Consider the following 138815-nt stretch of genomic DNA (forward strand, 5'->3'; position numbering starts at 1 on the left):
TTTCCCTTGCTGGGGACCAGAGATCCTGAGTTTTTCTCTTTCTTGAAGCACTTGGGGGTTTCCCTTGCTGGGGACCCTTAGATACTGTTCACCATTTAGACTGTTCTACCTATAGATATTCAAATATCAACCACAATATTAATAATAATCATATTTTTAAAAAAAGAATTAAAAATCAAATTTACATTCAGAGGCAGACAATCCATCATACACAATGGAACGTGACAACGCTTTCTGCTCCAGACCCAGTAAGTCCCAAGACAAGCCAGTGGGCCCCAAAAAGGTCTCTAAGGCAGCAGATAAGGATGCCCATAGAAGGTACCTAGCATTGGAAAGACAATTGCAAAAACTTGCCAGGGAGGCAGACAAGATGGCTATGACACAGCAATCTGATTAGAACTCAAACCATTGATGGGGCCCTTGGACTTATCTACCCAACCCAGACAGGCTGTTTCTGGACAACCCTCCATAGTCACATCTCCCCCATTGAGCATTGCCCAGCCAATTCCAGAGGTAACCTTCACACCTACGGCCGCTGGCCTAAGACAGGAGGAGGGATTACCTGAGACTATCCCCATTGAAATGAGGCAATGGATGGAGATGGCAGTTCAAAGGGGCATTGCGGCTGGACTTCAGCAATCCATCCAGACCAGACACTTATCGACTGCTTTGGATGTGGGATCCCTGTCCGTTCGATCCTTTGAGCATACCCAACAACATCAATCTCAGGTATTCCCCAATATTCCTAACTTATCAGTCCAGGGCCTCCGGGAGGAAGTGGATTTTGAGGACCAGGAGGTTTCCATGGAAGGTGGGTCAATCCATCAGATGGACTTGGGGCTGTCAGAGGCTGACCCACTAGAATGGGGAATGTTGGATGACGAAGGCCTCATTCCGGACCAACCTGCTTTTTCTGGCCTTTTTCACCTGCACCTCTTTAAATCTTTACTATTCAAGGCAAAGAACACCGCTAAACTAGGCACATCAAACCCTCGTCCATTGCCAACAGGGTCTCAGGACGAATCCAAGGACCTAATATTCTCACAACCGGCTAATGAGGCGGAAACTATCCCTGTCCCTCATATGTTTGCTGTATTAGTACAAAATCAATGGGCATTAGCAGTATCATACCCAGCACCAACAGGGTATGATAAGAGATACTTCAATTTGGCACCAGAGTTTGCAAACTTTCTAAAAACGCCAGAGGTGGTTGAACCCATAGTGGCACTGGCCTCTTCTTCCATTTTTCCTAATGAGGCCAAGGAAGCCCTGAGACCGGAAGACAAGAGAGCAGAGTTAGCACTATGTAGGGCACACATTTCTAACGCCTGGGCCATTAGGGCAGCTACAGCTGCGCCCTTTTTTACACGTTCCTCCCTCCGATGGCTCTCTCAACTGAGGGATGTATTGCTGGCGTCTAATGTCAGAGCCCACCAGGACATAGCTAAAATTATGGCAGCCGCAGAGTTCTCCACCGATGCCACATTTAATGCAGTCAAATTCTCATCTAGGGCCATAGCATCTCACGTATCAGCACAGAGACTGCTATGGCTCAGACATTGACAGGCGGACACCAAGCATAAATGCAAGCTGGCATCAGCCCCAATATCAGGGGATAAATTATTTGGCAGTGTCTTGGAGCCCCTCCTTATAGGGAACAGGAACAAGAAAAAAGTGCTTCCCCCTCTTTTTCGTAGGTCTGAAAACAGAAAGTCCCAGTCATTTTGAAGGGGTTCCTTTCAACCCTACTATCAGGACTCCTACGTTTCCAGATCTCAGAGAAAATCAGGCTACAGGCCCAGTTTTAGACAGGATCAGCCTGAATCTTCCGATAGATGTCAGCAGGGAGGCCAAAATAGTAGAAACCCCAGAGGCACTAGAGGCCGATTTTTTCGTCTCTCCAAATGAGCCCTTGACAGCAGTTCCCATTGGAGGACGGTTAAAACTGTTTGCCGATCAATGGGACAGCTCCACCTCTGATGCATAGGTTTGGCTTGGCGCTAGAGTTTCAATCCTCCCCCCCAAACTTTTTCATTAGGAGCCCTAGGTCCATGGACCCCATTAAGAGGGCATTGATGCAGGAAGCTATCAATCATCTGCATATTCAGGCCATTAGAGAGGTCCCATCTGAACAGCGGGGTCAAGGCTGTTACTCTCTATTGTTCATGGTCCCAAAGAGTTCGGGGGGCTGGAGGGCAATTCTGGACCTCAAGCGTTTGAACAAATCATTGGCTTATCGAAAATTCAAGATGACTACTCTCCAGTCCATTCTGCTTAGCATCAGAGAGAATGATACCATGACCTCTATAGATCTCACAGAGGCTTATCTACTTATACCAATCAGACCTGCCCACTACAGATATCTTAGATTTTGCTATTGTGATTGGCACTATGAATATATCGCCCTGCCATTTGGTCTGGCTTCGGCCCCTAGGACTTTTCCAAAGGTCCTCGCGGCATTGGCTGCCTCGCTCAGGATCAAATCTGTCCTCTTACAGTGTTATCTGGATGATATCTTAATTTTGTCATCTTCCAGACACCAAGCAAAATTGGATACCAAGTTTACTCTGGAGATCCTTCAGGGTCATGGCTTTTCCATAAATTGGAATAAAAGCTACCTGACCCCCTCAACTAGGCTAGTTCATTTGGGGGCAGTGATAGATACCGTGGAGGGCAAGGTCTTTCTCTCTCAGGACAGGTTAAACAGTATTTGGCCAAAGAGATCAGGGCCTTAAAGAGGGTTTCCCTGGCACTGCTGTCTCAACTGTTAGGGAAACTGATTTCTTGTATTTCCATTGTGCCTTGGGCTCAATTCCATTCTAGAGAGCTGCAATGGTTCCTGCTGCCTTTCCAGCAATCCAGAAGAGCCACCTCCAACGTCTGGATAAAGGTACTGCACAACGTTCTCCAATTGCTCTGCTGGTGGTCAGAAAAAACGGTAAACAAGGGGTGCCCTTTCAAGGAACCTCACAGGACAATGTTCACAACTGATGCCAGCCTGATAGGATGGGGAGCTCACTTCCAATCTTACACTGCACAAGGAATTTGGACTATTTCCAAACAATCACAAAGCATTAACCTGTTGGAACTGTGAGCAGTTCACCTGGCCTTACGCAGTTTTCTACCCCTTCTCCATTCACACCACGTTCTGGTCTTGACAGACAATACCACAACCAAGGCCCACATAAACAGACAGGGGGGTACTCATTCCAAACTTCTGATGCCCAGTTGTTCAAATGGGCCAAGGCCAATCTGTCTTTGCTCAAGACAGAACACATAGCAAGGGCATTAAACACAAAAGCAGACTGGCTCAGCAGGGCCATGATAGATCAGGCAGAGTGGTGCCTACACCACTGTCTTCCAGGAAGCAGTGCGGAGGTTTGGGCAACCTGTGATCGATCTATTTGCCTGTCCTCTCAATGCCCAAATGCCCCGCTATATCTCAAGATACCGGACTCAGGGGGCGGAGGCCGTCAATGCCCTGTGATGTCAGTGGCCTCCCGGACTTCTGTATGCGTTTCCTCCACTCCCGGTATTACCCAGGTTGATCCAGAAGTTATTGGAAGAACGAGCGGAATTGATATTGGTCACCCCTTACTGGCCCAGGTGAACGTTGTTCGCAGATTTACAGGACCTGTCGGGAGAGCAACCTTGGAATATTCCACCGTCAAAGGTTTCCCTCTCCCAAGGGCCAATACTTCACCCAAACCCACAATGGCTCAGTCTAGCCGTATGGAGGTTGAGCAGAGCTGTTTAAGGGCCCAACAAATTTCAGAGGATGCTACTGCCACTATTCAACTGCTCATCCAGACAGGCCTCAACAAATCATATACAGCCTTTTGTCGCTGGTGCCAGGGGTCTAAGATCTACCCAACTGCTCCATCAATAAGGCAATTATTGGGCTTTTTACAGGAGGGGTTGATCAAGGGCCTATCTCCAAATACTTTACGTAGACAGGTGGTGGCTTTAGCCTCGGTGATAACCTGGGGTGACCTCCGGTCCATAGCACACCATCCACATGTCCACAGTTTTCTCAAGGGTGCTGCAAACTTACGACCTCCTGTAATTCACCACTATCCCACCTGGGACCTCAACAAGGTGTTAACTGCACTTACAACTGGTCTGTTCAAGCCTTTAAGAACCACCAGTCTTAAATTCCTGACATATAAGGTGGCCTTCCCAATTGCAATCACATCAGCTAGAAGAATTTCCAAATTGGCGGCATTGTCAATGCATAAGGACCTGTGCGTGTTTCATGCAGACAGAGTGATTCTCCGTTTGGATCCATCGTTCACTCCTAAAGTAAATTCAACCTTCCACAGAGTGCAGGAGTTGGTCCTTCCAAATTTCTGCCCGAAACCATCTCATAGGCTGGAACGTCAATGGCATAGACTTGACGTGCAAAGGGCCTTAAGCATCTATCTAGACTGCACAGTGGCATTTCGAAAATCTGAGGCTCTATTTCTATCCTTCAACCCATCCACTCTAGGACAAAAGGTGTAATCCACGACCATCGGTACATGGTTGAGAGCCACCATAGCTAAAAGTTACGAATGCCAGTCCATCTCAGTTCCTAAGGGCATTACAGCCCACTCAACAAGGAGTGTGGCAACGTCAGCAGCATGGGCCACACAGGCCTTCACAGATGAAATTTGCAGAGCGGCAGCTTGGGCTTCACCATCTCCCTTTGTCAGAAATTATAAAATTGATGCCTATGCTTCAGCGGATGCTTCATTTGGCAGAAGAGTCCTGCAGAGGGTCCACAGAGTATAGGAGTGGATTTAGATCCAGATGGAGTCCCTCCCTAAGGACATGCCAAGCTTTGGTATGTCCCACTTCTGGATGGTCTGAACAGCTCACAGGAGAAAGGGCATTGGTACTTACCTGATATGCCCATTCTCTGTGAACTGTGAAGAGCATCCAGCCCCACCCATTTCTTTCCATCTGGTGGGGTTCTGTTCCAGTCAGGGATCTAGATTAGGTGATGAGTCCCGGACTTTGGCACTGAGTCTTCGCAAAACTGGGGGACGCTGAGGAGGAGTCCTGTGGAGGAGGAGGAGCGTCCCGGAGTTTTAAGCCCAGCCTTTCCAGAATAGACTGAAGCACCTCCCCACTTCTGGATGCTCTCCACAGCTCACAGAGAACGGGCGTATCAGGTAAGTACCAACGCCCTTTTCCTTCATTTTTTCCCTCCATTTCTTACTCCAGTTTTTATTCTCCCCCTTTTAAATTTCCCTCTGTAATCCCCTTTTCTGCTGTTTCCATTTTCTTTGTTTGGCTTTCAAAACATTTCCCTTTTTAATTGCCTCCTCAAATCTCCAAGTTTTAATTCCCATTCTTTGTCTCTTTTGCTTTAATATTCATTATTCCCTTTGTTTGTTGAAGCTGGCTTCTTCTTTAATTAGCTCTTCCCCTCATGGCACTCCTTGTTGTTCTTCATGCTCCAAAATCTCCATTTCTAATGATTGTAAAGCTAGGCAGTACAATTCACCTTTTTCATGTAACATTTCTTTCATATTTCCTAATTCCATTTTTAGTTCCAAAAAAAGTTCTGCCATTTTTAAACACTTCTTTTAGATTTCTTTATTCCTTTCTTTAGTCTTTAAATCCAATCCAATTGTCCAGTAATTTAATTCAACCAACATCTTTGATGTTTATTTCCAACAATGAATTTCTATTGAATCCTCTTTAAATTTTTTCAAGTTCATCAAACAGTCCAATAACTATGTTTAAATTTATGCCAAAATTACCAAACAGTCCCAGAATAATTTCTTCGCCTTTCTTTTTTTTAATTTTGATATTCTGTGTTTTTACTTTTCACTTTCCAGGGTTTCTATTTTATTATAACAAAGTTTCTCTTATTTAGTATCAAATTCCACTTTTGAAAGAACCAGGCATTTTTATAGAGTCATTAAAAATGTTTCCTTTACCATTAGGTGGCACTCTCTGTTATGTCTGAGTTCCACTCTCCCCTCACCCACTTTCTTTGTTTAGGGCTTTTAAATTTCAAAAATCCAATAAATCCAATTATCAAATACTGTTCTATTTTTTTTGACACATTCAAGTTCAGCTTTTAATTATGTCTATTTAGTGCCAAAATCATATATTTATCCAATTTAAACAAGTATTTTCTTCCAGTTTCCTCCTTGAATTTAGCTCCTTTCAAAGTTCAAAACCACTTTCAGCTGTCAATTTTTTTAACTTTCTCTGGACGCCGCTTTTACTATCTTTCTTTTTTAAAGTTTCTTTTTAGTTTAATTCTGGGGTACCTTAATATCCATATGTCAGCTAGTTTGCCTGGTCTCCATGCTGCCTGCTTCTTCTCCACTCCAGCATGATCTTATTTCCCAAATGACTTCCTGTCTTCAGGACAGCCATTAAAGACTGCCTCTTATTCCTGTCTTCAAGGGGAGTATGCCAAGCCAAGGAGGGGAGATGCAACTCCCCTTGACCCAGTTGGTGGTCTCTCCCTCTCCCCGCCCCCAAAGATGGATCCGGTTTGGGACACTCCGACAAAGTAAACACAGATCGAAGGAGTGCACAATCACGGTCTCCGATCTGTCATCGACGGAAGCACCACCGCAAGCCATCCATTGTAACTTTGAATGGTTGCTAAATGACTAGTCATTAAGTCAAGGACTATCTGTACATATCAAATAGCAATAAAATTTACACATAATATTCTGGCAGTTTTAGTTAGAAAAACTGGTTGCTCTATGCTATTTGAAGGATTGGCATATTTAAATTATGGATTAGGAGCAAGATAAGGCCTGCTCCATAAGATTAAGCTTGAATACTGAGTTTGCCAAAACATTCTAATGCCAAAATAAATCAGACATGTAGAAGAAACCTTGCAATAGATTTTATAGCTTTTTTTTTTTGCAAGTGGGAACACACCCAACCAAAATGCTTCCACTGGCCACCAAACTAAAATGAAAAATCAATAATAGATTATTTGATGTAGCCTAGTTATTAAAATGAAATATTGCTGTATTTTACACAGGTCTGCCCTAGATCTTTATATTTATATTTATTCTAATAGGATTTCCTGATATCAGCTGTGAGAATTTAATCTTATTTTGTATAGTAATATCTCCTGCACAACTTTGGATTTTGAAATAGTGATAAAAGCATTTTTTTAAATTTTTCAAGGTGTCCTAACAGAGATGGGGAAACTGACATTTTAAATGAAGTTTAAATACAACCACCAGCATTCCTCATCATTTGATATGCTGGCTAGGGCTGTGGGACTTGCAGTTCAGCAAAACCAAAGAGGCTGGCAGTTTTCCAACTCTTGGTTAAACATCCATTCTTGCCTCCCTGATTCTATACAGTTCTGGATCTGATATTTTTGAATCTATCCTTGGTCATCCATCCACTGTAAATAACTGAGAAGTCCACTATCAAGCTGAATATCCCTTTCTTCATCCTAAGAACAAATAGAAAGCCACCATTTGGGTAAAGAATGTGTAATAATGTGCTTAATTATAAGTTTTTAAAGGACTTATTTGAAGGATGGGGCAGGAGGGAGATGAATGAGCCAATCAAGAGCATTGCAGAAGTGGGAGGGATAGGAAATGGGGGGGGAGGGTTAGTTGCTCACATTTGGTAAATATTAGTGCCCTAATCCACCAATGCACAGTCATATGAGCTATTCTTTTATTGTTCACTTTACTCTTTTAAAAAGTATTTTCCAAATTAACAAAGTTGATGCAGGGAATGGATGTGTTTAAAGGATATGTTTCCAAGTGCTTTGAAGTTTCTTCCTACTCTTTTAAAAGGATAGAATGGATGCATGGATGCATGCATGGATAGAGGGAGGGAGGGAGGAAATAAAGGGGTTAAGCAAATTAGAAGTAAGTGATAGTAAGTAAATAATGATTGTAGGCAAGAAACATGAATTTGGGCCATGTACACTTAATATGATAAATCTATAAAACCCTTACAAAAGTCGAGGCATTGAGACTAATGCAAAATCTTCACTGCATGATATTGGCCTGAAAAGCTCCCATCTTCACGAGAACCTTCTGATGCTGCAAAATATATATCCTAAACTCTCTCGTCTTTGTTAAGTGCTCTCCATCTGCCATTTAACCATTTAGCCACACCCTAAACAATTAACTCTTATCCACTGAGTTTAATGGTGGCTAGAGTGCTCTCTTTCTATGGCTTCATCCATAGACAGAAGTAAATCACTTTCCTATTGAAGAATATAAACATATTCATGAAATGACAAGGAGGTAAGCTGCCTATTTTATGATTTATGGTACAAGTCAGTATATAATCAGCCACAATATAACAGGAAATAATTATTTGGATTTTTATTAAGGTTGAAAATGCCCTAGTAACTGAAAAATTAGTGGGGCCAGGCAGATAAAGCCTTCAGGCCTTCATCTCTGTTGCAAATGAACCATCTTACTTTTAGTGCATTTCAGTCTTTATTTGGATATTTATTTGTTCTCATGTTTTATGAAAAAATGAATGAACAATACATTCAACAATATAATTTAGTGTTTTTTTTAATTTTACTATCACAACCATGAGCTGAGCATGTACCTAAACAACCTGAAATGAATTAGTATTAAAACCATTTGGCATTTCTTTTTTCTGCACCTAAACTCTTGGGATGAAAACAAATAATTGGGCAGGATTATGAGAATGTTATAATTATAAATCTTGGAATTCTTTTAGAGGAAGATATTGTGAAGCTATTTTGGATTGTTGTTCTCAATTTTTTTTTCTATATACTTGAAAAGAAAACAAAAGTAGGAAAGCAAGAAATGTTTACAAATGAAAAGCAATGGTGCCTAGATCCCATGTAACATTTATTGTACAATAAAGTCTTTGTAGCAAGTGAGGCAGAGTTATTGCACAGTAACAATCTAATGTATGAATACCTTTGGGGGAAAGGAGGGATGAACCATATGAATAAACGAGCAAGCATGCTGCCATTTTTAGGGTGAGCAACTTTTCTTGTTGTGTGGGATAATTATTTCCAAGATTGCACCCTTGATGGATTTCAAGGCAGTCACATTGCAGGGATTTTAAAAAAAAAACTCCTTAAAACAGCACCCATGCTTGTCTTTTGTTGTGTAATATTGGGATTATTTTAGCAATTCAGAAATGATCATATATACACCTAGTCTTTAAATTATAATGGGAATTAGAATGGGATTGCTGCTGCTGCTGCTATGTGATCTGGTCATAAAGTGCATTGTGTTACTTTGCTAAGCACTACATTGCTTAGCGAAGGCAATCTAGGCAGTTCTGGCTGTTGTCATAACTTGAAGATATAGGTTGTTAAGTCAGCAGCAAAAGGAGTCTCAGCTAAGGAGTACTGCAAGGGGCAGGGAGAAGCCCTGGGAAGGCCAGCGCAGGCCACAACCAAGTTGGGGATGCTGCTGCAGTGTGTTGTGAGCTCAGGAAGGCTGGAGAATGAAGACGTGGGGAGCATACATGCACAGAGAGACTGGGAAAAGAAAATGCTGGTATATGCACGTGTGTTTGCGAATGTAGGGTTGCCCAGGGAAGGAGGGACTTGTTATAAATCCCTTTGTTCAGTGCCATCATAACTTCAAAAAGTCATTTAACAATAGTTTTAACTCAAGGACTACCTTACTAAATCCAGAGTCCACAAAGCGGCAATTTGCCATTCTCTAGTGGTGGGATTCTACCAGTTCTCACCTATTCGCTAGATCCTATTGTTAACTTTCTAAGCAGTTTGAAGAATGGGTTGTTGGAAGAAATCTTTTGTTTTTTTTCCATTTTACAGGGCGAATCCTGTACAGAAGGCAGGAAACACTCTGGTGGTGTTGCTAGCCTAATTTTTATTGCCCGGCTTACAGAAACTCCCTCTCCGTTAACCCTTATTCCATTCTTGGCAGTACGCCTAGACTTCTCCTGAGTTTTTTTTTTTCTTTGCTGGTACTTTGCTGGGGCTTGACTTTCTTAAAGGGGAAGGGTTGTTTTAAGCTTTTTACACTGCTGTTGGGAGGAAATGCTCCCCTTTTGGAGTTCTTCCAGCTGGGATGCAACAATCAGCACTATGAAGAAATAATTAAATAATAAAGCAGACCTGCCAGAAAGAAGCTTTTAATGACAAGGAAGCAAGATGAGTGACATTCAGCAAGGCTTCTTGGCTAGCTACAAAGATTGAAATTCAAACATGAGTTTACATATCCTTTCTGAGTTTCGGTCTAAAACTGGTTTGGGGTGATGTTTAATTCTGTGCTTGGTAATGTTTAATCCTGTGTTCATTCATGGGATAATTTTCCCTATTCAGCTTTGTTTGGAAGGGAAAAGGTTAATCTCTGTTCCTGAAAAGAAACTGGGTTGAGAAATCTGGCTAGTTCCTGTGTCTATTTGGTCTAGTAATTGGTTTAACAAGCAACAGCTACTGTTGTGATTTAATTATTTGTATTGTATTTGAATTTTTTCCTATCTCATGGTTTCTTTTTATCTATTTGGGGAGAGGGTCTTCCTTCATGGTTTTAGTGGTTCCTGACACTTTCTTTTTGGGGTGTACTTCCAAGAGGTAGGATGCAAGTTTGGCACTGATTTTTTTACTGCCTTTCTGGGGGCATGTGTTCTTTCCTTAAATCTGGATGATTTCCTTAGGATATCTTGTGAGGTGATTGAGACCAGCTGGTATCTTTAAGCAGTGCAAATGGATCTAACGATTGCTTCTCCTGGGTGTGCTCTTTCTGAAGAGCTTAAATGACCTCTCTGATAAAGGGTTTCACTTTATGAGCAAGAGTTGGCTGCTGATAGTTATCATCGCATTTTAACTATTTTAATTCTTCAAGGTGCTCTGGCACCCTGCCTGATTTGTAACTTCGGCTTGCAGATATTTTTAATCTAGTGATTGGTATTTAGGATAGCTTTTTGTGAGCAAAAAGCTTTTTGTATTTTTGTACAGGTAATCCTTGACTTACAACAGTTCATTTAGTGACCATTCAAAGTTACAATGGCACTGAAAAAATGACTTATGATCATTTTTCACACTTACAACTGTTGCAGCATCCCCACAATCACAAGATGCCAGGCAAGGAGAAGCGCCCCTCGATATGAGTGATATTGAGTTGGCCATGCCCATCCATGTCACATGACCACCCAGCCATGCCTACCCAGCTGGTCATTAGGGCAGAGAACCAGTTACTAAATTATTTGAATCTCAGCCCGGGTTACACAGCGCTATGATTGGATGGGACAGCAGAGCTGAACTTTTGAGGCCCTCTCTTTATTTGGAGGATTGTAAACATGCATTAGATTGGAAGAGAAATAAATAGTAGATATTTTGCATGATATTTGTTTTTTAAATACTCAGAAAATTGCACTGCTAAAGGTTACTTAATTTTAATAAATGCAATTTTGGCAATTTTGAGAACAAAAATTAAAAAGGGCCAGGGACAAAAACATCCAGTAGGCTGCCCAGTCCTACTTAATCCTAAAACCAGCATCGTACAGAGCACGGTGGTTCACAAGGTTAGGGCGTTGGGCAATGGTGGGATGCTGCCGGTGTAACTACCGGTTTGCTAATCACGTACTTTGCACATGTGCATGCCAGACATACACCGCACATGCATGCACAGCTTTTGAAATTACTTACCTTCAAGGTTACTTCAGGGAAGTAACACAACTGAGGCATGGCAATCTATTCTGCTGTGTGAATCAGCTGAGCAAATATAGGTGAGTATAGCTCTGAGGCGGGCAGGTGGGCCCACATGATTGTCGGAGCAAACCAGTTTGGAGCCAACTATCATTGGAGCTAGGGGTTCCCCCGAACTGGTCTGAACCAGAAGAATCCCACTCCTGATACTAGGCTGAAAATTGGCAGGCTTGCATTCGAGACCTGCTTGCTGCTCTGGGATGGGGTGAAATCCCATCATATGCTCCAGCTCTTGCCAACCCAGCAGTTTGAAAACAGGCGACCTTGTGTAGGTATTTGCAGGTACTTCAGTGGGCAATTTAAAACATGAACAGAATCTCTAACTGGACATCCCCTGGGCAACAGTGATGTCATCTGTTAGATTGGGTAGATTGGTTCCCACAGAGACGCGAGACCAAAGTGTACATTCAGCTCTTTATTTCAGTGTTAAGACCTGTACCAGATCTTGGAGCCATGGCAGCCCTTCATATAGGGATTGCTCGCGGCCAATGATAGGGCTTTGAATCTCCCGCGATCGGCTCGGCCAATCATGGTTGATTCTTAGCGCGCCAATCACAGCCGTTCAGTTGACCAATCGGGCCGCGGTCTGTGTGGACCAATCAGTATTCAGTATTTGGAGTATGCTGATATAGAACATCATCAATCTTTTTAACCTAGAAAAGCACTTTGATGCTCCCAAACAAGTATAGTAGTAGTAATAGCAGTAATTCCAGTCTAGCATGGTGGTTATTTTGGGGGTGGGGTATTGAATAAGGAATTGCCAGGAGGTGTTTTGGAAAAAAGATATGATATAACAAGCAAATATCTCAATAGCATAAAAAGCAAGAGATTGCCAAAAATTCCTGATTCTCAATTGTTTATTGACAATAGTGGAGAAAAATGTTTTTTCCTAAATTAGGATGTGAAATTAAGAAAGGCTGTAAAGAATTGGACTTATTTGAGGTGAAACTCCCATCCTGATTGTGAAAACCAGATGAACATGCATGTTGAGTAGTATGTTTCAAAGGGAGAGGCACATACAGTACTTCTGTTCAAGGACAATATTTATTTTAGGATATCCTTACATTGTTTCACCAAACAAAAATTATCCTTGTGGGAAACAAAATAGTAATATACAAAGCATATGAAGAGCTTGGAAATAGGATATTCTCTTTTATTAAAGAGTGAGTGACCTTTGCCTGCAGAGACTCTTTCACCTTTGTTCATCTGAATAAAGACTAGTAGTTCACAATTTATCCACTTTGTTTCTATAGGGCAATTGATCACAGCACTGGTTCCGATTTAACGGTATTTTATTTCGTTCCTAGTTGGCAGATGCCCTGAAGGAAAGGTGAAAGATCAGAGCCCCAGCCTGATGGGCCTTGTGGTAGGAAGCTAAATAAGCCTTATGATTTGTGAAGGCCTCTGTTCTTTAAGGTAAAGAAGGTTGCCTGGTGAAACAAGGAGATAATGGTAGCTCTTGCTAAATAATGCAAACCATCTTTTTCCAAACCTAGAAGTACAGTGGGGTTGGCTAAAGGATAGGAAGTGAGAATGGCATGATGGAGTTGGAAGGAATCCCACAGTTGCTGGATCCTGACTGGGCGATCCCCTAAAACCCACACCCAGTACAAGTACAATGTAATACATTTTATGGCTTCAATGGCTAGATAATTTAGATTTGGGATTTAACGGCTTTAGGTGGAAACAAGTTGGATCCACAGTTATGTTGAGGAAAAGCCCACTGTAATCAGTGAGACTTAATTCTTAGTCACTTGAGTTGTATGATAGTAATAAGATTCTTATTAACTGTGCAGAGTTCAGTAAAGATTAAAACATTGTGGAAACCTAGTGTTGCTGAGCTGCCCCTAGATAAGAAGTAAAAAAGATCATAGACTAAAATAATGTATAATAATGCCTCCTTGCCCAAAAAACAAGGATGTATCTTAATAATTATCAAGAGTCTAGGTCAACTTGGGGGAGAATTTATTTTTTAGTATCTCATGTTTATTTTAGTACAAATATTCCATGTTTTTCCATCCAAGTTGGATAGTGCTTATCCTGTGGATAGATTTAATTTATCCTATATCTTGATCTTTCTGTAGCCTGAGTATCATGAACCTCTGGCTCTATTCTTCTGTACCCTGCATTTTTGATACCCAAGGTGAACAATGTAGGTAGAAGTTAGAATTAGTAGACTGCCTATGAAAAAATTAAGGAGAAGTAAGGTTGAATAATTTTCAGCTTTGCGCAAAACATATTACAGTACATAGATTTCAATCCTGTTTTCTTGATACTTGGCTTGGCTAGCTCTCTGGCCTATTGATGCCTTCATCCTATCCGTTGATGCTTTGGTAGAAGGGAATGAAAGAAACATCTCTCGTTTCAATTTGTCTGCCTGTAGCAGGTATAGATTTCAGGTTGACCTGACTTTACCTCTGACTGCCAAATAATTAAATACTTGTCATATGATAGAAGCAAAGTGGAAAAGTGGGGAAGTGAAAAGCCCAGAAATTAACTGATATTCGGTAGAGAGAATAGCAATTGTAATAGCACTTATATACCATACGTTAGTGCTTTACAGTACTCTCTGGGATACCTGGGGATTATTCTTGCATTGGCTGCAAGAATAAACAAACCAGGACAGAAATCCTGGCTAGCTGCAATACCTTTCTAAAATACTGAATGATCTTAATGTTAATTCAGGCTCTGCACTTTCTTCTTACTTCTGGGAATTGAAGTCCATTCGTCTTAAAACTACCAAATGGGAGAAATACTACATGACACCAAACTAATTCTTTAGAGGAATTATGCTAAAATTCCCATTACCTTTCATTTTTGCTTTGCTACTAGTAATTAGCTTTTTTAATTAATAAGCATAGTAAAACATATATAAGGTAAAGTGGAAGAAAACGAAAAAGAAAGGTTCAGGATGTGCAGAAAAAAGTTGAAAAGAAAAGAGCAACGAAGACAGTAATGAATTGTCTTCCAACTTTCATTACACCAAAGGTATCATAATGTTTCACTTCTTTTTAAAGTTACAAATAAAAAATTCTCTTCATAATCTTTTCTATCTATATGCAATCAGAAATTATCTTTTTAATCTTAGTTCAGCAAGTCTATGAAGAGTTATCAGAGGTATCAAACAAATACTCCAACTTTATATTTCTTTTTTTTTTTGCTCTGCCCAATCTTGACCTTTAAAAAATTCCCATGGCATTCCATTCATTATTCTTTTCATTTAGAAGATATCTTCAAAGCTTTCACCAGCCTATTTTGTAAATCCCACAAAGAAGTATCATTCAGAATTTCTTGTTGCTTCTGTTGCATGTCCAGATCCTTTTTTAAATTTATTTATCTTTTGTACCCCCATTTTGGTAATCTCAGTTTTGTTGACTTCCATGCCTTTAAGCTCTACAATGTCTACGTCAGCTAAAAGGTTTTAGAAGTTTTTTGCATCATCTTCCAAAAATTTATCCGCTGCAATTTTTCCTGAGATATCTGAGATATTATTAATATTTCTGTCATTTCAAAAATCTAAGAAAGAGCTATAGTTAATTTAGCCACTTTAACTCTTTACTGCCTGGCCTTTAGTTCCCTCTAGTGTCCATTTCCAATTTTCATCAAGCTTCAATTCCTAATATGGTTTAAGTTCCATTTCAGTCATTCAGTTCCACAAGCTCCTTATTCGATTATAATTTCAAGTTTTACAGCAAATACAAAAAATATTCTAAATCTTTCTGAACTTCCAGTCTGTTTAAAACTTTCTTACATCAAATTTTTTGTCAATTGTATATTTTAAATTTTTAAATTTGTTTAAAATTTCTTAAATTTAAGGAAAGCAATATTCACCATGTGGGTCAAATTAAATTTACCATTTTGAAGGTGTCTAATATCCATAAAGTGGTTAAATTGGCCATTTATGAATGCAGTTAGAAAGTGAATTTGGTTTAATGTCTTTATGAAACACTGCTGATGTTGAGCATAAAAAATATATCCCTTGACTTAGCTGTGGGAGATTATTATTTTATGGTGTCCTCACAAGGAACTGCCATTCAGAGTACTTTGGACAATCCTCCCATTTCGCCTCCTACCAAGAGATCTGAAAGAACAGTCTGTCTCTGTTCTTTTGTTCCTCACAGCAGTCATCATCTCTACTCACTTGGTTCGGTGTCTTCAGTCTGCCATGACTCACACTGGAAGCTTGATCCTAGTAATTATTAACCATTCTCTAATACGATGGAAAAATATATAGTAACCAATTTTACTCAAACATATTAAAATAAATGAAATATGGGGATCAACTGTGGGGGACAAAAGAGAGAATGGGAAACAAGGTATGTGTGGGTGTTGTTGTTGGGAGAAGCCAATATAATTCTTTCATCAGGATGGCACCATACTGAGAAAGACTACAATAAAGACACCCACTTTTGGGGTACCCGCTATGAGTGAACAATATTCTTGCTGCTCAGGGGAAGAATTTCTCCCTCCCCCCCCCCCCACTATCTTGGCCAGATGTGTCCTACATTATAGTTCAAGTCAACCTTCTTTATTTTCCCCAGGTGCTGGGCAGATGGTCCTTTTGGGGGGGGGGGGAATTGCCATCCCATATTCATTGCATATTTCATTGCAATTTACCTGATTATAACAGTTCGACTGGGTTCGACTGCTTTGGGTTAACGGCTGCAGATTTTGGAGCATAGTTTTTTTTTTAATCAGAGAAAATTAAAATACTATGCTTGAGGGCTACTTCTAACCCTCAGCATGCTTCTGTTTCTGCTGTTGCTTTTTTGCCTGGGGCTTGCAAATTTGTGGCATGTGAAGATTAAATATATCCCAGGTGTACTGTTTTAGTAAGAAATAGCATCAAGAAAGTCAGATAATTCTTTATGCGGAAACAATTGAGTTAAATAGATAATGCTTGCAAGCTTTTGAACTGTGCAGAATTATCTTGCTACCAATGAAAAAGCCTCCTGTGGAATTCAAAAGCTCTTAGTCTCTTTTGTTTTAGTCTCATATAATAAGAGGCATTTTGGATTCTGACTATGGATCATCTAACTTTTCAGATCTTAAATGGAAACAGTTGGAGGAAATTATGCATGGTCCTTGAAGAAAGCCATGAGGTAGAACAAACCACTCAGGCAAGTATGATTGCCATGCCTTCTTCTAGTAGTATTAGAATATGTGCTTTTTGATGTGGCCCTTCATGGTTCATTTCTGAGCACTTCTGTCTCTAGCTCTGCGACCTGCAGCTTCTTGGGCCAGAGACAACCTGGTTGCAACTCTGTAATTGAAGATATTTCTTGAGACTTTCAATAAAATGAGGTTATGACCACATACTCCTTCTTCCACACATTTCTCCCCTTTCCTAAGGCAGTATTTCTCAATCTCAAGAACTTTAAACAAACTTAACATGTGTAGACTTTAACTCCCAGAATTCCCCAGCTAGTAGTTGGAGTTCACCCATCTTGAAGTTGCTGAGGTTAATTTTAAAGTTTATATTAGCATAAATCCTGAGCTCCTTCTAAAAATCTAGTTCAATCCAATTGTCCTTACTCCATGCTAAAAGTTAAAACATCATCCAGAAACACCAAGTGGCTTTCAATGGTGGCTCCTTATAGGGAGTTTTCCTTTGTTCTTGATCATCCCAGCAGAAGTATTTATTTTGCTCAGCTTTTCCTACTTTATTTTTTCAACGCCTTTTCAACGCAATGGAATTTGCCTTAATCTGTTTTTCCATGCCCTTGTAATTGCTGGTTGAAGTTTTAAATTAATTGTTCTTTTCACTGATGTTCTTATTTTAATTGCTTAATAACTTGTGAGTCATGAATGAAAGAGCTATGCAGATATGGTATATAAATGAATAAGTCCTTTAGTTTTTCACTGCTTTGCGTATTACCTTGTGACAACAGCAGAGGTATTGAATGAAAAGGGTAGTGGCTACATCTGGTTTCTATTCTTGAAAAGTACAGACAAGGCAATAGTTTATAGCTCTGTTTATTTCATCTGACAATTCATGGAATGTCCATGGTTCATATTGGTGGGGGCTCATACATAGCTCTAGTGGCTAAATAGCCATGCTAGAAAGCTGGATACCATGAGTTCTAGTTCTGCCTCAGACATGAAAAGCCAGCAAGTCACTCTCTCTCTCTCAGCCCTACCCACCTCTCAGGGTGGAGGAGGCAGGTGTGTTGGATATTTGCCATTTTGAATTATTTTTAAAAATACAGTAAAGAAAGGCAGGATATAAATTAAATAAATAAATAGCTTAAGATCCGAGGACATTTAAAACCCTAGGAAGGCTTCTCAAAGACCAACAGAAATTGTTAATAATTAACTTTTCATATGGAGAAAATAATTAAATACATGACAGGATAGTAATTATATTTAAATTTAATTGAATATATATGTATATAAAATGAAATTGAGTTTAGATTTTGCCTGGTTTCAGCCACTAATTTTTGGAGTGAAGCTCTTCTATTATTTCACAGACAAAAATAGCCCCCCAAAATCATATATTTGTGCCACAATCATGATTTAGAAAACATCACTGGAAAGGTTAATGTCACAAACAAGTGGCCCATTGTGACTTAGCACACTGTATGGATTTAGTAATGGAAATGATAATTAAAAGTATATATCCACCTGCAATGTGATTATTTAAGTCTTAATCTAACACACTAAGTTACTGACCATGTCCTGTTCTTGTAGTTATAGAATTGGAATTAAAATAAAAATAATCCTGGGATTGATCTCATTAAAATTTCCCGTAATGGACAATGCAGCATCACTGCAGAACACTATGGGAACTATAAATTTTTGTAGTCTTTTCTAAGAATGAGCTGAGGCAGGCATTAACGAATGATCAGTGTTTATTGTAACAAAGAAACAGGTTACCCACGTCAGCTGATATGTTGCTGAACTGGCTAGCTGATGGGTAACAGCTGATGCTGCCTGATAGCTCCCTTTTATAGTTCTCTGTCAAGCTACTCAGCCAATAGGAACACACAGAACTCCTGCTTAAAACGCAGACCAACAATGGAACTTCCATAGAACGCAATACTCCTTTTCCCCAGCTAGGAGCATGTGTAATCATTTAAATTTATTTATTTTTATTTATTTATTTGGTTTGTCAATTTCTTACAAGATAATTGGTATAAGTAAAAACATAGTTATGAATACATGTATACATATAAGAAAAATAAAAAGAAAAGAAAAGAAACAATAGGACAGGGATAGTAGGCACGTTGGTGCACTTATGCACGCCCCCTACAGACCTCTTAGGAAAGGGGTGAGGTCAGTAGTAGAAAGTCTAAGATTAAAGCTTTTGGGGTTTGGGGAAGAAAACACAGAGTCAGGTAGAGTATTCCAGACATTAACCACTCTGAAGTCGTATTTCCTGCAATCTCTCCCCAACCTGCACAGTTCAGTCTTTTCAGCTGGTTAGAATGGATCGGTTGTCACCAAACTCTTCGGAACTGGCAGCACTGGACTTCTTGCCGAAGATGTCTCAGAATATCTCAGGAACTCTTCATCAGGTAGGTTTGTTTCAGCACATGTATCACTCATCAGTGTCTTGAACTCTGGTTTGTCAACTCCACAACGCATTCCCTCTGTTCATTCCCCTCTGAGTTACTTTGGGATAGCCCCAACGACCTCTCAATTGGTCGATATGGCAGCATCATATTCTGCCCTCCTGTAACCCAACAGCCACCACTTGCCCTGGAAGCCAAAGAGGATTAAAATTACCCCCCAAATTCCTAGCATATACAGGGTCATTTACCTGGAACTACCTCACCTAGCTAAAGGAATCTAAGAGAACTGAAGGAGAGTAGCTTGGATGGAGCCTATCTAAATTATTCCTAAGCCTCCTTCCCATCAGCATCAGCATTGTGATAGTAAATGTGGCTAATTTTGACTGCCAATCTTCTCCCTCAAGTCTGCCTAAAACCTCCTTGGCTGCCCTTACAGCCCTTTCAACTTGACCATTCACTGCTGGGTAATATGGGGCTGTCGGAGCATGCCAGCCCCCCCCCCCTTCTCAGGTAGAAACAATTCGAAACTAGCTTATGCAAATTGTGGACCATTGTCCGAAACAAGAACATCTGGAAACCCATGAGATGCAAACAAACGGTCTAATGCTTTTATGACAGCTTCCGAAGTTGTAAAATGCATGAGAGACAACTCAACCCATTTGGGATAAGAGTCCACTACAATTAAGAACATGAGGCCGTGGAAAGGGCCTGCCAAATCTATGTGGACTCATAACCATGGGGACTTAGCCGATTCCCATTCCCCTGGATTGGCAGCTGGTGGGGCAGGCCACGATAGTTGACATGCCTGGCATGTCCTCACCCCAGTAGTTATGTCTCGGTCTATGCCTGGCCACCAGACAAAACTCCTTGCCGGTGCCTTCATTCTGGCAATACCCAGATGTCCTTCATGTAAACTATCAATTATCCCAGGCCTCAACCTGCTGGGAACAATGACATGGCAAGCCCATAATAAACACACCTGCTGGGTGGACATCTCATGCTGCCTGGCTCTAAAAGGTAAGAATTTGGTGTCTAATTTTCCTTCGGGCCAACACCTTCTCACCCAGTCCAAAACTTGTAATATTTGGTCTCTCAACGAACATTGAGCAATATCTGCTGTAGTCAGAGGTAATTGTTGATCATCCAAAGAGAACACAGTTAATGATGGTGCAGGGTCAATTATAGGGGTTAGTAAGGGACAATGTCTCAAAGTGTCCGCATGACTAAGATGCTCTATGTATTAATGTATATGAATAGGCAGCAAGGAATATTGTCCACCTAGTCATTCTTGGAGACAATACTGTAGAACTTGGATGATCCTCAGACAAAATGCCTAATAAAGGTTTGTGATTGGTCACAAGCTGAAAATGGTGGCCGTAGAGGAACTCATGAAATTTTTTTAACAGAAGCGACAGCTACTAGGGCTTCCTTATTGATCTACATAATTTCTCTCAGTACTTGATAAAATCCTGGAGAAATATGCTATCGGCGCTTCCAGGCCATTTAGCAATTTGTGTGCCAGCACTGCGCCTATCCCAAAAGGCGATGCATCACAGCATAGTACCAAAGGTAAATCCCTGTCAAATTGTATTAACATACTATTGGATGACAGTAGAGCTTTAACAGCATTGAAGGAAAAGTCCTCTTTGCGCCCCCATGTCCAAGAAGCATTCGCATCCAATAATCTGTGTAACGGTTCCGCCACCGAAGCCTTATGAGGGAGAAAAGAGCTATAGAAATTTAGGAGCCCCCCCAAAACCTGCAGCTCAGTCTTGTTGGATGGTGTAGGGGCATCCTTAATAGCTCTTACCTTGGATTCAATTTGATGAATACCTTTAGCATCTATGTGATATCCCCAAAAATCTACTTGGTCGACTGCAAATTTGCATTTGTTTTTCTTCAATTTCAAGCCTGCTTGTTTGAAACATGTTAGGACCCTTCTGAGATGTTTGAAAAGTTCATCTTTGTTGCATGTGGAAATAAGAACATTATTAAGTAGGATATTACCCCTGGAATGCCTTGAAGTAGTCTCTCTATAAGGCATTGGAATAACCCGGGTGCTACTGAAACTCCAAATTGTAATCTTGTACATTTGAAAGCACTACGATCGGTGACAATAGTCTGTGCCTCCACTGTAAGGTTGTCAACCGGTAACTGTTGATAGGCTTGGGCCATATCTAGTTTTGCAAAAATAGACCCCTTTCCCAGTGAGTGCAACAGATGTTGAATTATTGGCACTGGGTAAGCATTGGTTTGCAAGGCCTTATTTATGGTACAAATCCTGATAAAACCATCACACTTCAAAGGTGTCACAATAGGGGTTTTCCATTTTGCAAAATCTGTGGGTTCTAGAACTTCTTGGGCTATTAGTTTATCCAACTCTGCATCAACTTTAGGTCTTAATGCAAAAGGAACTTTTCTAGGTCTTAACCTGATGGGTGCTATATTAGGGTCCAAGGTAAATGAGATTGGAGTTCCTATATATTGACCTAATTCATCACTAAATACCTCTTTAAAGTCATTTAATAAGGCTTGTAAATTCTGATCCTGAATGGAATGTATTCCAGATACTGTGAGTCCCAAAGATTTAAACCAGTCTAACCCTAATAGGCTTGGTAGGGTGCCTTCTACTATTGTGAGAGGAAGTAGTCCCTCAAAATTTTGAAATTGGATACTAAATTTTCCTGTGCCAATTACTGGAATAAATTGCCTTTGGTAGTCTTTTAGGGACAGTTTGCATGGCTGGAGATGTTTCTTTGTGATGGCAGGAATTAACCTTTTTAAAGTGCTCCAGAATACAATGGATAGCGACGAGCCAGTATCAACTTCCATTGGACACTGCTTTCTTTCTAAGGAGTCAGTTACATGAATTTTGTTAGTGTAAATCTGGTTAGAAAAATTGTTAGGTGACTTAGAATTGTAGGAAGCCCTAGTAATAATAAAACATTCTTTTTGTTTTTGTGATTTAACTTGAGGCTGGTATTGTGGATTAAAGTTTTTTCCAGATTTGCAAGCGCTAGCTATAGGTCCCTTTCTTTGGCATTTTAAACAAATTACATTTCTAAACCTGCAAGTGGATCTTAAATGATTACCACTGCAATTTAGGCAGGTTGTTTATGGTTGTATAGGCTTGTTATCAGGAATCCAATTCTTTCACTGTGGTGGGGGCTGTCCTCTGAGGCAATTTACATCTTTGTTGGTTTCAGAACTTTCGTCAGGGAAACTGTCATCATAATGCATGGCAGTACTCGGTTTGTTTGTAGCATTGCTATTAGAGCCTTGTATCTCAGCAGCAGAGAGAATTGACATTTCTGCCACTTGAGACTCCTCAACAGCCATCTTAAAGGTTAAATCTCCCTTGGCAAGCAAGCAACTTTGAAGCCTGAGATCTCATACACCACATACTAATTGATCACGCAATTGATCCTCGAGATCCCAGAACTCGCAATGTAGTGCCGCTTTTCGGAGGGCGGCCATGTAGGTACTGATAGTCTCTCCCTCAGCCTGTACTTGTCTCCTGAATGCGTGCCACCTCGCAATCCTAGATGGTTTAGGAAAGTAATGATTACTTAAAAGTTCTTGTAAATCTTCCCATGATATTGCTTTAACAGTCTGAGGCACCAATAGGGCTGTGGCGGTATCAAAAACTGCGGCCCTGCAAAAGCTTAAGAAATATGCTTTTTTTTCCTATGGTTTGAAATCTCAGACAAATCAGCAGCATCTAAGAAACAGTCAAAATGATTAATGTAATATTCCCAAGTTTCTGACATTGGGTGGAAGCACGGGAATGATGGAGCAGTCGACATCTTGTCTTTCCTGAGGTAACAAAAAGGAACAACAATATCACTGACTCTGTTCTTCCCCAGCTTTCAGACAGGCATCCCATCTTCGTTGCCAGTTTTGTAGTCTTTTCTAAGAATGAGCTGAGGCAGGTATTAACAAATGATCAGTGTTTATTGTAACAAAGAAACAGGTTACCCACGTCAGCTGATATGTTGCCGAACTGGCTAGTTGATGGGTAACAGCTGATGCCGCCTGACAGCTCCCTTTTATAGTTCGTTGTCAGGCTGCTCAGCCAATAGGAACACACAGAACTCCCACTTAAAATGCGGATCAGCAATGGAACTTCTGTAGAACACAATATAAATGACAGAACTTCTTAATGTTTTTTGCGGGGACTACAATTATTGCCATTACTCTCAGGAAGGCTAAACAGAACTAATAGAAAGAATAGGTTTGTTAATCACCCACTATATCAAGGTCGTGTTCTCATTACTTTTTGTTTCTTAAGGTTTTTTTAAATGTACAAAAATATATAAAAGAAATTCCAACAAATTACAAAAAGTGCAAAAGCAAAATATAAGTTTTAAAATGGATAAATTACATCTTTTAAAATATATATATTCACATATCTTGAGTCATTACTATTTGAAATAATAGTGCTTTTCCAATTTCTCAAAATAATTATCAGCTATTTTTCCTATATAATATAACCAAAATTTGCAAATTTCACATTTTTGGAAATATATGGATATGTATGTGTGTGTGTGTGTGTGTATAATATAATATTATATACATATACATATATATATATATGGATCTTTGGTTGTTTGGGTTTTCTCCCGCGTAAGATTCGAAGTATCTAGGCAACGTTTCGATGAAGTCTCATTCATCATCTTCAGGCTTCTGTCTCTGGCTCTGTGCTTCTCAGAGTAATGTGAGATTGCAGCTGCTTCCTCCTTTTAACTGCCAGTGGGGTGGGACTTGATTGGGTGGGGGCTTGGCTGTGTTCTGATTGGGTGGGGGTGTGTTCTCATTGGTAGGGGTTTGGCTGTGTTCTGATTGGTTGGGGGTTAGCCGTGTTCTGATTGGTTGGAGGCGTGTTCTGTTCAGGTGGGGGCTTGGTTGTGCTCAGGTTAGTCTTAGTTGCTGGGGGATTTGAGCTGGTGAGTTGTGATCTTACTGTTTGGCTTCTAGTTCGTGGTCGTGCTGCATCTTCATAGTGGGTGTCGGTTTGCTTCATGTATGGCTCGGAGGGGTTTGAAGTAGGTAGTGATGCAGCTGCAGTGCAGCTTCTGGTCCATGGTCATGTCTCATCTTCTGAGTGGGTGTGAGTCTGTTTTCTACATGGAAGTGTGGTGGTGGCATCTTGTGTGACTCTCATGGTTGTGGGTCTGGTGTCCTTCTTCATGTTAGGTACTCGTCTGTTCATGAGGGCGGGTTTCCAAATGGCTGGAAGGCGGGAGGTGTCATCTCATTTGTTCATGCTGTGTGGGCGTTTTTCTATCTCTATGGCTTCTCTGATTATTCTGCTGTTGAAGTGTTCGGTTTTGGCGATAGTTCTGGTATTTTTAAAATCAATTTCATGTCCTGTGGCTTTGAGGTGTTGGACCAGGGAAGAGGTCGTTTCTTCTTTTTTGATTGAGTTCTTATGTTCTTCAATGCGTGCACTTATTCTTCTGTTAGTTTGTCCAATGTATGTGGTAGGGCAGGCAGTGCAGGGGATTTCGTATACTCCTTGGTTTTCTAATTCGATTTTGTCTTTGGGGTTTCTTAGGATGGTGGATATTTTTCTATTTGTGCAGAATGCTGTTTTGATGTTGTGTTTTTGGAGGATCTTGCTAATTTTGTCTGTAGTGCCTTTTATATATGGGAGGAGGGCTTTGCCGTTTTCTTGTTCTCTGTCTTGGATTTTGGATGGGGTTTCTTTTTGGATTAGGTGGGTAATCTTCTTTCTTTGGAATCCATTGGCTGTAAGTACGTTGGTGAGAGAAACCCCAACCAAAATCCAAGACAGAGAACAAGAAAACGTACATTTTGTAGGGTATCCCATACAGTCACAATAGAATATTTTGATGAATCCATTTCAGTCTTGTGTCAATTAAACCAACTGAACATTTTGTACAACTTGCAAACTAACATTCCACTACTGGATATTCTGATTTTTGTTCCATATATTAAAAATGACACTGATTTCAAATTTAAAAATATTTTATTATTATTTTAATGCAATATTGGTTTAGTTTTGGAAATGGATTCCTTCAGAAAAATAAAGCATCTCAAATTTCAAGTTGAAGCATCAAGTTAAAGAATCTGGTCCATACATGCTTGAGTGAACTATGTTATCGTTGTTTACATTACATGCTTATCCACGGTTAATTTAACTGTGGTTTTCTCTTTCCAATTTCTTGGGTTCATCTGACAATAAACTTACCACATGAGCTTAGTTTGCACAACTTATTAAGAAAGTAATTGTGTAGTTTATAGTTCAGGGCATTGTACAAAAACAGCTATAGGATCCTATGAGAAGCTGAATATTAATTTCTTTAACTGTTTCATTGCCTACTTCCTGCATCTGATGAGGAGAGTATGCAACATTTTGTGCTACAGATTTTAAAGACACAACTAAAGGTGTCCAAGTTCCTAATAACAAAGAAACAGGATCCTGAAAAAATGACTGAGCTGCAGAAAACACTAAACTAGAACGTACTACTAATGCATCCAATATGTTTACACCAGTGTTTTGTGTGAATTGTAGAATTAAAGTAATTATGTAAACCATGGTTAATAAACACTGGGATAGAGTTACATGAAAACAGCTACTTTGCACTGCAAAATGAATGATTTGTTTAGACTTGTTTAGTGTCCCTTATCACTGCTATATCAGAAGTTTTCCATATATGATCCTCTTGGCTTTCCTTAGCAAATCATTGCCTCCAGTTTTATTGGACAATAATCTACAAGTATGATAGCTATGCTATAGTGGGAGTTGTCATCTAAGACATCTGGAGCATGCTACTAAGAAGAATTGCCAATATGGGCATACTGCTCATGATGCACATTGTCCAAAGACTTGAGATATGGTAGTGTCTGCATTTATTTATTATTTTGTACCTTTATCATTTTGATAAATAACTCAAGACAGCTAACAATGCCACAACAGGCTAAAAGTCTCTAGGGAGCAAATGGGTACAGGTTTCATTGGTTTGTCCTAGGAACACCCCTTTCCTAAGAGGTCTGTAGGGGGCATGCATAAGCACACCAATGTGCCTACTGTCCCTGTCCTATTGTTTCTTTTATTTTTCTTATATGTATCCATGTATGGATGTTTTTACATATACCTATTATCTTGTAAGCAATTGACAAACCAAAACAAATAAATAAATAAATAAATAAATAGATATAGATAAATAGATAAATAAATAAATAAAAAACAGAGGTGAAGTTTCCAGTTCTCCACTAGAGCTTTTGATTAATAACATCTTCTAATAACATCTTTTATTGTGATGCCAATAAAACTGTAATAAAGACACTTTATATTCATGCCACTAGAAGGTTTTTAAATCACCAGTGGGGAAATTACCTGAGCTGAGGATCTTTCTTAGTTTCCCCATCCTATAGCGTGACCTTCAGGCAAGGGAGAAACCCCCTCCATTTTAAGTAAGCTATAGGTCTCCTTTTAATGTCACAGTTTAAATCATTTGCCCAGGAAGGGTCTGAAGGGTTGCTGAAAGGAGGTAGGATTGTATGTGGGGGGATGGGGGCGGGGGGTGGGGGGAACGGGCATTCAGAGCAGTAAAATCCGGATGCCGCACATGTTGCTAAAATGAGTTTTGATTTCTAGAAACAATAAAAAGAAGAAATAGAACATGTTCACAGTTAATATGACTGAAGTTAAGGTCCACGAACATTTTAGCGAACACAGCTAAGGTGGACTGCTAACAAACATAGTGTAAGATCAATGAAAAAGATCCCTCTTACGTTGACAGAATTCAAATCATTTAGTATAATCTAGCTGACTGCATGGATGATTTTATGATACAGATAGTCCTTGATTTACAACTAGTTGCTTAACGACCATTCAAATTTGTAATAGATCTACCTGGGTGGTATTTATGACCCAGATTCAAAGTTATGACAGCCACTCCCTATGAACTCACTTTAGGTACCTGTATTTACAGTTCTTTACTGTGTTCCATAATCATAAAACTATGTTTCATGACAGTTTTGCTGAAAACTGCCATTTACTTTCAAGTTTTGGCAAAATTATGATAAGTGATTCAGTGATTCACTTAATAACTGCCACAAAAAGCATAAAATCTATGTTTTATGATGATCACAAGTTATGACCATGATGGATAGACACCATTACAATCGTAACTTGAGGACTACCTGAATGCAGAATTGTTAGACAATCTATATGCAAAATATTTTTTTATTTCTTATTGGCTAGTCATAGTTGCTAGGTGCAAGCACCTTTTCATAAAGTGGCAACCAAACTTTTTCACAGAATAATTGTGTTCACACATAATGTTGAGCCATAAGAAATTATCTTCAGACCATTATATGGTCTTTTTGTGCAATATGTAACCAGCCAATAAAGGAATTAATCTTTAGGCAAAGATAGATAAGAACCCAGAGCTTCCTTTCTACAGTTTTTGCTCCCTACTCTCAAATCTCCCTCTGATGTTGCTGCCAAAGTTTGTGTTGTTCTAAAAGCCAATGTTAAGAAATGAAAGATGAGGCTGGAGTCTACGCTACCCTATGATAGAGGATATGCTCCTGGCTCCTACTTACCTTCTAGGTTTCCTTCTGCCTTGTTCCACTTTCTCTCAGTGCTGCCTGCTGCTACTAGTACCTGATGATGAGAGTAAAACAAGAGAGCTACATACCTCTTGTTACTCCATCCAACCAAGACCAACACATCCCTTCCCATGCAATCTGGCAGTGAGGACAAACTGCTGCCTATTGCTCCCAGGAAGAAGGAAAATGTAGGGTATGACAGGATTTTTTGTCATGTGTGGCAGATTAATATGGCAAAATTAGCAGTTTAGGGTGCAATTCTACACCCACTATTTCCATTATGCCGTTATAGCGAATGTAATTTTTGAATGAAATATACAGAATTGTGTTGATTGCATAAGAAATTTCTTGGATCTCTCCAGTCCACTAAGATCTTTAATTAATTTAATTAAACATAGAAATCTGAAAGCACACTGGAAATGTCTCTGACCTAACACTGTAGTAGTAGATAATGTTTAAATGTTTGGCTTTTCCTTATCTTTAAATCATATATAACTCCTTCCCCTCAGGAGTACGTTTCATGCTTACATAATTCAAATCCCTATCTTTGATAATTCACAGTCAAAAAGTAACCATAAAAGAAGAAAAGAAAACAAGGGAAGGGGGAAATCTATGCAAACATGCAACAAATTATCTTATCAATTGGACAAGAAGACCTCCAAGGTCCCTTCAAACTCTGCTATGCTATGCTATGCTATGCTATTCCATTTCATAGATAATTGCTTGTTCCCATATTAGACCTTTGGAAGAGTAAAATAAAATGTGACAATAGGCATTGTCTTTACTAAGACTGGTTTAAGAATTACAAAGAAGAAAATACATTTTGAACCTGACAGAGTATTTTATCCAGCCTTCTAAAGAATCTTCTTGTTCAGTTGCTAAATTGTGTCTCCCCCCCCGCCCCCGCTCCATGGACCACAGGCACTGTCCAGGCACTCCTGTCATCCAGGGTCTCGCAGAGCCTGCCCAAATTCATGCCCACTACATCAGTGATGCTTTCAGTATTTCCCAACATCAGGATCTTTTCCAATGACCTTCACTAAAGAGTCTTAGTGAACTATAAAAGTGTGTGTTCCTTTATGCTCTCTTAGTTGCGTTTTTTTACAGCAAACTAATGACAGCATGAGAAGCTACACCTGGCAAAAACTTTCCTTTCTTTGCAACTTTCAGAGGCACAAGCACTCTCTCCAAAAGTGGAGAAATAGCAACCTGGAAGAATCATAATGGCAGAATCCCTATATCAACATACACTTTCCCTCTGCCACCTGGCAGGGGTGCATCTGAGGTTGACTGACAATGCCAGGATTAACCACACAATAGAAGCAATGATAAGATCTTGCAGTTGGCCTCATCCTCTCCCCTTTTGGGCCCCAAGGGGATTTGCAAAGTTGGCAAATTTTCTACTCCATCATGAATATGTCCAGGAGAAAAGGATTAATGGAACCATGTGTAAAACCAAGTGTGCATGTTGAAGGCAGAATAAGGGGGTGTGGTGTGTGGTGAGGCAGAATTTACTTCCGCAAAGCACTCAACTGGAAAAGTTGAAAGCTGGGGATGAATTCCACAAGCTACATCAAGGTCCTTTGAAAGACCAAAATAGGAAATATCCTGCAATAAAGCACGCTCATCTTAGAAGACTGGTCTAGGATGAACACTAAAAGGTGGAAATAACATCAGCCCCACCTGTTTTCTTTCTATATAACATGACTCCTTGCTAAAATTAGGTGGTAGTGAAGTAACTTCATCTGTTGAATTGCTCTTACTCTTAAAAGCACAGAAAAATTAAAAGGGACAGTGTGGGAAGGAGGGTTGATTGATTTGTTTGTTTATTTATGGGCATGTCTCATTTTTCTGGTCAGTATGTTTTTCAAAGATAGAAAATGCAAAGTGTAAATATTTTAAATACAGATGCAGCTTAATCAGATGAAAACACAGCATATCAACCGACAACTCTCCTTTACTTGGTAACTCTCAGTAACCAGTAACTCTCCTTCAATAATCTAAACTCACCAACATGTTGTAAATGTTGCTGAAATAAAAGTGATTGCTTCTGCGAGAAGGGATGGTGCTAAAATGGAGCTGAGCTGAATTCAATCTCCTTAATTTGAGAAATTCCACACTTTGGAAACAGTGACCTTACTGTGGTAGAAATGACCGGATTCGAGAAAGACTAAATCTAATTGCATAGTAATGGTAGTTCTTGTTTATGGGCTTATGGGCCTGTGATGTTAGACTCCAAGCATGTTTACTCTCTTTTTTTCAGTTCTCACAATATCACAGAATGCTAGGCTAGAGGGGCATTATGGGAAATTCGTAGCTAAATCTAGTAACTACATCAGAACTGGGTCTGTAGGATCCTGGGTTTGTAACAGCTATATAAGGGAATTTGGTGATCAGCCTTGATTTCTGGATTGACAAGAAGTAATGGGTTTTAACGAGATAAGTAAGGAACACAGGGTCATATTTCTCACTTCTAGATAGCACTCCTTTATGGATCTGGATAAATGATGTTCATTAATTTGCCAAAAATAAACAAACTCTACAAGGTATATTTTCATTCCATTTGTAGACATTGTCCCCTACTGTGCACAATAGGAATTACAACATTTCACTGAGGCTTAAATTTTGTCTTTCTAATACACAGCTTCATGGGCTTAAGGTTACCAAAATAGAGACGGAAGGTGGGAGGAAGAGGAGAAACCTGCGCTTGTATAAGAAGCATTACATGATGTCCTACTTAGCCAAAAGGTTCAGCTTTCCTATATAGTATGAAATTATACAGACCCTCTTTAAAAAGAGAATATTATAAGGGCCTTCTTTTTTTGAGTCATCAGAAATTGCTACCTCCAGTTGGCATTCAATTCCACTTTGGGCTTTTCCCATATCTAAGCCAAGAAGGAGGTAACCCCCATTTCTCTCCTTAGCCTTGTCTTGTGTTTCAGGACAGAGCTATTCTTAGCTACCAGAAGATGCAGCTTGTTTATGTTGGAGGAACAAGTTTGGCCTCAGCTGACAGGGAACCACATGTGATTCCCCAAACCCAAAGTTAGCACAAGGCATGGCATGGGGTCAGGTAACATCGTGAACTTTCTTTGCTGCCTACAGTGACCTCTCCCTTGTGGCTCCACCTATCTCCAGCCCAAACCATCCATTACTAAAGACCTATGTTGGGCCCTTCCTTGTAGCAGCATTAACATACATTCCTTGTGTCCTTCAATTGGCAAAAAAATATGTCAACATACCATCACTTCATCACACCTTGAAAATGTGGTCTGGCAATGCTGCTGCCCTTACAAGAAACTGTAGGACATTTCAGGACAACAATTCATGCAATGCCCTACTTTTTACCTAGCATTACTTCCTAAAATGGGAAAAGCAATCAGCAATTGTTCTTCATATAGGTGTACAGAGTGGGCTTGGGGGCTTCCTCCAGGCTCCTTCTGCACTCCTGGTATGCCTTATTTATTACTTATTTATTTTTACTTACTTACTTTTAACACTGACCTATATCAGTGGTGTCCAAACCACAGTCCCAGAACGAAATCAACCTCAGCCCACTTAAAAACAAGCAAGTTGTATAAGCATGATCCTACTCTCACCTGCTCCTCTCAGAAATCCTGTGACAAATCAACTGTACAGAACTAAAAGGAAGTATTTTTATAAGCCTGCCCAGTTCCCACAGGACTGATATTTCTAATCCATCCAGTGGAGGCAGAGCATTTGTGAGCTGTGTAAGGTTGTGTCCTCAACCTGCCCCCTGGCATTTCCTACTACCTACAAACACATGTATTTTTCTTCTTCAGTTTTTCACATATTCATATTATTGACAATCTCTCCAGAAACTGGTAGACCAATGTTAAAAATCTGTTAACATTTAAAATGTTAAAACTGGCACAAAAGTAAAACTATGTTAAGGAATGATCTCATTACTGGCAGGACCAGAAAATATTCTGTACATATGCTCCTTTTGGAGAATCAGCTGTCTATTTAAATATGAAATATTATTAACTACCAGGAAATTAATAAACCCATATTTAAAAATAGAAAATGTATAGAGTAAAACTGATTATGGAGTTTTAATGAATATAGTGATTGTTCTTGCAGTGTTCTAATTCCCCAGAAGATCAATGTTCCTATTAAAAAACAGAAAAAATAAAAATGATGCAGAAACCAAGTATATGAATTTTCTCACCATTTGAACAAAATACCTGTAGATGTTGGGAATGCTTTTAGTAGGTTTAAGCAGCCCACAGAATTGGGCAGATGCCTCTCCTGCCTGTGTCCTTCCCATCTCTATCAACAAGTCATTGTAGATGGTTCATACATGTGTCAGAAGAAAGGGGGAAGCACCATTTTAATAGGCAAACAACTGAATAGGATTTCTGCTTCTCACTGACGTAGTCCGGGGATGAGATGGAGAAAGTGATATCATGAGGATGTCTCTTAAAAAAAAGTAAGTGGGGTGTCATAGTTATGCTATGATTAGGGCTCATAGATGAGTCCTTCACCTCTAGTATATAGTGTATTAGGATAGAGCTACCCTATTTGGTGTGCATTATCAGGATGACTACAAGATGGGCACAAAGTGATAAAATTGTGGTTATCTTTTCAAAGCTATTTAGTATTTATCTGGATTTTGGTAACCCAAATATGCTAACCTTACAATCTGCAGTTTTAGTAAAGAATTTCATCATATTAGCTATTTACACAAATTTTTAATAAGGAACTGGATTTAAACCATTATTTTTCTTTAGATATTAGGAAGAACTTTTTGAGGATAAGAGCTGTCAACTCCTTCAAATCCTGCTAGGTTGCCTCACTGTGGCTTGAGTTGGGAGGGGTATTTCTGGGAGGGATGAGCAAACAACATCAGGAGTGTATACTAAGAATATATATTCCTAATAGGGTCACTGAAAGTGTGAAGGTCATCCCAGCTGCCTAGCTAAAGCAAGCAGACACTGGCTAGACATTGGGCAGTAGCAATATAGAAAGATGGTGAGGTCGATCATCACTTCAAAGGTATCCTTTCCTACTAGGTAGAATGTGGGAACAATAAATAATTCCTATATCAATCAGGAACCTATATCAATCCTGTCAACCAGTGAAAATTGTGTCATAATGTACCACTTTTATCACTGAAGCTCCTTCAAGGCAGGTTAGGTATATATCTAAAATGCACCAGCAAAATCTGTATTAAGCTAAAGTTTGAACTTGAGTACTTTTGAGATTGCTTCTCCTTCTGATTTCATTATTTATCTCACATTAAATAACTTTGCCTGGTCCCTGCAATCAGAAAATAGATTGGACTCTAGAATCTAGTGGATTTTGGAGTAAAACACCTGGTGGGGGGGATATAATTTCTGTATGCCAGCAGTCTGAAGAAAAAGCAAAGATATGGGGAGGGGGAGCAGAGTGGGCAAAGGTCGATCTATAGAAAAGAAAAGAAACCTCCTTTCCAATAATTCCTAATTTTTCTTCTTTCTCACACTTAAACATTTTGGTTTTATAGACATGGTACAAATTGTGAAAAGATTAACATCCTAAAAACAACAGTAAGTCATGATAACAATATGTTACTTTTTTATGTATACACCTTAGTTCAGGTTCAATCTCTTCCAGTAGTGTTTAATACTGTATACTCACCATAGATATCTGAATTTAAAAGTATAACAAGGCCATTTGTGTCCTAAGGCAGTCTTCAACTGACCTCAGCCCAAAGGTTGAATTATTTTGCAATTTGATAAACACCTCTTTCCTCTGTAAAAAAACGGCAACATTTTAAAAATATATATATAAAGCATGGTTGCCTCATGATATTAAAAATCTGTAAGATGAGGCAGATGGATGATTTTGCCTAGAAACAGGATTGGCTTTGTAGTCAAATTAAGATCCTCAAGATCTTAATCCAGCATAACTTTTCACCAATAGTCCATCCAGAAAAATTATTTTCAATGGAGATGCTCTCATTAGCTATCTGTTCATGCTATTCCCACACAGTAATTTTTAATGCCTAGAGCTAACTTAATATTTTACTTCTCAGTCGTAGTGGTGTAAAGTCTTTTTTTTTTTTTTTTGGCTTGAGCCTGTCTGGAATTCAAGCTGTTCTCACAGCTGATATTTAAACTTTGCTACCTCAGCAGAGCGGAGTAGATGACTCAACTTCCAAGACAGTTTATAACTTGAGAAAAGAAAAGGGGGTTGTTGAGTTTGACTGAAAGAGGTTCATTATAGATTGCTCCTGAACTAATCAATGGCCTTGTTATTTGCTCCACCCTCCAAATTAGATACACATTTGCACTGATATACAGTGTTTTGGCTTAGCCTAACATTTCAAGCCAACTGCTGGAAATTATGATTAAGCATACCATATCCTAAGGTAATAGCAGAAAGACTGGATGAGAACAGTAGTTAAACTGTTGGAACAACACTTGGACAACCAAGATTCAGGTCCACAGAATGCCACAGAAGCTCATTGGGTCATTTTGGGACAGTCACTCACTTTTAGCCCAAATTATCTCATGATGTTGAGAAGATGGAGTATTCTATATGCTCTGAACAAAGCAAAACAAAAAAAATCAGGATATAAATAAAAACAAATAAATACTTGGTCATTATATTAGAGAAAACATACTGCATTCACCCTCTATTTTTCAGTAAATAACCATTTACTTGTAATTTATGGTAGATTGATAAAGGAAGCATATCTTCATAACAATGTACATGACAGCTGAAAAAATATATATGATCCTTTATAGTAAATGGCAAAGTTCTGTAACAATCTGTTTCTGAACATCCAGAATTCAATTAAGTCTTGTTGCATGATTCAGAGGTATCTGGTTGGATCTCACTGAATAGATCCAACATGTAAACCTTCTCTTCAGATAAAGTTATGGCCTAGAAACCAGTTTTGATGAAGAAATTTAGATTCATCCCCAATATTGATGATTCTATTTGTACAAAAAATAATACATGATCCTCTTTCCTCATTTATCAAACACATTTTCATTTTTAAAGAGGAACTTATACAAGAGGTCCTGTTTCTATTCATCAATGGAATTTCAATTTTCATTCCAAAACAGAAGGAAGAAAAAAAACTAAGCTAGATGTGAAAAAGACAGGGCAATTTATCCATTTTCTAAACCAGCAACTGCTAACTATATAGAAAAGTGTCATTTAACCAAAAATATCACAAAATGACAATGCTCCTTGACTATTGCCTAAATATCTGAAGATAAGGAGCCTTCCTGAACTACCTCTGCTGGCAAGATATCAGAACTATTTGTAATTAAATACCTTGAAAAGTTGAAGTCTCATTAGAAGCTAAGCGAATTATTGATGAACATCTGTCAACACTTAAGATTCATTTGGTTAAGTGATTAATGCAAGAAAAGAACTCTTTGTGACAAAGAATAATTTAAGGATCCTGAAGATCCTATTTATTGCTTAAATAAGAGTTGGGTCAGAATTGAAATCAGTGAAAAAAGTTGCCCTTTCTTCTTGTTTTCTGTTGGTCCAAGATGTGGAGGGACAGATTTCAAAAACACATAAGTCCTTATTAGTTAACAATATTGTGGAACAGCTGCGTGGTAGTAACAACTTCTTTAAACTTAACAGCATTCAGATACTGCCATACTACCTATACTTACTTGAAACAAATCTCTCTGGGTCCAGTATTCTACTTCAGATAATAATACTTAACACATCCCTACTAGAGCCAGGATGTACCTTATCTGCCATGTTTTATAGTTAAGATTTATTATGTTTAACTTTGAAGAACCCATCACTTAAGCAGCTAATTCTCAGCTTTTCAAAAAAAATTTTATAGAATAGCTCTGATAGGGATGGGGATGGCGTAGATTTGTTATTAGACTCATTTCTATGGCAAGGAGTGCTTTTTTTTTTTAACACACACAGTTTTTCTGTTTTTTTTTTTCAGTGCTGGGAAAAGCATTGATTGAATTTCCAATTGTTCTGCAATTATTAGTTAAAAAAAAAATCTGTCAGCCTTATTTACTAAAATAAGTACTCATTACAGAAGCAGCTTCAGCCATATGCACCTCTTAGATCTGAAGAGTAGGAAAGTTGGTTTCTGCTAAGTCAAATTGTTTTTGACACTTTCTAAACCATGCTTAGTTGGATTGACCCAGACTCAAGACACACACATAAGCCCTAAATCCTGCATGGGTGTTTATTAAAAATAAACATATAAAAATATGAGTGCTTCCTATAGTCTGTCCTATGGCAATCACTATGCTATTATTACTTTATCAAAATTACTGTACTATTATACCATTCAATATATTATACTCTATTACTTTTACCTATTAAAGGTAAAGGTTTCCCTGTCCAGTTGTTTTCAAATCTCAGGGGCAGGGCTCATCTCTGTTTCTTAGCTGAGGGAGCCAGTGTTGTCTGAAGACAATTTCCATGGACATCTGGCCCACATGGCTATACCCCAGGTGCATGGAATGTTATTAGCTTCCCACAGAAGTGATCCGATTGATCTACTCGCATTTGCATGCTTTTGAACTGCTAAGTGGGCTGGGTAATGGGAGCTCACAGCATTGTGCAGGTGAGTTCCCATTACCCAGGTGACAAACTCAGCATTGTGACCCCATTACTTTATTCCAATTTATAGGTAGTCCTCAACTTATGACCATAATTGGAAGCAGAATTTCCATTACTAAGATGATTGTTTAGTGAGTTATTCCCAATTTTATGACCTTTTTTCCAGTTTTTAAGTGAATAACTACAGTGGTTAAGTGAATCACATGGACATCAATTGTCCCTCACTGATTTTGCTTGTCAGAAACTGTCTGGGAGGGTGGCAGATATTGATCCCATGACCCTAGAATGCTGCCAAGCACTTGATTTTTTTTATTCTGTGTCTGTGGGATGCTATGAGGGCTGCAAGTGTGCGTATGGTCATAGGTAAGTTTTTTCATTTTAATTTGAACAGTTGCTAAACAAATAGTTGTTAATCCAGAACTACTTGTAAACTATGATCTACACTAGGGTCTCAAGCTTGGGAACTTTAAGACTTGTGGACTTCAACTCCCAGAGTTCCTCAGCCAGCTTCTGGCTGAGGAACTGTGAAGTTGAAGTCCACAAGTCTTAAAGTTCCCAAGCTTGGAGACCCCTGAGCTACACTATTACTATTATGGATCAACAATGGCCAGCATGTAGAATATATTTTACCATTTTTTTAATATTATACTTTGTCTTGCTGGGCTTCTATATTTTTCTTCTCTTTTCTTCTCATTTTCTCTCATTTGGCTGCTTGTTTATAATTGCTGGTGGTTGCCAAGTTGTAAGATATACATTTCCTGTGCCCCGCCCACTTTCCCCACCTGTAAGAAAATAACAATAAGAGTTGAAAGGGATCTTGGAGGTTTTCTAGTCCAACCCCGTTCTAGCAGGAAACCTATACTATTTCAGACACATGGTTGTCCAATCTCTTCTTAAAAACTTCCAGTGTTGGAGCATTCACAGCTTCTGGAGGCAAGTTGTTCCACTAATTAATTGTTCTAACTATCAGGAAATGTCTTTTTCATTCTAGGTTGCTTTTCTCCTTGGATAGTTTCCATCCATTGCTTCTTATTCTGCTTTTAGATGCTTTGGAGAATAGCTAGACTCCCTCTTCTTTGTGGCAACCCTGAGATATTGGAACACTGCTATCATGTCTCCCTAGTCCTTCTTTTCATTAGACTAGACGTACCCAGTTCCAGCAACCTTTCTTTATATGTTTTAGCCTCCAGTCCACTAATCATCTTTGTTGCTCTTCTCTGCACTCTTTCTAGTGTCTCAAGATATTTTTTATATCGTGGCAACCAAAAACCAGATGCAATATTCCCAAGTGTGGTCTTACCAATGCATTATGAAGTGGTACTAACATTTCACATGATCTTGATTCTATCCCTCTGTCAACACAGACTAGGAATGCATTGGCTTTTTTGGCAGCTACAACACACCGCTGGCTCATATTTAAGTAACTGTCTTCTAGAAGTCCAGGATCCCTTGTGTTGTTATGACTATTGAGCCAGGTATCACTATTCTATTTCTGTGCATTTGATTTTTCTAGACTAAATATAGAGCCTTATTTTTCTCATCATTGAATTTTATTTTGTTAGATAGAGCCCAGTGTTCAAGTCTGCCAAGATCTTTCTGTATCTTGAGCCTATCTTCTGGAGTGTTGGTTATTCCTGCCAGTTTGATATTGTTTGAAGATTTAATGAGTTCCCCTTTTATCCCCTTGTTAAAGTTGTAGCTTTACTGGCAACTCTGCCTAGGCCAGCATTTCCCAACCTTAGCCAATTCAAGATGTCTGGACTTCAATTCCCAGAATAACATTGATGGCTAGAGTATGGTAGTTGAAGTTCACTCATCTTAATATGGCTAAGGAGAAAAAGAGGGCAGCACAAGTACCTGCAGTGTTGTTCAAGCCACATGCTAATGGCTTCTTTGTTCTTTCACATGATAATAATGGCTGCAGCGCTACAGGCTTTCAAGCAGGTTTTCCAGTTGCACCCAAAGTAATTGAGCTGAGGTCTGCCTGAAAGATCCTGGTACCCACCTCCAATGTAATTTTAATAGGGAATATATAATGCATGATAACATTTGACACTGATACTGATGAACCTGTCAATCCAATTTAATCAAAGAAACCAAAGAAACTATAGACAAAGACACATTTACTTTATCATTATAGAAGAGAAGGTTAGCAAAAGCTAGTCCAGTATCCTTTTTCCATCAATGCCTAATTATTATTTGCTGGGAAAAAAATTGTAGAGACTTCAACATTGATGGTACTGGGCAAAAGGAGGGGCACTCTACATTATACTGCTGGATGTAAAGTTTATCAGTCTAGCAAATGTGGAGCATCCCTAATGACTTTTTGCAAGGCTCATCATGAGGAATGCTGGAAGTTGCCCTTTAGTAACATCAGAAGGGCAACAGATTTCTCAACCCACATCCAACAGGTGTTTATAATTACCTCATTATCCAACAAAAGCTATAGCAACTTCCATCTGGATCCCAGCTTTGGAATGGTTACATATGTTAATTTCTTCCAAATATTTTCTAAGCTTTTACTCTAATCCTATATGCATAATGGTTGAGTAATAAAATGCAAGTACATTTCTGGATGGGACCATTTATAAATATAGTCACCGTGACTGTGCTTAGCAACTACAGTGCAATTGTTTTGGTCATAAGTTACACTAGTTACTGAAATTATGCAGAGAAATTACATGCTGCTCAAAATGTTTAAATTACAGCTGGCCTAGACAGTACTCTATTTGTCACCTATGTTCTTGGCAGAGGCACTATATGTCTAAAGAGCTACATGATATACATACTGTATCATGTAACTTTGAGATTCCTTCACACAGAGCATTTATGAGTGACAAGATAGCAATCTCACCAGAGTAATCCTTTTCTTTTGAATTCACTTTCATTGTAATAAGTATGCCTTTGCATAATGCACGGAAGGCAGATAGCTATTTCTTCTCCCCCTTATACACACAATAGTGAAATATGGGGCAATCCAAAGAAGTCAACTTGTAGAAAATTTAGGACAAATAAAGATAATTTCTTTAGACAATGCTTAACTAATCTATAGAATTTCCTCCAAAAGATAAAAATAAAAAGTCCTATTTTAAAAAGAGACAAATTTATAAGCAGGGTTCTCTTAGTACATTTAGCCATAGTGTGTTTTATTTGTCTTATTTTTCAGCAACAAACACTATTTACAAATCTCCTTTTAAACATAGTTTGTCATTAAGTTTAAAATTATAATTCTGTAGTGTTTTTGCTCTGCCCATTTCTGTACTAGTAGAAAACATGAATAATTTTAAAAACTAAATTATATCACTCATATGTGACAACTCTATTAAAGCGTTGGTTTACTGCCAAGTCAAACCTCGCTCAATCAGTGTTTTTTTTTTTTTTTTTTGAAACACTGGATATCAACTTTCAAACTTCCCAAGTTTTATAGGAGCCAAAGTCCAACTTACTCAGACCATTACTGAAAACAGATACTGGGGTAGATAGGTGTTGGTCTGGTCCAGCAGGCTCTTGTTATGTTCACTCTGGCTGACCCATTCCATTTGCTGAACCTTCCCCTTCCAAGAGGAAGATCCAGGAATCCTGTCTTCTTGGCACCTCTTCACCGTACTCTGCCCATTCTTTTTAACAACATATTCTACATAGCACTACTTTGTCACTATATTCCTGATTTAAGAAATGGGCAGGAGGATAATTTAACTGTAGCTATAATATTTTTAAACTTACAACATTATTCACTTACCAGCCATTTCTATTGTATTGCATTTCTGTTGAGATATTTGTAGCCTCTGTACTCACTCACACAACTCACACTATTGTTTAGATTCACTTATTCACACTCTGTTCTTTAAGCTTAATTGAGCTTTTTTATTTACATAGTTCTTTTTGCCCCACCTTAAGATAAAACAAGTATAATTAAGAGAAAGTGCTATTGTTTGACCAAAAATGTAAACGCTTCCCTTTCTCTCATTTTAAGACTAGTGTAATACAAATTTTATTAAGACAAGTAAAAGTTTCTGGGAAATGAGGGCTAGAGAGATCTTTCTCTTTTTCAGTTTAACTTTTTCCCAGCTTGATGGGTATTTATTATTAAGACTTTCAGAACCACCCTTATTTCCATTCCCTATGAATATTTCATGGGTTAACTAAAAAAGGATTTATCTTTAAAATTTAAGCCAATCATTCCCAGTCTAGTGCCATCTATAACTATTGGTCTACAGGTTTAAAAATTCCAGCCAGAAAGAATAGAGCTGTAATCTAGTGAACATGGAAGAGATAAAGTTGGAAAAAGCTGGTATTTTAAAACATGAAGTAAAAGAAAGTGCTTGAGAATAGCTAGCAGAAGGTTAACTTGAATTAAAAGCTAAGGCTTTTAACAGTTATCTAGCTTTTGATGGGAAAGGTCTGTGTTCTCCCTGAATGAATTTGACAGTGGTTAAATTGAAGCAAGAGGGTTTTTGTTCCATAAGTATAAAAAGCAATGGAAGGGCACGATGAATTGTGCATATTTGTAAAGAAAGACTGTTGAGTTGTCCAGGAACAACTCACAATTTTTTGGCACCATAGGTAAAAGAAACAATAGTGCTGAATGAGGGATTAAATAATAATCGGTTGCTGCTCCTTAATGATATTCTAAGGAGAGTCAGTTTGTGATTAAAGCACCAGGCTAGAAACCAGGAGATTTCTGCCTTAGAGATAAAGCCAGTTGGGTGACTTTGGTCTAGTTGTTCTCTTTAACTCTAGGAAGAAGGTAATAGAAAACCATTTCCAAAAATCTTGTCAAAAAACTGGACAGACTAATCCTAGTAATTAATATGAGTCAATGCTGTCTCAAAGATGCATATGTGCACCCACACGGTTGCTCATTCTAAGCTCCGTTACCCTGCTTTTTTAAAGTTGAGCTGGTTTGAGGTATACCGTAGTTAACAGGGTTGATCTTGGTTTTAATGTTATATTAAATTGTCGCTTTTCTTTGTGGAGGACTGAACATGGAAGCAGAAGAATGTGCTAAGAGGAGGGTTGCACTAAATTTCAGAAATAATAAAGTAGTTTCTAAAATTATACAACATTATACAACTACTACAATTTTGCTATTGCTTAAAAAACAAGTTTCAAAGTAAATTTCCAGAAACATGAAGACAATTTATCTGTTGTATAATCTAAGTAAAGAAGTCCTATGTTAGGAAAGTAGGCTGATGAAAAACCTGTAGTAGTAGTAGTAGTAGTAGTAGAAGTAGAAGTAGAAGTAGTAGTAGCAGCAGCAGCAACAGCAAAAGCAAGAGCAACAGCAGAGCAGCAACAGGCCTTCTCCTAGAGATGTATTTACAGTTCCTTATTAGTATGATGACAATGTTGCCTGTAATATCCTGAATAAAAAATGACCGCCTGATAGCACTCCCTTATTTATCCCCACACTTGCTATTTGGGGTCTGCTTGTCCTGAGTATGTTCCATTGAACGATCCAGCAGATGTAACCCAAGAACACAGTACTGTGGTTTCTCTTCATGCTCTTTTGAGTCACATAAGGATGGGAGGTAACAGAGTAAAGGGAAATAAAAGAAGCAGAAAGAACCTTTTTTGATTGATTGCAACTCCAACTTAAGAAAGAACAATATGGCACAATATGGAACAATATGTGTTCGTTGAACTGCTTCTTTGCAATTAATTCATTTTTCTTGCTATGTATAAAATCTGATCCTTTGGCAGCCCATTGTAACTTGTCCCATTCCAAACCCTCCCCTCTAAATCTCTGAACTCAGTACTAGTTTTAAGCACAACAACAGATCAGACTTCTGGCTCACAGCCTTATTATGCAGAACTTTCAAGTTAAATATGCTGAGATGAAGAAAAGAAAGGCATGTAGCAGACAAGAATTGCTTGGGCAGATGAGATGATCACACTTGGGTCACAAGACGTTTGTTGGGAACTTCTGAATTGCCTGTAGGCACCATACCATCTAGAAATTCTGAATTGGGTACAATGAGTTCTTTGTCGCCATGTTTCTCCCTATGTAGAGCTTTCTCATGGACATGAGCTTTCCTTTGGATGGCAGCAAGTTCTGGGGATGGTGGTGGGGTATATGGACATGTTGTAATGTGGGTATATTGACCTTGATCTTCACAATCAGTTTCTCGGTGATAAAAGTAGCTGAAGTTGGAAACAATGACAGGTACTGGAAGCGAGATAGTGAGTACTCCAGCAATGGCACAAAGAGACCCCACAATTTTGCCTCCCATAGTTTCAGGGTACATGTCACCATATCCTACAGTCGTCATGGTAACCACAGCCCACCAGAAGGCAGCAGGGATGCTGGAGAAATTTGACTTGTCATGATCAGCTTCTGCAAAATAGACAGCACTGGAGAACAAGATGACTCCAATGAAGAGGAAGAAGATGAGCAAGCCTAGTTCCCTCATGCTGGCTTTAAGCGTCTGACCTAGGATTTGCAATCCTTTGGAGTGTCTGGAGAGTTTGAAGATTCTAAAGACTCTCACCAACCGGATAACTCTGAGGATAGCCAATGACATGGCAGGTTGGCTTATCCCACGTTGGCGTGCAAACTCTGTACCAAGGGCAACAAAGTAAGGTATGATGGCTATAAAATCAATCATGTTCATGATATTCTTGAAGAAAGCTGGCTTACTTGGGCAGGCTGTGAATCGCACCAGGAGTTCAAAAGAGAACCAACAGATGCAAATGGTTTCCACAATGAAGAAAGGATCTTCAGAATGAGCCTTTGTTGGCACTGCATGTGACACACTGGTATTCAAATGATGGTAGACAAGCTGTGGAAAGGAATAAAAGGAAAACAGAATGACTTGGTTAAAGTTGCTTAATTACTCTGAAGGAGGTGAAAAATGAGAGTTATAGTACAAAACATTGATTTCAATAAGAAGAGATGGGCTAAATTGGTGAGCATACTAAAGCAAGTTTTTTCAACCTGGAAATGTTAAGATGTGTGGACTTCAATTCCCAAAATTCGGGGAGTTAAAATACATAAATCTTGAAGTTGCAAAGTCTGAAAAACATCACTAGAGATTACAGTAGAAACAATCTCAGAAGGCTCTAAAATTGAAATGGCTAAGCCACTATATAACTCTTTCTGAAAACATCAATATTCTTCCAAAGAAAAATATGCCCATATATTGAATTCACAATTGTCACATTATCATCATAAACACTGCCCTTGAATTATATTTCCACTGTACAGGTAGTCCTTGATTTATGACCACAACTGAGCCCAAAATTTATGTTGTTAAGTGAGACATTGGGTGAGTTTTGACTCATTTTACAACTTTTCTTGCCACAATTATTAAGTGAATCATTGCAATTGTTAAGTTAATAACATGGTTGTTAAGTGAATCTGGCTTCCCCATTGACTCTGCTTGTCAGAAGGTCTCACAACTTGATCACGTGATCCCAGAGCACTGCAACTGTCATAAATATGGCAAGCATCTGAACTTTGATTACATGACCATGGGGATGCTGCAATTTTTGTAAGTATGAAAAATGGTCTTGTCACTTTTTTCAATGCCATTGTAACTTTGAACAATCATTAAACAAACAGTTGTAAATAAAGGACTACATGTAGCAGTTTTCCTAGGTCATTCTCACTAGCATGGATTGTCCTTTGGTTAGAAAATAAAATTAATGAGGATAATAAAAATTAATAATCACAAACAATATTACTATGATCACTTATTTTTCCCCAATTTAGTGGGTCATAATGTCTGGGACTGTGTCATGCTCCTGTTGGAGTTTAACTCCGAGGGAAAAATGGAACTGCTGACAGGGAGTGGGAGTGTGGCTCCGGTGGTTGTGGAGGAAACTGGGGAAGGGCACAGGCCGTATCGGCATTCAGAAGAAGACTCAGGCCCAACCCCTCTTCATCCTAGGGCATGCAGGGAGTAGCGGATAAGGGAGAAACATGAGTGGCATGGTCTAAGGGGGAGGAAGGGGCCCTGATCCCCTTCATGGGCTGCAGCTGGGAGGACTGGTTAAAAGGACAAACTGTGCATGGCAAAGTTGCTGGAAGCAAAGCATGCATTCTTGTCGGAGCTTATCTGTGTTTTGGCTTCCTCCCAACTGTGGTTTCTGTGTTATCTGGTAGAAGTCTGCAATTAATCATCCTTGCCTGCTGTAGTAATTCCTTCAGTGTAGTGTGTTGGGTTTTTTATTTCAAATTAACTTTACTTTGGGTGCAGACTGCATTTACTCCCTCCGTAAACTGTTTTCTTTAAGAGTTTGATTTCCTGCCTAGGATAATTGGACATTGGGGCCAAGCTGGAGGCATTAAGAGGGCTTTCTTCTATTTTTGTGACTTGGTTATTTTTGTGTCATGCCCCAGGTCATCACAACTGCTTTCTTTATCACTCCCAATTGCAGTTGACAGAAGCAGCCAATTTTGCCCATTTAATGACCTTTCTTGCCACAGTTGTTAAGTGAATCACAATAGTTGTTCAGTTAGTAACATGGTTAAGTGAATCTGTCATATGCTAAAACAACAACAAGAATAACAACAATAATAATAATAGAATCTGGCTTCCCCACTGACTTTGCTTGTCAGAAGGTCACAAAGGTGATTTTGGGGTCATTGCAACCATCACAAGCTGTCAAGCATCCAACTTTTTATCAAGTGACAATGGGGATGCTACAATGGTTGTATAAAAAATGGTCATAAGTCGCTTTTTTCAGTGCTGTTATAACTTTGAATGGTCACTAAATGAATTATTGTAAGTAGAGGACTATCTGTATTTCAGCATGCCTAAATATCTTGCTATTATCAAGGACAGAGGGCTGAAATGAAGTCTTTCAAGCATGTACTAAATAGAATATAATATGCTTCAACATTTAAAGAGGGAGGCCCCAGAACAACTATCAAATTGCTACCACTTCAAACTCTTTCTGTTCCCCCATCCAGAGCTATCCCAGAAAAAAATCCCCTATTTTCATCACCCCGCCACATTGTTCCTGAATCTAAAGATGAAATCAAGATAGTACAATATTTACATCGCTGACAGAAGGGCAAGGTGAAGTTTGCCATGTTGTATTCTCTTCATGTCTTTCAGAGTTTTTGCTCTGGCAACGAGGTGAAAGGATGAAGGATAGGTTAGAGATTAAAAAAAAAAGAAGCTTTGATTTACCAGAATGGATTCTTGGCCATTGTTGCATATAATATAGTTAATCTACTGGCAAAAAGTCTGAATTGTGAAGCAGAAACCCCCTGTTTGATGAATCACAGTCTTGCCACTAACTTTAGGAGTAGCCCTATATGAATCTGTCTCTTTACCAACTGCTATGTGGGAGATTAGGGTAATAATGTAAGATTATTATCAAATTTACAACTAAATCATGCATATGCAACATTTTGAATCCTGTACAATGCTATATAAATATTAAATAATATTTTTCACTCTAAGCACTTCTGGATGGGTTTTATTGTGGAATTAAGAAAGAAGCCACTCAGCTGTGGCTAGTGCCAGATTTTATAGCCAGCGCTGTCCAAAGCTTCAGCCATGATGGGACTTTATTTCTCCTGCCAGTGGCTGGGCCAATGAGTGGAGTCTGTTAGCTGACTCCACTCTATGGCCATATTTGGTAATACCTAACACCCCTCCCCTCCTAGTTAGCGTTCTTCCAGTCAGCACTTGTGTACCTCACATAATCGTGTAGGTAGGTGGGGCTTTGAGGGGTGCAACTGGACCTGCACACCTCAATTGTTCCTGGGGTGGCAGCCCGAATGGATGGGTCCACTGCTGCTCTGGTCCCTGCCTGTGGAAGCATGTCAAAACTATTTGGTGGTATGGCAGGGACCGTTGAGCCTGAGGCCTCAGACGTACAACATGGGACTTCCTCTTCGCAAGATAGGTGTCCCCATGTTCTGTTAAGATTTGATGCTAGTCCGTCAGTTCTTATTCTGTGTTCTGTAAGTAGGGCCTTTGCTAGGGCTAGTTTTGCTTCTTCGTGTTGGTTTTCAGGCTGGTTGTCTGAGATAGGGGACCCAGCTTCTGATTTGGTCAATGTGTCTCTCCCACTGTTTCCTTTCCTCTATCTCTACCCGATAGGATCTGGGTCCGGTGAGCGTGGTGATTTTGGTGGGTACCCAAATGGGTCACTGAATTCCCGTTCCAGTTTTGCAATGTCTGCTGCCGGACGCGGTGGGGTGGCCTCTGCTGCGTGAATGCTGGTGGTGTTGATTTGGAGTGGCTGGAACCATTCTCTTCCTAATAGGCTTGGCAGGTTCTGGTCTACGATGGTGAGTGGCAGGTTTCCTTGAAAATGGCCATATTTTTTGTGGTCTGTTTTCCTGCCCAGCCCTGGTAGTCCCTTAACATAATAGTCTGTGGTTCCAACTGGTTGCACCGCAGTTTCGGTTGGAGTCTTTTAAGGGTATCCCACGAGACCATGGATATGTAGGACCCCGAGTCTACTTGCCCTCGATGGATACTGTGGCCATTATTTTGTTGGCTTCATAGGTGTCAGTGTGTCTCACCTGGGTCTGGGCATAACCAACGAAGGTGAACTGTGCTTCTTCTTCCTTGCCGTTATCTCCCCTTTTGAATTTCCTGCTAGGGGGCTTCTGCCCTCCCCCTTGGCGACCATTTTGCCATGTGGGTGATGAGGCCCTTCTCCTTGCTTGTTGGTCGGTTGGATGGCCCAGCATACCTCCGCGATGTGGCCTCTGCACTCACACTTTCGGCAGATAGTGTCTTTGAAATGGCATGCAGAGCAGTGGTGAGGTACTCTGCAACCCCCGCATTGTTTAATTCCTGGTTTCCCATCTGGCTTACCAGACATCACCTTGTGCACTTTGTCAGCTTTGTCCTCACTTGTTTTGGATGCGGAGTCACTTCGGTTGGGGTGGAGATCGGTCTTGGTTGCATGGATCCTCCCCGTCCCTCTGATTTGCACTGCTGAGTTGTCAGATAACTTTGCAGCTCATGCTTCATCGACGGCTTTCTTGAACAGGACATCCTCCTGGACCAAGAGTTTATTTTGCAGTGCTGGGTCCCTCATTCCCAGGATGATCCAGTCTCGGATCATTCCTTCGGTGTCTGGGAACCTGCAGTTTTTTGCTATCTTCCACAAGTCAGCTACAAATGTGTTTATTGTCTCCCCTTCTCTCTGGCTCCATGTGTAAAAGTCATACCGGCTTGCCAGGTAGGAGGGAGAGGAGGCATAATGTCCTTTGAGTGCCCATTGGAGTTTGTCCCAGGATACACTCCACAAGTCATCCACTACTCGGGCATCTGCCATGTTGTAGATTCCGGTGTCACAGTAGGTCAGGAACAATGCTTTTTTTTGCGCATTGGGGGCTGCTTGGAGTCCGTTGACTTCCAGCTGCAGATCGAATCAGCCCATGTATGAGGACCATTTCTCCTTTGCCGAGTCGTAGGGGATCGACATCAGGTGGTGTGCCAGGCTGGTCGAGCGTTGAGTCATGTTGGTTGGCAGGGTCGCAAATGTTGTGATGGCCGGTAAAATGGCATCCGAATCCCACAAGATGTCCTTTGTTCTCTCTGCAGCTCAGAATCCCACCTTCATCGCCAGTGTTAGATGGGTCCATGGGAATGAGAGGCAGGATGTGGCAGGAACAGATAAAACTTTTTTATTGTGCAATTAAGAAAGAAGCCGCTCAGCTGTGGCTGGCACCAGCTTTTATAGCCGGTGCTGTCCAAAGCTTCAACCACTGACAGAACTTTATTTCTCCCTCCAGTGGCTGGGCCAATGAGTGGAGTCTATTAGCCAACTCCACTCTATGGCCATATTTGGTAATACCTAACATTAACTTTAGACTGTTGACCTTACCCATTCCTAAGAGGTCTGTAAGGGGCGTGCATAAGCGCACCAACCTGTCTACTGTCCTAATGTTTCCCTTTTATTCGTATCCATTTTATGTATTAATAATCATGTTTATACTTATACCTGTTATCTAATACATCCTTGACAAAATAAATAATAAATAATCTGCTGTCTTTCCCCCTAGCTAATAGCTGCATCTAGGCTGGCATCACTCAAATTAACCAGTTCTCTCAGAGAGGGTTTAAGATGGCTTTAAACCTATTCATAATATAATTACTTGAAGGCTTAGTGTAACTTACTGCATTCTTTGATAAAGTGATGAAATTAATGGACCAGAGGAATGCTGTCAATAAAATTTACTTGGACTTCAGCATTTGATAAAGTAGACCATAACCTACTACTTGATAAGATAGAAAAATGTGGGTTAGACAGTATTACCACCAGATGGATTCGTAACTGGCTGGCCCACCACACTCAATACGTATTCCTCAATGGAACTGCATCGACATGGAGTATGAAATGCGGTACCCCAAGGCTCTGTTTTAGGCCAAGTACTCTTCAACATCTTCATCAATGATTTGGATGTGCAGATAGATGGGGAACTCATCAAATTTACAGATGACATCAAGCTGGCAGGAATAGCATGTGCGACAGAGACCCAAAGATCAGCTGGCTGATGGGAGGTGTACACGTGCATGCGTGGCAGAACTGGGCTGGGGTGAGAACTAGCATGCCCACAGAGAGGGCTCTGCATGCCACCTCTGGCACATGTGCCATAGGTCGTCATCACGATTGTAGCGTTTCTGCCTAAGCAGGAGGTTCGATTAGAAGACCTCCAAGGTCCCTTCCAACTCTGTAATTCTATTCTATTCTATTCAAAACTCAAGAAGTATACACAAGCATGTATTTATCCCACCCTACCCTTTATATTTTAAGGCCACCCATCTCACAGAAAAGTGACAATATTATACCTTCAATCTTAGGTATGTGTATTGCTATGAATGAACCAAACAGTAAGAGTGGAAGTGAGATTAGTAAATTATATATTCTTGTGAGATATGAGGAAAGATAATAAGAAAAATGATTTGCTCCAAACTTAATTCAAGACAACAGACTGGATGGGGGGAGATATTTGGAAATGGATGGTAGGGAATGTGGGATACTATGTTGGTCCAGTTATTTGCAGAAGGAATCAAATTAAAGTGTGCCTAAAGGCTGGAGAAAAGCAGAATGTCAAGGTCAGATGTTTCTCCCATCTCTGTCCTCTGGTCAGCTCTGATTTCTTGCCTCTCTAATTTTGAGTTCTGTAGTGGGGCCTACTTGTTCTGCAAAGGAGGGAAATACCTGTTAGTTGCCTGGAATTTCTAAGATCAACATGGATTTGGAAAAATCCCAGGACTGGGTCTGTCTGTCTGATATCTGTTTCTAAAACATGTTGAGAATATTTGTTCAGCACCGCTGTATGTTCATATTCCTGGGCTCAGGATATAAACAAAAGTATTTTTACTTCTTTGCATTTCCCACACAGCCTTTTTTGTTTCATTAGTATTCCATCTCTCCTTCAGGGAGTTCATAGCAAATCCATTGACCCGTCACATAAGCTCTATTTATGAATTTATTTAACTCTAGCAAAGGAATTACATTAATTGCCTTCAGTCTGCTCTCTAAAGCTCAGATAACATTATACCCTATTTTCTATTTAGATGTTTATGTAATCAAATTGGCATCATCTATCTACTAGAGGGAGGTATCAGAAGACTTAGGAAAATGCCAGGCCTTGCAGAAATGCACTAAATCTTCTCTGGGCTAGTGGTGGTCAGAATCCCCAAGAGTCAAAAAGCTCCAATTGGAACCACATATGTTAAAATAGGGGAAATGTAAAATCCAAAATGCAGGGATAGAATGACGTATGCTAGAAAAGAGTACAATTGCCTGGCATTCTGAACAAGAAAATTCCACACTACAATATATTCTTACTTTTCATGTTACACATATTTGTTTTTGTGCTATACATTTTTTACATTTTGTAGATGGTTATTTCTGCCTCCTCTGAACTTTAAAAGACATTCCGATACATATTACATAGGCTATATCTTTTTAAATCTGCTTTATTGTAAGGGACTATGGATGCATTCTTAATTTCCATCTCCTACTGTACATTCACAAAAACCCTGCAAGGTAAACTTGAAATAAATAATTGATACAGATTTTTATTTATTTGTATGCCACCTTTATTATGTTTTACAAATAATTCAAGACAGTGAACACTTCCACAATTCAAGAATGTAAGGAAGAGAGAAAAATATATTTTTTATTAAATTTCAAACAGATTAGCTACGTTTAAAAAAAAGTTTATAGTAAACAAACAAAACATTGAACAAAATATTTACTTATTTTAAAATGTCACCACTGAAAAGAGGTAATTTTTTGCCGGAAAAATCAGCCACACTCTGAGCAGGATTATGATTGTGATGCAGAGGGTTCATCCTCACAGGTACACAAATGTGCTTCCTTCCCCTCTTTGATGGAAATGATATTGAACTAACTCGTGCTGACCCACAGCCTGTTATTACTGCATCTTAGCAAAAAGGCCAGGCCCTGAAATGTAATGAAGGGTGGCATCAAGTTAGCAGTAGGTAGTTTTTCAGTTGTCCTTCTCGCTTCCTCCATTTCCTACTATTAGGAAAACCTCCCCACCCCCATTTTTCTGCTGAACATGTGCTGGACAAGGGCAGCTTGGAGGTGGGACCCTGTGCAACCACACAGTCAGTGGCTTCAAATGGAGGGAGCAACAGGGTGATCAAAGCCCCATCTTTAACACAAATCACATGGATTGCACACACATAAAACTATGCTAAAGTTCAATGACATAGTTCTGCCTGCCATTTTGAAGCCACTCACCATCACAGTGGATGTTCCAGGTTCAAGATTGTTATTGTTGTTGATTTAATCCATTATGTTCACAGTCTGAGTATGGTTAAAAACTTAACATTTTAAGTCCTAACCAAGAACCTAAGGCTGTTAAAGTAATGTCTTAGTATATAGGAAGTATATAGGAGTATATAGGAAGTTCCGAGTCAGGTAATTTTTTGCAAAGTCAGAATATTCAGGTCTGATAAGTTCAAAATTTCCATGTATCTGGGCAACCCTTTGGGAATTGCTCCAAGGGTTCCTGTTACTATTGGCACAAACATTGATTTCCTCCTCCACAATCACTCAACATCAATTTGCAGATTGTGGTATTTTTCCCTAGTTGTTTCTCTTCAATTCATGCACAATCTGTTTATAATATCAATGAACCAGTCATTGCAATATCAATGAATCAGTCTTTTTTCTTTTCCACAATAGTGACGTCAGGCACTATTGGAGCCAGATGTCTGTCTGTTTGGATTCAAAAGTCCTGCAACATCCTGACCTGTTCATTTTGAAACACTTTTGACAATTCGGTGTTTCTCCCATGAGCTGTTCAGAGCATCCAGAAGTGGGGAGGTGCTTCAGTCTCTTCTGGAAAGGCTGGGCTTAAAATTCTGGGACGCTCCTCCTTCTCCACGGGACACCTCCTCAGCGTCCCCCAGTTTTAGCTCAGCCTTCGTGGTAAGAAGTTGTGAACTCCCTGACTGGAATGGTTTTCTGATTCAGGTTTGCTCTTGGATTATTTCGGCTTGTAAAAATCTTCCCCATTTAATTTGGCTTTTTTCAGGCTTGTGCCTCTATTAGGTTGCCTCAATCACTTTAAAAACAGTTTCTTTGTAACTAGTGGAGCCTGCCACTCCACGGGCAGCCTGAGGCGACCGCCTCAGGCAATTACCTTATCTAACTTTCTGATCGTCTTCTCTGTGATTGTAGAGAAACGCTTGTAGCCGCGGCTCACTTCGCCTTGCCATTTTGTCTGACAGGAGCATTTAACTTGCAAGTTAAAGCCTCAGCAGCAGCGGCTCGTTAGACTTCTCAGACATTAGCAGCGGAGATTCTGGCTTCCTGCCTTTTTCAATGGCTGGCTCAAGTTTGTGCCTAAATATCACAGGTGCCATTCCCCACTGGTTTCCCTTTTTGGGGACCGGGGCAGTACCTTCCCACTTCGTTCTCCCTGGGTTTAGCTTTCTCTTGTCTGGCTGACGTTGGATAAGCAGGCTAGTCATTAAACAGGAATTTCCTTGCAATTGCCTTTGGATCATTTCTTTGGAGTGAAGCCGCAAGTGCCATTTTAAACAGCGGGACGTTTCGTTTTAACAGGAAAGAATCCACCTCAGATCCTGTATAGCTGGTTTCCCTTGTTGGAGACCAGGGATCCAGAAAGTTCTCACTTGGAGTGCTTGGAGGTTTCCCTTGTTGGGGACCCTTAGATACTGTTTACCATATGCACAGTTTTACATATAAATATAGGCACATGTATGTGTATATATATATATACACATACACATACATACATACATACATACATACATACATACATACATACATATATATATATATTAATTATATAGACTTACTCTCCTGGAAGAGCATTCTACTTTCAACCACGGGGAAGGCATCACCCCAAAGTACAAATACTAATAATAATACTAATAATAATAATTTTAAAAAGAATTAATTAAAAATTAAAGTCAGAGGCCAGAGAATCAGTCAGCCACAATGGAAGGTGACAATGGCTTAAAAAAAAATGCTCCAAGACAAATAAGTCCCAAGATAAGCCAGTAGGCCCCAAAAAGGCCTCTAAGGTGGCGGATAAGGATGCCCATAGACGGCACCTATTTTTGGAAAGGCAATTGCAGAAATGAGCCAGGGAGGCAGACAAGATGGCTATGACACAACAATCTGATCAGGACCCAAGTCCACTGATGGGGCCCTTGGACTTATCCACCCAGCCCAGGCAGGCTGTTTCTGGACAACCTCCCATAGGCACATCTCCTCCAATGAGCACCGCCCGGCTAATCCCAGAAGGCAACCTTCACCCCCACGGTCACCGGCCTAAGACAAGAGGAGAGATTACCTGAGACTATCCCCATCGAAATGAGGCAATGGATGGAGATGGCGATTCAAAGGGGCATTGCGGCTGGACTTCAGCAATCCATCAGGATCAGACACTTCTCGGCCGCTTCGGATACGGGACCCCTGTCTGTTTGATCCTTTGTGCATATGGGACAACATCAAACTCAGGTATCCCCCAATATTCCTAACATACCAGCCCAGGGCCTTCGGGAGGAGGTAGAATTTGAGGATCAGGATGTTTCCATGGAGGGGGGGTTGATCCATCAGATGGACTTGGGGTTGTCAGAGGCTGACCTACTAGAACGGGGAATGCCAGATGACAAAGGCCTCATTCCGGACCAACCTACTTTTTCTGGTCTTTTTTGTCCACACCTCTTTAAATCCTTACTGTTCAAGGCAAAGAATACCGCTAAACTAGGCACATCAAACCCTCATCCATTGTCAACAGGGTCTCAGGATGAATCCGAGGATCTAATATTCTCACAACCAGCTAATGAGGTGGAACCTATTCCTAACCCTACTCATAAAGTAGTGCAACCCAACAGGGGGAAGATTTTATAGATTAGAGCAAGGGTTGTATACAGGAAATTTTATTGTTAACCAATGCATAATTCACAGCCCAATGCTACCCTGCGGAAGCAGATCTCAGCTTGCAGCCTTTGGGCACCAACTTGAGTTTTAATAATCTTCAAATGCAGCCCACACAGAATATATTGGAATAAATAATGTTGAGGTAATGAGAGTCATGGCTTTTCCATAAATTGGGATAAAAGCCATTTGATCCCCTCAACTCGATTAGTTCATTTAGGGGCAGTGATAGATACTGTGGAGGGCAAGGTTTTCTCTCTCAGGACAGGTTATACAGTATCCAGTCTTTGGCCAGAAAGATCAGAGCCATAAAGAGGGTTTCCCTGGCAGTGCTGTCTCAACTGTTGGGCAAACTGATTTCTTGTATTTCCATTGTGCCTTGGGCTCGATTCCATTCTAGAGAGCTGCAATGGTTCCTGCTACCTTTCCAGCGATCCGGAAGAGCCATTTCGAACGTCCGGATAAAGGTACCGCACAATGTTCTCTGATCGCTCCATTTGTGGTCGGAAAACACGATAAACAAGGGGTGTCCTTTCAAGGAACCTTACAGGGCAATGATCACTACCGATGCCAGCCTGGTATGATGGGGAGCTCACCAATCCCACACTGCGCAGGAAATTTGGACTATTTCTGAACAATCACAAAGCATCAACCTGTTGGAGCTGCGAGCCGTTCACCTGGCCTTATGCAGCTTCTACCCCTTTTCCAATCACGCCATGTTCTGGTCATGACAGACAATATCACAACCAAGGCCCACGTAAACAGACAGGGGGGTACCCATTCCAAACTTCTGATGCTGGAGATGGCCAATTTGTTCAAGTGGGCCGAGGCCAATCTGTTTTCGCTCAAGGCAGAACACATAGCAGGGGCCTTAAACACACAAGCGGACTGGCTCAGCAGGGCCACGATAGATCAGGGAGAGTGGTGCCTACACCAGTCTGTCTTCCAGGAAGCAGTGCGGAGGTTTGGGCAACCAGTGATCGATCTATTTGCCTCTCCTCTCAAAGCCCAATTGCCCGGGTATATTTCAAGGTACCCAACTCAGGGGGTGGAGGCCGTCAATGCCCTGCATTGTTAGTGGCCTCCCGGACTTCTATATGCATTTCCTCCACTCCCAGTAATACTCAGGTTGATCCAGAAGTTATTGGAAAAATGAGTGGAATTGATATTGGTCACCCCTTATGGGTCCAGGCGAACGTGGTTCGCAGACTTACAGGACCTGTCGAGAGAACAACCTTGGAAAATTCCACCATCCAAGGTTTTCCTCTCCCAAGGGCCAATACATCACCCAAACCCACAATGGCTCAGTCTAACCGTATGGAGGTTGAGCGGAGCCGTTTAAGGGCCCAACAGATTTCAGAGGATGCTATTGCCACCATTAAAGCATCCAGACGGTCCTCAACAAATCGTATATACGAGGCCATGTAGTCAGCCTTCTGTTGCTGGTGCCAGGGGTCTAAGATCGACCCAACTCCCCCATCAATATGACAATTATCGGCCTTTTTACAGGAGGGGTTGACCAAGGACCTATCTCCAAATACTTTACGCAGACAGGTGGCGGCTTTAGCCTCGGTGATAACCTGGGGTGACCTCTGGTCCATAGTGCACCATCCACATGTCCACAGCTTTCTTAAGGGTGCTGCAAACTTACGACCTCCTGCAATTCACCGCTATCCCACCTGGGACCTCAACAAGGTGTTAACAGCACTTACAACTGGCACGTTCGAGCCTTTAAGAACTGATAGTCTTAAATTCCTGACATATAAGGTGGCCTTCCTAATTGCAATCACATCAGCAAGGAGGATTTCTGAATTGGCGGCATTGTCAATGAGAAAGGACCTGTGCATGTGTCATGTGGACAGAGTGATTCTCCGTTTGGATCCATCGTTCACTCCTAAAGTAAATTTATCCTTCCACAGAGTGCAGGAGTTGGTGCCTCCAAAATTTTTGTCCGAAACCATCTCATAGACTGGAGCATCAATGGCATTGACTTGACATTCGAAGGGCCTTAAGCATCTATCTAGACTGCACAGCAGCATTTCGAAAATCTGAGGCTCTATTCCTATCCTTCAACCCATCCACTTTAGGGCAAAAAGGTGTCGACGATGACCATCAGTAGATGGTTGAGAGCCACCATAGCTAAAAGTTATGAATGCCAGTCCATCTCAGTTCCTAAGGGCATTGCAGCCCACTCAACAAGGAGTGTGGAAACATCAGCAGCATGGGCCACACGGGCTTCCATAGATGAAATTCGCAGAGCGGCAACTTGGGCTTCACCATCTCCCTTTGTCAGAAATTATAAAATTGATGCCTATGCCTCAGTGGATGCTTCATTTGGCAGAAGAGTCCTGCAGAGGGTCCACAGAGTTTAAGAGTGGATTTCGATCCAGACGGAGTCCCTCTCTAAGGACAAGCCAAGATTTGGTATGTCCCACTTCTGGATGCTCTGAACAGCTCATGGGAGAAAGGGCGTTACTTACCTGATATGCCTGTTCTCTGTGAGCTGTGAAGAGCATCCAGCCCCATCCATTTCTTTCCGTCTGGTGGGGTTCTGTTCCAGTCAGGGATCTAGATTAGGTGATGAGTCCCGGACTTTGGCACTGAGTCTTCGCAAAACTGGGGGACGCTGAGGAGGTGCTCCGTGGAGGAGGAGGAGCATCCCAGAGTTTTAAGATCCATCATCTTCAACAATTTTCCCTGTCTTAACAATTGTTGCACATTTGTCAATGCCAAATTGCATCTCAAAGTCTCTGCTAAACTCCTCAGTGCAGCTCAATTCAGCTTTTGTTTTTCCAAACAGTTTTAAATTATCCATGTAGAGCAAATAGGAAATGTTCAACCTTTTTTTGCCAATTCATACCCATAGTTTGTTTTGTTCAAAATGCCTGCTAAGTGGTGCCATCAAAAGTACAAATAACAGAGATGACAATGAGTTGTTTGATTTCAACTTCACCAAGTTCTTTTCCACTGCCCAATTTCCATATTGCTTTCTGTGTTGGATACTGTATCGAAAATCCCCACTTCCAAACTGGAAAAACTAAAGAGAGATCAAGGCTGCATTAGCAGCAGGTTGAGGATAGGATGAATACAATGCCATGAAAATCGGTCCCTCAAAAACAGTTACTGTAGTAAAAGAACTTTGTATTATGGTAAGCAGGATGTAAGAAATTTAAATCTTATCTCTAGATTTCTTTTTTACACTTTCACAACTTGGTCTTGATTCTTTACACCCTGGAAGTGTTGTTTAATATAAATAGCCTTTGAAAAGTAAATGATGGCACTTTGGAAAGGGCCAACTCGCTGCAGCCAACTTGCCATGATCAATTCACCACGAGATAACTCACTGCAGGACAATTCAACCATTCAATTTAATTATTTAAAATAATTCAAAAATATTTTATTTTTTGCCATTCACATTTCATTTTGTCTCTCCTTTTGCATCCTTTTGTCTCTCCTTTTGCTTTGATATTAGTGTAACTCTTGTCCCGCAGTGAGTTGCCCCATGGTGAGTTGGCCAGGGTGAATTGGCTGCAAGTTGTCTGCGATGATTTGGCCATGGTGAGTTGATATAGACACAACAGAAAATCATGAAGGGGGGGCGGGAACATAATTTTCCATTAACTATAGCCTTAATCTAGATTGGGAGTCCTATCATTGCATTTTCCAAAAATAAAAAATGAAATTATTAATGATGAATATTCTGCTAAAGATATGCCCTTAGTACATTATATAATGTGACCATCTCTGATTATAATGGCCTTCAGACTGGACATGATTGGGCAGAACTCCTCTATTTCTTTGAACTCTGTTATTTTGAATGGTAGACAATACTAAAACATGTGTTCTGTGCTGTCTCAGTCAAAGTAAAAATAATATTAGTTCTGTCCACATTTTTCTAACTGAGAGCAATTATCCCAGATTAATGCAAGGATTAATTCCAAATAATGATTTAATGCTTTACATAATGAGATACATCAATATTACCTATTCAATGGAATAAGAAAAGTTAAATATAACTTAAATAATTATTTTAATTATGGTTTCTCCATAAACTTTGTGCAATGTTATGCAATTATCATTAAAAGGTTTTTATAAATTATATTGATATTTTTAAAATTATATTGAAATAACAAGAACAAAAAGAAAATAAACATGTGCTTCTCTGCACTTCTGACAAGTTTTGAGGGACTTTGTTTTAATTCTTTGATTGGGAAAAACAGGATCAAAATTGCATTCATTGGTAATTTGGATAACTGAATAATGTACAAAGTTTTTGCAACTAAATATGGTAGACAACACGAGTATTTGTTTGAATTGCAGCCTGAATTATACTAGATTTTAGCTATTTATTATTCAACTGTACTAATGTTAAACCCCTGCATCATGCCATCTGTAAATGTAAATAAAATAATATTCTATATTAGCCACTAGTGAACAATGGCATCTTATTGATATTGCAATGAGACTAATATAGAGATCTAGATACTTACCAAAATACAGTTTAGGATTAGAACAGTTTGGATTAGTTTGTTTGAAGACCAAGAAATATCTGTATTTGAATTGTCTGAAAATTGGTCAGATCTGAAAATTGTCTGCTGAAGGACTTAGCTGACACTCACACATAGAGCTGTTAAAAGAAAATCATTTTTTCTAACTTTATCTCAAAAATAATTGATATAAAATAAAAAAAGGAAAATCTTAATAAACCTGAAATTTTTGGAATGGTATGCTTTGAACTGGTAAAACAAAAAACTGAACTCTTGAGCACCAGACAAGATTAATTAGGTGGGGAAAAAAATAGATCAAGCATTTGAAAAAAACAATATTTTGACAACTGTTAAGCATAAGGTAGTTCTATCTTGATATGGAGTGGCAAGACAACCACTGAGATAGGACATGTTGCACAGGTTTAAAAAAAGAATGTTCCGTTAAATAATAACATATCCTAGAAACTAACATCCCATAAGCAGTAAAAAAAACAAGCTGAAAAGAGGTTAGATGTTTCTCTGCAAGAGAACAATGTAAAACGTATATCCCAATCAAAGATGAAATACTGCAGGAAAGATAAAATTGATTGATTGCCCCTCAGATTTGAATATTTTGAAAACTCTTTTGGGAGGTCTCAATCCTAAAAAATTAGCTGCAATAGAATAATTTTGCTAAGATGATTAGGAGGGGGGAATCCAAACGCAAGAATAGAAAAACTCATAAGTGGGCTACAGGAAATGTTTGAAATATTTCTACCAAAAAAAGTGTAATAATTATTGACTGCAGTGATTTCCAAACTACTGCAACTGGTATACAGTATTCAGTGCTTACTTATTATGAATCCGAAAACAACTATGCATAGTCACCATTCAAATTTGCAGAAAGAAGTTGTGTTTAACTTTCTGCAAGATAGAAATTGTATTAGCTTCTGATCACTTAGGGACTCTTGGAAATTTAGAGTTTTTGGTGCACTTAAACGTTGGCATCCAAGTGCTCTTTTCTGCACAATCATGATTTAGCCAGAACTTCAGAGCAACATGAGATGCTTCCAACACAAATTGAATTGTAACCCACCTAGAGTCATTGCCTGAGAAAGCGGGAAGGAAGGCTACATTGTGTGTTGTTGTTTTTTTAATATTTATAGTGCTTTGGAACTGTGAGAACTTGAGAGAAGCATTGGATCCAATCAACTGAACAGAAATTCCTGGGGAAATACAATTTATACTTGAAAGTAGCTATGTCATTTTTAATGAAATACTACATTTTAAAAAATATGTTATTTTTTGCAATATTACAAGTTTTGTGCTGTTAAAAATTGATGTGGCAGTAAGTGTCTATGTAGTAATAAAAATCCAAAGAGTGGTTCTTAAGTAAAAAAAAAAAAAACTTTGGAAAATAGTATCTGTTGAATTTAAAAGTAATTCATGAAAACAGAGTAGACTTCCTCTTTTGCAAATGCATACTTGGAATATCATTGGGAAAGGGCAGTTAAAGGTAAGCAAACTGTACAGAATGATTCTGGCGTCATGGTTTCTTTTTGTGTTTCTTCTTTCCCAAAAGAAGAAACAATGCCTGTTTCACTACATGTGTTATACATTGATGCATGCAACTGGCAGGTCTTCTGTGAGTCAGGAATTTTTAAGAAGTGCTACAAGAAATTAAAAATATAAAACTAAATTTGAGCAATTTCCTGCTTTTAAACACAGTCAAATCTTGCCATAGTGGATTTCTTCCTGCTGTCTGGCTTTACCATTTGCCTTAAACTCCAACGAACAAATCTGATGACAACAAATCTACCACCAACTTTGCTTCTCTTATCATGCGTCAGGTGTGCTAATCCATAAATCATGATCAACAAACCTCAATGGCTAGTGTTTAGAGAAGCTTAGTAACTACAAAATAGGAAATGTTCAATCAGAAAGGTATTTCTAAAAAAAAAAGTTTTCAGGAGAATAACCAAAAAAAAAAAGTGAGAAGAAAGTTATTTTTTTTTATTGTCATATTACATGATATGCATACACATTGCATATTTAAAGCACATTTTAAATCATTAAAAAGAAAATATTTTGAAGAGCAAAATAATAAATCAATTTTTATCAATGTTTAACAACTCTAAAATTAACTGAATTAAAATAATTACTCTGGGTTGAACACTATTATTTGCTCCTCAACAAGCATGTTTTAGATTAAATGCAGTAATTACAGTTTTAATATTGTTTTGCTACTATGAGCATTTGCTGCCTGAATCAGAGTACAAGCCTACTCCTTTGAAAGGCAAAATATTCTGGTCAAATTGTTTGGCAGTCAAGCAGAAAATTAGACATGCCCACTCTGTAAGTATCTGCTACCTTTTGTCACATAAACTCAGGCTGTCAGGGGCAACTGCCTGCTGGAAGAGAATTTTGGCACTCCATACAATTTCCAATTAAGGCAACTTGATTTCACAGCAGAGAAAATTTAACTTGATGCAGCAAGAATCATAACTCAGTTTAACCCTACCAGCTGTGGTCAGGCCGTTACATAAAATAACTTGGCTCCCATGTTCTAAGCAACCAGCTGTGGATACTGATGGTTTTGTCTAGATGAGGAGAACAAAATGAGAGGATTATCCCTGCTTCTCAGTTTCTGAGGGGGAGAAGTGCTGTAAAGAGACTGAAAATAATATTTTTTGGAAATGATCTAAGTGGGTTAACTCAATTTTAGGAAGAAAAAAGCAGTTATATATAGTCTGCTCCCTATTTGCACCTTATCACGGGAAAGAATTCATTATTTGACTCCAAATGGAAACCTTATACAGTATTACATTTGGGAAGAGAAGGCTTTGATTCTGGTCCCTATGGAACTCTATCTTTACCATCAGTACTGCAGTTGTTTTTTCAACAGTCTTGGAGCTGTTACATAAAACACAATAGCTGAATTATTATTATATTTGAAGTCCTGTATTGTCTCTGTTGTGGGAGGCTCCTGGCCTTCCACCATATGAAAAGGCCATGGAAGTGTTTCATGGAATATTATTATATAACATTTTTTATTAAAAGAATGTAAGTGCACATGAAGAGCATTATTCAGTTCTGTGTCGGATTATTTAACCTGAACAACTTGAAATAGTTTAGAATAAAGATATGCCTCATTGAGCTTAACTGAGTGATTCACTCATGTAATTCATAAATGCTTTTTGCTTTTTCTTTATATAATCTGCATTTCATCTATATTGTCGTTAAAAAAATCTGTTTCCCCTTTCTGTCTTAACATTTACAGCATTCTTATATTTATGTACAAAAACAGAAAAGATCCAGTAATCTTTCTGGTGTCCCATATAAAAGTTTTAGCTGGTTAGTTTTTTTCTACCAATAGAAAGTTTCTGCATTACATAAAATCTTGTGTACCAATGAGTAACTACAGTAACAACATAGTAAGGGATCTGGATCTCAATGAAACTTAATGATCTGCAGTTTCCTTTATTGTGATAATACTGCACCAATGTCCAAATGTATAGACATATAAATATTGGAGAAATGTGGGGTAAGATATCATAGAATATCTTTCCACTTTCTTGAAAATGCTACTGAGTTTAGTAGATCATCCAGACAGATTTAGGCCCAGTTCACAGAATCAAGTAGGCCTGCTTTTGCCTTCATTGCACTAACAGCTTTCAACAATTTTTAAATTATAAGTTTAATATGAATTACACCATAATCTGTACTGTGCTAGATATTATTCCTAATGCAACTGAATTACTGTTATCTCATATTTACTTTAATATTTAATACTGAAATATTTCAAAGATCTAGATAATGACAATGGCCCAGTTTACTCAACAAGCTAAGAACAAAAATGTCTTCAATAGTTTTGGCATTGTATATTGTATGAAGTGGGCCATTGTGTGTGTTCAATGAGAAGAGAATTAACTGTTTAATTCAAACTATAGCAAAGCAAATCACAGTGTGGAATAATATGTATGAAATTTATCACTTATTATATGAATATATGAAAACCAGCAATGTCTCACAAGAGTAATTCTACAATTATTTCAGCATGGTATCCTATCTCATACTATGTCAAATCAATTATTTAATATTATTAGGTGATCAAGGTTTATTCAAGCTGTATACAAACATCAGTAAGGCAGTGGATCAACTCTAGTGTTTATGTAAGTTGAAGCAGATGCTAATTAACAGATACATTTAAAAGAGAAAATCTTTAAGTTAGGACAGGAGTAAATTACAGCTAACTTAATTATTTCTATTGGATGTTAATAAATGGCATAGCATAAGAATTTAACTAGCAATGAAGAAACAAAACCACTTGGTTGAGACATATTATTGCAGTGTCATAATACACTATGGTTTACTTTCAGTTTAGTGTTAAGTTCTGAACTCAGTTTTTGTCAGTTTATTGTGACTTATTGGCCTGACATAACGATGTCAGAACCCAGTCAGTGGAAAAAGATTAAATAAAGTTTAACTGTTCCTCCCAAAAATTGTATGCATTATATTATTAAGATAGAAAGTGTATCTTGTTAAAATTATCTATTGTCTGTATAGTACTAGTTCACTTAATATGTGTACTCTTGCTCACAAATGTTTTAGTCTCTATGGAAGATTAGTTATGGTGAGCATCACCTGCATAGAATACAAAATATTGATGGCTAGGAAAACAATGTATGCCACCTTGAGTCTGACGGAGATAGCAGAGGTAAGGAAATTTAGGTAGTTAGGCAAATTGCTAATTAAAATGTAGAGGCACTAAAAAAAGGAACATGAAGGAAGGCAGATGTTTTCTAAGAAATATAAATCAGATTATCATTGCCTGAGAGACCAATGTAGCAGAAAAATGAATAATGAAGATGGGTCAAAGTACTATACAGCTTAAAAAGATTATCGCCGGACATAGAAATAGATGATATAATATAATTGGTAAGAAATGGGCACTGCACTCATGGAAACCTAAATTAGTACACCAGTAAAATACTGTAGATATAGTATATTTGGATTTCAATAAGGCATCTAACAAAGTAGACCACAATCTACTTCTTGGTAAGCTAGAAAAATGTGGGCTAGACAGCATGAGCACTAGATAGATTTGTAGACAGCTGACAAACCACACTCTCTGTATCACTTAATGGAACTACATATATATGAGGGAAGAGAGCAGTGGGGTGCTCCAAAGTTCTGTTTTAAGCCCAGTAGTTTTCACTGCAATATATTCATCAATGGCTTAGATGAGGGGATAGAAGCGGAATTCCTCAAATTTGCAGATGACACCAAGCTGTAAGAACTAGCTAATAACCCAGAAGATAGGTTCAAGATCCAGATGGATCTTAATGGATTTGAACACTGGGCCCTATCTAACAAAATGAAATTCAGTGCAGAGAAAAGTAAGGTTTTAGACATAGGCAAGAAAAATCAAATGTACAAGTACAAATTAGGTGAAACTTGGCTTAATAGCAATAACTGTGAGAAGGATCTTGGAGACCTAGAACATAATCACTTAAATATGAGCCAGCAGTGTGCTGCAGCTACCCAAAAAACCAGTGCAATCCTAGGCTGCATTAACAGAGGGATAAAATCAAGATCATATGAAATGTTAGTACTGCTTTATAAGGCCTTTATAAGACCACGCCTTAGAATATTGCACGCAGTTTTGGTTGCTCCAATATAAAAAAGATGCTGAGACTCTGAAAGAGTGCAGAGAAGAGCAACAAAGAGGATCAGAGGGCTAGAGGCTAAAACATATGAAGAATGTTTGCAAGAATTGGGTATGTGTAGTATAATAAAAAGGACTGGGGCGACATGACAGCAGTGTTCCAATATTTAAGAAGCTGCACAAAGAAGAGGGAGGGGTGTTAAGCTATTTTCTAAAGTACCAGAGGTAGAAATTTCCTGATAGTTAAAACAATAAATCAGTGGAACACCTTGCCTTCAGAAGTTATGGGTACTTTATCACTGAAAGCTTTTGAAACGAGACTGGACAGCCATTTGTCTGAATAGGGTCTCTTGCTTGTGCAGGGGATTGAACTAGAAAACCTCCAAGATCCCTTTCAACTCTGTTATTCTGTTAAATCCTGAGTTAGAATTTCCAATAGGAAGAATGTAAAAGAAATTTGCCTTCAATATAATTTGATGCATATTAATTCAACTGTAAACACAGTTATTTCCTGGAAATTTACTATGTGAATGAGTAGTTTTTAACCCCTAAATGGCAAATTTAGGTGAGATTGGCCCTTGTTGAAATTAGATTTATTTCTGATTTTTACATAGTCATGCATAGGATTATTAATATGCTATCATTTTGGATGAATCATTAAAGAGAAAGAAAAGAAGATATAACCTTAAAATTAGGTTTTACACCAAAAGATAAATAGACCATGTTTTAAAGGAGAAAAAAGAAGTGGCTTCACAAAAATAAGCTGGAGTGCAGTAGTAGTAAGGTGACCAACCATTCTCCTTTAGGGAGGACAGTTCTTCTTTTGTAAGTTCTGTCCTCTCTCAAAAAGTGTCCTACATGTCCTCCTTTTTGATATTTGAAGACTAATCTGTAAATCTCCGTATTTGATCGATGCCAATCTGATCCGTTGTGTGTGATGTGACGTATTTGTATTTGACATGATGATTCATCAAGGCTTGGTACATTGCGGTGAGACGCAATTATGAGACACATGCGCTCCACACAAGAGAATTGTTTTGAGAGAGTGTATCACGCATAAGAGTGCACCATGCACAAGTGACTTTGTTTTTTTTCTTCAATTTATGTGTGTCCTCCTTCTCATTAAAAAAGTTGTAAAAAAGTTCCTGTAAAAAAGTTGGGTCACCTCAGTAGTAGAATAACTCCACTTTCATGGACATACATAGCTGGATAGCTGCACTGAGATTGGAATGATGAAGAGGGAGAGGAAATGTTATGTATGACTGAGAGCACAGGATGGAAAAGGATGGGAGGATCTTTATGGTAATGTGCCCCAGAGGGATTCCTCTGTTTTCAAAAGGTACTTCTAGCCTTTAGAATTAAGAACATTCTACCAGTTTACCCTCTTTTTCTGCTGCCATCCGGATCCCTAGTTGGTGAACCCTGCAATATGGAAGATATTAATCCTGTTCGTCTGCTTGCTCCAGCTAAGCTAGCAGATAATTAGCACCAGTTGCTAGCAGGAAAGCTGACGCCAAAGAAATCTTGTTGGACAGAATCTGTATAAGCTATTTTGGATGAGTAAAGATCTGCAAGGTTTGAGTACAAGCTATTCAGGAAGTATGTGTGGATAAACAGGATAACGCTGACCAGGAAATTCCTTACACCATCTTTTCCTGATATGTCAGGTCAAAATTTTCACCATTCCTAGTCAGTACACGGTCTCATGATATTCGGAGGGCACAAGCTTCAAAAAGGTGCACTAGCACATCTATCCTGAGAACTGTAAACCACAAAATCAGATGCCAGGTTGTTATTTCTTACGAGACAAATTTGGTTTAACATTTCTTGGAATGAAAATATGAATTCATATTTGACTTCTTTCAAACATAGCAAGAACTTCATTTTATTGTTCACTTTTCTCTTCACATAGTTGAACTTTATTTTTTGAAATATGACTTTTTGCACGATCATCTAAAAGTATTCCTAAATATGAAGAGATAGGAATTACACTAGACATGATAATAGGAAGCGAAAAGGGAAAACTCTGCATTTGAGAAACTTATTAATAGAATTGTGCAACATGAATAAGGTAAAAAACTCATTTTGCTGAATGATGAGTTAAATCTAGAGTGATTATGATTGTGAAACATGTTTCATTTTTTACTGTGATCTCATGCAAATGGAATCCACTTTTATTGAAGCAGAAGGATTCCTACCCAACTCCCTCAAAATTTACCCTTATTTTGATACCTGAGAAAAATATATAATTTTAAAAATATTTATAATAAATTAGGACAGATTAAATTAAAACAAAAGAAAGAACAGAATTGATTTCTCCTTCATATTCCTATTGCTTAGCTTTGTGGTTCTCGGAATTTTGGACAGATGGCATTGGTAGTGAAGATAATGGGTGCAGGTCCAGGTTTCCACTGCCTCCTTCTTCACCCCAGCTGTGACAGTGTTCACATCTTTTTTCTTTGTATTTGTCCCATTGAACATTCTAGCAATTCTCCTTTCCAGGCAATAACTCTAGTATTTTAATATTTTTAGTATTTATTTGATTTGTCAATCGCTTACAAGCTACAGGTATAAGAATAAATATAGTTTTGAACACATGAGATAGATACTTATAAGAAAAATAAAAAACAATGGGACAGGGACGGTAGGCATGATTGGTGCACTTATGCACGCCCCCTACAGGCCTCTTAGGAAGGGGGTGAGGTCAATAGTAGACAGTCTAAGGTTAAAAATTTTGGGGTTTGGGGAAGAAACCACAGAGTCAGGTAGAGTATTCCAAACATTGACCGCTCTGTTGCTGAAGTCGTATTTTCTGCAGTCAGGTTTGGTGCAGTTAACCTTGAGTTTGTATCTATTGTGTGCTCTTGTATTGTTATGATTGAAGCCGAAGTATTCATTTGCAGGTAGGACATTGCAATGTATGATTTTATCTACTACATTTAGATCGGACCGGAGGCGGCATAGTTCTAGGTTTTCTAGGTCTAGAGTTTCAAGTCTGGTGGCATAAGGTATTCTGCAATGAGTAGAGGAGCGGAGAACTCTTCTTGTGAAATATTTCTGGACTTTTTCAATTGTGTTAATATCAGATACATGATATGGGTTCCAGACTGATGAGCTGTATTCAAATATAGGTCTAGCAAATGTTTTGTATGCTCTAGTTAGTAGTGTGATATTACCAAAGAAGCTATGTAGGATTAGATTAACAACTCTTAATGCCTTTTTGGCTATGTAGTTACAGTGGCCTCTAGCACTCAGATTATTTGAGATGAGTACTCCAAGGTCCTTGACAAAGTTTGGATCCTCAACAAGGTCTTGACTATTTAGCTTGTATTTTATTTTCTGATTTTTTCCTGCCAATATGTAACATAGGGAATGCTAAAAGAAAGGGAGAATAATCAAAAGGAAAAGAGTTATAGAGTAAGATCTAGTTGATCAAAAATGATGTGGGCTACTTACACCAAAACCTCTGAGGAAGTAGGTGGCTGGAGGATGAGGCATTTCCACACTTTCATCTATATATACATATATATCTGACACAGACATCTCTCAAAGATTGCTTTATTTGGATAGTAACTGGTACATCTGTGGAATCCTGAATCTGAAAGTTTCAGGCTTCCTTGCAATATTCAAAGTACAAATCCATTCCTCCTTAGCCGTCATCACATCACATGGTCCAATCACAATCTGTCCTAAAATAAGATTCTTATTTCATTCTGTGCCATACTCAATGACCTTGAACTAGCAAAAGAATTTTATTTTGTTTACTTAGAGGTACTCAATTGAATCCCCCCTCCCACTTTCTCAGGCTTGTGGCAGCATGGGAGCATCAAATCTCAACATGGCTTCCAAAGCCGACATATACTGATACAGAGGGCAGTTCTGGGAAAATGTGGTAGTGCAAAATTGCACAGGCTCTTCTTGACCTCTCAGCAGCCTTTGATACAAGGCTGCTATCCTTTAGGGCCTGTTATGGAGCAACACAGTTCTGTGCTGGTTTAGATCCTTTCTCAAAGGTTCTTCCCAAACAATGTTGATAGAGAGTGAGAGATCCAGCCACAAGCAAGTCTCTTACATTATACCAAAGGGCTCAATTTCTACTCCTGGAGCTTCAAGATCCAGGTCTCTGACATCTTTAGTTCTAGATGGAGTTGAACTATCCGGTTCAGACCCAGTGCACAACTTAAAGGTTCTTTGCAGAGCTTTGGTTAGTGCATCAATTGCAACCTTTCCTAGATCAGGACGCCTTGTGCTCAGTCACTCAAGCCCTAGTAATCTGTCTTCTGAATTATCATAATGTGCTTTTCATGGGGCCATCCTTGAAATGCATTTGGAAGCTTCAACTGGCACAAAGTGCAGCAGTCTTTGGAGACCATAGAATGACCTATGATATATCACTGCTTTGCACTCATCTGCTTCATTTTCCAAAATGCAGAGTTCTATAAAATGTGTTTTAAGAAGAAAAGGGATGTCTATAGATTCCAGAAGAAATAGTGAAGGATGGAAAAAAGATAGGCTCAAGTCAAAATGAACCCGCTTTCCAGGGAATAATTTGATACAGGACAATTCAACAAATACGAAAGTTAAATTAATTTCAGTGGAACTGTGGCCAATAAATCAAATCAGAAATAGAAGAGTTACAATAATTTTAATGAAAAGATGATCACCAATAATAAAAGTAACTGAATGAGACTATTAATACATCATTGAATTGTCCCACAATGAGAATTCCCATGGCGAGTTGGCCATGGCAAGTTGCCCTAAACTTGGCTCAAGTTGCTATCAACTCCTGGACAGATCTCATACATTTTTATACCAATGTGAAATGGTTTCTTCAAGGATTTTTCTCCAACTTCCCAGTATCACCGACAACCATAGATTTTAAAATAATAACCAGATCTGATTCTACACTTTTTCAAGATCAGCCAAGGTTGACTAGTGCACAACCTGCTGTGAATGGAATGGAGAAGGAGTTAAGAAAGAAAATATATTTGTTCTATTTGTTCCTAGAAGAGAATAGAAATTCTTTTTTTCTTTTCAAATGGATGGAGCAATCACGGTGTGTGAAAGAATAGACACAGTGGTGATATGTACTTACACTGTAGGCTGATTAAGACTTCTGATTGCCTTCCCTTCTGATGAAGATTACAAGACCTGAAAGTTCCAATTCATGTAGATAAATTAGAGAGTCAAGCTTTTCCTTGGAGATGTCCATAGGTGGTGTTAGGAAAATGACAAATTTAAAAAAACCACAACAGGAAGATAAAGAGGAAGGCCAATAATTATAGCAATTTTGATTGTGGCTTGACAGGAATTTATTGTGAAGCAAAAGCATAGAATTGTAGAGATGTGGAACTGGATCAAACACAAAGATCCTTTAATCCAGCCTGCAGTAATGTGTAGGAAAACTAAACCAACCATCTTGAGGGGACTCTACCCACCTTCTTCTTAAAAGCCTCTAGAAGTAGAAAACCAACAAATTCTGTAGGTAAGATTGTTACTATAGGAAGTGACCAACTTATCCCATGGAAAGGATCAAATGTGTCCTCAATCTCAAGTACCGTCACATCCACTAGAGTTCTAAGTCCAGCCCACCTTTAATTCCACTAACTCTTTATCAACTGCCAATTTGCTTTGACTGTAAGTAGTTCAGATTCTTGTAGAGAACTAGCATGGAATAAACTTGTACTCACTTAAGCAGCCTTGGTTCCTGGTTTCTTAGGCCTGACAGTTCCACTGTTGTACTGTTCTTTTTGTCAGAGGGTTTTTCCTTATATTTAAACCAAGTATGGGCAATTGTAATGTATACCTATTATCTCGGGTCTTAATTTCTATAACAATGTATAATTGTTTCTGACAATCTTCCTTAAAGCACACTTTTATATACCTGAATGTTGATCTCATGTCTCTCTACAATCTTTTTTTTTCAATGGGAATTTCCCAATTTTCTTTCATCTATCCTTATGAAGAATGTCTCATCTATCTCTGTATCATCTTTGCTGTTCTGCTTAACATTAATAACCTCTTGAAAATATGTTTTCCAAAAGCAGGTGGAGTCTCACTAGTACAGAGTAGAGAGAATACAGAATTCACATGCCTTTAATACAGTGCTTCCACTGATGCATCCCAAACTGATATTAGCCCTTCTAGAAACCATTTTGTACTCGTGATCAGATTGTTTTCAGTAGCAATATGAACCCATCTTCAATGTAGTGCTTCCAAGCTATGAATGTGTAGCCTGTATTCCCCTTCATAAATGGAGCATCTTATATTTCTCTTAATTGAAAGGCATTTTGTCCTCTGAGCCCAATCTTCCAATGTCTTGATTAGGCTGCATTTTTTTGTTCTCTATATCCTGTCAAATCTTCCAATTTTATGTCCTTCATAAATCTGATAAGCAACCAAGCAATCCCACTATCCAGATCATTTGTAAAAATGTTGAATACTGACTCAAAGATAAACATGGCAGGAGCCCATTGGTTACAGCTCTTCAACTTAATGTAAAGCTATGAATGCCAAATATTTGAATGCAGATAGCCAGCCCATTGTAGGTCCACTTTATTGTAGTGTCTCCAAATGTTATATATCCTGAGCATACAGATAACAATACTTCTCATCTAGACAGCTTGCATTATTCATAGAATTTTGTGGGTGAGTACAGATAACAATGCTTCAACCTGAATCTCTCTAAGAACAAAATATCCCCACAGTACTTTTGTTGCACTAGGAATATCCATCTGAAAACATGTATGATTACCATTTCTTATTAATTGTATTGCTTTGAAAGGAAAAAGAACAAGCTATTTAGTATAAATAAAAGTTAAAAAGTTCAAGGCAACCTATATGAAAAGGTGGGAAATAGCTTTTATCCTTACAATTATGTGAGAAGTTGAGTTAAGAGATATTGAGTGATCAAAGATCACCCAATGAGCTCCATAGTTAAGCAGAAACTTGGATCTCCCCAATTCCTCTCTAGATACAATAACAAAGTGGTTCTGAGTTAAATAGAAGGAGGAGATATTTAATATTGTATTTTGCAACTGAGTTTCTGCTATCAACTTTTCCTGGCTGAACTACTTTTCATCTCTTAAGTGTCCCAGTTTCTTCTTTCCAATAGTATAAGACTCCGAAATGAAGCAGCTTAATAAGTGAAGTATCTAGAAATGAACCCTCTTGAGTGTTCTCCTTTTATAACCTAGAGGGCAGAATTACAAATTTCACTAGCCAAGATGGAGTATTTCCAGAGATTATTCAGTGAAAGGAAAGTTTATACTTTTCCTCCATATGCTGAATTTTCCCCTGAAAATTTTCCCCTCCCAGTTGAGAAAACTTAAGAGCTGGTTGGGAATCAGACAAAAGACAATATAAATTAACCATTGTATGAAGAAGAAGAAATACATATTTATTTCATTCCTATTCCTGTACTTCTCTGCAAGTATTTTACATCAATTTCTTTGTATCTTATCCTTTCTACAAAGTCTCAATATTCCCAATGTGCATGGAGAATGATGGGAGTTGTAGTTCAACACATTTTGAAGCAACACATATAGCCAGGCTGCACTATTTGTACATTGATGATATATGATCTTTTGGGGACTCCATGATATGTATAGTCTCTGAGGGCATTTTTTGTGGCAGACAGAAAGACAAAGGCAAAATCAGAGCTCAGGCATTCATTGGGTCCAAAATCTCCTACGTGTTACATCTTTACACCTCCTTTCCCAACGTGAACTTTTTCAGTTGTCATTGGGTTAAACCCCCTTCCCCTGATCATTATTCACAGGAACAATATTCACAGGAAATGACAAGCACATTTTCATTTCATCTTATTTAATGGCTCTTGGCTGGAAGCACTATTTTACGGTTTCCTAAATTTTACCATCTTCTTCAATATTCAGTGGCACAATTGTATTTAGTGTGATTGAAACATTCCAAAGATAGTAGAGACAAATGAAATGACATTGGCTGGAGAAGGATATGGTGGAGGAAGACATACTTAGACAAACCAAAAACATATTTTTAGCTGAGACCATGCAATCTCAATTTGAAAGATACATGAACAAGAAATATGTAAGAGATGCTATGTATGTTGACACTGTAGCAAAGAATGGAACTGTATGAATTTTATATTACTATTTCAACTATCCCATTATCGACTATCTAGTGGTGCTGAATCATTATTCTGCCAACTTTTAAAATCTGGGATTTGCAATCTAAACACATCTGGAGAATATTACATGAGTGAAAGCTGGTTTAAAAGTTGACACTGAAAGTCAAACAATTCTCTCTATCTTGCTTTTGTTTTGTTCCTTTTTGAATTCCAAGGTTTTGCAAACATAGTACAGTATACAGGTTTTTAGGATTATACTTTTTGCTGAGTCAACTAGCAAGATAATCAGCCCGTTAGGACAAAGGATTTCAACTTTTGTTTGGGGACATGTTTGAGAGGACTGAAAATCACAGAGGCTAACCATTACAACATGGCAGCAGATGGAGGAAGAATCAAAACACAGAATAATTAGCATTGAAAAAAATGTTGATTTGTGAGGGAATATTACCTTGTTGAGAGTTACTGTCGTCATTATTATAACTTCAACAATTTTCAGTCCCAATGCCTAACTTTATTGCCACCCCATCACACAATACTACAGAAAATAAGGAGGCTCTGAAAGCCATGTAGAGCAACAGTGGGTTAAAAAAAATGAGTTTTGAGTAATGTTAGTCAAGACCATAATAGTTGGAGATCCCCACATTCTTCATGGCCTATGATACACTAATAGACACATGTTATCTTAAGGAGAACAGAAGCATGGCTATTTCAACTGATTCTCTGGTTATTATGTTCACAATCAACTATGAAGTTTCTGCAATGAAAAGTACAGTCCGTTGTACTTAGAATCAAGGTGGCATTGAGTTTTCAGATGGAGACCAATAAAGTAAAGAAATGGTTGCATCATTAAGCTACTTATTTTTAAAAGAATTAAAGAAGTAACAATTTAAAATTCATATTTGATTTTTGCAAATATCAGATACAAATTAAAAGAGTAAGGGTATCAGAATGATAAACTCTAACTCTTGAATGTCAAAATACTGGTAACAATACTGCTGTTTGTATGACAGAAATAGAGGTTTATCTGAACCAGTAAGAGAATATTATACCTGAAATTCATAAAACAATTTAAATTATAATTTGGAATTAGAGTAATTGCCCTAAAAGTTAGAATTCTACATTTATTGCATTACAACTCTCATTAGCATTCGACAAAACAGCTGCTCTTGTCTAAGATCTGGGTACCAACTGGGGAAGAGGATTCTGAAGGAAAATATATTCCGAAATATCAATAATCATCATTCAGAGAAAGTAGAACAGAGAAAACAATGTAATCAGTTATAGAAAAAAAATCAGTATAGCTTTCATTACTTACTGGCAAAGACAGGTCGCTCTCATCCCGAAACTCAGGTAAAGTCTCCAGGCAAAAAATCACGATGGAGATAAGAATGACCATAACTGAAATGATGGCAATGATGCGGGCAGCCTGGGAACTCTCTGGATGTTCAAAGAGTAGCCACACTTGTTTGAGAAATTCTCTCTCAGGCATAGGTTGCTCTTCTTCCTTAATGAATCCTTCATCATCACGAAATTTAGTGAGAGCTTCTTCACCCAGTTGATAGAATTTGAGTTCCTCCAAAAAAACATCAAGTGGGACATTGATTGGCCTTCGAAGCCGTCCTCCAGATTGGTAATAATACAGAATAGAGTCAAAGGAAGGCCGGTTGCGATCAAAGAAGTATTCATTACGCAATGGATCATAATATTGCAAGCGCCGCAGAGGATCACCCAGTAAAGTATTGGGGAACTGCCTCAAGGTCTTTACTTGGGTCTCAAATCGTAAGCCAGAAACATTTATCACCACCCGCTCACAACAGTCCTTGTGGGAATGTCCCCCACAGTGGACAATGGGCTCACTTTCCCCTGCAGTCAGTGGCAGTAGCTTCTCCATGGTAGAGCTGGCAGCTACAGAGAGCCTGAGATGATGTAGGAGGTCATGATTCGAAGTTCACCCAATTCTGAGGCCTTCTCCAGAGAACTCCCAGTTCAGATATTCTATCCTGTATCCTTTCCAATATCAGTCTATTCACACTATTTGTATCTCAGCTGACATCTTTTCTCCTAATTCCCCTTCATCTATTTTGACTCATTCACTCCCTGATTTAAACATATCTGCTCTAATTTCTAATTTACTTCTCTCCTCCTCTTCCTTTTGCTATATAATTTCCTTAGGTCCTGCCATATCCTTTCTTTTCCTACCTTTCTCTTAAAGCTGATTGTCTTCAGCCCTGGATAACCACACTGTCATCTCGACACCACTCTCAAAATTGATTTGGTATTTCAAAGGGGTTATAGCCACAACTGAGATTCCCCCCCTCCCCAACTGTCCTTCTCTATGTCCCCTTTCTGAGAATACCCCTGTCTTCCAGTGCCAGCGTCAAGGTTTCTGCCTGTAAACACTTTCCCTAGACCTAAGGATATCAGATTGCCCCAGGACGTTACAGACTCTTGGACCCCTTGCCAAAATCCCAGCACCGCCTCCAACTCCATGCCTAAAAGCAATCCCAACAGCACTCTGATCAGAAGAGGGAAGAGCTAAAAATAACTAAAAGTGACATAGGGGCAGGCAGAATGCCCAGGGCAGAGAAAAAGGTGGGCAGACACCTTCAGAAGAATACAGAAGACTCCCAGTGAGAACTTTTGGGCTCCCCTGTAAAGAGAAGTAGTGCTTGAGCCTGGACATCCCAGCCTTTCAAAGGAGACTAGGGCCTCACGAGTCTATAAGAGTAAACAAAGATCGAATCTGGGCTCAAATCGTACTCTGAATCATAGATTAGAGGTTAAGAAGATGACAAACTAAAGCAAATTTAGGCTCTATCCTTTCCAGAAACTATCAAGTCCTTTCTGAGTTGTGGTTTCAAGAGGCAACACAGTCATACAAAGTGTTCCCCCCACCTACTGTATTGCTTAACAAGATTCCATATATAATTTAAACTTATATTTGTTCCTTCTTTTCTTTGGGTTTTCCCTTTCAGCAAATGCTAACATCTTACAAAAATTTGATTCTGTTGTGTTTTTACCTTCCCGTATCTTAATGCCTTATACATAGATTCTATATAGCTAAGGAAACACATTACAGTATGCTGTTGACATATATCAGAGCAAATGTAGGAAAAACAAATACAAAATAAGCAAGCATATATTTCACAATACTGACATAGTCACCTAATTTTCAGTCTGCTGTTCAAGTATTGACTTGAATGTGGGTAATGTCAAGGTGTTTATTTTTTTATGGTTCTCTAACTTTAAATTGGACTTTGACAGTCTCTCTTCAAGAAATAATTTCCAGAAATAGAGGGTTGTTCTTGAACATGCTTTTTGATAAAGGATGCAGAACATGTAACAACCATGCACAGAATTGTTTTTGCTGCCTTTAGATATTTAACTAGTCTCCTCTTTTACCTGCTTTAAGATCTGATCAGAAACACATTTCTCTTGCTTTTCTTTCAGGATGTTCTATTTGGTTCCTTTGATGATAGTCTTCCTCTTGCTAGCTTTATAATTGCATACAGTATGGGTTTAACCTTCTCTTTGACTTTCCATTTAGTTTACTGCAAAGTGGGCCCAAACTTCTAACATCTCCCCTTTTCTCTCAAATTCATTTGACTATAAAAACATAAATGGAGTCTGTTCACATTTGTTCACATTATCCAATATAATTTGACATTATTTTATCATTAAGGTGTACAAGATAATATACATTTCACGTGTTTTGTTTCTCATTCTAAAATGTTCTATATTAAAAAGCAAACCTCCCACCCTCCAAAAGATGTAAAGCAAGGTCTTGTGTTCTGAATTGCAAGGAAAGTTTATGTAACCAGATTATGAATCAGATCATCTTCTTCAGACTTGATCTATGTGAACATCTATTTCTCCATTTAAAATATTTTGTACTTTAAAAAAAGATTTAGCTCCTTTTTCTAGTTTTATGCTTTCTACCCAGTGGTGGGATTCAATTTTTTTTACTACTAGTTCTGTGGGCGTGGCTTGATGGGAGTGGCAGGGAAAGGATACTGCAAAATCTCCATTTCCACCCCACTCCAGGGGAAAGATACTGCAAAATCCCATTCTCTCCCCACCCCACTAACCTGCTTTCTGTGCAGGGCAAAAAAAGAAGACCCAGCCAATCAGCTGGGAATTGGAAGGCAGAGAATAGATAGGGACGGAGACAGTCAGAGGTGGCATTTGCTGGTTCTCTGAACTACTCAAAATTTCTGCTACCAGTTCTCCAGAACTGGTCAGAACCTGCTGAATACCACCTCTGCTTCTGCCTAAAGGGCTGTGATTCAAGATTCTTTGTTCTAGCCCATCTTTTTCACATTGATTTGGAAAAAGGGCCAAACTAGGTTTATTATTTGTGCTAGCATTCCACAGATGAGAAATGTGCAGCTTTCCCGCCCCCCATAGGGTCAGGAATTAAGACTGATCTACCATAACTGGCTTTTTGAACAACTGCTAAGGTGACCTCTGAAATTTATTCAGAATTTTGCAGTCCATGTATAGTAGTTCTTGGCTTTTGAGTTGTGCTAGAGCAGGGGTCGCCAACCTTTTGGACCTCAGGGACCACCAAACTCATAATTTTAAATCTCACAGATCGCTTATATGAATTTTGACTGATGGTGGCTGCAGGAAAAAAGTCTGCAGGAAAATTCCCCAGCCCATTTTTCTATCAATCGATCATTCTTTATTTGGGATCACAGCATACTATCTCCAGCTCTGTTCTCAGGGGGAGAGAGAGGCTTTTGGCTTTATGCAAGGAAAGCAGCAGGAGTCTTTCTTTCTCTCCCCTAAACTCTGCCAGAAATGAGTCTTTGCCAGCGCAGCCTCTTGAAGCAGGATTCCTTGCAGGGTCCCAAAGATTCATTTCTGGCAGAGTTTGAAGGACAGAAAGAAAGACTTGCTGCTTTCCTTGTGTGCAGTCAAAAGCAGGAGCGGAAAGAAGCAGTCCGGCAAGGCACGTGGAGCGAGTGGGGCAAGTTCCCCCACTCTACTCTTTGCCCCCTCCCTTCACTACTTTGTGTTGTTCACAATGCAAGCGATGCAAGCCTTGTGTTCCCACAGACCATCTCGGCAGCGCAGCCTTGTGTTCCCGCACAGCCTGGATTAATTGCTTTGCGGGATACTTTGGGAATGACATTTCTCTGCAGACCACCAAAATTTTCTCATGGACCACCAGTCGTCCCCGGCCCACCAGTAGGCGACCACTGTGCTAGAGGCTATACGCCATAAAATTGTCAGGATCTGGATAAAAACTTTAAATTAACTAATTACAACTAATTAAGCAGAGTGTAATATTGGTTATAATTTTGTTTGATGATTGTATGAAATAAATGAAACAAGAAACAGACATGGGTGTATTTTTCCACTCGGACTCCTAGGATATATTAGCAAAACCAAATTTATATCAACTTACAGTAGACTGGCAAAGATATGCATAAATTCAGAGAACGGTATGCCTAAAGCATTCAGTAGAAATTTTTTCACCATTACTAATCTTGAAGACTACAATAAATATAGCCGAAAACTTATATTTGGAGTAGAGTTTAAAAATGATTGTCCCAGCTAATTTTAAGAGGCCCAATATTACTAAAATATTTCATTATGCTTACTGAATTACAGAAGCTAAAAGAAAAAGTTAGTTGAGACCAAATCTGTAGCCAGAAAAAGTATGGGCAGATGACTGGAACAGCAATCTGTGTATGTGTGTATTTTGTGTAAGTGAATTTTAGATAATATTGTTCCATTTGAAAGTAAAGCCCTCCTTTGGATTATTTTCAATTTGTATATATTATCACACACAACACAGGTATAGGTGTTTATGTGATAGTGTGTGCATGTGTGTATGTTTGTGTGTTTCAAATTGAAAACAATTGAAAAAAAATGGAGTAAATTAAAAATAAATTAGCTCAATACACCTTTAATCTTGCATGAATGTCTATAGAATGAAAGCTTGGATATTTGAAATCTCACAGAGGCCTTTTGAAAATTGACCTGGCTTTACAATTCTGCTTTGTGTAACTGCTTGACATCATTACCAATCTTCTAAGGAAATGCCTTTACCTGGTGTTTTCCCCCTTCATGTGAAAGAATAGATTTCCACAAATAACAATACTGGTAAATAATGAATATGATAAAAAAATGAAATACATTTTATTGAGCTATTTTCTGGGTCTGTATTGCTGAACCTTAAAATTAAAAAAATATTACCCATGCAATCAGATTTTTTAAAAAAGGAAAAGAGAAAATGTCAAATTACATTTTCGGGACTTTTTTTATTTTAAATATTTAGTAGTAATAGTTGTAAGAAAACATTTGATAGTAAAAGAGAGAATTTAATATACAGTACATTAGCTCAAATCATCAGGTTATAAGTGTTCTGTATTAACATTCTTGTAGACTCGCATTCCGATTGGTCCACACAGACCGCAACGTGATTGGCTAACCGAACTCCTGAGCCGATCGCGGGAGATTCAAAGCGCTGCCATTGGCCGCCAAGCCGCCGGCCGGCTGTATAAAGCCAAGCGGCTCGCAAGCCTTTTTGTTGTTCCATTCTTTACATGCAATAAAGAGCTGAATGTACACTCCCGAGTCTCGCCTCTCAATGTGAACCGATCTACCTGATCTAACACTTGCGACGAGGGTGGGATCGTGAGGCGAGGAACCAACCAGCACATGGCAGACAGCGCGCAGTGACCCAAAAGATGGCCAGCAGCACCCCGCCACCCGCTCCATTCGACTCAGCCACCGAGGACTGGGAATCGTACACCGATCGCTTCCAGATGTTCCTGGAATGCAGCAATCTCAAGCACGCCAACGGGCAGAGGAAACGGGCCGTGTTCTTGATGCATGTGGCCCCGCGGTATTCAAGATGGTCAAGGCGCTGGCAAAGCCCGCTGACGTAAAAGAAATGGACTGGGCTGACCTCGAGCCCATCTTGCGCCGCCATTATGCACCTGCCGTGCCCATACTCATCCGAAGGCACGACTTCTATCGGCGAGACCAGCACGAGGGCGAAACCATAGGTGATTTTGTGGCCCAGCTAAGGAACTTAGGGGGCTTATGCGGGTTTCCCAAACTGGACGAGGCGTTACGCGACTGAGTCGTCCTCGGATTCAGAGACCCTGTACTGCAGAGCCGGCTGATGGCCAAAGGCGACATCTCCCTCGCCGACACCCTCGCCGAGGCAACCGCAGCCGAAGCCACCCGCCAATCCGGCAGCCCAGATGCGGCAGGCGAACACAACAGAATGACCGCCAAGCAACGAAGCAACCCCGGCACCAGCGAGGCCCGGAGAAGCCAGCCACCGAGAAACGACCACACATCACGGCAACATCGACCCCCAATCCGACACTGATGACGAGGAAGAGGAGATCCACCGGCTCCAGGCTGAATGTGACCGGCGGGACCGGCGGGGACGTAAGTCGGGATTCCATTGCACCGGCTGCGGCGGCGACCACCCCCGCTCCGAATGCCGTTTCCTCGACGCCATCTGCCGGCATTGCGAGAAGCGGGGGCACATCGCCAAGGTGTGCTGGAACAAGAAAAACTACAGCCCCCAACGACGAGGCAGCAGCCCCCGATGACGAGACGGCACCCCCCCAGAAAGCGAGACCGCCAAACCGAGAGCCGATGGAGCCGTGACGGCCGCAGCAGACAACTCAGCAAAGCACAGCGGCGCGAAGAAACCCACCAGACGGTCGTCATCGGCCACTCATCGACCATGGACGCCCAAAAGGTACACGTGGAGGTGAGCATCGAAGACCAGCCCTGCGAGATGGAAGTGGACTCCGGGTCCTACCTCTCCATGGTCTCTTGGTGCACAATCAAGCGCCTAGTGCCAACAATCCACCGCCACGAGCTAGACGACCAAAAACTAATCCTGAAGGACTACCAGGGAAACCGCATCCCTGTAGCCGGCATCGGACATTTTAAAGAAACCTTCAAAGACCACACCAAGGTATTGCCACTTACAGTCGTAGACAAAGACCGCCCCTGCTTGCTCAGCCTGCAGTGGTTCTCCCCGCTGGGAATAGAAGTGGCAGGCATCCACCACACAGACGAGGCTGACTGGGAAGTGACGCTCGTGAGGGACTTCCAGGAGGTCTTCGATGACACTCTAGGCAAGTACCGAGGGGCCCCTATCTCCTTCAACCTTAACCCTAACGTCACCCCGATCCGCCTCAAACCGCGGCGAGTGCCATTCGCGCTCAAACCTAAAATCGACGAGCAACTAGACAAGCTCGTCGCGCAAGGGATTTTAGAGCCTACTGACCATGCCCGCTGGGAAACACCCATAGTCACCCCCATCAAACCCAATGGCTCCATAAGAATCTGCGGTGACTATAAGGCCACCCTCAACCACGCGCTGCAGCAAAGCGCCTACCCCGTCCCAGTAGTACAGCACCTTCTGCACTCACTGGGGGGACGCCGGGTCTTCGCAAAACTCAACCTGGCGCAAGCCTACCAGCAATTGCCGGTCGATGCCGAGACAGCCGAAGCGCAAACGATTGTCACACACTGGGGGCTTTCCGATGCAACCGACTCCAATTGAGTCAGCGTCCCCAGGAGTCTTCCAAAGCCTCATGGAAAGACTCCTCCAGGGAATAAAAGGAGTGGTCCCCTACTTTGATGACGTGCTAGTCGCAGCCGCCAACAAGGAACATTTGGAAACCTATTTAAGGGCGGTGCTGCAAAAATTCAAAGACGCTGGCCTTAAAGTCAAAAAAAACAAATGCCAACTCTACACCGAGAGGGTCGAATTCCTGGGGTACCTCCTAGACCGGCATGGAATCCACCCCACCAGAAAGAAACTCAGAGCCATTAAGGAAGCCCCCACACCAACAAACAAGGCAGAACTACAGGCATTCTTGGGACTGCTTAACTTTTACAATGTTTTCCTACCCCAGAAGGCGACTGTGGCGGAGCCCCTGCACAGGCTACTCGATAAAGCAGCCACCTGGACTTGGGGGAAGCGGGAGGAGACTACATTCCAACAGACAAAAAACCTGCTAACATCAGACGCAGTCCTGATCCAGTATAGCGAGACCCTGCCACTAACGGTGACATGCGACGCATCGCCCTTCGGCATTGGAGCAGTCCTCAGCCACACCCTACCCGACGGGAAGGAAGCACCCATCGCCTTCTTCTCAAGAACGCTGGCCAGACCGGAGAGAAATTACAGCCAGCTGGACAAAGAAGCCCTCGCCATCATCTCCGGAGTGAAAAGGTTCAATGAGTACCTTTATGGTAGGACCTTTTCAATCATTATGGACCACAAACCCTTACTCGGGATACTAGCAGGGAACAAGGCCACCCCAAACATCCTGTCACCCCGGATGACAAGGTGGTCCGAGTTCCTTGCCGCTTACTCGTACGAGCTGTCACACCGACCCGGCAAGAATATCCTGCACGCAGATGCACTAAGCCGATCACCCCTACCAGACTTGGACGACAACCCAGCGCCCACAACAACGACCCTGCAAATAGAGACTCTACCCAGCCCGCTCTTAACCGCGCCAGACATTGCCCGAGAAACAAATAAAGACAAACGGCTGGCGCGGGTACTGAGCTGGGTAGAGCGGGGGTGGCCGGAAAATGAGGGCAGCGAACAGTTCAAAGCCTTCAGGAACCGGCAAACCGAGCTGTTCACACAGAAAGGGTGCATACTCTGGGGAGACCGGGTAGTTATACCAGAGACACTACAGAAAAGAGTACTGGCAATGCTACACGAGGGGCACCCGGGTGTTGTCAAGATGAAAGCCCTGGCCAGAAGTTACGCTTGGTGGCCAGGGATGGACAAGCAAATCGAGACATGGGTTGCCAGATGTCTTAGTGTCAGATAACGGGCCGCAGTTCACGGCACTGGCATTTGAAAAATACCTGGCCGAGCGGGGCATCAGACACGCCCTAACCTCGACGGCTCACCCGGCGGCGAATGGACGGGTGGAACGGATGGTTCAATACATAAAGAAAACCATCCAGAAAATTGAAACCGGCGACATTCAAGAAAAGATAAACAGAATGCTACTCATACAGCATATTACGCCCAGCACAACCACAAACAAAAGCCCAGCAGAACTACTGATGGGCAGGAAATTGAGGTCCCCGCTGGACTGGCTACACCCCACCTACAACCCGGAGAAACCCCCAGATTCCTCCAGCCGGCACCAGGCATTCAACATCGGGGACACAGTCTACGCAAAGAATTTCACGGGAGACCCACTCTGGGTACCTGCACAAATAACACAGGTAACCGGCCCCCGGTCATACAGACTCCAAACCACGGATGGAAGAAGCTGGAAGCGGCACATCGACCAGCTACGGTCTAGGCTAGCCACCAACACCCCCGACGCCCCGAGAACAACAACCACAGAAAGCAGAGAGGGAGGGGGAACCACAACAACCAAGCAGTGGGACAACAAAGGCCGGAACGCCAGCGGTACACCCCCAAGCAAGCCGAACACCCCCACCAAAAGATAGCAACGTCCAAATAAACCAACCATACTCACCAGCAGATCTCGAGCTGTTGCAGACAGGAGCTTCACCTGGAAGGTACAGCCAAGCCAGCTCAACCAGCCCAGAAAGACCAGGCGGGAGCAGCAGGGACTGCAGCTCGACCGACCCAGGTAGACTGGGTGGGAGCTGCAGCGACAGGCCTGGCTCACCCTTCCAGGTGGTTCCATCGAAAAGGTTGAGAGCGACGCGGAGCCCATCCGAACCGGCCGACCATCACACACAGACTGAGCCGCGCAAGTCAACTAGGCAGGTACGGAGCCCCACCTACTTGCGCGACTACGTCACCACGCTACGTCGGACGAAACCATGAGGGGAGGGGTGTTCTGTATTAACATTCTTGTAGACTTGCATTCCGATTGGTCCACACGGACCGCAACGTGATTGGCTAACCGAACTCATGTGATTGGAGCGCTAAGAATCAACCGCGATTGGCCGAGCCGATCGCGGAAGATTCAAAGCGCTGCCATTGGCTGCCGAGCCGCCGGCCGGCTGTATAAAGCCAAGCGGCTCGCAAGCCTTTTTGTTGTTCCATTCTTTACATGCACTAAAGAGCTGAATGTACACTTCCGAGTCTCGCCTCTCAATGTGAACCGATCTACCCGATCTAACAATAAGAATATTACAAAAGATAAGGTAAGGTTTTCAAGGCAAGTTACAATAATGTTATCAGGAAAGATAGAAAAAGTCAACATGATGATTGTAATAGTGTGATTAACACACAGTCCCTTTATATGCAGATGTAGAAAAGAGATAGGACTTTGATCATGCTGTTACCGCCTTTTTGACCTTTTCTTACCACCAACACCGGGTACTAGATCCCAAAATGATGAAGCTCCTTTAATATAAACTTAGCTCTGATGTAAAATAAGTGCCAGGTTCCAGGAAAAAAAACACCTAACTATTTAGTTAGCATGCACAAAGACTGTAAATATTGGAAACAATATAGAATTAATTAGCAGGCACAGAAAAGACATTAAGCTTAGCGCTGCTCTTTCCTATTTTTTCTACTTTACTAAAGAACAGACAGCCTTTGAATCAGAGATACTTTTACCAATTTTGTTACCTGAAAAATCCTGCTTCCAGCAAGTTCTATCTTAATCTAAGGCTGAGCAAAAATGTTAAATCTTAAATTTTCAATCTTCTTCAGATGAACTGTGAAGAGCATCGAGGCATAATAATCTCATCCGGTAATTTCTACCTGATTTTAAAAGGAAAAGAAAAAAACCCTTTTTTCCAAGAAAAAGAAAGTTAGGGAAATCCCCTTGCTGTTTTCCTTCTCCTGCTTGAGACTGAGAAAAAATGCTGGAAGTTTGGGTCACAATAGGCATGCTTCATTTATGAATTCTATTCAGAAATGTTTATAGTTAGATATCAATTTAGCCAGGTGCATTTCGTCCAAATGGAGAAAAACCTCTCCTCTGGGCCTTTTTTCTTCCAATGTGAGAATTTAATGAAAAAAATATTTATCCAATGAAAGACCACAGAGCCATAGAAATGGGAATATTGTAGACATAATCTCCAGTGCATTTCACTGTTTAGTATCTGATGGCTATAAGTATTTTTACCAGCTGATGCTGATTTGCCAAATACAATACTATTTAAATAAAACAGGCCTTGCATGAAATTTGACTCTAAATTTCTAAATCTTTCTCTATATTTGATGTTCTTTTTTCTTCTTACAGAATAATTTTTAATTTGTACTACAGGATGACAATCAGGATACTATCTAGTGCGTCAATACATAGCTTTTCAGGGTTCTATATCAGCCTTAAACTTAGTACCTAGTGGATGACTATAGCACAAACTAGGCACTCATATTTACACTGCAAAATCTGGATGATCTCTAAATGACAGTAATGTCACAGAAACTCTCATTTTTGCCATTTAAAAATTATCTGGATATTTGTAGTGCCTAATTACATGTGCATTATTCCCAGTCATCATGTCAAAAGAGGAGATATGTAGCTTACCTGGAAGTCTCATTCCTTGATTTTCTGCAAGGTGAAAATATTTTTTTTAAAAATATCAACAAGCTTTTGCTTGCGTTCATTGCAGCTATTTTCTAAACTAATTCTGCCCCTGCTCCCCATTGGCTTCACAACAACCTATGTTTGAGGGAACTGTAAAATATAATTTCATTATTCCTGGTTTCAAATGAGGAACATATGTACGCACTGGATCCTATCTATGCTTTCTGACTACCTACTATAATGGAAGGAAGGTTTATCTACTGGCGTTGCTTCTTTGTGCAACTTGTGAAATATATTGGTTTTTTAAGTCATATCAATTGTGAAACTATGCTGTAGTTCATGCCCATATCCTAGTTTCTTTACATTATGCTCTTACATGGGATTCCTATTTATATAAAATCTCAGTGTATTGTTGGGCTCACAACTGTGACTTCTATTCTTAACATTCCATGTTAAAGTGGCACCTTTAGTTATCAGAGAATTCTATTCTGACTTGGCAATTTATGAACTATTTTTGCCTAATTTATGACCTATTTAATTTGTGTAAGGGTTTTTAAAGAGATAAATATTATCTCAATATTATTATTTTTATAATTTGCCAGGAAAGCAGATCTTTCATATCCTCATTAAACTCCGAAAAGTAATTACTGCTACAAGTGTGATTATCTCTCTCACACACCTTCCCAAACAAATCTCTTCCTGTTAGTTGACCAATAGTGCCATCTATTGCCAAGCAATTCACTTTAAAAAAACTCTTTCCTAATATATATGGTTTTGTTTATACATCACATTTAGAAATTGTCCATATTCCTCACAGAATGACTCTGGGCAGTATACAAGTAAAAAACATAAAATCGGTACATTTATTTGGAGGCAATTAAGAATACAATAATTAAAATTAAAATACAAGGAAAATAAATCACTGTGCTAACCAATCCCATAGCTGCATGCTCCTCTGTGGGTCCCAAATAGCTCAACAGAGCTAAGTTTTCAGACATTCTTGAAGGCCAGGAAAGTGGGGGCCCATCTCATCTCTGGAGGACAAGGTTTCAAAGGGCAGGGCCAATGGCATGGAAGCCTCTCTTCTTAGACCAACATTCTAAATGTGATATATAAAAAATATTATTTTGTGCAGTTAATAAAAGTTTCTATGAGCTAAGATATCAACAAGAAATATCAAGTCGATAGGCTGGATTTAGAAACTGAAAGCAAACACAAAAAATGGCAAATCCATGAAATCAACAGGGGTTTTGATTTGAGATATTTTATTTTTCTAACTGGTATTCTGAAAAAGCTATGTGCAGCCTTTCCTCTTTTCTTCTTTTTATTTTTGCGATAATAATAACAAGTGATAACGTAGGAAGATTATAAATAGAACTCCAAATGACTTGCTGTAAAATTTTATCAATTGAGTGAGATATTGTCATAATACAAATTTGAATGGATTACTGAAGATTATTCTGTCTTTGTTTTCATGGTGATGTCTATTTCACTTATTGTATTCTCTTCCATACCTCCTTTGATATTTTTTCTCTAAATAGGATGTATAATTGACATATTTACAGAGCTGATTTTTTATAACTGATTCTTTACAGACACAGAATTTACACAAAGCTCTGAATATTTGGGGGAATTGTTCAATGACAACTATCCTCTGCTTATAAAAATGGTATTTGAAAGCACATCATATAGGTAGTCCTTGACGTACCACCATAATTGAGCCCCAAATTAGGTGAGGTTGGCTCCATTTTATGACCTTTTTTGCCACAGTTAAGCAAATCACTGCAGTTATTAAGTAAAATCAAGGTGTTTTAAGCATATCTGATTTCCCATATTGACTTACCTTGTCAGAAGCCAGCTGAGGTTATAAATAGTGATCACATGACTCAGAACAGTGCAACTGTCATAAATGCAAGCCAGTTGCCATGCACCTTAATTTTGATCACTTGACCATGGGGATGCTGCTGCAATCATAAGTGTTAAAACTGATCATAAATCGCTTTTTCTGTGTCATTGTAACTTCAGTCACTAAATAAACAATTGTAACTATTACTAGTATTATATTATAAAATAAAAAAATGGTCTTACTAAAGAGATACTTCTATGCTCAGCATATTTTTTCCTAACCAACTTTTAAGCTTCTTCACCCCACCTTCTATAGGCAAGAGGAAGAATGAAAAACATTTTGCTATATTGTATACTGTCTTGACACAAACTGCTATGGTAGCCCCTACTTCCTCATACTACAGTAATATGATGGGGAAATGGCAGATATTTGCCCCTCTAGGTGCTCCCTTAAATCCTGTTTTTCAAGGCAAAATTGATTTGCCTTCTTCCTTGGGCAAAGGCAACCAAGGCTGCCATTAACTATAACTATAACTGAGCTCTCTCTGAGTAAGTCACTTAATTCAGTTAAGTCACTTAATTCACACAAAACTAGAGAAGTCAGGAGTAATGCTGTTCCAGATTCTGCCACAAGGGAACAAAGAATAAGCGAACTAGACATACTTGTTCGTAAATGGTAAAAACTGGCACGCCTGAACCTTGACGTGAAGCAATCCAAGGCAACCTTTCATAGCTGGCTGGATAACCGAGGTCCAAATCTACGGGAAAACATCGGGTCAGGGGAGGCTTTCCATTCCTTGATTATTTCTTATTACAGAAATACAAACGCAGATTTATACTCCTATAGCGTTTTAGCTAGCAGTGTTAATAAGGTAATTTGGAAATTTAGCTTTCCTCTTGGACAAGCGCCCCCCCCATTTTTTTTTTTTTTTGTAAAAGCCTTAATAATCAATTAAAAAGGGTTTTATTTATTTGGTTGTAAGGTACAAATCAAATCTCGGGAAAGTTGCACAGGATTTCCCGTTGCCATCACTTGAATCAGTGCCCAATTCAGACAGCTAGGATCAATCCTTTACCACCGCTGACTGACGTATACGTTTACATCTATAGAACAATACAGTGTATTGGGAAAAACGACTTTCTTCCCAACCACCTAATTAAAAAGAAAAAAAAAAGAAAACCTTGCGCGGAATGATCAAGTGACGGCAACGAATCAAGAACCGACGCGTAAGGATTCAAGGGTGGTGATGGGACATCAATCCAAGCATGCGCAGGGTGTGCGCCCAGTAGGCCCAGCCTGAGGTGGCGGGAGGTGCTGAACAGTGGACGGAGATCATCGAGGGTCACGACGGCTAGTGAGACCCAAAGTGCGTCCGGGAACTGGGCTCGAGGATTGTTTCGTGAGAACCGGGATATGGCCGTTTTCTGGCTCATTAAAACGGAATGGAGATGAGGGGCTGCTTGGGAATAATAAGGCGGGGGGGGGTTGTTGGTGATAGCGAGACATCTGAGGGCAGTGATTTTGCGCAGCATCTCCTGGGGAGCGGGGGATCAAGGCCTGCTACCGAAGAGAGGAGGAGGTGGGAGGGAGGCGATCTTGAGCTCGTGGGTTAAAAGGGGAGTGGGGGGAGAAGTCTTTGCGCGCGCATGTTAGAGCAAGTGAGAGATCCAGGGGGCTGCTGGGATAACAACGGCAACGGCCGCAACAATCAGCAGCACGCGATCTGCTTGAGTTCCAAAGCTCCTCGCGCACGTTACCTTCTTGCAACGGCAGATGTCGTGGGTTTGACACTCCAACCTGCCCCCCCGCCCCCCTTCTCACGAGCGAGAAAGGAGTGTTCAGCAGAGACAAGGTGGAACCAGATCTTGAACGCTGAGGTGGTGTAGTATAGTGGTTTATACCAATTCCTACTGTGGGAGGGATTTTTTTTTACAACCTATCCAATTGCACTATAGAGTACAGTCTGATTTGCACCATCCTTCTGGGATTTCTTTCATCTCAAATAATATATATGGTGGAGTACTGAAGAAAAACAATTTTCCACTTGCCATTTCGAAAAATAGAAATACAGGATACTATATCTACTGTGTGAGTAGCAACAAAGTTCAAACTGGAGATAACTCACAAAATATGTCAACTAAATTGACTGTTTTTACCCTGTTGCAGGTAGATGTTTTTATATATAAAAAATCAGGGAGATTGTTTTGGTTTCCATGTTGAGCCATAGATTAATTGTCATTGTTTTTTCAAGCTTCCTGAATTTTTTTTTCTTTCATGACAGGTGTTTCAAGATGACGCAGTTCCTGCCCCCAAATTTGTTGGCGCTATTTGCGCCCCGTGATCCTATACCCTATCTGCCTCCTTTGGAAAAATTGCCCCATGAGAAACATCATAATCAGCCATATAGTGGTATTGCTCCCTACATCCGTGAGTTTGAGGTAAGCTCAGTAATATTTGTTTTGACTATTTTTGGCTTCTTACTGGAATATTGGCTAATGCTTGTGGAGTCAAATGGCTGCTGTAGCAATTACCTCAGCATCTTGTTGTTTAATTAAATATTCAGAGTTATTACAAAAGAGCTTCTCTTTTAGGACCCACGTGATGCTCCGCCACCAACTCGTGCAGAGACACGGGAGGAACGGATGGAACGGAAGGTATGTACAGCACATAGTTAAATATATAGGTATATCAATATTTTCTCTTCTGAAAATAGAATAGAATTAAGTAGGAGGATGTTGAACAGTTGACTCTTGAAGGATTCAAATATATGCCCTTTACGGGAATACACTGGAAAACAAGATAAGCATTCCATATGTTTCCTTGGTCTCTTTCATTGCAGAGACGAGAGAAGATTGAACGCCGACAGCAGGAAGTTGAAAGTGAATTGAAGATGTGTAAGTGAGACACAGTAGAAAGCTATGAAAAGGAATAAAATACATTTTTATTATTAACTTAAAGCTAATAGTAATCCCTTTAATTAAAGATAGGGCTGGTACTTGTGGAAAAAAGTGTATTTTCCCATTTTTACTCTTAGTTCTAATTTGATTCATTATCTTTTCATTTAGGGGATCCACATAATGATCCCAATGCTCAAGGAGATGCCTTCAAGACACTTTTTGTGGCCAGAGTTGTAAGTTATTTCTTTTTCCTTCTATCAGTGCTTGGATTAGAATATATATAAACAACCAAATATCATTATTCCCAGTACCATGCAATCTAGTTGATAGCTTGCTGGGAAATGAGGATGGGTCAGTTGTTTTCTCACTATTTGGAAACAAATGCAAGTGACTGGTCAAAGACAGGATAGGCTGAATCTTACTACTTCCCCAATTCCATCCCCAAGTCTGTCAACTTTCCAAGAAAAAAATTGGTAGCAGTGGCGGGTGAAGTAATTTGAATGAAGAAGAGCTTCTTTTCATTCCAGTTGCTAGAAAATATGCTGAGATTTGCCATACATTCAGTTTATTGTATACACTGACAATGTTGTTCACAAAAGCTGTTCAGGTACCAGATGAATTAGTTTCTTTGATTATCCTAGAGAGATATTTTTGGTTTTCCATAAGTTTTATGTCTGTTCTTCCTACTTATTTTCCAGAATTATGATACAACAGAGTCAAAATTGAGACGGGAGTTTGAAGTCTATGGGCCCATCAAAAGAGTAAGTAGTTTAGATCAGTCCTCTGGAACAGTGGTTGCCAACCAGTGGGCTGGGGACCACTGGTGGTCTGCGAGAAAATTTTGGTAGTCTGCAGACAAATGTCCCCCCCAAAGCACTCCCCACAAAGCAATTAATCCAGGCTGCGTAGGAACACAAGGCTGCGCTGCCCACATGGCCCGCCCACCTGCTTGCCCCCACCCTTCAGCTGAACACAAATCTTACCTTGAGTAGAGCCACACAAGCTGGAACTAGAAGGCAAGACTAACAGCAGGGGAGGGAAATCCACCCTGGGGTGGCTTGCTGATGTTGGTGGGAAAGTCGGTCCTCTATTCCAGAGCTGCAGTAGTCACAAGACTGGCCCTTTGGTCATCCCGGAACAGCTCCTCCAGTCCATGGCAGGCCGGTGCACACAGGTGGAGGAGCAGCTGCTCTGGGATGACCAAAGGGCCAGTCCTGTAACTACTGCAGCTCTGAAATACGAGACCGATTTTCCCACCAATGTCAGCAAGCTACTGTCAGTCAAAATTCATATTAGTGGTCCGTGGAATTTAAATTTATAAGTTTGGTGGTCCCTGAGGTCCAAAAGGTTGGCGACCCATGCTCTGGAAGACACATACCATCACAACAGAAAAAAGAGTATGTCCTATGTTCTGAGCATCTTTTGTGCTTATAGTCTAGTTTAGGATAATGTTCCTATTTACCATTCCAGTTTTTGCTTTCTTAAGGGAAGGAAGGTGTTTTCTTTTCATATGGCAGTTTTCATATGAAAATATAAAGGAATTTTAGGAGAAATGTAAAGTAAGGGGATACAGTATAGTTTTGGGGTTCTTATCTCAAAAATCTAAAATTTGCAAAGACAAGTTACTGACAACACAAAACTAAGGAAAGGAAGGCAACCATTATCCTAAGGAATCTTCCTGTGGGAAATGCTTACCTAGGTAAATCAGAATAATAATAAACAATAACATTAAAAAGGAATGCTAGTCTTTTTCCCAGAACCCCCTGGTAATCTCTTAAGTGATGGGATTCTTCTAAGTGGTATTTTTTAGAACTCAAATGGAAACTAATATAAGGTAACAGGGATGTAAAGCTTCAGCTTCGATGGGTGGGTTTTAAAAAAAATTCATGCATGCAAGCAAAATTGTAGGTTGTATGTACATATATATACACTCGGAGAACTTTCTAAAAAAGACATTTAAAATACTCAGTTTGCCTCTTAATATCTTCAGATCCTCAACATTTTGTAGCACTTTGCTGTTGCAAAACCCTGCAAAATTATCAAAGTAAATAATAGATGTATAGAAGTAAAAGATACTCCTTATGTTGGTAAAATTTTCAACGACCCACTTGAAACCCAATATGATCTTCAAGTTGAAGGAAATAAGACTGCTGTCATATGGACTTCATTGAGCTTATAAGTCTGTTTAATTATTCCTTTCTAGATCTACATGGTATACAATAAGCATTCCGGCAAGCCACGTGGCTACGCCTTCATTGAATATGAACATGAACGTGACATGCACTGTAAGTTCTTTTATGGGATGATTTTAGTATTTTCTGAATGCATATTTTGTACTAAATTATTATAAAAGCATGTTTTTTTAAACATCCTTAACTATTTTAAGCCCTTAAGTTATTTGAGGGCCTGGGTTTTCCCCCAACAGGTAAGTACAGAGTGGGGGAGCCTAGTTTGGTTTGGCGAGCACCCAAGTTCCGTTAATGTCATTCACATAGTATTTCAACAAAGTAATCTAAAAGGAAGGAAGGAAGTTTTTATCCCCTTCTCAACAGATTTCATAATTCTTGGATGATATTGTATTGGATCTCTCTTCTTGTAGGTAAGATTTGTCTAGGAAGCATCCCCTTCATTCCTTGTCTTGTTTTGGAAAAATCAAATTAACGTAGCTGGGGTGCCGCAAATGTAATATGTGTGCTAAAGTAACAGGCAACAGTTCCTCTCCTTCTAAATTCCTATGTATTTGGGATGGATCCCTGTAATCTAAGGGTGGGCAACATGTCAACATCTTCTGAGGCAGTCTAGAGTTACTGCTTGCATAATGGGTCCCAGGAAAAGTTGCCCCTGCGTTCTGAACTGTTGCCCATTCTTTTATGTTTTTTTTAATTTTTAAAGAGGGAGAATGAATGCTATGAAGAAGTTCTTCTTCTGAAGCAAGTGTAACTTTGACCTGAAGTTGTGTTTTGAAAAGATGCTTTTGTTGAGAGGCTGTTGTGAGCGGGTTGTATTAATTCTGTGTTCTTATTGTCACTGCAGCCACCTTTCTGATGGCTATTGCCACTGCTGGCTTGCAGCTGATCCTTATGCTTCCCCTTTACAACATCTCATTGTATGGTTGGTATAAGGGTTTGTATAATTGGTAAGAACCTCAGTACCCAACACACTTCTATACACAAGCCAGGTCAAAGGCAGATGCTAGATAATACGGTTGAGATGGGGGTGGAGGGAAGAAAGGAATCTATTTCTCTTTTGGTTTCTGTACAATTCTCTTGCTAAATAGAAAGAGAAAAAGAAATAGGTTCCTCGTGGCCTAATGTTAGTTATACATTGTTCAGCCTGGATTAAAAGGAAGGGAGGGAACAACAGGCCAGCCATTTCTAGCATAACTCAAATATCCAGAGTAAATCTTCCCTCCTTAAGTCACACATGTGCCATTTTACAGTATTTGGACTATGTTGCTTCCTTTTTTTGTGGCATATGAAACTGATAGAGTAATGTATTTCATATTGCCTAGTCCAAAATAAATATTTTTTCTTAATCACAAATTCTAATTGGATTGTGTCCATGTTAAACTGTAAATCTATAATTTGGCATGTATTGCCAAGTTCTAATGTAAGGTCCACAAAATAAACAAGAGTTCCTATCTGAATGAGTTTAGTGTTCCTCAGAAAAACTAAGACAAAACTAAATTGTTGCTAATTACTCCAAAGAACATAAAATATGTGACAGTACCATTGTAATTTAACATGATTAATTACCTGATCATTTAAAGTCACTGAGGGTGTATCTTCATAGAAAGAAATTGCACAATTTGCACAATTTCTATAGTGCTTTCTTGGTTAACGTAGTTAAATATTTTGTCATCTACTTGCACAAAACAACACTCACTTTTAAAACAAAGCAAAACTATGGAGTTTGTGCATCTTGCTGTTAATTTTGCTATTCTCGTAGAAATACTAATTTACCTGGGAGGAATGGCTAATAGTAGCTGGGTTTGAAGAGCAAAGATTAATTTAAATGTAAGTTGGCAGTCATCTATGGATGTTTATTTGTACATTGTATGATACTTAGCTTGAGTGAACCTGTTTCTAGAATCTGTTTTTGAGTTAAAGTTTCAGTTAAATAATGAAAACATTCTTTTCAGTGTTTAGATCAGGGGTGTCCAACCTTTCACCTTCCCTGGGCCACATTAGAAGATGAAAATTTGGTTTGGGCCGCACATAAAATAAAATAACAGTAATGATACCTGATCATCCAAAATAACCATAGAAAACATAGTTAACATATTAAATTTATTTGGAAATGTAGTGAGATGTTTTTATTATTTATTAAAAATTATTTATTTTTTATCACGTTTTTTTTTATCACGGTTTATTTTCCGGCCAAATTTTGTGGGGAGGGGGGAGAAAGCTTGCCCGCCTCGTGCCTACCTCTCCTCCTGCAAATGGCCCGGCTGGATGAGGCAGGACTGGAAGGCAGAAGCAGCAGCGGCGGCGGGGGAAGAAGTGGCGGCGGCGGGGGCAGAAGCAGCGGCGGGGGCAGAAGTAGCGGCAGCAACAGCAGGAGGTGTGGCGCTCTGACGGCGCCCGCCTTTTCTGTTGCTGCTTGGCCTGGCTCTCACCTCGCCCCGCGCCTGCCTCTCCTCCTCCTCCTCACTGGCTCTGGCACGAAGGTTGGGGTGGGCACTGGGCCGCATTATGAGGCGACCTGGGCCGCATGCGGCCCCTGGGCCGCGGGTTGGACAAGCCTGGTTTAGATTATCTGAAAATATTAGAAGGTCTTTGCATGTTTTATCCTTTGAATTCTGTATTTAGGAAGTTTATTACCTCTATGCAGATATTTTAGTTAGAGTAGATACAGCCTATTTTTTGGTTAAACTTGGGATAGATAAAGTCAAAAAGTCATATAACATACACTGATGAGCTAATATGTGTTTCTTAAGAGGGAGTGCATACTTTTGCATGCATCCTGAACTTTCAGTTGATTTAAAGCAACACTGAGGATATTTGAGTTATGCTTTTAGGTAGTAAATTAATGGGCAATTGTACTTTTAGTCTTAACTTGGGGCACAAAGCTAAGTAAGTGGATTTTCTTTAGCTACCCCCTGGTATGGCTTGCCAAGGCCATAATTAACCTTTAAGCGGGACATGGTTGGGATGTCTGCCTCAACAGAGATTCTAACTCATTGTTCCCTTAAATAAGGGTTTCCACATGAAAGCAGGCAACTATACAACTGTTGCTGGGTTCCTGGATAATGGTAGAGGGGGCATTTCAGACACAATACACATTTCTTGCTGTTTTTTCTTGTATCTTTTTTCTGTCTGGCTTCTTTAGCTTAGCTCTTTCAATTGTGTAGCATTTCAAAGCTTTCCATTCTGCCTGAAGGAGGCTACAGCTAGGAATTTTAAGAAAGCTCATGTCTAACATTCAGGACTTATTTGGCCTCCCTGAATTTGTAGTTGTAAGGGTATCTTCTGTTAGATATATTCAGTCACTGGAATTGGGATTTTAAAATATAGGAATTAAAGGGGGCTGTTAACAGCTTACCTTTTCCAAGTTAAAACTGAATCTAGAAATGCCTTTCCCAGCCTTAAGTCTTTTGGATATATAAGTTTACAATCCTTATTATTCCCAGAGTATTCTCTTTAGCAATGATTCTAGTCCCTATTTTTGGGAACTATTTGGAAAGACTGACCAAAGCAAGGCAAGGCAAAATGGTGAACTCTAAAGACTGACATTCTCCATCTTAGTTTTGTATTAAGATACTATAGAGTTATTAAGATACAGTCCCAGCTTTTTCTATGAAAATTAGTTGCTGGACCCTGAATCTAGGGAAAAATTTACAAGTTTTATCCTCGAGTCCCATACAGGCAATCCCCTCCCCCAAACTATCTGTGATTTCAGTAGAGCTATAAATCATATAGCATGATCACTTTATAATGGTTCCTTGAGGGACTATCTAAAAACTTAAGTACTCATGGAAACTTTCAATTCTATAATTTTCCTTATTCAGACCAGATAACCAGCTGTGCTAATTATGAAAAATATATAAATTGTCATGTAACAATCTCCCTAACAAGACCATGTCTTGCATATTTGTTTTCATAAAATATGCTTTCCAATAAAACACATGAAAGAAGTGGAAATCAAATGTCTCTTCCCTTGTTAGTATCTATTGATACTTACACATAAGCATATGGAAATTGGAAGAATTACAAGAACTTCTCTTTTGAGGATGGGATTTCTGTGTTAAAAGTGAATGTTTCATCTCATCTTTTGGAAGTCCGGTGGCTGACCTCTCAGATAAGACAATAATTTGAGGTTCCAATTTGGTATTCAGAAGCTTAGAATTATAAATTTACTGCCATTAGTAGAATGTAACGGCTTTGAAAATAACTTTTCAGGCCTAATTGTATGTAAATCAGAGAATAGTTCCTCATTAGTTGCCCCATTCATTCCACTTAGTATTGTTCATATCCCATCAGAAGTCTTTGAAGCTCTGAAAAAATCAGAGGAGCTTTTTACAATAGGCCTGTTCTGTTTATGTAAAATGTTCTAGAAGGTAAGATTCAGTACAGAGGGTGGTTTCAGGTAAGCATGCTGCAATTCTTCTTGCCTCGGACTGACCTCTTCACTGGAAAAAAGTGCAGCTTCGTCTCCTTTCAACAATAAAATGGTTGTGGATTAGTGACTCTGATCTATTGGCTACCTTATCTGGAGAGGAGCCATGAATTTAACTTTGTTTGTAACAGATGATGGTGAGTCATCGTGTCCAACATCAAACTTGACTGATTCTCAGCCTGATGAGTATCTTCAAAATACAGAATAACCTCTTAATTATGGGAAACAATTTGGTGATGACAATTCAGTCAAGTTCCATGTTTCAAAATTCCCTTTTTTTAAATGGTGGAGGGAGGATGACAGACTGTTGGGAAATGGATCTCTCATCAAAACTTGTCTGAGAAAACTAGACAAGATGAAAATGTTCTCAGTGGTAAGAAGTTAGTGTTAGTATTTATTTTCATAAAGGCTTTTGCCCAAAACTATTAGTTTTTCAATATTTTTCTGACTGCAAGTCTACGCTAGAATCCATTTTTTGAGAATTGCTATCCCCAAAGAGGAAATGGGGAAGAGCATCTCTGTATTATTTCTATGTACACAAATCAGAGGATAAAAAATTCTTTGTATTTTGTTTATATGTCCCATGATTTCATTTTTTTTCAGTATGTGTATAACTTTGCAAACCTTAATAGTTTTAAATATTTGTGAGTTTTTCAGTCAAACCACAAATATTTCATTTGCAATTTTGTACAAACACTGTTTTTCTAGTCCCAGACATTTTAATTTAGCCATTACATTTTAATAAATGTCCCCCACCAAAAGAATAGTTAAAGAATCATTATGGTTATTTCTCGTTATTGATACATTTTCTAAATCATCTGAAGTAGAAAGCTATTTTTTTCCTAAAAAGAAATACTTCTGAAATGTTTAGGTTGGATATTTAACTTTACTATTTAATTATGTGGCTTTTGTAGTACTTACAATTCATTGCCACATACAAATGGCTTCTGTAGGTTTGGATATGTAGGGTGAGATTCCCAAGGCTTGTGAGGACCCCTAAAAGATGAAATGTGCCTAAGCTCTTAAAAGATTTTATTTAGTTTGGGGAAATGGATTGAGAATGGGGGAATTGGGCAGGGGCTGGCATGGGTGGGGATCCGAGTGTCCGACTTCTGCTGCTGAGACAGGTAAGGCAGGGAAGGTCGGCTCAGCAGCTAAAATGCAAAACCCAAAATACCGCCCCAGCCGGGGGCGCCCGGGCAGGGGGGAGCTGCGCCTCGGGCCCCAGCGCTAGCAGCCCGATGCAGTGAGTTTGAGGAGTTAAAAGTTGCAATGGTTTTGTAAGTAGTTTCTCCAGGTAAATGCTTTTATTTCCTTATTACATATTAGATGTACTCGCCCTACCCTTCCTTTAGCAAGTTGCTTCAGAATATTTCCCTTCCCTAAAAAATAACCTAGAGATTTGCAACTGGGTAATAGTGACATGGGTGGTATCGAAAGATAAAGTGGGTTGGAACTTTTAAGGGAGGGTACCAGCCAGTTCTGTAGAGGATTCTTATTCTAATTTTTTGGTGCATATTTTTTTCCAGTGCCTCTGTAACATAGAAGAAATCTGTTTCCCTTTTCACTTCCCCCTTTCCTTAAGCTATTGTTTAGTTTAACCACAGAAGCTCTCACTTTGAGTGAGGGATTTGGCCTAGGTTTTTTGGGACTGGCTGGTTGGGGATACTATTAAAAGAACAGCAGATCCTGGCCCACCCTAAAGTGAGCTGGAAGGATTGGAGGAAGGAATTGTTTTTACCCAGAGTTTTTTCCTCTGGGCAAATGATGAATGTAATGTGAATGTCTTGACTGCTCAATAACATTTCCTTTTTTTGCAGCAGTAGAGTCTCGGGTGAGGGGTTGCATTATGGGAAGGAACTGGGCTTGCTCCACAATCTGAAAATTTATAGCTGTTGTGGCCAGTTTACTTTTGAGATATGCTCACTGCTTCCATTATTCTGCAGTAATGTAGATTTTGTTCCTGGCAAGTACTTGTATTTAGGTGTCCTCCTGGAAACTTTAGGCAAAATTTCTCAAAGCAGGTGTGGAGCAATCCCTTATCCAAGGAGTCATTGGAGCTATAGGAGCTGCCTCTCCAAATCCTTTTCATATAATTAGTTTTGGGGGAGGGTGGGCTTGTTTATGTGCATTGTAGATAATGGCAATTCCATTTGCCCTTCCCTTTCCCCTGGATATTGCTCCTAATCTATTGCAGCGGCATACAAGCACGCCGATGGAAAAAAAATTGATGGCAGGCGAGTGCTGGTGGATGTAGAGAGAGGACGGACGGTGAAGGGATGGCGCCCACGTAGACTTGGTAAGCATGTGGAAAGGCATTATATCAAAGGCATATGCTCTAGTTCAGTGGTCGCCATCTAGTGTGGTCCGTGAGAAAATTTTGGTGATCTGCAGAGAAATGTCACCCCCAAAGCAATTAATCCAGGCTGTGCAGGACACAAGGTACTGAGGGGAGGCGGGGAAGAGCGGAGTGGGGAAACTTGCCCCATGTGCCTCGCCTGGCCACTGGGCTGCTTTCTTCTGCTTTTGGCTGCACACAAAGAAAGCAGCAAAAGTCTTTCTTTTTCTCCTCCAAACTCCGCCAGAAATGAGTCTTTGGGATTCTGCAAGGTATCCTGCTCCAAAAAGCTGCACCAGCAAAGACTTGTTTCTGGTGAAGTTTGGGGGAGAGAAAAAAAGACTTCTGCTTCTTCTGCTGCTTTCCTTGCATGATGCCAAAAGAGTCTCTCTCGCTTTCCCTCTCACCAACGTCAGCAAGCCACCGCCAGTTAAAATTCATATTAGTGTTCTGCGGGATTTAAAATTATGAGTTTGGTGGTCCCTGAGGTCCAAAAGGTTGGCCACCCTTGCTCTAATTGGTTCCAAATGCCATCTTTTTTTAACAGTTTTGAATAATGTGCTGGAGTACTGCGTGTAGTTCAGCCTCCCACATTAAGTTGTTCATATTTACTAAAGGTGGAGCAAGTCTACAAAATGGTAAATAAAGTTCAGTACAATGAAGGGCAAGGAAATTAGTATTTTTTTCTAAAAAGAAAACATGCATACCGTTGTCAGCAGAGTCAACTCAAGCAAAAGATGATGCATTCTAAATAGGCTTTTGTTAAGCTAATTGAGGTACTTAGTGATGCATTCAGACAACATTAAGCCATAATTTGGACTGTGCTTTGTTGAATACATTGTAATATTTGGGATTTACTTACCCCAAGCCATGAGTATGCTGACACTTCATACTAAGCAAAACTGAATTTCATTATGGTTTAGCATTAAATATTAACCATTATTAACAAAATATTATTTCTTCTAGATTCTTCTGTATTAAACAGGATTTCCTTTTCTTAACTTTTTCTCCTGCTTCTAATATTATTTCTATTGTATATACAATTCAGATGCTTTGAGTAGGTTAAATTTGAATTTCTGATAAGGTTGTTTTCACTAAATGTCTAAATTAAACTGAGTAAGGATTTCTACTAATTCTATCAAATTCCAAAGAGTCAGCTTCCAAAGAGAGAATAAAATTGGAAACAACTTATATTTTCTTTTCATATGTAGGTGGCGGTCTCGGTGGTACTGGACGGGGAGGTGCTGATGTAAATATAAGACATTCAGGTCGAGATGACACTTCTCGGTATGATGAACGGTAAGCCGAAATGTATTAGAAAAAATAGGGTGATATTTGTGCCACCATTCCTGATCTTAGGAGTGTTAACTGTGTTTCCTTGTGAAAGCAACTTAAGAAGTAACAGTCTGGTATAGTGGTTAAGGTCAAAGGTTAGAAAGGAGGAAATTGCCTTCTAATCCCATCATAGGCATGAAAGATGGCTGGGTGACTGCGCCAGCCACTCGCTCTCATTGAATCCATTTTAGGGTTGTTGTAGGGAAAACAGAAGGAAGGTATTAGGTATGTTCACTGCCTGGAGTTATTTATAAAAATAATAAAGGCAAGATAAAAAAATTGAGTAACTGATTGCTCTTTTTCAAAATTTTATGTAATTCCAGCTGCATGTTAAGAGGGTCCACAAAGCTGATAGTGAGAAGGGATCATCTGATATTTAAGATTTGAGGGTTCTTAATTGTAGCCTTTTATTTGATTAAAAAATACATAATGTAAGAGGTGGGATAGATTATTTTTTAAGGTTACAGTAACTTTGTGATTTCATTTGAAGTCTGTTAATCACAATGGAAGATTTATTTTTTCTTAATGAAGAAACCAGATTGTATTGCTGATATTCTGTGCTCAGCCTGATCGTTTTTTTCATTCTGCTTGTCTGGTGCTTATTTTACACCTTGCTTCTCTCAGGGATAGGGACCGTGAACGTGAACGTGATCGCCGAGACCGTAGCCGAGACCGTGACAAGGAGCGGGAACGCCGTCGCAGCAGATCCCGGGAACGCAGGAGGCGAACACGGAGCCGAGAGAAAGAGGAGCGGAAACGCAGCCGGGAACGGAGCAAGGATAAAGACCGGGAACGCAAGCGTCGAAGTCGTTCTAGAGATCGCAAGCGAGATCGGGACCGGGAGAGAGAAAAGAAGGAGGAAGTGCCAGAAGTGGGAGAGGCTCAGCCTGATGAGGCTGCTCTTGCCGAGATAGGGGTAGATGGGGTAGAGACAAAGCCTGAAGGGGAAGAGAAAAGTAGAGAGCGGGATAGGGATAGGGAGAGAGAGAGGGACCGTCGGCGTGGTCATCGTGACAAAGATAGAGATAGGGATCGTGATAGAGAGCGTCGTCGTGATAGGGATCGAGATAGAGACCGTGATCGTGAGCATAAGCGTGAGAGGGCTGAGCGGGGTGGAGAGAAACGGGAGGAGAGGGGGCAGGACAATGGGATGGGAGGAGCATTGGAAGAAACCAGTCAGGATATGTTCCTGGACCAAGAATCCATACAATCCGCTGATGGCTACTTATCTACTGAAAATGGATACATAATGGAGCCCCCACTGGAGTGATGAATGGAGACTCTTCCTGGTCCAGCCAGGTGAGGCTCTGCTTCCCAGCCTGCTAGCCAATGAGGCCCTGTCAACCAGTTGAAGTAACTGATTTTAACTGGCTTTGTTTAAAAGGGTAAGTGTTTCAGGTCTGTTTGTCCCATTCCATTTCCTCTTAACATGTAACTTTCCACCAATCCCTTGTGTATTTTAATATTTTTGTTTAAACAAGAATAAAGTGTTAAAATGTTTTCTTCTTCATGTGCAATGTATATGATACTGGGATAATAGCAGAGATACTTCGCTGATTCCTGATTACTAGTAAGTGGGAGATCTGTTAGAAGTATTTAGTTAAATGTTAAACCGCTACCGAAAACACTGATAATCGGCGATCCAGGGTTTTGCTTGTGATGCTTTGAGAAAGGAAAGAGGCTGGAACAGGAAGCAATAAGTAGAAAAGCATCAAAAGGTAATGAAAAAAATCAATTGTGTGCCATTACTAGCTGGGAGCAAAAAGACCAAGTGCTATAAACAGAGTTCAAGTTTGCTCTCTTTGTCAGTGGAGAATGATAGTGTGGTTTTAGCAAACTTTAACAAGATACACTGAGATCAACCCGGTTTACCTCCATTTGACTGATGTGGGAAATGGCACTAAAAGGAATATTTAGTTGGAATTACATTTATAAAGAGAAGAGAGAATAATTTCAAGGTAAGCAATACAATTGGAAGATTGTGCCTCACAACTTAAGTACATTTTTAGAGCTTATTTTATCTAATTCTGCATTTTAAAACCTATTTTTCCTTGCTCAATCTATACACTTAGGAAAGGGATGCACAAGGAATTAAGATACTAAATATTTATTTTCAGTTATTGGGCATGGTTCACTATGCTTTTGGCATGTAAGGTTTTGAGTAGTATCTCTGTATTTTCAACCACATGGTTGAAGTCCCAAAGCCTAGAAGCTTGTTTTTTAATCATGAAGTGAAAGATTCTACATGGAACAAAACTGCACTAAATACCATATTGAATATAAAATGCCATCTTGACTCCTGGGGACTATGTGATCAAGGACAGTTTGGCTCCCATGAAATTCACAACTTTCCATGAACTTACATAGTTAGTTAAAAACTAAAATGTAAGTATTAGTTTGGTACAAAATTGTCTGGAAAATTGCCAAGATTGAATTACTACAATAGAAAACCACAAGCAAAATATTTTCTTTTCAATAGAAGGGGAGAGTATAGAGTAATACTCAACTGAGATGATACTCCCTCTACTTCCACTTGTATAACACCCAATGCTGAAAGGGAGTCCATGCTTATTTCACAAAACAGTTGCTCTAATGTGATTTAAATGATGGGCAAGTTCTTGCAAGTAAATATAGCAAACGAAATGCAGCAATTGTTTTTGGGCCTGAAAGGGAAAAAATTGAGAACAGAACAGTACGTTAAGAGAAATAAATGCAGAAACTGATGGTCGTTGGTTTGCACCGGAACTTTTTTTCATACTAGGGTGAGTTTAAACAGAAATTTACCGGATTAAAGTTACTGACTTGGAGAATTGATTCCAATTCTGTGACCTCCATCACTACACCATAGGAATAGTTTATCACCTTGATTTGTTTGCCCATGCATACTTCTGTATGACATGCAAAGGCATTTTTACATGATTAAACTATAGTCTCTGCTACATGATAGTAATGTACTATTAACTATAAAACCTTCAAACAGCTTGACTCCTGGTGAATTGGGAACAAGTGTTCATTTTTTTCTGGTATGACTACAAGAAGTGGTTTGCCATTGCTTTCTTAAATCTGCGTATATGCTTGTTTTAAACTTCCCAATAGTCTCTTTCCATTTCTAAAATTGAGCTGGATCCTGCTTAGCTGTCAAAGCCAAATAAGCTCGGCAAATGCTGATCTTTACGGAGATAGTTTTGCAAAACCATACTATTGCATAATTAAATCACAAGCAATGAGTATTTGCTTACAGGTCACAGCAGGCTCTTCTGAAACTCATTTAGTAGTAGTTGGAAATGAGTTTTCAATATAACTAAAGGCCTTCAGACGGCCGAATTAAAATAAAAATTTGTACAAGAGACTGCTTTATAGAAGAAAGTTGGAAATTCTTCCTGAGTACAGAAATGAGTTCAACCGGCTGGTACGCCTGCAAAATAAAAGGCTTGGCTGATTCGATGTCATGGGGAAGGCAGGCTGGATGGGTGTACTTTGCTTACATAAAGATTCATCCAGCGGTTCCAAGCACGTTCGACGAGAATCCATCTTACATTTAAGGGAAAATTCGGGACCTGCTGTTTATGCGCTGTCGGCTCTAAGCCAAATTATGGAGGAGGCATAGATTTAGCATCTATGAGCGTTGAACTTCCATCTACCGGCTTACGGGATTGTTAGCGCCTTTCCTTTTTCTTGGGCAACAGAAAAGGCTCCTACCCGACCTCAGTAGCGCCCGGGAAGCAGGGTCCTCAAAACACGTGCCCAGGCAGACACGCGCATCAGTAGCCCGGAGGCAGGGCTGCGTGCCGGCTTGCAAAATCCTACACGCACTTCCCACCCTTCCGCTTTGACGCGCGAGGCGGCGGTGGGGTTCTCGGACGTGAAGATGGCAGCGCTGGCGGAGCCTCTAGGGCTGGAGAGAGGTAAGGATGGAGATGGCTTTGCCTCAAAATGGATGTTCGCGTCGAATGAGCCTGGCGAACCGGAGAGAAGAGGTAGGGCAGCCTTTGGAGCGAAGGAGGGGATGTGCTGGCTAGAGAGGATGGAGTATCTGCAGACTTCTGGGGAGGGCTGGTGACATAAGAGTCGCCGGGGGTTCGGCGGCAGAGGAGCAGGGATGGGAAGGTGAGGACATGCGGTGCTTCCTGCTGGAATATGGTGGAGAGTGCTGCTGGATTTCTTTTCTGGCCAGGGACCCGATCGAGAGGACCCGATCTCTCTCCCCTTTCCCTAGTTAGTGACAAGCAGCGCCCAGGAACAGCGAAGCCAGAAGCGGTGGCTAGGTTACACTCTTCCTCCACTCCCCTCCACAGTTCTGTCCCAAATGCCCTCTAGGACTCCCGATTCTGTTCCTTTTATTATTATTATTATTATTATTATTATTATTATTATTATTATTATTATTATTATTATTATTATTATTATTATTATTATTATTATTATTATTATTTATTTATTTATTTATTTATTTTTGTTTGTTTGTAGATGTGGCTCGAGCGGTCGAATTGCTGGAGCGGCTGCAACGCAGTGGGGAGGTGCCCCCCCAGAAATTGCAAGCCCTTCAGAGGGTACTCCAGAGCAAATTCTGCTGTGCCATACGGGAGGTGAGACTGGAAGTTTGTCCTCCTTCCTTCTCCTATCTTCCATATTTCTGTTTGTGTTTAACCTTTCCTCCCCGCTTCAGGGATGAGCATATTTAGAAAGACGTTTGGGAGCAGGGGAGGTGGAGTTAAAGATGATGGTTAGCAGGCCGGTTTTGCAAAATATGTTTAGCTTAAGTGCTGACTGGTTTCTGCCCTATGCTTTGGCTGGGCTAAAAAATGGTTGGGAAATTTTGTTGTTCATCTCATCGCTTATGAACCAGGCCCATGTTAAGAGGCAGAATGTATCAGATTTGTCTGGGTATAGACTGCTACATTACAAAACACACAGCATTTGTTCTGAAGGTTCTCTCCTCCTTTCCCAGCACAGTCACAATTCTTCATCACCTCCTAACATGTAATTTGTTGTAATTGCACAGTTGGTGTATTGCTTATCATTGTAGGATTCTCCTTTCAGTTTAGTTCACCCCCCCACCATCATTTCAACCTTTTACTCTTTCATTCTGCATCAGATTCTCTCCAATAATTTAGCTTAACCTCTTCCGTTTCAGTCTGATAGTTATTTCTGATTGCTTTAGTCTCCCTTTTCCTTTTATTACTTATAGCACCCACCTGGATCTTGAATTTTACAGACTCTTGCCATTGAAAAACAACCTTCTTATCCTCTCTTGTATTTCTGGATAGGTTTATGAGCAGCTGTATGACACTTTGGATATCTCGGGAAGTGCTGAGATCCGGGCACATGCTACTGCTAAGGTAATTCAACAAGCTTGCTATGGTGCTACTACCGATAGCACTGTGGAAGTTTGGATCTGTGTCTTGTCCTTTGGAAATCTAGAAAAAAAAAACCTGCTTTAAAGTTGTTACTGACAAGTGCCATAACGACATCCATGTGCTTTCCAAATCACATTTTCCCCTTCAGAAAGGCATCTCTTCTCACCCTCTTTAACCTTTGATTTACACTCTCTAATTTTCCAGAATGGTAAGCAATTCAGTGCTCTCCAAATACCTTATCCATTGACCTTTTAAGAATTCAGGATCTACTAGATTGGGCAATGAATTGGATTTGAATGTACAAAAGTGTTTTGAGACATATGGGGACAGTCAATAATATATGTCTACCTTCCACAGTTGCAGCACAACCTGAGATATGATGTATTTGATTTCAGACATGTGTTATGTGCCTATACCTAGTGGGTGTGAGTGGGCAGGGGGTAATGCCATAATTTTGCATTTCTTTCAGAAAGGAAAGACATCTGGCATTAATATATGTGTGTAAGTTATCTGCTCATGTCTTAATTTTTAAAGCATTTGGGATGCAAGCAATGTTGTGCCTGCTTTATATTACTGTTATTTTTTTCTCTTTTAGTTTTCTAATCATTACTTCATTGTGTTCAGCATAATTAATATTTATTCATGTTTGGTCAAATATTTTGAGATTCTTTAGCATGAAGGGTGGTTTAGGAATTTTTGAAACTATTATTTTAAACACTGGGAGAATATGGTGAACAAAATAAAATGACTACCTATATATGTATATATATGAGTATCAGAAGTTGGTCATTGGTAATAATTCATCCTAGTGAGTATAAATGTATTCTTGGGACTCAAGGCTAAAAAATTTTCAGTGTGACTAAAGAAAAAGTATACCTGTTATGAGAAATAGTCTCACATTCTTTAAAAGTTCTGAAAAGGAAGGGGATACAAAATATCCCTATTATACTCATTTATTTATAGGCTCCCCTGCTCTTCTACCAAAAACATTCTCTGAGTGGTTACATAAAATTAATAAAAAATAATTCTAAAATAAGTATTTGCAAGGTTCCAAATTAAGGGATATGCATAAGCAATGACCGCAGGATGAAAAATAAAAGTTATTGAAATATCAAGTTGATACATAATTATACAGCATATTGGCTTTTTAATATATAGGGAATGCATTGCCTTTTCCCTAACATTTATAAATTCTCTCTCTCTCTTTTTTGGGGTGTGTGTGTGTCTTCTCCTTCTTTGCTTTCTGGTTCTCTTCCTCCCCCGCTTTCTGATTCTCCTGAAAAAATAAAATAAAGCAGATATGGTGGCAGCAACCATGCAATTAAAACCTCACTGCTTTTTAAAGTGTATTGCACTTGCGACACACATTGAAAAGGAGGCAAAGTTTTCATTGTGTGATTGCAGTTGCCACCTTCATTCTTCCTCCTACCATACCTCTATATTTGAAGCAAAGGGGATTGGAAGGAGGAGGAAAACGAGGTTGGAAGTTTACACATGTTGCATGTGTGGAGGAAATTCATTACTTTACTACTTCATTACTTTAATTATCTCAAAAAATCAATTTCTTTAAAATAATTTTTATCAAATGATTAATTGATTTATTGTTTTTATTGATTAGTATGATTGAGTGTTTAGTGCATATAGTATAATCACTGACTATCTGATTAGTAAAATCAGTGATTTAGTTAATTTGACCAATGTGTTTAGTAATTACTGTAATAAATTAGGCTGTTTGTTGCTTAGCAAAATTATTTGATTAGAGTGATTTGAATAACCAACTGATTGATTGATTTTTAGTAATAAGTAACCTTATTTTTGATTTGTTCTCTAACATATCAATTACCATTTATTAATTCCCAACATTCATTAAGTATCTGTCTACCTATCACATTAACTTGCTATTGTAATTGATTACTGTACTATTGCCGTTGACCATGCCAGCCAAAAACTCCAAACCAAACCAAAAGAAAAATATCTCTACCAGTGACCTTCCAGCCTCCTGCACATGTTTCAGATGTCTTGAAACCATCAATGAAAGTGAAATTTACATCAAATGCCACCTATGCGATAATCTAGCCCACCCTGCCTGCTTAAATGCAAACAAAAGCCTAGCTGATATGATTAAAAATTCAGATACATTCTTTTATCTATGTCCATCATGTTCTCCTAAGCTAAACAAACTGAGTACCCTACCTGACAGAGTTAAAAGAATCACTTATTCACTCAATAGAAGAACGCTTAGCAACAACTATACAAGCAAAAAACACTACCCATAAAAATATGGAAACTTCAATCCAAAAAGAAATCACTTCGGCAGAAAAACAAATCTGGTCACGTTGCCAACTTCAAAAGCTGATACAAAAAATTATGCCATCAGAGAAAAACAATGCACCAATTATCACATTAAACAAGAAGAAAACCTTCTACGCACCAATTACACCTGCACTTTATACAATTTTGTAAACAACAAACTAAAAGACTCTAGGTCCATCCCACCTTTGAAAGGACCTAATTGTCAAGCCAACCTCTTTAATACATTTTTTGGCTCAGTATTTGTAAACAGCAATGGATCATGCCCACTATTTCCAAGTCGAACCACAGATAACTACAATGATCTAATACATATTGATTTTACAGAAGACAATGTTTAAAAAGCACTACGAAATCTAAAACCATCTCTATTGGAGCGGATGGAATATGTGCCTACTTCTTAAAAAAGCTATCCACTGCCATAGCCAAACCTCTAAGCATAATCTTTGAAAAATCTTTCAGGACCAGCTCCTTGCCAAAACTATGGTTACAAGCCACGGTCACCCCCATCTTCAAAAAGGGAGACCCCAGCCTAGTTGAAAATTACAGACATTATGCTGCATCACCTGTAAAGTCTTGAAATCAATTATTAACCAATCCATCATCCTCCACTTAGAAACAAATAAACTACTCTCTAATAAACAATTTGGTTTCAGGAAAAAAACTATCCTGTAATCTGAAACTCTTACACTGCAAAAACATATGGACTAAACAATTCGATTAGGGCAAAGCACTAGACACAGTCTACGTAGACTTCTGTAAAGCTGTGGATTTAGTGGTACATGACAAACTACTCCTAAAACTAAAATCTTACGGTATCTCTGGACACCTACATAACTGGATAGAAGCATTCCTGTCAAAACAGACAACAAATGATCAAAATTGGGAACGTCCTATCAAATTCTGTACTTGTCAACAGTGGTGTCCCCCAAGGCAGTGTAATAGGACCAACTCTTTTCATACTCTACATAAATGACCTGTGATATCAAGAGCAACTGTGTTCTCTTCGCTGATGATGTAAAACTATTCAACACCACAGGCAATACTGCTACCCTTCAAAAAGACCTTGACTATGTATCAGAATGGTCAAACAAATAGCAACTTCAAATCTCAACAAATAAATGCTTTGTCTTACATATTGGCAAAAAAAATCAGGAAATAAAATACAAGCTGAATAGTCAAGACCTTGTTGATGATCCAAACTCTGTCAAGGATCTTGGAGTACTCATCTCTAATGACCTAAGTGCTAGAGCCCACTGTAACTACATAGCCAAAAAGGCATTAAGAGTTGTTAACCTAATCTTACATAGCTTTTTCTGTGGTAATATTACACTAATAATTAGAGCGTACAAAACATTTGCTGGACCAATACTCGAATACAGCTCATCAGTCTAGAACCCACATACGTATCTGATATAACACAGTTGAGAAAGTCCAGAAATATTTCACAAGAAAAGTTCTCCGCTCCTTGTTGCAGAATACCTTATGCCACCAGACTTGAAATTCTAGACCCAGAAAACCTAGAACTACGCCACCTTCGGTCCGATCTAAGTATAGTATATAAAATCATACATTGCAATGTCCTACCTGTCAATGAATACTTCAGCTTCAACCATAACAACACAAGAGCACACAATAGATACAAACTCAAGATTAATCTCACCAAACTTGATTATAGGAAATACGACTTCAGCAACAGAGTGATCAGTGTCTGGAATACTCTACCTGACTCTGTGGTTTCTTTCCCAAATCCCAAAAACTTTAACTTTAGACTTTCTACTATTGACCTCACCCCTTTCCTAAGAGGTCTGTAGGGGGTATGCATAAGCGCACCAACGTGCCTACCGTCCCTGTCCTATTGTTTCTTTTATTTTTTTATTTTTCTTATATGTATCCATGTATTCATAACTATGTTTTTACTTATACCTATTATCTTGTCAGCAATTGACAAAATAAATGAATAAAAATAAAGAAATAAATAAAAAATCACATAGTTGCTACATGATATGGATTTTCTTTTCAGAATTTAAGCTCCCTTTTTGTTTTTAAACACATTTCCAAAACCAACATATGTAGAACAATTTTGATGCATCCAATTTGGATTAAGTACAAAAGGAGCTATTGGAAATTTAGAATTGAAGGAAACTATCTAATTTCAATATAAACTGAAATGAATAGAGATGGGAATCTAACCTAAAATGGCCACATTTTAGATTTATTATCTCTACAATGTTTGTCATTAGATGTTCAACTTTCACTAACAGTCGTGCTACAAAGCTATGTGCCAAATTGTGATAATAATAAATTGTGATAATAATTTGTTTACGGTATCAGAACTAGAATATCTTTAAAATCTGTACTGTGTGTTGACTTGGAGTCTCCTGGTCTTTCCTTTGTGTGTGCAGGCAACAGTGGCGGCCTTTGCAGCCAGTGAGGGCCACGCGCATCCCCGGGTGGTGGAGCTGCCAAAGACAGATGAGGGCCTAGGCTTTAACATCATGGGGGGCAAGGAGCAGAACTCTCCCATCTATATTTCTCGCATCATCCCAGGGGGTGTTGCTGATCGCCATGGCGGGCTGAAGCGTGGAGATCAACTGCTGTCTGTCAATGGTGTGGTAGGTATTGGGTAAGGGGAGACATGGGACCTTCTATGTCTGTATGGCAAAGGTGTTGAGATGTGCGTGGTATTTTGGGGCACTGACCGACAACTTCCTGAGATTCCAGTGAATGGTGAGCCTCAAGTGTGTTAGGCAGACAAAGGGTATTTCAGCAAATAGTGGGGTAGAATCTGTTGCAGTGTTGAAGGGAAGGCAGAAAAGATTGGCTGACCTTGAATTACTGATGTGGAGCAAGAGCCTAAAGAGTGATCCTCCCTAAAGATTCACGTGGTTTTATCCAGTAGTTTCTACAGCAAGTGCCTTAGTTTGGCAAAAATTCCCGTCAACAGGTGAGTAGCAATAAGCATGCTATTCTGCATCATTTCTGGTTCCTTGTGCTTGACAAATAGAGAGGTGTGTGCTTTCTGCCCATCTTATCTAGTATCAGGTGGCCTGGGAATAGGGAAATTTTAATTTCCTACCATTCTTCCAGACTTGCTCCAGGCCACTGTGGAAAACGATAAGCTGCCATTTTAATTTCATAAATACTTTAGCATAATACTTTAGCATAATGCTTCATTGAACAAATAAAAAAGGCAATTGTCCCAGATTCAGCTTCTCTTCACCCTTCGAATGTTGGAAAAAATACTTATAGCTCAGAATAGGCATTGGGTATTAGGATTTACTGAGGCTTTGCAGTGTTGGGAAGTGCCCAAAGTGTCCTCTGTTTACACTAGGTTTGGGATTTAATAGGTAGGCCGGTTAAGGATTTGAGAGCATTTGAATGAGCAGAACCTCCATTTTGGATAAGTAACTTTTAAAAGTTATGACATTTTTAGCAATTGTTAAGAATAGGAGCAATTTATGCATGAGGAAAATAATTTATGACATGACATAAATCCACAGATAGATTATATAAAACACCAATCTGTATTACAGGATAGGTGGTAGCTGAGATGATCCTCTATTCTGTCCTCCCTTAAACTGGCATTCTCTAAAACCTAAGCTGGCACAATTATGTGAACTACAATCCCAATATATCCAGAGGGCATCCATTTGTAGAAGAAGCTATACATTAACTGCAAATCTTTAAGAAGCCAAAACAAAAGAATGCATACTCTAATGCATTGATTGGAATATGGGTCCAAAAACATCTTTTTGTGAAAAGGAACACTACTGTAAGTTGTAGCAGAACCTTCTTTCATAAATCCCAGCTCAGTGACAAGGACCATGCCAAAGAAATACAAGCCAAATATGATAAAAAAATAGTTTGAAGGATCCCTTTAGAAGTATTATTGGCTGAAAATCTGAATATCCACCCTCTCTTCTCCGTAGCATTTTGTCTGATGTATCACTTGTATAAATTTGTAATTTAAGGTAGAAAAGGTGGCAGTTGCTCACTGGCCCCACCAGTGATGGGTAGGGTTGGGCAAGAGTTGTCTTTTTCTGTGGGCAAGATTGCAGAGGAGCAGCCCTTCTCCCCCCTCCCTTCCCTCCCCCCTCCAATGACCCTGCCTTTTTGTCTCCCATCTTGTAGAGTGTGGAGGGTGAGCAGCATGAACGGGCAGTAGAACTTCTGAAAGCAGCACAAGGCACAGTGAAACTGGTTGTGCGCTACACACCCAAAGTACTTGAAGAGATGGAGGCGCGCTTTGAGAAGATGAGGACAGCACGGCGCCGGCAGCAGCACAACAGTTACTCGTAAGAATGGACTCTGAAATGGGTATTGAGAATCACAGGTACCCAGTAGGTTGCCAGCTTTTGTTTCAGAGGCAAGAGAAGGAGTTGATGGCTTTTTAGGACCCCCCCCAAACTCCCCCAGTCGAGTGGGTAGAGTAGCTGTCCCCAACCTGTCTGGCACCAGGGACCAGTTTCGGAAGAAAAATTGTCTTCCACAGACTGGACTGGATGGTGTCGCATGCAACCTAGACCCTGTTCATGCACAGATGAAGCTTTGCTTGCTCGTCTGCCTACTTCTCTGTGGCCTGGATCCTAACAGGTCATGGACTGGTATTGGCCTACGGCCCACAGGTTGGGGACTGCTGCCTTAGAGGATTGTGATATCTTCTAAGGCAGAAATATTATAGAGTGGATGGTTAATTCTGTGAGTATTTAAAAACATATTGAAAAGAGATTGATGTTTGTAATCCATCTTTTAGTAAAGCAGGTTTTAAGTTCATTGGGTAACTGAGAAAAAAGCTCATTCAGTCAGTCAGTCATTTTATTTGCCACCCATCTCTCTACAGTCTACAACAATAAAATGGAAAAATGATAAAAAAAAATAACAACAGAAAAGGAACAAACCAATAAAAATAAACAGTGGAAATATGGAATTAGAAAGATGAGTAGAGGGGGGAGCAAGAAGTGTAGGATGGAGGTAGGGTCGCAAGTTAGTCCAGCAGCCATTTCTTGTGTTGTACTCTGCTATTGGGTCCCCAGGCCAACTGGCAGAGCCAAGGCTTCAAATTTGCTGAAAGGTGGGGTGGAGGCAAACCTTACTTGGGTAGGGTGGGGTGGAAGGAAGTTTCAGAGGCCCAGCATTATAACAGAGGAGGTTCTTCTCATATGGGTAGGGTGGGCTTGTCTTAGAGGGACAAGACAGTTCATCAAATAGTGTGGACCTATGCCATGGGGAGGTCATAACCATAAAGGTCATAACCATAACTTGAACTTCACTTGGAAACAAGGTGGCAGCCATGCAGCTTGTGAGGAAGTGATGTAACATGGATCATTCTACCGGCCCCAAAGACCGCTTATGATGCTGCACCTTACATCAGTTGACGCTTCCAAATGCATTTCAAAAGTTGCCCCGGGTAAAGTTCATTAATCGAGATGAGGGGTGACTAAGACTAGAGTGACCAAGTACAGATCCAGGAAAGATCTCAGTTGGTGCACTGATCAAAGGGCTCTTCTAAACACAGCTGCCACCTGATCTTCAAGCAGAAGCTGCAAGTTCAGGGGAACTCCTAACTGGTTTAGGACTGGGTCTGAATGGGGTACTGCAACCCTGTCTAGAACTAAAGATGCTAAAGACCTGGATCTGGAAGCCCCAGGTACTCAAAGCCACCATCTTGCCTTGGTTCAGACATAACACGTTGTCCCCCTACAGCTTCTAAGCACCATAGAGGGTAGTGGCAGCATCACCAAGTTACCAGGTGGATATGTAAAGTTGAGTATCATCAGCATATTGATTGTATTTCAATCCATGGCAATGGATAATGTCACCCAGCCTTCGTGTACATGTCAAAAATGGGTGCACTAAGCCTGAGTCCTCTGTGGTAAGACATAAGAGAGGCTGGATTTCTCGCTCCCTATCAATACTGATTGAGACCAACCTTGGAGAAAGGAGCTCAACCAGCACAAAAGAATGTTGCCAAGTCCTAAGCTATGTAGCAGGCCTACAGGATATCCATGTCAATGATACTGAAGGCTGCTGAAAGGTCAAAGAGAGCCAGGATGATTGCACTACCACCATCCTGCTCTCGACAGAGATCATTCGCATGTGTCATCAATGCAGTCTCCATCTCAATATCTGGGCCTGAAATCAGACTGAAATTCTGAACTTTATTTTCGGAGGTTCTTCTTGATACAGAGGTTGTTCCTTGGGAGCACATTTCCTCTTTCTAATTAATTCAATTGGATCCATGATTCAGGTTCAGAAGATGGGGAATGGAGCCTATTTGTTCCAAGCCAATTGTGTGTCTAGTTTGGCTCTCAGTGCAATTATCAGGCAAGCATTCAGCTGGGGACTAAAAGAAGCTGTATGCAATCCAAATGCTGTAACCATTTAAATCAGTGTTTCTCTGCAACTTTAAGGTATATATCCCAAATAGGTTTTTTTAGGAGGCAACTTGTCTTTTCTTTTGAAGACATTTTGATTCTCATCCAAGAAGCCTCTTTGGCTCTCACAGGATAGTGGGGAATGGAAGAAGCTTCTCTCTTTTTTTAAAGTATATGTTTTATTTTTTATTCATAAACATTTTGAATACAATGTATTGTATCATTTACAAAAAAGCAAGACAAAAATAAACATCAACATATATACTAATAATGATAGTGTGTCAAAATAATTTTAACTACATTTCTTTGCATTAGCCTATTGATAGTTTTGTTAGTTATATTAACATGTTTATGATTATCAACCCTCTTTGTACTTAATTCATACATAACAATAATCTTTCTTCAGCTAATTTCTACCTCTTATCTCTAACCACTTGTAAAATCTGTTCCATGTTAAGTAGTGTCTTCTTTGTCCTTTATTTTTAATGTCAATCTATCCATCTCTGCACAGTCTAGAATTTTCCGAATTATATCCTCATCTAATATCCTCATCTAATGGGGTATTCTCATTTTTCCAATATTATGTATATACAATCCCTGCAGATGTCAATACATGCAAAACTAAATATACAGTCCCTTTATCATATTCTTCTGGGATTATACCCAACAAAAAAATTGTGGTTTCAAATTTATGTGTTGCTTAATCATATTTTCCAACCACGTATGTATTTTCATCCACTATTTTCTTGCTTTCATACAAGTCCACCGCATATAATAATAAGTACCCGGGGTTTGATTACACTTTCAACATTTGGCAGACATGTTGCTTAACATTTTTGTCAATCTTGCCAGCGGTAAATGCCACCTATAAAATATTTTATAAAAATTTTCTTTCTTTGCAGTAGCCAGTTGTCAGTTCCTATCCCACAGTTTTTGTCTAGTTCTATTGTATAACCAAAAACTTTTGCTCATACAATCATTGTTTTCTTTGACTTGTTCCTCTTCCATTTTATAACTTTTGTGTGTGTTTGTGTGTGTGTGTGTGTGTGTGTGTTTCATCTGTCCCTAGTAATATCAAGTACTGTTGGTTCTTTAAAGAAACCCCTCGTTTTTGCATCTTTCTCGTATCTTGTTTGTATTTGTAAATGCGGCCACCCTGCTAAATCCACCCCTTGGTTTTGTAATTGTTATTTAGTTTTAAGTTCACCATTCTCATTTAAAATGTCTCTATAGAGAACAATTTTTTCTAAATTAATAAGATTTTGATGTATCAATGCTTCCATTATGGAAAGCCAGACTGGTATTTTCATAAAGTTTTGTAATTTAATTTTTTCCTATACCTAAAGTAAACTATTTCTCACATAATGTCTTTGAAAATATCTATATATCATATTCCTTCCATACCATAAGAAAGTATGCCACCCTAATTGGAGATCATGTCCCTCTAATAGTAATAATCTATGTTTCAAATTTATCCATACCTTTACCCATGTAAGTACAGGTGCCTGATAGTATAACTCCCAATCTGGTAATCCAAACGCCCTGTTGTTTTTAGATTCCTGTAACAGTTTCAATTTTATTCTTAATTTTTCCCTTGCCAAATATAATTCAAAATTGTTTTATTTAGTTCCTTGAAGTATTTTTTTCTCTATTCTTATAAAATAAAAAAAGTAGTTTGGGTAATGTATTCATTTTTATAGGGCTATCCTCCCTATCAGCGATAGTTGTAAACTCTTCCATTTCTCCAGATCCAGCTTAATTTGTTGCATTAGTTTTGTATAGTTATTCTCTTTAATCGTTGCACATCTTGCTGTTAATTGGATGCCTAGATATTTAACTCTTTACTATCTGCAAATCTATTTTCTCTGTCAATTCTTTTTTCTCTTTATCTGTGAGATTTTTAACTATCGTTTTAGTTTTTTCTTTATTTTCAACCCTTCCGCTTCTCCATATTCTTCAATTTTCCCTATCAATTTAGGATCAGTTTCTAATGGTTCTTCTAATATAAAGACTAAATCATCTGAAAAGGCTTGTAATTTATATTTTTCTTTTTTGATCTCCATTCCTTTTATTTCTTGGTCTTGTCTAATATTTCTAATCAAAACTTCTAGAGTTAATGTGAATAATAATGGGGATGGTGGACAGCCTTGTCTCGTACCAGGGGAATGGAAACGCCTTCAAAAGAAAAAACAAGAAAGTCCAGTTTGCCTCTTGAAAAAAAAAAAAGCACCTTTGGAACAACCATGACCCGGATGATGAGAATCTCTACAGACTTTAAGGTGTTCGAGCTTCACTTCCCCAAATTCTCCAGCTAGCCTGCTGGGTGGAAAATTATGGGAGTTGAAATGCGTGTATCTTAAAATTTGTTGAGATGGAGAAACACTGATTTAAGCCACAGCAAACAGATCTAGCTTCAAGTTCCAACAATCTGAAATGCGGGTTTCCATATATTCTGATTATTAGATATCCTTATGAAAACCTAAACTTTTCAGATAGTTCTGTCTATCTGCCTAGAGACTTCTGAAGCCATTGCCTGATACTTCCAAGTATTGCCTTGTCATTGCTGCAGAACTGAAGGGGCTGAGCTAGTTATATGGAAGACTAGATGTTTGACTCTATCAAATTTATAGGCTCTGGGAATAGGGAGTACTTAATATTGGTTCCTGCTTGACTCTACATAGAATCCATGCCCTGTTGCTATCAAAATTTGGGGTTTTTTTTCTCTTTCATTCCTACAGATCCTTGGAGTCCCGGGGATAAATTTGCACAAGAGTTAATTGGGCAGCTGATGAGCCTGATCCATCCTCCCTATCCTTTGGAATGGTTTTATCTGTATAGCGGAGACATATTTATCTAGTCCCCTTCCCTGAGTTGGGAGGTGGGCTTCAGTGTACAGTATTTATTCTTTACATTCCTCTTATTTAAAAAGATGTTCAGTGTAAACAATTCTATATGTTTGTGCAAGGTCTTATCCTTTGTAAAGCTGGAGACAATAGTTACAAAACTACCAAGAGAATCATCCAAGCCTCTGATATATAGAACTATGAAAGAAAAATCTACTCTTCCATGAGAAAATCTTAAAGGTGCTTTTACCACTGTAGGCAAAAAAAACCATCTGCTTATCCAATTTCCCCCCAATTCCCAACACCATTGCTGCACTCTATAGGAAAGGTTTTGATGCTAAATAAACAGCCCTATTGAGACGTAATTCTAGATAAAACATTAGACGTATTATGTATTCATAACATTGTAGGTGTCTACATTGTTCTTTCAGTCTCGCTTCCATGAACAGTTATTGTGAGGAAAAAAAAACAAATGTTATATGTTTATAGGGAGAGGCTGGTAGTAACAATAGCAACAACTTGGGAGGGAGAAAATAATCTGAGGTCATTAAGATGACATCGTAGTTAATTGAAATGATTTTCTTTAGCTAGTCCACATTAGAACATGATACAGCATTTTCAGAAGACAAATATGGGAAACATCAGTTTTAGCCCACTTGATTGTTCCTCAGTCTCCTGGTCTGTAAAATAATAGAATTGCCCAGGATCTAAAAGAGTTGGGGTAAAATTCCATGAAGGAAGCAATTACAAGAGTATTTCTGAGATGTAAAATACTATAGATATATGCATAAATGTAGTGTATTCTACTGTATTATGGTACGAAAGAACAGAAGTCCCCATTCGTCCAGTAATATGAGAATAGAATCTATAGTATGTTTCTTTTATCAGCTGTTTCCAGCAGGGTTTTTTCATCCTTGGCAACTTGAAGATGTGTGGATGTCAACTCCCAGAATTCCCCAGCCAAAATGTTATTCTAATCTGATATTTATTTGGAAGCAAATTTCTTGGGGACCACAAGCAAGATGTAAGTGATAACCTCTTAATTTTTTTTATGCCTTTCTGTCGCCCCACTTTTCACTGCCTTTAAGACTCCAGTTTATTCTCTTCCTTTGACCCCTCCTTTCTACCTCCCCAGTTGGTGGCCAAAGGAACATTCTTCTCACCAGCAGCATGAACAAGGTGCTTTCAGAGAGCTTTTGTATCAGGTTGAGCTCCAGAGATTTTCTATCCCTCTTCCTTTTTCATGGCAGAGCAGCAAAGTATGGAACGAAGGAACTACTGTAGGAGGAAATGTGGTGGTTTTTATCTGTCTGCCAGCAGGGGGGGATATTACTACAGCGAGGAACTAAAAATCACACTTCTATAAGATAAAAATAAAAGACTCAGCAAGCTAGACTGCATTCTACAACACACACACCCCAGTTCTTGTATTAATCCACTGTCTCTGCTTGCACTATCGAATACCAGGCCAATAAATTAAGCCATGAAAAACTAACTAAGAGGGACACTAATCAAGCTGCATGTGTAAATGCAACTGCTAGATCACTGTTTCCCAAAGTGTGCGGTACCGCCCCCTGGGGGGGATGACTTAGAGGGGTGATAAAAGGCAAGGGGGGTGGCAGAGGAGTGCTGAAGGTGGACCCCTCTCAGGGCGCAATTCAGCTTCCCCCTCACCCCGCTTACCTGGCTAGAGGAAGGCGAGCCAGGGCTGATCCATAGCACCTTGGGTTCTGCCTGGATTCTCTGCAGCTGCAGGGTCTTGCCTGCTAGAGGTGGGAGAGCGACCAGGAGCATGATGCTATGCCTCCCGCATCACCCCTTCCCTCTGCCGCCTGCCAGCCTGCGCGTTTTGGCTGGATGTGAGCCGCCGCTGTGAGACTGATGTGAGTCAAGCCTCACAAGAGCAGATCTTCCACCCAGGGAGCTTGCATAACGGCGGCCCACACTCGGCTAAAATGCTCAGAGGGGTGGCTGGCAGAGGGCCAAAGCAGGCCGTGTAAGCCTCATGTTTCCTGGTTGCCTCCCGGACTCCCCCCTCAGCAGCCGCAACCCACGAGCCACAGCTGCTGATGAGATGTGGGCTGGCGGGGAGCTGAGTAGCAACGAGTCTGCCCTGGCTGGCTCACCTTTCCTCTGCCACCAGCCATGGGAGGAAGGTAAGTTTATAGGCAATTTGGGCTTTCCCAACTGCCTATAAACTTACCTTCCCCCCACGGCTGGTGGCAGAGGGAAAGGTGAGCCAGCCAAGTTGGGCTAGTTCACCTTTCCTGCAGCTCACTTCTCCTGCAGCTTCTGCCATGGGCAAGGCTGCAGCCTCGCTTGAAGTTCCCAGTCCTTTCCCCAAAAGAGGGAGGGGTGGAAGTCCCACCCACGGCCCCTTTGTTGGACCTGGAAGCCTTGCCTGCCGGCTTTTCCGAGCAACGCGGGAACGGACAATTGCGCCCGGTCCCTGGGACTCTGGGAGACTCGTCACAAGTGACACTCCCAGGCGACTACCTTGTTGGAAGTGTGTGTGTGTGGTGTGTGTGTGTGTGTGTTTCAGGTGGGTCTCCTAGCTTAGGAGGAGAGAGCGAAGAAGGAATGGAAGGGATAGAGAAAGAGAGGAAGAGACAAGAAAGTAAAGAAAGAAGGGAAAGAGAAGAGGGGAGAGAAACGAAGAGAAACGAAGAAAAGGGGTAGACAAAGGGGAATGGAAAGAAGCGACATAAAGAAAGGGAGGAGAAAGTGAATGGGAGGGAGGGAGGGAGAAAGAAGAGAAAGAAAAGAAAAGGGGGAAAAGGGAGAAAACAGGTAGACAAAGAAAGGGGGATGGAAGGAAGGGACAGAAAGAAAGGAAGGGAGGAGAAAGTGAATGGGATATATGGAGATAGGGAAAGAAAAGGAAAAGAAAGAAAAAGGGAGAGAGAAAGGAAGAAAAGGGATAGACAAAGGGGGATGGAAGGAAGGGACAGAAATAAAAAGAAAAAAAAGGGAGGAGGGAGGAGGAAGTGAATGAGATATCTAGTGCAACCACCTGCTACAACAGGGTTAGAAGTGTGGGTGTGTATGTGTAGGTGTGTGCATGGCTGTCAAAACTCCAAAAACAGGTCAAGTAGCTCTGGGGAGGTCAGTAATAAATTAGAATACTTGCTAAACACCTGGCCATTAAGCAAGGACCACTTGTGTTTAGTCACATGGCACCTGGCCACGCCCAGCCAGGAAGCCACATCCAGCCAGTCACATGATCACCAAGCCATAACAACAGAACCAGTTGTTACGAAATTTGAATCCCACCCCTGAGTGGATGGCACTGAGGATGAGTTTGTAGCACCAAGGGGGCGGTGGACTGAAAAAGTTTGGGAACCACTGTGCTAGATTCTTTAACTCACCTGGGTCAAGCAGGTGTATCAACATAACCAAAGTATTTTAGGCTGAGATAGCCACTGCTGGAAGTTGACATGAAATCGGTCAAGATTCAAAGTCTTTAAATGATCATGGAATGCGATGCTGAGGCAAAAGTCGGTGTACTGGCATGACGAAGACCTCTGATTCACTCTGATTTTCATGGAGAAGCATGAGACAGATGCGATCTTCAACTCTACCTATGTGATCCTTAGGCCCAGTTCAGGTAGTCCTGGACTTAAACCATTTATTTACCGACAGTTCGAAGTTACAGCTATACTGAAAAAGTGACTTGCGATTGGCCCTTGTGCCTATGACTATTGCAACATCTCTGCGTTCAGGTGATCAAAATTTAAGTGCTTGGCAACCAACATGTATTTACAATGGTTGCGGTGTCCCAGGGTCATGTGATCACCATTTGCTTCCTTCCCAGCCAGCTTGCAGTAAGCAAAGACAAAGTGGGGGAAGCAGATTGGCTTAACAGTCACATGATTTCATTGCTTAACAATCATGGGGGGGAAAGGTCATAAAATTGGGTCCGACTCACTTAACAATCTAACCTCTGCTTAGCAATAGAAAGTCTGGTCCCAGTTATGGTTGTAAGTTGAGGCATACTTGTACTGCTGCCACAGCACCTACTTATTTTGCTGCCAAATCTTGGTTGTGTATTCAGAGGCATTTAGCAGTGCCTTTTCTCTCTCTCTTTTGTCCAGGATAAGCCCATTCCTTATCAACATGGAAAATAACTAAAAAAAAGTCCTTGCCCAGTAAATGGCTCAGCAGCTGTTTAACTCAAAATGCAATATAGAACAGAGGTTCCCAAACTTTCTTAGTTTATGGCATCCTTTGTGGCTTTGTAATTTTTTCATAATACTCCAAGGCCAAAATTGTGAACTATCTTAAAGTAATAGTTTGCGTGCTGTCTGACAGATGTGAAATATCATTGTGTTTTCCTTAAAAATTAAAATATTCCATAGTGCCCTTGTGATTTTGTTGCCGTATCCTAGGATAGAGATAACGTTCAAACCTAACCTTATACTTAATTCTAGAGAAACTCCGCTTCTAAAAAATAAATCATAAAACTTTGGGGGAAGTTGAAACTATATTCCAATAAATCTGTTTACATTCTTCAAAAGCCTCTTGAGAAAAAAGTGTTGCATCTAATAGTAGAGTTTCATAACAATCTGTGAAGAAATGTATCATCACAAAAAATGAAATTGGTGCAAGTGGGGGTGTTTCTGATAGAAATCCTTTGGATCCATACTTTGCACGCAGTGGTTTCCTCACACTGTGCCAGTAATGTGCCCTGTTGAGGATATGGTTCATATGTAGCACTATGAGCAGAAGAAGTAGGCATAGTTTTCAGTCGGTGTCAGCTAAGAACTTAAGCAATCACTAGAAAGCTTGATATTTAAAAGTTTTGAACTTGTAGAAATGCTTGTTATCATGTTCTATCTTTGGTAGGTACTTAAGTCCCAAGAAATGTAGAGGACTCCTGGACATTAGTACTGTGTGCCTCATTATTTAACTCTTTCCTCTCGGGCTATCATAATGAAACCACTACTGAAAGTAAATTGGTTGGGAATACAAAGAGTGTGGTTCCACTCCAATCAAATAATATCTTTGGCTCTTTTTTTTTTGCAGAGAATGAAGAGGCACTAACAGCTCTGTTCTTGCTAATTATCTGTCTACCAGTTGATGCTATTTGTGCTTTTTAAATCCTTGTTTTATCCAAAGATGCACTTAATTAGTTTAGCCCTGACAAGGTTTCTTGAGCACTTGATTATTTAAAACCTCACCCAGCATTAGGCTACGGCTGATGTTTAATTATTATAGTCTGCCCTATGTTAGTATAATAAGCATCAGTAAGAAGGATTCAGAATGCAAAAAGGTACTTTAGAGATACTTCTCTTCAAAATCTCCATTTGCCTATGTGGTTGATATGCTTGTATTTATTATATCATTTTATGGCTTGTCTTTAAATCCACCTTTGTCCTGTCCTTTTTGGGAAGATCTCTTTTTTCTTCATGCTGTTGTTGACACTGGTACTTGTCAACAACCTCACCATAGAGCTGCTTGCAAATAACCACCTTATTGTCATTGTCCCTGACATACATACTGTACATGAAATAAAAAAGGACAAGGAAGTTATTTGGCTGGGACACACTGACCCTAAAGATCACCTGATACCAAACTAGGTAGTCTTCATCATTCTTGGAGTGAAGAAGAGCCAGAGATCTCTGTGAAATTGCAACAAATTAAAGATGTGTGTGTACATTAGTACATTAGTAAATGAAGCATGATATTTAAGAAATCTGGCCTGAAATGGTGTGTAGCAATCATTTCTCCCCATGTTGAAAATACTGTGGAGGCAAGTGTTGGCATGCCAACTAGAGAATTATGATACAAATGTATGTACCAATGCTTGAGAAGCAACTTATGCCCAGAGCTTTGCCTGGTCAAAGTAAGATAAAGTTATTGTCATTTACATGGAAATATACTCTTGTGTTACATTACAGGCTGGTCAATTCTTCTACAGCAGGAAGGCAAGTGAAGAGAAAAAAAATGAAAATAAAACATAAGAAAATGAAATTCTGTCTCTATGGGAGCATGATATAGGGGATATATGGGGATATTCCTAGAAGCCTAGAAATAGATGACTTATTTTACTAGTTGTATTACTTTGAGAATTTTGCAATGGACTGCATGTAGAGATGTGATAGCAGTGGCTTGTTTGTGTTCCTGTTGGTTCTCATTCACTTTACTCCAGATAAATCCATATACCACGAAAGCAAGTGGCAACTCCTTTCTGCAAATGGTTGATGTGTCAGGGAGATGTGTGTTCTCACTGGGAGCACCAAAGGTTCATTAAGAATTTAAAATCATTATTATGTATAGTAAGCTCAGAGATTTAGGAGAAAGTGAAAAGAAAGGAGAAGGACTGAACTTTTTTTTAGTAGGCTGATTTCAAACACCTCAAGAACAATAATTGCTCTTTCAGTGAGGCTATCATCTAAATACACATTTAGGGAACATGTCTATCCAACCCAGATCTCACTCCATAAAACATTATATTGCAACAAGTTTCCCTGACCTTTTCTAGCTGTTGAAATCCACTTGGTTTTAGCTGTTGGCTAGCTGTTGGCTGGGGCTCTGCCCTTACCTTAACTTTAAAGGGGAAAACAAAAAAGACCAGAACACCAAAATGGGGAGTATTGTGAAAACTCATCTGAAAGGGAAATCCACCCTCCTGTTTGGCTCCTTAATGTTTGAACTTCATAGGCTTCCGTGTTCTCTGCCCATTATCAATCATCTGGGATTAATGTCAGCTACCTTTCCTTTATTTTATGAATGCAAGCCCTTGAGTTAATTCTTCCTAGGGATCAATATTATTTTTCAAGAACCTCTGCAGCTGGGGTTGCTGTTTGGAAAACACAATCTCAAATTTTAATGCCATTGAATGGGCTTTATATTAGATATTGATATATTTACATCAATATAAATGTCTGCCTTACACTGACTTATGATTTTGTGTGTGTGCATACCTGTCTGCATAGTTAACATAATGGTTAAGGTGTTAAACTGAGACCCCCAGTTTGAGTTTTAACCTATTCCTCTGAATTCACCTGACTGACTTTGGTCTAACTCTCTTCATGCAACCATCCCAACCTAGTCCAATTCACAGGATTCCTGAAGAAATAAAGTGAGAGGTATACTATGTTGAATTCTGAGAGAAAGGCAAGATAGAAGTGCAATAAATAAGTAATGTCTTATGCATGCAGTGGAAGTTTTCATTGGTATATGTGCCTGTCAGGATGATCTAATGTTAGTGTTTGTCCACCAACAAGAAGCCTTTATAAAATGTTGCCCCATCATTTCTGCCAGAAATCAATTCAGTTTAAACAATTCAATCCAAATATGCCACTTCATCACGAATGCAGCTGAAATTGCTGCAGGTAGGACAACAACACAAGAATTTTAACAGAAAAATAACTGTTATTTTTTTTTACTACTTGTCATCTATTTTATATATGCTATATCTGTTTGAGATTTTTTTTTTTAAAAAAATATCCCTTCAAAAGATAAAGGCAAGTGAACATTAAGCATCAAACAATAATGAGAAAAGAAAATCCTATAAATATGCCCAGATGTTAAAACCAGTTAAGCAAGCAAGTAAGGCTACTTTAAAAATTAAAAGCATCTAACAAAACAAGCAACCCTCCAAACCACGAGAAGAAACAATTCATTTTCATCCAAGTCTGAAAGGATTAAGGGCTCAAGTAGCTACTACAGAGAAGGTGCAGCATTCTTAACGGCCCCTTTTTATAGACTATTAATCCTCCAAGTGATGCTCATGTGTGCTGCTCATTTTCTTGAGCAATAAGAAATTTCAGAAGCAACATTAATGGGCTGATTTTCTTTTGGATGGGAGAGAGAAGTCCAGAGGCTTACACCTGTCTAGTTGATTTATGATCATGGCACAAGCAGCAGAATCAGGTTAGCAGGTACTCCTACAAGGTAAAATATCAGTGGAAAATAATTTGGCAATGAACTCTCCTAAACTGCACACTGATCAGAACTATCTCTTGTGCCTCTAAAAGAACTGCCAATTGCATATCTTGCACAAATTGGCTCACAATATATATTAAAGCTAAATTTAAATTCAAAGTAATAAAAATTGTTCACATATCACAGTATGCCCAAACACATAGATAGTACTGTGGTTTAACCCATCATTTGATTCACCAACATTAAGGCAATGTCCTCAGAATTCCAGTTTAGCCTAACCTTGTGGGCCACCTGGATCTGGTTGCAGAGAGGTTTGCGAGCGTCTCTAAATGAGCACCTTCTCCAAACTGGTGCCCTTCAGATGTTTCTTGAAGAACTCCCAGTTCTGTGCTATAGAAATGTTGAATGAGCACTAGTATTGCCTCCAACCAACATAGCCAATCATGTTTTTGATTGTATCATGCAGGGGTGTCACATTTAAGGCCCATGGTGCTTAGATGCTTAGACCTGGCCCTGCAGGGCTGACCTGGAAACAGCAAAGGATTGGCCAGTGGTACCTCTGCCAGCAAATCCAGAGATCGGGAGGGCTGCATGTGACCCTCACAACCTCTGTTTTCACTGATGGAGGGTTGCAGGAGACTGTCAGCAGATGAAAATGGAGATTGGGAGCCTGTTTTTGCTGGCATAGCACTCGGGCCCCACAGGCGCCCCCAACGTGAGTGACGTCAAACACATCCTGATGCGGCCCTCAATGAAATCAGTTTTGACACCTCTGGTATAATGGGACTTTAATTTTATGCAAGACTTTCTTTAGAAAAGCTCAAATTGAGCTAGTTGGCTTTAATAATAATAAAAACTCACAATTTACCTACTGGTCTTTAAAGGCCAGGCGACATTTTCTTTTTGGCCCATTGTCAGTATGGGTAACGTATCAGCTCTTAGGGCAGATACAGGTGGTCCTCGACTTACAGTTTGCTTAGTAACCAAAGCTACAACGGCACTGAAAAAAGTGACTCATGACCCTTTTTCACACTTATGACCATTGCAGCATCCCCATGGTCATGTGATTTACATTTGGATGCTTGACAACTGACACTTAGGATGGTTGCAGTGTCCTGAGGGTCATTGACTCTCCCTTTGCAACCTTCTGACAAGCAAGGTGAATGGGGAAACCAGATTCATTTTAACAACCATGTTACTAAGGTTATTAACAACTGCAGTGAGTCACTTAACAAATGTGGCAAGAAAAGTTGTAAAATTGGGCAAAATTCACTTAACCATTTTCTCTTAGCAACACAAATTTTGGGCTCAATTATGTTCATATGTTTAGGACTACTGTAATGTCTTCTTCCCATTCCCAGCTCATTGCAAATGTACCCTGCTCCTGTATTTGCCAGATCTGATAATGGAAACAGGTGTTTTCCAACCTGAGCTATCTTAAGTCCTTCAGCATACCTTGTGTCATGAACTTGTTCCATTCTAGAATAACAACGGTTCTGATTATCTGCATGGCCTGGCCTGCTTCCTTCCTTCTTTTGCTTGGGCAATCTGGCTATAGGTTTTCTTCTGGCCAAGAGTTTCTTTTTTGTTTTGTTTGGAATTATATATTGTGATTGATGTAATGATGACCCATGGAGTCCTATCCAGAGCCCTAGAAGCTCAGGCTCCGCTCAGTCCTTACTTTTCCCTATAAGCACTGTTTCCATTTCTGTTCAGGTTTAGCAAAGCCTGCTTCCCCATTGCCTTTATTTTATGTTTGTTAATATCTGTAAGTTTTAAATTGGGAACATTTCTACGCTGTTTTTATTAAACTGACCTATCAGTTCTTCCTTGTTCCACATTTTCTATGGACCTACCAAAGTGAAAGAACAACCTGTTCCTGCTGCTTTAGTTATCATAGTACCATGGTACCATAAGGGAAAAAAATAAAAAAAGGTTTGTTATAGAGTCCAAAATATGTGGGAAAGAGGTGTAAAGAAGCGTTTGTGAAGATCTAGAAAAGCAAAAGAAAAGCGTGGAGATTGCGAAGAGGAATAATAATTCCTAAAAAGAAAACAGCAGGCTTTGGTAGCTTTTCCATACAGGACTAAACAAGATAGGATTGACTTCCCTGCAGAGAGGGAATGGGAAAGAAGCAGGGGAATGACCAATCAGGTCTTCTGGTAGCTTTTTAGAACAGGTTGAGCACCAGCCCAGCCCCACTGCCAACTCATTGCAATCTGCACAGGAATTTCTGAAGTTGGCTTAAGAAACAGATGGATGCAGAATGGGAGGCCTCCAACAGCTTAGGATGTAGTGCAGTATGGCAGGAAGAATCAAAACTATCATTGGCCAATTTGGTTTGATAGACTTCAGGTTCTGAATAGCTTATTCAGGTTCCAAATAGGCTGTTTAACTAAAACACCTTCCCCTCCTTCATTCTGTAAATTTTCCTGCTTTCATCAGCACCGCTCCCACCCCAAGGAAAGATCATGGCAAACAAGAAGTCTGAGCTGGTTCAGTGGGAGTTGCATCACTTGAAAATGACAACTTAGGCATTTGGATGTCCAGCACCACACCCCTTGCTTTCATTTATATTCTAAACCTCACTTACTTCCTAGGCCAAAGAAGACAGTAGAATTCTGCTCTGCCCTGGGTTTACCGCCTAGATATTGAAATCTCATCTTGCATCAGAGGAAAAAAATCCAAACCAGAAGGAAGACTGCTCCCTGCCCAGCAGCTGAATGAGTCATCTCTTCTGTCCTTCCCAAATTGGTTGAACCAGTTGGGTGCCCTTTATAGACTTCTCCATTAGTATGGATGGCAAAAGGGGAGGAGTCATGCCTCATTCATGGGATCTTACAGAAAGACTTGAATAGTTGCTACAACCAAAGCAGGCATTTTTGCTGGGCTCAGTTGAGTTTCTGCTCCTCTGTATCACAATTTTAGCATGCTGCCTCTTTATAGATTTATTTGTATCACAGTAGCTTTTTAAAAATAGGTTTGTATGAATCAGAATGCAGGAATATCATGGATGTCTTATAATAAGCTTTGATATTCAAATTCAGCATTGAGTTTGGCAGGGATAGTGTGGATTGGGATTTATCTGCTTATTAAATTGATAAAGCAGCCCACATCAATCCCAGGGATTAATTCATTAATAAGGAAAAATATTACAATTGTGTAAAAGTACTATGCTAAATTGAATTCTGACTTTTAGAGGATTAGATCCAGGTAATCCTTGACATACAACCACATTGGACCAGAATTATTGTTGTTAAGCAAAGCGATTGTTAAATGAGTCATACCCAGTTTTGATGATTATAAGTAACCTTTTCAGTGCCATTGTAACTGAACAGTCATTAAATGAATGGCTGTAAGTTGAGGAATACCTATAGTTGCAAGAAACTGATAAAGCCATAAAAAGTAAGAATACCACCTAATCCTCTTTGAGGTATTTTTTAAATGAAAGAAGAAAAATATATTAAAATTTTCTTTGAGTATAGTTCAAATTCTGGTGACCATGGATAGAGACATGGCCCGCGGGAACCCTCCCCGCCTACTCACTCCTTACCCGGTAAACTTGCCTGCTAAATTGCTATTTTTCCTTTTTCCGACCATCATCTGTTCTGCTGTGCCAGGAGATTTAGATTAGCTAGGAAGCAGAAATGGTTGGATTTCTTGCTTTCTAGCTAAGCACAGCCGAACCTATTTTAGGACTGAAGCAAATTCAGTGCAGATTCACGGCAAGCAAATTTGAGAGACTAAGCTAGCCGATGGCAGATAGATAGATCACTCAATGATTCTGTGAGCAACTCAATCTGCCTGTTTTGCCTGATTTTGGGTAAAAGTTGCTCTTTTTAAAAAAATAAAAAATTCAATATTTACATGCATGGTGTGTTGTGAGTTAATTTTGTGAGTTTGCTTGCTAGCAAGTTTTATGAGATTGCTTGCAAGCAAATTTTATATGACAGACTGAACTAGCCAATGGCAGATAGATAGATCTCTGAATGAATCTGTGATTCTGTGAGCAACTCAACCTGCCTGCCTACTTTGCCTGATTTTGGGTAAAAGTTGCTTTTTTATAAAAAAAAAATTCAATATTTATATAAATATTTATATTTACATACAAGCCATGCCCAGCCAGTCACATGGCCACCAAGCCACATCCACAAATTAGGCCACACCCACATAACAGGCTAGTGGTCCATGGGATCTAAAATTACGAGTTTGGTGGTCCCTGAGGTCCAAAAGGTTAGCAACCCCTGATATAGAGAATAGAATGTCCTGTATAGAGAATAGAATAGATGGGTTGAGAATAGAAGAGGAACTCATCAAATTTTCAGACAACACCGAGCTGGTAGGAATAGCTAACACCCTAGAAGATATGTTCAAGATCCAGATGGATCTCAATAGACTTGAACACTGGGCCCTCTCTAATAAAATGAAGTTCAGTGTTGAGAAAAATAAGGTTTTACAAGTAGGCAAAAAAAATCAAATGTACAGATACAGATTAGGTGAAACTTAATAGCAGCAACTGTGAGACAGATCTTGGAGTCCTAGTGAGCAGTCACTTAAATATGTGCCAGCAATGTGCAGCAGTTGCCAAAAAGCCAATGCAATCCTAGGCTGCATTAACAGAGGGATAGACTCAAGATCACGTGAAATGTTACGACCACTTTATAATGCCTTGGTAAGGCCACATTTGGTTGCCACAATATAAAAAAGACATTGAGACAGTTAGGAACTGGAGTCTAAAACATAAGAAGAACAGTTTATTTATTTTATTTATTTTTATTTATTTATTTGTTTATTATTTATTTATTTATTTTGTCAAGCGATTATTAGATAACAGGCATAAGTATAAACATGGTTATGAATACATGAAATGGATACATATAAGGGAAAAAAAACAATAGGACAGGGACAGTAGGCATGTTGGTGTGCTTATGCACGCCCCCTACAGACCTCTTAGGAAAGGGGTGAGGTCAGTAGTAGACAGTCTAAGGTTAAAGTTTTTAGGGTTTGGGGAAGAAACCACAGAGCCAGGTAGAGTATTCCAGACATTGACCACTCTGTTGCTGAAGTTGTATTTCCTGCAATCAAGTTTGGTGCGGTTTACCATGAGTTTGTATCTATTGTGTGCTCTTGTATTGTTATGGTTGAAGCTGAAGTATTCATTGACAGGTAGGACATTGCAATATATAATTTTATGTACTAAGATCAGACCGAAGGCGGCGTAGTTCTAGGTTGTCTAGGTCTGGAATTTTAAATCTGGTGGCATAAGGTATTCTGCAACAAGGAGTAGAGAATTCTTCTTGTGAAATATTTCTGTACTTTCTCAACTGTGTTAATATCAGACTGATGAGCTGTATTCAAGTATTGGTCTAGCAAATGTTTTGTATGCTCTAGTTAGTAGTGTGATATTACCACAGAAAAAGCTATGCAGGATTAGGTTAACAACTCTTAATGCCTTTTTGACTATGTAGTTACAGTGGGCTCTAGCACTTAGATCATTAGAGATGAGTACTCCAAGGTCCTTGACAGAGTTTGGATCATCAACAAGGTCTTGACTATTCAGCTTGTATTTTATTTTCTGATTTTTTTTGCCAATATGTAAGACAGAGCATTTATTTGTTGAGATTTGAAGTTGCTATTTGTTTGACCATTCTGATACATAGTCAAGGTCTTTTTGGAGAGTAGTAATATTGTCTGTGGTGTTGAATAGCTTTACATCATCAGCAAAGAGAATGCAGTTGCTCTTAATATGATCACAGAGGTCATTTATGTAGAGTATGAAGAGAGCTGGTCCTAGAAAACTGTCTTGGGGGACACCACTGTTGACAGGTACAGAATTTGATAGGATGCTCCCAATTTTGATCATTTGTTGTCTGTTTGACAGGAATGCTTCTATCCACTTATGCAGGTGTCCAGAGATACCATAAGATTTTAGTTATAGGAGTAGTTTGTTGTGTACCACTGAATCAAAGGCTTTACAGAAGTCTATATAAATTGCATCTATTTTTTTGCCCAGATCGAGTTGTGTAGTCCATATGTTTTTGCAGTGTAAGAGTTGCAGATTCTTCTGAAGCCAAATTGTTTATTAGAGAGTAGGTTGTTTGTGTCTAAGTGGAGGATAATGGATTGGTTAATAATTGATTCCATGACTTTACAGGTGATGCAGCATAAAGAGATTGGTCTGTAATTTTCAACTAGGCAGGGGTCTCCCTTTTTGAAGATGGGGATGACCGTGGCAAGTGAGAATAGGTTTGGCAAGAAGCTGGTCCTGAAAGATGTTTCAAATATTATGCTTAGTGGTTCGGCTATGACAGTGGGTAGCTTTTTAAAGAAGTAGGCATATATTCCATCCAGTCCAATAGATAGGGATGGTTTTAGATTCCGTAGTGCTTTTTCAACATTGTCTTCTGTAAAATCAATATGTATTAGATCATTGTAGTTATCTGTGGTTCGACTAGGAAATACTGGGCATGATCCATTGCTGTTTACAAATACTGAGCCAAAGAATGTGTTAAAGAGGTTGGCTGTAATGGTGTCATCGTTGCAGTCTTTACCATTAGATTCTTTCAGGGGTGGGATGGACCTTGATTCTTTTAGTTTGTTGTTTACAAAATTGTAGAAAGCATGGGTGGAATTGGTGCATTCAGTTTTTATCTGGTGACATAAATTTTTGTATCAGCTTTTGAATTTGGCAAAGTGACCAGATTTGTTTTTCTGCTAAAGTGATTTCTTTTTGGATTGAAGCGTCCTTATTGTAATGGGTAATTTGTTTATTCTGGTTTTGGGAGTTGTTATTGGTACATATAGTTTGATGACTTTTTTGACTTCAAGTAAAAGTATGTTGTAATGGTCTTCAACATTATTGCATCCAGTGAATAGAAATTGCCAGTCAAGGGATGAGAGATCATTGTCTATAAGATCATAGTTGCCTTTTTTGAAGTTATAATTGGGGATTCCGTCGTTATGATGATTTTTGTGTGGATGTATGTTGAGACAAAAGTCAATCATTTTTTGATTTTTTTTGAATTTTTTGATTGAGTTGAAGGAATTGGGTAAATCTATCTAGTGAAAAGAAAGACTGCAGTAGTGTGATAGCAGTGTTTCAATATCTGAGAGGCTGTCACAAAGAAGAGTGGGTCAATGTCACAGACATTCAGCAACAGAGTACGACAGAATACGACTTCAGCAACAGAGTGGTCAATGTCTGGAATACTCTACCCGACTCTGTAGTTTCTTCGCCAAACCCCAAAAACTTTAACCTTAGACTGTCTACTATTGACCTCACCCCTTTCCTAAGAGGTCTGTAGGGGGCGTGCATAAGCGCACCAACGTGCCTACCGTCCCTGTCCTATTGTTTCTTTTATTTTTCTTTTATTTTTCTTATATGTACCCATTTCATGTATTCATAACTATGTATACACTTATACTTATTATCTTGTAAACAATTGACAAATAAAATAAATAAATAAATAAATAAATAAATAAATAAATGTATTTTCCAAAGCACCAGAAGCAAGACAAGAAATAATGGATGGAAACAAATCAAAGAGAGGACCAACCTAGAACTAAGAAATTTCCTGACTGTGAGAACAATTAACTATTGAAATTGCTTGTCTTCAAAAGTTGTGGGTGCTCCATCACTAGAGGCTTTTAAGAAGAGACTAGACAGCCATTTGTCTGAAATGGTATAGGATCTCCTCAGTGGTGGGATTCAAAAAATTTTACTACTGGTTCTGTGGGTGTGGCCTGGTGGGCATGGTTTGGTGGGCATGGTAGGGGAAGGATACTACAAAATCTCCATTCTCACCCCACCCCACCCCACTAACCTGCTTTCCAGCTCTGTTCTCCTGTGCAGGGCAACAAAAGAAGACCCAGCCGATCAGCTGGGACTCAGGAGGCAGAGAATAGATGGGGGTGGGGCCAGTCAGAGATGGGATTTCTGGTTCTCAAAACTACTCAAAATTTCCGCTACCAGTTCATTCTGGAGAACTGGTCATTCTGGAGAACCTGCCTAATACCAGCTCTGGATCTCCTGCTAGAGGATTGGATTAGGACCAAGGTTCCTTCTGACTCTGTTATTCTGTTCTGTGCCTAATCCTGACAGATATATGCAGAAACAGCTACACTTAAAAGCTATAATACACACACACACACACATAAAGTTCAACATAATTTAAAAATAATGATATAAATAGTAAAAATAATATCTCCAAGATCAATACTTTCTTCAGCAACCAATTAATACCACAAGTATGAACTGGAGTGCACTTAGAGCCCTACAGCCCCATGAACAAGGCTCGCCTTCCCTCCCTCCTTCCCTGCCTTTGCCTCTTAAGAGGATGACCCTGCCACTTAACAATGGGTGTATCTTTTTGGATCCGAAGGGCACTCTGGGAAAAATGAATTACACAGAATGAGTATTAAATCTGGCACACCAAAAAAACCCTGCACACTTAAGTGCCTTTTGTAGAACATAGTAGGCTGGGGGAGAAGGTGTGGTACCACAGAATTTGCCAACTATATTCACCCATTTGATGTGGTCAGGAGACCTGGGCATGCGATAAGATATCCCTTACAGGATTTATGGTGATTTCCTCGGCCACCACCAGACAATCTATGACAGGAAGGCCCAAGAGTGGTCTAACTTGCTTGGTCTCTACTTCCTTGAAAGTGGAGACAGTAGAGCTGCCCCCCTGTGGCTCTTTAGCTATGGCACTCCTAATTAAGAGAAGACGCAGCAAACTGTTAGTGTTCAACATTTATCTTCCCCCAACGATGAGGCAAGCTGATAATAAGGCTCAATGGGGCGTGCTGGAGAATTACATTACTTGTGTGGAAACTAAATTCTCAGCACAGTACATCCTTATAGGGGGCGACTTTAATGCCCAATTGGGACTCCAAGTTCCCCCATCAATTGAGGCAGTCTACTCCCAAGAAACCCTCCAGGCCATAGGACACCTGATTTCAGCCAGACATTCTAAGGATGAATTAATAAATTTTGCTGGCATTCAGTTAGCCCCTTTAGCAGTACAAGACAATAAAATAATTCTTAATGGGAGTACCCTAGGTGATCTAGCTGGTGAGTTTACTTTTAGTTCCTCACGTGGGAGTAATATTATTGATTTTGTGCTGGTATCCCAGCTTCTTAGAAAGGCAGTCCATGCTTTCTATGTGGACTGCCTTACGGAGAGTGACCACTTACAATCATTGGGCTTTCCTCAAATATACATCTCCCTAGGGGTCCCCAGATATTAGATCCCTATGTGGCCTCGTAGACAAGGAGGATCAAATGGTCTTTTAATACTGAAAGAAAGTTCCACTCCTTTTTATTATCTCTGGAGTGTCTTAGCCTATACAATCAGGCCCTAACAAGTAGTGGCCCAGGAACAATCTCGGCCTTTGAATCACTAATTAATAGTGTTCAAAGGGAGCTAGGAGCTGTCCGTAGGCCGAGAGGTCCATATCATTCAAGAAGTAATTCTTGGTTTGACAAAGAGTGTCTGATCCTTAGGAACCAGATTAATCGGGTTTACCTGCTCTATCGTAATCGAGGGGATAAATGCCTACCAGAGGACTACTATCGCTTGAAGCGGGAATATAAAGGACTAATTGCTAAGAAAAAGAAAGCTAAAGAGAGAGAGAAGTGGGATCTACTTCTCTCCATTCAGCAGAAGAACACCCTCTTTTGGCAAATTGTTGCCAGCTCCTTGCTGGGTCATCAAGAACTCCCTCTCTGTTGTATTTTAAACAGAGATTGGGAAAACCATTTCTTGGCAATTTTCCAGGCATCAACAAGTTCAACCGTGCTTGGGCCACAGCTGCCTCCTGCAGTTCCTGACTGGCAACCCGTGACTGAGATTACTGATCTTATCTCCAAACTCAAGTCAGGCAAAGCCCCTGGCCCTGATGCTATACCCCCTGATTTGCTAAAATCCAATCCTGAATGGTGGATTCCTCTCTTAGCAAGACTCTTTACGCATATCAATACCTCTGGCAGAATCCCTACCTCCTGGAGCTCTGCAATTATTGTTCCAGTTTTTAAATGAGGAAATAGGAACAACCCAGCCGACTATCGGCCCATAAGCCTGCTCTCCATCATTGGAAACCTGTATGCTAAATATCTCCAATGTAGACTCCTCACTTGGGTTGAGGAGTCTAATATTATTGGTGCTGAACAGATTGGGTTTAAAGCGGGCTGTGCCACACTGGACCACTGCTTTGTCTTAGCGTACCTGGTCAATAAATATACTACCATACCAGGTGGCAAACTTTTTACTGCTTTTATTGATCTAAAGTCAGCATTTGACTCAGTCCCTACGGGACTGTTGTGGTCAAAACTGCTCAAAAGTACTATTGAAAGACGTCTTCTGTTCCTATTAGATCCTTGTACAACCAGACCTCTTGTCAGGTCAGGTGTGGTTTGCAGGGAGAACTTTCAAATTCTATCCCGATTAAGAATGGAATAAGGCAGGGTTGTGTTCTGGCTCCTCTTTTGTTTAATTTATTCTTATCTGACTTGGCCTTTCACATTGGACGTATTGAATCCCACACCCCAAAGCTATCAACTACGAAGATCCCACTTCTCCTTTATGCTGACGATGCGGCCCTCCTTTCGTTGTCAAGGCCAGGTCTGAAAAAAATAACTTTCTGCATTTGGCTCTTACTGTGCTGAGAACCACTTGTCCATTAATTATGACAAATCCAAAGTATTGGTGTTCTCTAGAGCCCAGAAATTGTATAACTGGGCTATCAATGGTAATGCTGTTAAGCAAGTTTTCCATTTTAAGTATTTAGGTATTCAATTTCAGAACACCAGTGCTTGGACTAGACATTGAACCCAGGTGCTGAATTCAGCCTCCTATAGTCACCAACAGATTTTAAGATTTTTTTATACCCAAGGAGGCCAGTTTATTCCTTCTGCTCTGCATATTTACAAAGCCAAAACTTTGGCTCAAACTCTTTACGGAATTCCCATATGGATACAGGGCTTTAAGGACTGTATTGAAAGAACCCAGGCTGTCTTTTTTAGAAAACTTCCGGGTCTTCCTCCTTGTGTTGGTTTTGCTCCGATGTACCTGGAACTGGGCACTTGATCAGTCGAATGTATGGCGTGGATTAACACCTTTAAATGGCGGTTTCGGGTGCTCTTTCTGGCAGTTCCTGGTAGCTACCTCTCCCTGGCGTTTGCTGACTCTCATATTTCTCGTTGGGAGAGGGAGCTGATGAAGAAATTACATCTGCTAGGTTTTACGGGGGATGCCCTGGGAGATTATGGCCTTAAGGACACCCAATTTAGGGTAGTCCAACTGCTTGTGGACATTGACTTGCAATATCTATGAGCCAGAGCTAACAAAACTTGCTCCCCTCTGATCTTCAGCCAATTTAATAATTACGGACTGAGGATGGTTTCCTATTTTTACACTCTAACCATTCCCAAGTATAGAAGAGCTTTCTCCCTAGCTCATTTTAATGTCTTGCCCTCGGCACTACTGGATGGGCGATTTAAGAGGCTCCCGGTGAACGAGCGGCTATGCCCCTGTGACAGAGCTGAGGTTGAAACTGTGGAGCATGTCCTTTTATATTGCCCTATGTATTACACAGGCAGATCTAAGTTACTGTCTCTCCTTGAAACAGACCCTTCTAGACCCAATGTTAGTAATTTGTTCTTATATTGTCTAGGGGATGGCTCTTCATACATCACTTCTCAGGTTTCCAAAAAATTTTTAAGAGCTGTAACCATCAGAGGAGAACACTGTAATTCCCCTTAGTCAAGTTTTTGGTGACCAATTGTTCATGATTAATTTTCCCATGTTCTTCTTTTGTTGTACTTGTGTTTTGGTCTGTGACTGCAAATAAAGTATTATTATTGTTACTTTCTTCAGTCATAAGTGGAATGAATAGAACAAATAGAGGCACAGAATAAACCAATGTGAAAAAACCTGGTCAGACAGAAAAAAATGACAATCTTTGTACTTTCATTTTTTGCTGCTTCTGTCTGACCAGGGCAAAAATCCAGGAATAAGTCTTCCAAATAAATATTTAAGAAATATTAAATCTAATTTCAGAAGACACAAGAGCAAGGAGTAGCCATATACTTTTCACCTGAGACTAAATTAAGTTTAAAAGTGAAAGGCTGTGGTAAGATGTACTGACATGGGGGAAAGAGAAAGGATATAGAGGGAGAGAAGGGAAGGGAAGGGGAGGGAGAATAGGGTAGAAATACAATTAAAAACGAATGATATCAGCCTTTATCCGATGTGCTAGGTCGGGTATTTTCCTTCTTTCCCCCTACCCGTTTTTCTTTCTACTTTGTAAATGTATTGTCTATGTGTTTTTAAATTGTAAATTTAATAAAATCTATTTAAAAAAAAAAGATGTACTGACATATTGGCATATTAAAAAAGATAGTCTATATCTTTTCAACTGTAAGTCTACAGTTGAACTCTAAAGGGTCTTCATTACCTTTCAGAATGCAGTTTTCCCAAGATCTGAAATTTAGAGTTCAGTTCTGAATTTTTTTCTAAAACTATGTGAAATCCTGAAGGCATTTTGAGGTCCCATCTGATGGTTTTGTTTTTTGTTTTTGCTAACTACTATGTTGGGTATTGATGGGACAGTATAAATTGGGTACCATTGGGAGTAGAAAACTTTCAAAGGAACTGAATTTACCAGAGGCAGATTTAGTTCATAGCTAAACAAAATATTTGAAATTGGCACATCCTGTTATTTTTTTTCCCATGCAACAAAATAGTTATTTATTTTAGATATTATAATCCTATTATCCCATGCTTTGCCAACACAATTTGTTTGGAATATAGTTTGTTATATAATCTGTTCAAATGTGGGCAGACAGCTTTATTTTTAACCTTTGCGATCAATATTCTTAAAAATCAATTAAAATTGTATCTCATAAATGAGAAATTAAAGTAAGTCTACCTCTTTGCACATTCACACTGCTTCCAAACATGATGCATTTTTTAAAGTTCAAATTACTTGAACTTCCCAAGTAATTTCAAGATGAAAGTGTGGAAATGCCTCATCCTCCAGCCACCTACTTCCTCAGAGGTTTTGGTGTAAGTAGCCCACATCATTTTTGATCAATTAGATCTTACTCTATAACTCTTTTCCTTTTGATTATTCTCCCTTTCTTTTAGCATTCCCTATGTTACATATTGGCAGGAAAAAAATCAGAAAATAAAATACAAGCTAAATAGTCAAGACCTTGTTGAGGATCCAAACTTTGTCAAGGACCTTGGAGTACTCATCTCAAATGATCTGAGTGCTAGAGCCCACTGTAACTACATAGCCAAAAAGGCATTAAGAGTTGTTAATCTAATCCTACGTAGCTTCTTTGGTAACATCACACTACTAACTAGAGCATACAAAACATTTGCTAGACCTATACTTGAATACAGCTCATCAGTCTGGAACCCATATCATGTGTCTGATATTAACACAATTGAAAAAGTCCAGAAATATTTCACAAGAACAGTTCTCTGCTCCTCTACTCATTGCAGAATACCTTATGCCACCAGACATGAAACTCTAGACCTAGAAAACCTAGAACTATGCCGCCTCCGGTCCGATCTAAATATAGTATATACAATCATACATTGCAATGTCCTACCTGCAAATGAATACTTCAGCTTCAATCATAACAAGAGCACACAATAGATCCAAACTCAAGGTTAACTGCACCAAACTTGACTGCAGAAAATACGACTTCAGCAACAGAATGGTCAATGTTTGGAATATTCTACCTGACTCTGTGGTTTTTTTCCCCAAACCCCAAAAACTTTAACCTTAGACTGTCTACTATCGATCTCACCCCACTTCCTAAGAGGCCTGTGGGGGGCGTGGATAAGTGCACCAATTGTGCCTACCTTCCCTGTCCTATTGTTTTTTATTTTTCTTATAAGTATCTATCTCATGTATTCAAAACTATATTTTTTCTTATACCTGTATCTTGTAAGCATTTGACAAATCAAATAAATACTAAAATACTAAAAATGTTGACATCCACAATTTCCTGGCACCTCCTAAACTAGCCTTTTGGTACTAAGACACACCCTGCTCAGCTGGCTGTGAGGTTCTCTTGTGCTCCTCTCCAAAATAATTGCTGTCAACTCTACCTTTAAGCATTTTGATGGCAATGAGAGTATTTGAGCTGACTTGGCATCATCTTTGGTTAATCACTACTCATTTATATGTCAGTTCATACTCCTATTTCTGTGTGAGAGAGATTGTGGAGAAGCTGTGAGAATAATGGAAGGAATATTAGACATAAATATTCAAGAGACAGAATAAGAGCCTGTTGGTAGTTTAACTCTTAAATAGCAACTGAGTCTAGGTGGTAAGAAATCTGGAAAGAAATACTCCAAAATGTTTCAAGATTTTGGAACTAAATTAACTCACTAATAAATGAGACTAGACTAGAAAATTCATCCTCCAGTTTCTAATATTTTGTATTTATCCTAAGATTAATATTAGACATCTTACTGGAGTTTGTATAATTCTTACCTCCTAAATCTGTCTTATCTTTCTTTTTTGTTTTAACATAATTTGGGTTCAA

The 138815-nt window shown here is 39.7% G+C and overlaps 3 protein-coding genes and 1 long non-coding RNA gene across 8 annotated transcripts; 2 read left to right on the forward strand and 2 right to left on the reverse strand.

The window, feature by feature from the left end:
• Positions 1 to 39458: 39458 nt before the first annotated feature.
• Positions 39459 to 74372, reverse strand: KCNA7 (potassium voltage-gated channel subfamily A member 7). Its single transcript, XM_026710844.2, has 2 exons — positions 73266 to 74372; positions 39459 to 43115 (listed from the first exon to the last, which is right to left on the reverse strand). The coding sequence occupies exons 1-2, from the start codon at positions 73839 to 73841 to the stop codon at positions 42225 to 42227; spliced, it is 1467 nt and encodes a 488-aa protein (XP_026566629.1). The 5' UTR covers positions 73842 to 74372; the 3' UTR covers positions 39459 to 42224.
• An 8716-nt stretch (positions 74373 to 83088) lies between these two features.
• Positions 83089 to 87512, reverse strand: LOC148124181 (uncharacterized). The gene is made up of 4 exons (XR_015740229.1): positions 87462 to 87512; positions 86944 to 87038; positions 86279 to 86399; positions 83089 to 85534 (listed from the first exon to the last, which is right to left on the reverse strand). It is a non-coding gene; the product is annotated as an uncharacterized LOC148124181 (long non-coding RNA).
• Positions 87513 to 87537: 25 nt separating this feature from the next.
• SNRNP70 (small nuclear ribonucleoprotein U1 subunit 70) lies at positions 87538 to 100966 on the forward strand. Of its 2 annotated transcripts, none has more exons than XM_087917070.1 (10): positions 87538 to 87680; positions 88563 to 88719; positions 88873 to 88935; positions 89121 to 89175; positions 89347 to 89411; positions 89877 to 89939; positions 91382 to 91463; positions 97994 to 98095; positions 99346 to 99433; positions 100094 to 100966. In XM_087917070.1, exons 2-10 carry the CDS (start codon positions 88573 to 88575, stop codon positions 100737 to 100739), a joined length of 1311 nt encoding a protein of 436 aa, XP_087773196.1. In that variant the 5' UTR covers positions 87538 to 87680; positions 88563 to 88572; the 3' UTR covers positions 100740 to 100966. The 2 variants fall into 2 exon arrangements, with proteins under 2 accessions (XP_087773196.1, XP_026566663.2); XM_026710878.2 differs by having other exon boundaries at positions 87538 to 87647.
• Positions 100967 to 103181: 2215 nt separating this feature from the next.
• LIN7B (lin-7 cell polarity scaffold B) lies at positions 103182 to 121500 on the forward strand. Of its 4 annotated transcripts, none has more exons than XM_087917073.1 (7): positions 103243 to 103374; positions 103937 to 104055; positions 104737 to 104808; positions 109542 to 109751; positions 111271 to 111434; positions 117245 to 117380; positions 121382 to 121500. In XM_087917073.1, exons 1-6 carry the CDS (start codon positions 103338 to 103340, stop codon positions 117336 to 117338), a joined length of 696 nt encoding a protein of 231 aa, XP_087773199.1. In that variant the 5' UTR covers positions 103243 to 103337; the 3' UTR covers positions 117339 to 117380; positions 121382 to 121500. The 4 variants fall into 4 exon arrangements, with proteins under 4 accessions (XP_087773201.1, XP_087773199.1, XP_087773200.1 ...); XM_087917074.1 differs by lacking the exon at positions 121382 to 121500 and adding an exon at positions 117492 to 117524; XM_087917075.1 differs by lacking the exon at positions 121382 to 121500 and having other exon boundaries at positions 103182 to 103374; positions 117245 to 117524.
• The last annotated feature ends 17315 nt before the right edge of the window (positions 121501 to 138815 follow it).

This window comes from Pseudonaja textilis, chromosome Z, assembly GCF_049901715.1.
Source record: "Pseudonaja textilis isolate UNSWEBS1 chromosome Z, rPseTex1.2, whole genome shotgun sequence".
Classification (NCBI taxonomy): domain Eukaryota; kingdom Metazoa; phylum Chordata; class Lepidosauria; order Squamata; family Elapidae; genus Pseudonaja; species Pseudonaja textilis.

Excerpts from the sequence above, each read along its gene's own strand:
- KCNA7 (XM_026710844.2), bottom strand. The coding sequence starts at position 73,841 with ATGGAGAAGCTACTGCCACTGACTGCAGGGGAAAGTGAGCCCATTGTC. Across the intron at positions 43,116-73,265 it reads AGAGCGACCTGTCTTTGCCA|CTTGTCTACCATCATTTGAA; the intron begins GTAAGTAATGAA and ends TCCTTTCCACAG.
- SNRNP70 (XM_087917070.1), top strand. The coding sequence starts at position 88,573 with ATGACGCAGTTCCTGCCCCCAAATTTGTTGGCGCTATTTGCGCCCCGT. Across the intron at positions 89,412-89,876 it reads CACTTTTTGTGGCCAGAGTT|AATTATGATACAACAGAGTC; the intron begins GTAAGTTATTTC and ends CTTATTTTCCAG. Across the intron at positions 89,940-91,381 it reads TCTATGGGCCCATCAAAAGA|ATCTACATGGTATACAATAA; the intron begins GTAAGTAGTTTA and ends ATTCCTTTCTAG.
- LIN7B (XM_087917075.1), top strand. The coding sequence starts at position 103,338 with ATGGCAGCGCTGGCGGAGCCTCTAGGGCTGGAGAGAG. Across the intron at positions 104,809-109,541 it reads GGGCACATGCTACTGCTAAG|GCAACAGTGGCGGCCTTTGC; the intron begins GTAATTCAACAA and ends TTGTGTGTGCAG. Across the intron at positions 109,752-111,270 it reads TGCTGTCTGTCAATGGTGTG|AGTGTGGAGGGTGAGCAGCA; the intron begins GTAGGTATTGGG and ends CCCATCTTGTAG.